General features: G+C 53.2%; 1 protein-coding gene and 2 long non-coding RNA genes across 6 annotated transcripts; 2 read left to right on the top strand and 1 right to left on the bottom strand.

The window, feature by feature from the left end:
• Positions 1-2,157: 2,157 nt before the first annotated feature.
• Positions 2,158-57,849, bottom strand: LOC140635892 (uncharacterized). 4 transcript variants are annotated; one of them, XR_012033226.1, is made up of 4 exons: positions 57,016-57,849; positions 22,460-23,846; positions 22,221-22,340; positions 2,158-4,696 (listed from the first exon to the last, which is right to left on the bottom strand). It is a non-coding gene; the product is annotated as an uncharacterized lncRNA (long non-coding RNA). The 4 variants fall into 4 exon arrangements; XR_012033233.1 differs by having other exon boundaries at positions 23,058-23,846; XR_012033225.1 differs by lacking the exon at positions 2,158-4,696 and having other exon boundaries at positions 22,133-22,340.
• DACT2 (dishevelled binding antagonist of beta catenin 2) lies at positions 56,143-66,668 on the top strand. Its single transcript, XM_072831159.1, has 4 exons — positions 56,143-56,430; positions 61,795-61,927; positions 63,116-63,358; positions 64,262-66,668. The coding sequence occupies exons 1-4, from the start codon at positions 56,167-56,169 to the stop codon at positions 65,875-65,877; spliced, it is 2,256 nt and encodes a 751-aa protein (XP_072687260.1). The 5' UTR covers positions 56,143-56,166; the 3' UTR covers positions 65,878-66,668.
• A 43,072-nt stretch (positions 66,669-109,740) lies between these two features.
• LOC140617497 (uncharacterized) lies at positions 109,741-112,767 on the top strand. Its single transcript, XR_012017737.1, has 3 exons — positions 109,741-110,007; positions 110,518-110,594; positions 111,284-112,767. It is a non-coding gene; the product is annotated as an uncharacterized lncRNA (long non-coding RNA).
• The last annotated feature ends 2,952 nt before the right edge of the window (positions 112,768-115,719 follow it).

The raw sequence follows: 115,719 nt of genomic DNA, 5'->3' as shown, positions 1-115,719 counted from the left end.
ATGTGCGTCTAAAATCCGCATCCTTGGGCCGCACCACACAGCCACCACATAATAAAGTTGTGAATGAGCCTGAGGAGCTGCCAGAGAATGCACAGTGGTTCACTAGGAGGACTTTCACAGAAACTCAGAGATTCACTAACAAGAGAAAATTTAGAAGCTGCCCTAACAATAGGGGATTGGCTAAATAGATCCCCGCACGAGCAGGGCAGAAAAACTTTCAAAATACAGTGATAAAAAATCTTAAACGTGTTCTCCATGTTGTTTAGTTAGGTGTGTTTACACAACATACACATCCACCCCACTGTAAGCACAGGCCCTGTGCAACCCTGTGTGTTCTCCTTACACTTCTGATCTCGAGACGCTTTGGGTTCTTATTATCAACTTCGCCCCATCTTCAGAGCAGCCGCGGAGCCATAAAGTGCACTTGAGTCCGAACCTTCAGTTCAGGCTATTTGACCTTGAGGTGTGTGTGTGGTGCCTCTCTAGCTGCACCTGCACATGTGTGTATGTGTGTGTGCATGTGTGCATGTGCACATGTGCATGCGGGTGTTTGTGCCCGTGTGCACGCATGTGTGTTAGTGCATGTGGGTGTGTGCATGTTTGCACCTGTGTGTGCATGTTAGTGCCCGTGGGTGTGCACGGTTGTGCGCATGTCTGTGTATTTGTGCCAGTGTGCATGCATGTGTATTAGTGCATGTGGGTGTGCACATCTGTGTGCGTGTTTGTGCATGTTCAGGCATATGTGTTTGTGTCCCTGTGCACGTGCATGTATAGGTTAACACCCGTGTGTGTATGGATGTGCACATATATGTGTGCATGTTTGTGCCCGTGTGCATTAGCACCCATGGGTGTGCATATGTGTGTATACACATGTTTATGCCCATGTGTGCATGTTTGCACTCGTGGGTGTGCATGGGTGTGTCTTAGCACCTGTTGGTATCCATGTGTGTTTGCGTCCGTGGGTGTGCATGCATGTGCATGCATGTTTACCCGCATGTGTGTATGTGTGTGCGTGCGTGTGGTAGCAAATGGAATGAACTGCGAGTCTCAGGTGTCAGAATCACAAAAGGGCCTCTCTGCCCCCCTCCTTTCTTTTTTCCTTCTCTCCTTCCTCCCTCCGTCCTGCCCTGTGTTAACTTCTCCTTTTCTTGCAGAAACACTCATTGCTTCTGTCGTCAGGCACGAGACCAGTTGTCGAAGGGAGGCTAGGATGGTCTTCCACAGTGAGGGAGCCTGGAGGGGCCAGGAGGGGAGTGGTCCCTGGTTGGCTTCTGCATCCAGGGGTGTCAGCTCAGACCTCATCCAGGAGGATTTTGTGGGCAGGACAGCACAGAGAGTTGGGTCCTCTAGCCAACCCTGTGAGCGCTCAGGAGTCTCCTCCAGACACAAGGGATGAAGGCTGCCAGGAGCATGAGCTCCTCTGGGTCAGGTGTGGGGGCTGCAGACACAAATCCCTGAGCTGTTGACTGCGGCCGGCAGTTTATTCCACTGAGAAGTGTCGGATCAAGAGCCCCAGGGGCCCACTGCCCTGCACCATTCAGCTGGACACGCCCTGTGACTCCACGCTGCTCTGAAACCTACTGGGAAGTGGGACACAGCATCTTCAGCCCCGTAAACAGGCCTGGTGACGATACACACAGTGAGGTGTGCAGCCGGGATGCACGGGCAGAGGCTGGGCTTTGTCCCCACATTTTGTTCGCCCGTGCATGCAACAGATGGCTCCTTGCCCACTCGGTTTTGTAAGCCTACATGTCTTTGCTTAGTTTGCCAGGAGCAGACCCAGAAATGAGGGTTTGGGGGGAAGCAGTGAACTTGGGAGTTGGTGCCGGGAAACCCTCTCAGGGGTGCGGGGTGCACAGAAGCGGAAGGCAGGAGGGATGTGGTTCTGGGGTCTCCAGGAGCAGGACAGAAGGTGCCCTGCGAGCTACCCCACACAGTGGGAGTGGATGGGGACTTACATACCACCACCCGGCCCCGGTCGTCCTGGGGCCTGTCTCCAGCTGGGCCGCAGACTCCGCTGCTGCAGGACAGCCCCCCGGAAGCATGCAGCAGGGAGGGGCCTCCCCAGGAGGAACACCACCGTGTAATAAGCGCTGGCAATAACTTACTTTTCAGATGCACCTAGGATAGGAGATTAAAATACTTGGAAGAACAGAATAATATTTTAATCTATTTTATTTCAAGGGCAAGGACCAAACCTGTTTTTGATTTGTGGTTCCAGCAGAGGTTGAACATGATGGGTGTTTTTTAAAAAGTAGGTTAATCTGATGTGCCAGGTTTTTACTGATCCCTGGACGTGGTTCCAGCATGTTCCATCTATAACATCTTAGATTGATATTGGCCTTCGAGGTTGAGTTGCTCAACTCAGAAGTCACTTCCTGGGCAGGATCCCTGAGGCCACCCTGAGCCGTCCCGCGGGCCCTGGGTGGTCAGGCCTGGTGGCCGCTGCGTGAACACCAGCTCCTCTGAGGCCAGCAGCTGTCAGGGTGCCCAGCGGTCACTTGATGTATGTGCCGCTGAGACACAATGGGGCACACGGAGCCTATTTTAGCACGGTAAGTATACAGCAGCCATCTGAAACTAAAGTAAGGGTTTCCAGACATTTTTTTAGCCTCAGATGCAGATTCCTTTCTTCAAAAGAAATCTCACCCAGAAATGTAAACACATGCAACAGAGCATGGAGGACTGTCCCTCACAGTGGTGCAGGAGGCCGGCCTCCCAGACGCTCTCCCCAGGGACCTCGGGGCTTTGAGGGGTCCTGGGGGTGCGAACATAGGTCCTGCAAGCCTCTGGGGGGGCAGCCGCCCGGCCACACTAACACCAGGAAGCCACCTCCTCCAGGAACCCTCGGTGCCCATCAGCCCTCTGGTGGCCCCAGCTGCCCACGGCCCAAGGCCACGGAGAATAGATGAGGGAAGGTGCTTGACCTTCGCCTGCACACCTCCTGCCCCTGCAGCTCTGGGAGGGCAGGGAGGTGTCCTTCCCCTTCTCCCATCAACAGCTGGCAGCAGGACCCCTGTCACGCCGTGGGCACTCGCCAGTGGCTTGTGAATTAATGAAGACAAGCTCGGGGACCGGGTCACTGTTACGTAACACACATGTAAACCCACATTTAAATTCACAATGTGGTATCCAGGAACCTCCCCAGGATGCGCTGGTGGTGGAGCCGGGAGGGCATGGGGGGACAGGGGTTATCGGGGGAGCGACACAGCCGAGGCCTCAGCACAGCTCACACCGGCCCTGACTCCAGATGTGAGCAGCGTTACAGTCAGCGGGAGGCCAGGATATGCCTGCAGGTGTGTCGTTTGCAAAGTATATAGGACAAGTCGCAACTAGACCAGGAAATGCACGAGGCTGAGCTGCTCTGCGAGGCCTGCAACACCAGGCAGAGGGGGCTCCGTTAGGAGCAACGATCCTCCGCAGGGCTGAGGCCTGCACAGGGTCTGTCTCTGCACCCCCTTTTCTCTTGGTTTGGCTTCATTACATGTTTGGATCCAAGGAACTGCTTTTGGATTCTGGGAATCAAAGAAATGCAGGAAGCTCACCTGGTTTTAAATCAAACCCGTCTTTTCTCCTGGCCTCACCCTCCCTAAACAGAGAGGGAGACCATGGCTCCCAATCGGGCCATAAATCAGCCCAGGTGCGCTCCCAGGCCCGCCAGCCTTCCCAGCAGTGCTGCCAAGCTGGGGCGGAGGCTCCCTAACGGGCTTGTGCATGGCGGGCCAGCCTCGGAGGATGCCGGAGCGAGGGGCAGGGATCTGCCAGCCAAGTGGGACCAAGTGTTGGCAGGCAGCCCCACGAGCCCCAGCCAGGTTTGGGGTCTTTGAGAACCTGAAACTAAGAATTGCCCTGGTTTCGAGAGGGCCGCCTCCGCGGGACACGTGTGCCTGGCCCCCACCCCTGCACACGTGTGCGAACCCGGCATCGCCCGCAGAACCATGGCCTTCTGCTCGTGAGTGTGTGAGTTCCCAGTTCCGGGCCTGGGGCCCTCTGCCCCAGGGTTTCCAGCGGGGTGGGAGAACTGGCACGAGGGCGGTGCCCGACGCGCCGCACACCTGGCCTGGCACACCTGGCCCGGCACACCCACCTCCTGCCTCGGCCGGGCCTCGGAGGGTGGGGGGGCCCTCCACCCACTTCTCGGGTCCAGGCTGCAGTCAGAGCTGTTTCCTGCTTGCTGGGAGGGAGGGTTGAAATGATTTTCCCATAAGAAGGATTCTTATCTCTCCGAACCTGAATCAAGAGACTTTGTCTGGCTTTCCCTGGGGCTGTGCCAGGGCTACAAACAATCGGGCCTCCGCAGTGACCGGAGGAGATGCAAACTGGGTCTGGTGGGTTTGCTGGCGAGAACCGCCGGGGTGCTGTCCCCTAGCCCTGCCCGCAGAGCGAGGGGTGGCCACGGGCCCCGGATTTCCCCACAGATCTGCTGTGCGTCCGAGGGCAAATTCGGTGTGAGCCCCAAAATGTTCCCCAAGCTGGCCATCCCTTGGAGGCCACCATTCTGAGGCCAGTCCACCTACGGCACTGGGTACAGGGGTCACCTACAGCACTGGGTACGGGGTCACCTATGGCACTGGGTACGGGGTCACTCCCAGGTCCACGTGGGGTCCTGGGCGGCCACGAGCTTGGTCCTCCTCCTCTCGTCGTTAGGTGCGCCTGCGATCTCCATGAGGTTGCAGAAGGATTGTTCGGGGCCTCTCTGAAGAGGGAAAATCGGAAAACAAAACAGCCACTTTTATTATGGGTATGTTTATTTCCGATTTAGAATTATAAACTTGTCTCGCCGCTTCAGGGCGGAGGCCGCAAGGAGGGGGCAGCCCAGGCCCGAGCCCGGCCGCCCCCGCGCACTGGGGCACCCGCGCCGATGCAGACCGTCCGTGGCTCCTCTGCGGCCTCTGCTCCTCGAGCATTTTGCATGTTTTTCACATAACTTCGGTTTGATTAAAACCCCAGATGTATTTGGCCAACCGCATTTCCCTCTAATTTTTTAGCATATATTTATTTTAAGGGAAATATAAGCCATGCATTTCTGATTCACTCATTGTTCATCCACGCTGGCTGGCGGCGGGTGGGGGTTCCTGCGGGTGCCCGGGGCTGGCCCCGCGTCCTTAAAGCGACGCAGCCACCCCACCGGAGCCCTGGGGGACCCTCGGGAGGCCGTCCTGCCCGGCGACGCTCTGACCACGCGGAGAGAATGTAGTACATGCCCGGCGAACATGTCTCCCAAATCTGAACGGGACAGAATTGTTGTTGTTGTAACTCAGAACCCGTGATTTTCAAGTGGTTTAGACTTGGAAAAGCATGTTTTCTCCACCCTGACAGACAGAAAGCTCAGGTCTGACAGAAGCATGTGGGGAGTGTGCCCCATGTCCCACACCCCGCGTCCCACGCCCCGTATCTCACGCCCTGCGCCCCCGCCACCTCCTCGTAGAGGCGTCTTCTCAGGTAACACCCACTCAGGAGGAAGAAGAAGGTGAACTTTTATTGAAAACGCTCAAGTTCGTGGAGCTGACACCCGCTGCAGGGTGAGGGTTGGGGTTTTGTGGTGTGGGAGTGAAGGCAACATCGCAGGCGAGAGAGAGATGTGTCCTCTCCCTCGAGCCCGGGACCGTGGCCACCACAGGGTGTGCTGCGAGGGTCCCCAGTGTTGGGTCCTCCATCACTGCTTGTCCTTTGAGGTTGCCTCTTCTTCAAGGTGAGGTTCAGGACCAGGAAATCCCCAGATGGTGAAGGGGCCGAGTCAGTGTCCAGGCCCTCCAAGGGGCCCTGGGCCGAGAGCTCCTGACAAGAGGACCACGGTGGTCCTGAGAGTGGCCATCCCATCCCCTAAGAGGGGTCGCCACTTGCACACTCACAGCAGTCTCATCCTGTGGCCTGGCCTTCCCACAGCCTTCTTCCTGGACCACTGGACTTGCTGACTGGACTTGAGGGGCATTGCCCACCAGTTCCCCAGGGGAACCACCCTTGCCATTATTAGAATGTGTGCATGTTGCCAGGAACGATTGCCATTGTTTCAGTTGGTCACAGGTTTGGTATTTGTACCATTCTGTGCTGTTATGTGAAAGTCACCTAGATGTCCCACTGATGCCAACATTTCAGCATCCAAACTCCACCTGCTGGGTTACTTCTTGTCCTTAGAGGCAAATATTTGGTTCACTCCCAGAGAAACTCACCAGGTGCCTTTCCTGGAGAGCTTGGCTCAGGTGCTAAGGGCTGAGAGACCCTCTATCCTCCAACACACTGACCTCCTCAAGGGATGGTCGCCCTACCTGACTGCCTGGTGACGGCTATCATCATAGGTTGATGGCAGGGGGGCAGGAGGGATGGATACTGAGCAATGCACTGTTTAAGGGTAGGCTACTCTGGTCTTTTCAGAGGGTCCAGGTCCACTCAGATGAATATTGGTCCCAGACAGCACACCACAAGCTGGGAAAGAGGGAGGTCCGGGCTGGGGCAGACCTGGCCTTGAACTTGGCCACAGGGCTCACTGGTTTGTGGTATCAAACAAGTGACTTATGCACTACAAAGAGTCTCTCTTCATTTGTAAAACAGGGTCAGTAACACCTACTCACAGCTCTAAATTATTAAATTCAGCAGGATAATGAATGTAGGGTACACAACACGGTTCCTGGTATCCAGTGGGTGCCCACTCTATGTGGATTGTGGCCTCTCTCCTAAGACCTCCCTCCCACCAGTGCTCAGTGCCCTGTTTCTGCATGCCTGGGCCTGAGAGAGTCCCCACAGGGCACATCCGAGGAAGGGTCAGGCTAGTCTGGAACTGCCGCACCTCCAGAGGGGCCTCCCATAGCTGCCAGCAAGCAGCACATGACATAGGGGCTGTGATGGTCTATGTGATAGAGGCATTCCCACACAGGTGAGTTCATGGACCTCAGGTGAACTTCCTTCTAGAAAGTTGTCCCCCATTTTACCATTGTACATCCACTTGACAGGGTGGCAGACTTTGACCTTTACACATGGCTTTGAGGGTAAAGTAATCCCGAGCCCAGTCTGCAGATTCATTCTTGGAGGCAGAGAAGTATGGGACCCAAACTACAGGTGGTGAGCCACGCAAGCCCATCTCCTACCCGCCATGTCCCCGTTAGCCAAGAACTTAGGACACAAAGCCACACCATTCTATCAGAATGCCAGATTTCTCTCCCTTCATATTCAGTGCGTTAACGAATTTTGTTCCAAGCGCTAGCAGCATCCATATGTGTGTATGCACATATGTGCCCATGTGCACACACACACGGAGAATGCCGGCTAAGCATCAAGTAAACTTTACTTAGCCTCAAATCAAAGCACCCACTCACTCACTCTTGCATTCATTCCTTCCCTGTCTGTTCTAGAACCAACCACCCAATGTTTACTGTGGCCAAGAACTCCTCTGGGTCCAGGGGTTATGAGACACCTAAGACATATTTCTCCTTCAAGGAGCTTACGGGGGGCCATGGTGCACAAGAATACATGCCCTGGAAAGTGCTGCCTGACCAGTAGAAGGTGAGGAACAAGTGAAGTGTTCTAAAATCTTACAAGAGGAAGTGGACACATCTGGGGGAGCAGTGCTGGACTAGGACAGGAGGAAAACCCCATGGAGGAGATTGCAGTGGGACTGTCTCCTCTCACTTACCCATTTATTCAATCTACCTTCACCACATGCTTCCTGGGAGCCAGACACCGGCCCTGGGGCTGCAAAGGAGAAAAGCCAGTGTACTCATCATGGAACACACTATCCATGGAGGGACGTGATGAGTGATACTGGCGGGGCTCACAATGCATGCAGAAGGAGGTGAGACTTTCCCCGAGACTGAAGCACAGTCAGATATCATTGCCATGAAGGGGAAGGCGTGGTGCTCAGGGCACCACCTGGGAACCACCCCGAGTACCAGAGTGCTGGTCGACCATTGACAGCCCCATGTTGTGCTGAAAAAAACCTTCCTACGGGTGGCAAGGGAACTATTGAGAGGCTTTAAGAGCAGGGGCTACCCTAAGGATGGACAGAACTGGTCACACTTCTGGGAGGAGAGAAGAACAGCATCAAAAATAATCGGGCAGCAAAGTTCCCATGGAGAGCTCAAAGGCCCGCTATGGCCAGGCCCTCACACAGGCCCCTGGCTTGGAGTCAGGTCTCCATACATCTACAGTAATACTTGGAGCTGTTACCTAACAAAGTGTTGGAAATTAGTAACATCACAGAGCAAGTGATGCAGCCCATAATGTTGGGACCCAAATGGGCAGAGAAGTTTGGGAGCCCCATGTACTCATCTATTTCACAGTGGGACCTCCACTCAGCCTTGCATCAGATGTCATTTTTGGTACAGCTCCAAATTTAAAATAACAACACAAAGTTAAAGACCCATCACCGTCCTGTGGAGGCATGACATATTTATGTGTGTGAAGGTCACATAAATACCCTTGGTAGTCATCAGGCTGCGTGCCAGGAGGAAACAGTTGGGGGCACTTACTAGCAATATTATTCATGAGCTCACTTCCTGCTCAGTAGCCTGCCTGTTTCTAGAAGGATGTCTGGTGCCCATGTGACCACAGCAAGTGATTTGTGGCTGCTTTATTTGATTCTTTAATTTCCTTCCGATGAATATCACTCACTATCATGCTAAGTACCCCCAGTCTAAACCTTGAAGGTGAGTAATTTTCTAATAAGAATCCTCAATCTGGCTTAATCCACTTAGCATGATACCCTCTAGTTCGACCCATGTTGTCACAGATGGTAGGATCTCAATCTTTTTTATGGTTAAATAATATCCCTCTGTGTGTGTGTGTGTGTGTGTGTGTACGCACAAGCACGCGTGCACACTATAGCTCCCTTATTCATTTGTCTGTCAGTGGACACTTGGGCTGCTTCCATATCTTGGCTGTTGTGAATAATGCTGCAGTAAAATAAATGAATGGACTAAACAGAAAGCAGAAACAGACCCATAAATCCAAAGAACAAACAGATGGTTGCGGGCAGGGAAGGGGGGCAGTGGGACATACTGGCTTCCAGTTATGGTGTGGATAGGTCACAAGGATGAAAGGCACAGTCCAGGGAATATAGCATCCTGTGGTGACAGATGGGAGCTACACTTGTGGTGAGCACAGCATAACTAGCCCAGGCTTTTCACATCACCACTGTACACCTGCAACTAATGTAATACTGCATGTCAACTACACTCAAATAAAAATACAAATTAAAATTTTTTAAATTAAAATTAAATACAGATGCTCAAACTTGGCTGGAGGCACCAGCAGGAAGAAGGCCAGTCTTTGGCAAGCCTCAGCAGCCCACTTGGTGACAATGGCTGTGAAGGCTGTGCTGGAATCTCAGTGTATGTGGGTGTCAACAAGACGTTTTCAGCTGTGCATCCCCTCAACATGAACACTGAGGCAGTAACTCAAACCGGGGGGGCAGAGAGAATCCTGACCACCCAAGGTGTCCACACCCTGATCCCTGAAACCTGTGAATATGCTACCCTGTGTGGCAGAAGGGACTTTGTAGCCATGAGAGGGTTAAGGACCCTGAGCTGGGGACCTTATCCTGGGCTGCCCTGCAGGCCCTCACTGTGACATCGGGGTCCTTACAAGACGGAGGCAGAGGGAGAGTTGGTCACCCAGTGCAGGATGAAGGGATGCGCTTTGAAGAGGGAGAAAGGGCCAAGCACTTCCAAAGGCAGGAAGGGCACAGACAATCTCCTGTAGCCTCCAGAAGGACCCACCCACATGCCCTCCCTATAACCCAGGACCCGGGTCTCAGACCACTGACCTCCAGGACTGTAAGGAAACATTTGTGCTATTCAAGCCCTCAAGTTTGTGCTAATCTGTTCCAGCAGAGGCCAGAGAGTCATACGCCCTATGTAATAGGAAGTCCACAGGCAGGAGGGGCCCAGGTTGCTGAAGACTGTGCCTGCCTTGATTTACCTGGATTTGCCCCATTTCCGTGTCTGTCAGGTCAGCATGACACTGCACCAAATTAGACAAAATTCAAGGGACAGAGGGAAAATCTCCCCATATATGTTTTCTAAGAGCAAAAAATCTTTCTCAGACCCTCTCCAGCAAACTTTCTTCATATGTCATTGCCTGACACGGGTCACTGGCATGTTCAGAAAGGTCTCTGAAAGGAGACTTGGCTTGCCATGGTCGGCTTGGACAGGGCTCCCAGCCGGGGTCAGTTCTGCCCCCAGGGGCAGTGCAGGGGCTGGGCATCTGGGAGGGATGGTTCTGGCACTAGAGGGTGGACAGGTTAGGGGTGCTGCTGAACAAGCTACAGCCCACAGCCCACCCCCCACGAGGAGGACTTCCCGCACACATGCTCACATTGCCTGGGGCGAGTCTGGAGCTGGGGCAGCTTCCTCTGAGAGACCCACTTGTACTCCAGGGCTGTCTGAGCAAATCCCACATCCTGGAGGATGGAGACAATGGCCGGAAGACCTGTCACAGAACACGGGTCCTCCCCTGGGTGGTTGGCTCTGGTTCTGGTGCTGGTCTGCCAGGCAGAGGGAAAGCAACCGGGAAGCAAATTTATCTAAGAGGACACACATGACAAGTTCTCACGGCCCTGGTTGGGGGGGGGCACCAGCAGGTGCCCTCGTCTTTGCCCTTGGGTCCACAGATGGCTAAGGGTCACCAATGAAGCAAAACGACCCCGCAGAGGTGGCTCAACTCCCGAAGTCCTGATGGGATTTGGCAACCCTGGCCAGGTGAACATGAGTAGGTGTTACTTCCAGGACAAGAGAAAGTCTGAAAGATGTGCTCATCAGACTGGACAGCTGGGCAGAGAAGGCTCGCTCCTCCATCCACAGAATGCAAGCCCATAGCCTGGCCTGCAGGGCGTGGGCCCCACATGCTTCAGGGACCCTGTCCTCCAATGTGACATTTTGGAGCTGCCAGGCTGGGAGAGGCACTCTTGGGGGTGAAAGTCATGCAGACACAGGTTCTGCTGCATAAGCAGAGCATGTGGACGAGGCTTTGCTGAGCTCGGCCCAACGTGACGTGGAAATGAGAAATGTCAGAAAGAGCGTCTCGCCACAAGCAGCCCGGGGCGGGCACCAAAGTGTCTCAATAGTGGGATTCCAGGGCATACGAAGGCCTTGCAAAGGGGACAAATGTCATATTTAAGGACTTCCTGATTTTTAACTCTTAAATTTGCAGCTGAAGTTTGGCAGGATGAACAGCAAATACTGAGGACAAGCAGTAGAGTGATCCCCCGTGTTCCGAGGGACCTTGACTTGTCTGCCTCCATCCGTGGTGGAACATGGGGCTTCCCGGCCACCCAGGAGCCAGGAGCCATGGAGGAAAAGCTCCCCGCATGACAGTAGCAGGGTGTTGCTGTGTCTTCTGGAAACGGCGCCAGGGACTGTCCACTGTCCTCACTCCCAAGGGAAAGATGGGGTGGGGGGAGCGCTCTTCATTCCTAATTCAATCACATGTGCATGCTGTTTTACGACAGCCCTTTGAGAGTTTTCTTGGGGGATTAAATGGGTACTTGACTAAATTCAACAGATTACTTAGCATCTTGTGGTATGAAAACATAAAACCAACAACAACAAAAAACCCTAAGAGATGCCTTGATTTTACAAAAATGCATTTAACGATGTGCACATGTGCCAGGGCCACCTTGGTGGCACCAGCCTTTCATTTTTAAATTGTAACTACAGAGAGATTATAAACATCAGATTTTATGAGGCCCTAGAAAAAAAAATACATTAGCTTAGATATCCTAAATCATCAGTGTACGGACACCGTTACCTGATAAATGTAAGATGCTTACAAATAGACATATGGAGAAGAGGATTTTTAAAAGACGGGAAACCCACTTGTTTCAGCCTCTTTGATCACACTGACCTGCTTAGGGAGCCAAATGGGCCAAGAGTCGGGACGTGATGTCAAACCTTCCATTCCACGTGGCTCCCAAATTCAGGGCCACAGGTGTTCACACTGGATCACTGTGCTGAGTGAGGCCACATGGCAGAGAGAACCAGTCACACTTGAGGGCTGGGTGAGGCAGGTGAGTGCACCCCCGGGCCCCGTCTGGGTCACGCCACCCAGAGACAGCTCCTCCTTGACAATTTTAAAAGTCAGCACACGATGACACGTGGTTAGCCTGGCTTTTAAGACACAAAACTGGATTCACCTTCGAATCTTATCACTAACTACCCAGAGGACATTTCCCAGTAAGAATCCTCATTCTTACCCTGAGGATGGAGGCAAACCGTCCGTCTGGAGGATCCACCCTGGCTCCTCTATCACCTCTCCACATTCAAGCTCTTGCATGGACGTGAAGTAACAGCCATGGTGGCCATGCTACCATCAACCTTCCCACCCTGATGGATGCTCCCCGGACATGGCTCAGTGTGGAATGTAGAGGCTGTAGACTCCTGTCACCCAGACCCCTGTGCCTCTGGCCTCACACTGCAGGATCCATGACCCAGGAGAGGGAGCAGGAGCCGGGGGTAGGCACAGGGGGCTCCTGGGGGTTCTTTGCTTTAGGAGATGGAGAAGGTTCCTGAGAGGGGCCTCAGGGGCTGTGACAGCTGGCAGGCATAACCCTTATCACCCCCAGCACCTGCGAGGTGTTTAGGGAAGCTCTCTCTCTAATCCACAGAATTCTGTGAAGGACCCGCTATTATGCTCAGTTTGCAGATAAGGAAATAGAACCTTCCAGAGATCAGGTGACTGTCCAAGTTCTGAAACTACAAAGCAACAGCACCAAAATTCCAATCTACCTGGTTTGACCCCACACCTGAGCCCCCTCACCTAGCCCAGCGACCTGTGTGGGACGGTGGCTCGGACCCATAGCCTGGGCCAGGGGAGGGTCTGAGGCCCTGTCCATTCTCCCAAGGAAGCTGGTGGTTTTGCTTGGCTGGCGAAGGGCCAGTCCGGGGTTCCTGCCAGCCCCGTGCTTCTGTGAATGAGCAACAGGCTTTCCGAGGATGCAAGAGCCCTTCACCCAATGGCTCACAGGGTCCTGGCACCAGAGTGTCTTGTGCAAGCATTATTCTTTGAAACCCCAATAACAAACCAGACAGGAGCAGAGAGATCTTGTTGGGGCGAGCTGGCCTGGTGGGGGCATGGCCAGACCTCTCCCAAGGGCCCTACCCTGAGACACTTAGGGAAATGCAGGAGTTCAGAGGGACACAGCTTGAAAATCTCCACCCTGGCACCCTGGAGCTCCGAGCAGCAGTTCCAGCCTCTCAGCAGCCGCCTGCAGGGTGTGCATTTGGTGGGCCGTACAGAGGACAGAGGAGGGGGCACACCCAGATTTCTGTTCTCACACCTGACCTGAGGAGAGATGTGCCCTAAGTCCCCTGAGCAAGAGTGAGGGAGGAGGTTCTCCATCATGGAGGAGCCGGGGACATGGGTTAGCTCCAGCAGACGGCAGACTCCAGAGGGATCCCCTTTCACAAAATCCCTCTGCACTGCAGCCTCTGAAAGGAGAAGGAGAAGTGCACGCCCTGTGGGCATTGCGGGGTCTGGAGCCCCCCTTGGTGGCTCTGTCCCCTGGCTCTGCCTGCCACACCCTGGTCATCACATGTCTGCCCAGCTGTGCTGGACCTGAGCCCCATCCCAGAGGCCACAGGAAGTGGGATGCAGGGCAGCTCAAGCAGCTGGAAGGACCAGGCAGTCGGTGGGAAGGAGTCGGGTTTCTCTCGAATTCCACTGATCTGGAGCGCACCCTGCTCTCAAGGCTCTCAAGGCCTGTGTTTGGTTCCGGTCCCGCTTCGGGCATGGGTTCAAGCCACGGGTTGCTTTATCCCTTCCGCTCAGGCTGAGCAGCTTCTGGGGAAGAGGCCATGGAGGTTCATCTGGAAACAGAGTGCGGTGTGTCCTGGGGCTGGAGCCCCTGGAGGGAGCCGTCCACAGGATGAGCCAAGACCCATCACCCTCCGTGTCATGCTCCCACACAGCCATATCTGGCGCCCCCCAATCCACAATGGGGGAATACAGGCCCAGAGCAGGTGGACCTTCCCGGCTCTACCCCTGGGCTTCCACCATGGCCAGTGTTGGTGTCCCATGACTCAGGCATGAGTGGCTCAGTCCTTCCCCACTGGGGACCCCCACCCCCCACATTACCACCTGGAAAAGCCACAGAAGGAGTTCTGGACTTGAACAAATATGTGAGAAAGAACCACTGAAACCACTTCTCACCTAAAAACATTCTCCCAATTCACTGTCAAAGATGGTTGAGAAGCATCAAATTTCTGTTACCTTCATGCTTAGCATGTGTTACATTCACTCAGAGTATATTACCAAAGGAAGGAGAGGTGCTTGGTTGGCCAACCAGTCCCCTGTCCTCCTCGCCAACAGGAAGAGCCCAGAGTGGGGACAGACTCTGAGTCTCGAGGGCAAAGGAAGAGCCAACAAGTGGGGACAGACTTTGAGTCTCGAGGGCAGAGGAAGAGCCAACGAGAGCCGCCAAGGACAGAGGGACCTCAGAGCGTCCCCCGCACATGGCGCAGGCGCAGGTCTCCGTGGAGAAGCGGGCAGGATCACACGAGCTGCGTCCACCCCCTTCTCCAGAGCTCTCGGGCTGAGCCACGATGGCTGAATGAAGCCACAACCCCAGTCATTTCCCTTGAAGGGCACCTTCATCCACGTTCCTAAATTAAAAAGGGAAAAAAAAGTTCTCTTCTTTTGATGCTGTCAGTTTTCCGATGAAAGGGGGAGCTCCGGATACTGGTCTTTCTGGGTGAATAGAACGTCGCGTTGCTGGAAAGATGAGTGCTCCACGTGGAACAAGTCAGCACAGGTGCCGGGTAACCGGGAGCAGGTGGGGCCGGGCTCTCCCTCCAGCTCCGCGCCCACCTGGGCCACAGCCCCGCCTGCTCCTGCTGGGGAGGAAGCGCCTGGCGCTCGACAGGTATTAAATCTTATCAATAACCGCCTGCGCGCCGGCTTACCCCGCTGCGGGCACCTGTAAAGCAATAAAAGGCTGTGGGAAGCGCCGCCTCCGCTGCACAGCCCCAGACCGTTGCTCAAGATCAACGGCGTCTGCTCGGGAGGAGCAAACATTCACATCAAAGTAGCTGCATCCTCCAGGAAACCGCACACTGGCCATAAAAGTGAGCGCGAGGGGTGAATGGGGCTTTGTTACCTGTCAGGTGCCGTGTGTCTGCCGCCCGTGGACTTTCAGCCGCTCTGAGAGAGGGGCTCGAGCTGTCACCCGCCTGGGGGGAGGGTTCCAGAACTGCCTGCCACTGAGGGACGGACGCAAGCCCCCAGACCCACACATCGGGCCCCAGGACAGCCGGGCCCCGCCTCCAGCCACCTCCGTGTCCCACAGGCCACAGCCCGGGGGCCTGTCCACACTGTGGTGTGCCACAGCCAGGATAGTCCACACTGTAGTGAGTGTGCCACGGGCCAGGACAATCCACACTGTAGTGAGTGTGCCACGGGCCAGGATAGTCCACACTGTACTGAGTGTGCGACAGGCCAGGACAATCCACACTATAGTGAGTGTGCCATGGGCCAGGATAATCCAGTGTAGTGAGTGTGCCACAGGTCAGGACAGGCCACAGTGTAGTGAGTGTGCCACGAGTCAAGACAGGCCACACTACAGTGAGTGTGTCATGGACCAGGATAGTCCATACTATAGTGAGTGTGCCACGGATCAGGACAGGCCACAGTGTAGTGAGTGTGCCACGGGCCAGGATAGTCCACAGTGTAGTGAGTGTGCCACGGGCCAAGATAGGCCACACTGTAGGGTGCCAAGGGCAAAGATGGTCCATACTGTAGTGTGCCCCCAGCTGGGGTCTTCTCCCGATGCACACATGCATGTGTGTGTGTGCACTGTGAATGGGTGCACACACGTGCATACACATGTGTGAGAGCAGTTGTGCACTCCCTGGCACCTGAGTGTCCCTGACTCCTTGGCTGCTGTGCCTCAGAGCAGTCATCGTCGACAGCCTGTCCCTGCAGCTGAGCGGGGCGGCTCCTGGCCCGGACGCATCCCTGCACCCTGCTGGCCCCCCTGCTCCATGGGCGGATGGAGGGAAGGTGCCTGCGGCTCCCAGCTGAGCCCCGAGGGAGGCCCCCAGCCGAGAGCAGGGCAGGAACTGGCGCCCCCGCCACACAACCCTGGACAATAGTGCCATCTGGTGGCCACTCCCCCTGCAGGGCCTCCCCAGGTTCTGACCCTAAACCCAAGTCGGCACAGAGCCCCGCTGCCCCTGGGAGGGAGCACACGCCACCCTCACCTCTTGTGCCCAGGGCCCAACACAGCGCCCCTTACTTGCAGATAAAGGTGACTTTATGTGTGCAGGTGCTACCAAGGCAAGACGGGGCCATCGTAGAGGAGGGTGGACCCTAATCCAGTGACCGGCGTCCCTCCAGGAAAGGCCACGTGAGAGACGAGGGATGCGGCCACAGGCCGAGAGGTCCGGGGGCCACGCAGGGCTGCAGACAGCATGAGGGCCCCTCCTGGAGACCCGAAGGAGCACGGCTCGCCCCCCTCCAGAGCCGGGGGGCTGCGTTTCCGTGACTCAGGAGCTCTGTGCTCACGCGGGAGGCGTCCCCGTGGAAGAGGAGGCACACCAGCAGGGGCAGTGGGTGCACAGACGGGAGGACGGGGCCCCAGGGTGCGCGAGGGGCCTGGCCCCAGGATGCAGCAGGTGGGTGGGGGACGGCAGGTGGAGCACCGCAGCTCGGCGGCCCGGGAGCACGGTGCGGGCGTGAGCCATCCCCATCTGCAGCCAAGGAGCAGCCCGTCTCCACAGCAAGGTTCCGAAGTCTCCGGAACACCCGATCCTGCAGCTTGCTGTGGCTGTTTCCTCGTCCGGAAGGTGGGTGCCGGGGACGGCGCCAGCTCGCCTCCCATTCGTCCTTCCGAGGACCGAAAGGGCCCCACGCAGAGGCGGGCCCAGGCCGAGGACAGCGGGGCACGGGCAGCAGTCTCAGGACCGCGCACCCCTAAACCGGGGCCTGGAGCGTCAGAACTAAGGGGAAAATCCATGCAGAGCAAGACGCCCAACGTGGCAGGCTGCACGGGAGGGGACAGGATTCTCGTCCGCCCGGGCTGCCCCACGGCGCTGCCTGGCACGGGCCCCACGAGCTTGGAGGACACACGGTGCCTCCCCTTCGCCAGGAGCACGTGGCAGCTGAGTGAGTCGCGCTCGGTGGCGGGCCTGGCTCCCCACGTCCATCCTCCCTACAGAGGCGGGTCCCCGGCCAGGCCGGCAGGTGGGTGCTCCCGGGGGCTGCGGTGGCAGGGAGCTGCCCATGACTCCTCGGCCGCCGCGGAGCCTGTGGGGCCCAGCGGGAGACGTCGCGGTCGGCCACCCCACGGGTCCCCCCCGGCTCCCGCGTCCAGACCCCTGGCGCACGGAGCTCCGGCACAGTGTGCAGTGCCTTGGGCCGTGCGGGTGACACCGTGGCCCGTCACCCCTGAATCCGCTCCAGATCGAAGGAGATTACAGCGACGCCGGGACAGACGGACACGGACATTACACTGAAATTCTTAACGGGGCCGATTTTGCCACCAAGCCCCGTAAACCACGAACACTCCGAGGATCCGTCACCTTGACGGCAAGGGCACCTGGCTGTTCCCAGGTGACCAAGGTCGGCCTGGGACGGGTCACATGACGCTCCTCTGAAAATCAGGTCCACCAGCAGTTTGCAGGGTGGCCTGCGGTCCTCAGGCTGGACCCTGCAGCAGCGGGCCAACCCGGTGACACCTGTGACCCGACCTCTTAGGGGGGATCATCCCCCTTCCCCTCCCTCCACCTCCCCCAGCCCTGGGCAGGCGCAGGCAGGGAGGCTGTCGGTGAGCTCGGCAGCAGATTCACTGTCTCCCCGGGGCGGCTCTCCTGCTGAGGCCTGTGCTGCTGTCCTCTGTCCTCATGTCCTCTGTCCTCCTGTCCCTGTCTTCCTGTCCTCTGTCCTCCTATCCCCCTGTCCTCCTGTCCTGTCCTCTGTCCTCCTGTCCCCCGTCCTCTGTCCTCCATCCTCCTGTCCTCCTGTCCTTTGTCCTCCTGTCCCCCTGTCCTTCTATCCCCCTGTCCTCCTGTCCCCCATCCTCTGTCCTTTGTCCTCCTGTCCTCCATCCTCCTGTCCCCCTGTCCTCCTGTCCTCTGTCCTGTCCCCCTGTCCCCATCCTCCATCCTCCTGTCCTCTGTCCCCCTGTCTTCCTGTCCCCTGTTCTGTCCTCCTGTCCTCCATCCTCCTGTCCACTGTCCTCCTATCCTCCTGTCCTCTGTCTTCCTGTCCCCCTGTCCTCCTGTCCTCTGTCCTGTCCTCCTGTCCCCATCCTCCTGTCCTGTCCTCCATCCTCCTGTCCTCTGTCCCCATGTCTTCCTGTCCCCTATCCTCTGTCCTCCCATCCTCCATCCTCCTGTCCACTTTCCTCCTGTCCCCCGTCCTCTGTCCTCCTGTCCACTGTCCTCCTGTCCTCTGTCCTTTCATCCTTCCATCCTCCCATCCTCCCGTCCTCCTCGTTCATGACAGGAATGGGGTCTAGGCCACCTGGAGCTTTCTCACCCAAGGACTCCCAGCAAGCCAGCTTTGCAAAACAGCTTCATCCGCAGGGTGTTTCTGAACCACCACGCCCTGCAGGTCCTGTGAGAAGCCCCAGCTCCTCCACCCCTGGGGACCTTGGGAAGCCCCCGCCTGCCCTGGGGCAGCTAGATCCCAGTGCCCCTTCCCTGGGCACCTGCTATTGGCAGGCCCAGGAGCATCCGGATCTCCCACCGCCTGAGGAGGGGCTTTGGCCGTCGTTTGCTGTGGGGACCTTTCCAACCGGAGACTGGAGAGTTTGCAGGAAGAGTGAGGAGGGTTGGAAAGGTCACCCCTCTTTCTACACGCGGTCCCAGCCCTGGGTCTGAAGCTGCTCCCTGGAGGCTGGTGGCGGCTCTGCATGACCCCACGCATGAATCACGTGGGTCTTAAAGAACTTGAGCACAGTTGACACACAGTGTGACATTGTTTTCAGGTGTAGAACACGGGGATTCGACAAGCTTCTGCATTATTCTGTGAACCCCATACGTGTGGCTGCCCCCCGTCCCTGTGCACACTGCTGCGGCGTCCTCAGCTCTCTCCTCCCCGTGACTCGTTCACCCCACACCTGGAAGCCTGTGTCCCCCACTCCGCTCCACGCACTTCCCCCACCCTTCGCCCCCTTCCCACTGACAACCATCCATTTGTTCTGTGTCTTTATAGGTCTGATTCTGCATTTGTCTATTCATTTGTTTTAACGATTTCACACACAAGGGAAATCACATGGTATCTGCCTTTCTTGGACTACTTATGTCCTTTAGCCTCGTGCCCCCCAGCTCCTTCCACGTTACCATAAGTGGCACAGCCTCGCCGCTCTTGGTGCCTACGTAATATTCTGTGTATGCACAGCACCCCTTCCATATCCGTTCATCTGCTGAGGGACACTTAGGCTGTTCCCATCTCTTGGCTGTGTGAACAACGCTGCAATAAGCATAGGAGTGCATTTATCTTTTCAAAAACAGCTCCACACCAAAGCAAACAAACAATCCAATTAAAAAATAGGCAGAGGACCTGAGTAGACGTTTTCCCAAATGACCAAGAGACACATGAAAAGATGCTCAGCATCAATCGTCATCAGGGAAATGCAAATCAAAACCACAGTGAGAGGGATGCCTGGGTGGCTCAGCGGTTGAGCATCTGCCTTTGGCTCAGAGTGTGATCCTGGGGTCCTGGGATCGAGTCCCACATCGGGCTCCCCGCATGGAGCCTGCTTCTCCCTCTCCCTGTGTCTCTGCCTCTCTCTCTGTGTCTTTCATGAATAAATAAAATCTTAAAAAAAAATGCAATGAGCTATCACCTCACACCTGTCAGAATGGCTAAAATCAACAACACAGGCAACAGCAGGTGCTGGCGACGCTGAGGAGAAATGGGAGCCCTCGTGCACCGCCGGTGGGAATGCAAACTGGTGCAGCCACTCTGGACAACGGTGTGGAGGGTCCTCAGAACATTAGGACTAAAATACCATATGAACATGCATCTGATGGAGACTTCTGGATCCTACCACCTCCAGGCAAATATTTTGATGAATTATTAATGAAGCGATCACAGCCCCTCCGGAGCTGTAGGTCAGTTTGTGAGCACTGCAACACAAGATTTTTGAGTCCACGTTATTGAAACAATAAAAAAGTAGTATTTCTATTATCAATAAGTTAAAATAATGCCAAATATTGAACAGAAGGTTTATAGACAGAACAGATACCCGCTCATGTTTATGTTCATTTTCTCACTGCACGGGAAATGCTATCATGTAAATACATGAACTGCATGTAACCAGGTATAACATTGTATTAAAGGTTCAGTCATATAAATAATACAGAATATATGCTGCTTTTAACTTTATAGTGTAGGAATGCAAATCAACTGCAACACAACATGTGAACACCTCTGTTCGGGGTCTGACGCGCATGATCTGATGAGGAGAAGTGTGGTGTTGTGTGTGCTCCGAGTACACTAGAGGAACAGGGGACCAACCCGTCCACCCCCAGCATCCCAGCAGACGTGCGCTCATCCATCCTAGGAGCCCCTTCCTGCTCTCAGCGGGAGAAGCAAGAGAACGAATAACTGTAGAGAGAAGCACATTCCCCGGGGCCTCCGAAAGTGCCAACAGGAAGCCGTGCTAAGCACTTGTCCTAATGGAAATCCCCAAGGAGGCCTGGGAAGAGCTTCTCCATCACGGAACGGAGCTAAAGGGCAGATTCGTGTCAGGAAGAATCTGGGCACCTCACAGCCCAGGCTGTTCCAGGCACAGGGGGACAGTAAGGGACAGACCTCCTGCATAGTGTGGGGGGGGGGGGGCGGTGAGTGGAGCCAGGGCAGCCTGCAGGGCCGGGGGCAGGGGTCTGGGCAGAGGGGGCCAGTGGCCACGCTGCTGGTGGACGGGAGAAGGCACCTCCACTGTGGTGGGAAGACTGGAGGGTCTGGAGAGCCAGCATCACGAGCGGGGAGACAGTGCCCAGCCCGTGGCAGCTGGGAGGTGGGCTTCACCTCGTGGCCAGAGGACGCGGCCCACGGAAGCCAGCTCCAGCTGAGAGGGGAACCACCGTCCCTGGATCCCTCCCCCCACGGCCATTGTAGGGGAGCAGCGGGGATGGCACAAAATGGGGGGACACTGGGAGCCTCTCCAGGCAGGCTGCACAGTACGATTTTGTTGGCTTCATGCCACGTGGCACTCTAGGGATTAAAAATCTATCCAGCCTGGTCCTGGTGGCAAAATTTTATCTAGGTTCTGATCCAGAAATCCAAGTGGATCCATAAAAGAGGAGCAGATCCTTTCCCACAAAAAAAGGGAAACGCTTCTAGTCTGTGTCTCCAAGCACCCCCCCAGGGAGACCATCTGCTCCGTCCACTGCCCCCAACAAGAGCCCCCAAACGGACCCTGGGAAAGGTGATCAGCACTGCCAGCCTGTGTCCACAGCTCCGTCTGAACAGGGGAACGCAGAGCCTTTGGGGTCCTCAGACCAGACAGCCTCCGTGGCCCCTGGTGCCCAGACACCTCCTCCTGAAGCCCCCGCTGGAGAGACACCTGTGGCCCGGCCACACGTGGAGAGACATCTACAGCCTGGCCCCATGGAGAGACACCTATGGCCCGGCCATGCGTGGAGAGATACCTACGGCCCAGCCACGCGTGGAGAGACACCCTGCAGTGCGGCCACATGTCTCCAAAGAGCTTGTGTCCTCGCCCACCTGCTGGAACGCTCCATGGCTCTGGGAGGAGGAGGCACTTCGTGCCCTGGGAATAAAAACTCTTGCATGATTCACATTTCTCCACCTCTCTCTTGAAATTCGAAAGGAGGTAGAAGAGACAGATGGGTGACAAACTCTTCTTCTGACACGGACGGAACAGGACCAGGGATGGTCACCGCTAACCCACAGACAACCGCACAGCCATCTACATCCGGGGCTCAGAGCCTCTCTTGCAAAACACCGGCCACTCCGACCCCACACTCACCCCTCGGTTTTCGTGGCAGTGGCCAGAAACTTGCCCCAAAAATAACTTAATAAAGCAGAATTGCAAAATACTTGGAGATTCACCATGAGCCAACCAGTCTGCAAATAATTTTCAAGATGAAAACTGAAAACAGTATTACTGTGAGTGGGGATGGGATTTGACTTAAGTGCAATTATAGTAAAAGGCCTGGTTTGCACCTAGAGGTTCAGACGGAGAACAGAATTTTAATTTGCACGGTGTTGGGTACATCTCGAGCCCCCACAGCATAAACTTGGTAAAGGGTATTGATAACCTGACGGAGCTCTTCCCGTGTTGGAGCCCATGGGCACGGCCATCACCTTGGCGGAGGCTCCCCACGCTCCTGGGTAGAAGGCGTCATGTTCAAAGGCGTGCAGATCTGTCGAAGAAGCAGCTAAATGCGAGGAGAGACCCTGTGTCACACGGCGAGACAGGGGTCGGGCCAAACCTGGGCACGAACCCCGCTTCCCTTCTCCAGCCTCCCGCTGCATGGACCGCCCGAGCACGGCTCACCTGGGGCGGAGGCCGGGGCCCGCGTGAGCACGAGCAGCCAGGCTAGGGGGTGACCAGGCTCGACGGCTCCCGCCCGGCAGCCCACCAGCTCACGAGCATGCAGAGAGGCTCCGTTCCTCCAGTGGCCTCGGTCCCCGAGTCCCTCAGACCCTTCTCGGCCCGTGTGCTCTCCCGGTGTGAGGGGTCAGCCCCAGGGGTGCTTCTGCATGGGGCGCCTTCGGGGGCCGCTTTCTGGGACGGGTAAGTGTGTGCCCCGCAAACAGAGCTCATGCAGGAGCCTTCCTCCTCGTGCCCACTCCCTGCAGCTCTGCAGCAGCGCACTTTTCTTAGAATAGCATTCACGGAGCAGGGCTCTAAATAGCTTACGTGTTAGAGGAACCTTGATTTTTTTCCGCACACAAGGTAAGTATGCATGTTTTGCAATAAAAATAGTCAACAGAGAAAGTGTAAAGGAAAGAGGGAAACAGCCCAAAGCCCCACGATGCGGCCGCCACCGAATAATCATCATCCTGACATATCTCCCCACATCTGTTGTTATAGACTTTTCCACCCAAATCAGATGGGAATATACACGCTTTTCGTGGCCGGCCTGACCCACCTCAGTGGAGTATGCAGACGAGTACGTGGCCATTGGGTGGCCGCTTGCAGGGTGTGTAGGGAGGTCTGCAACCAGCTCCTTGTGTCCTGGGCGAGTGTCTCCATCCTCAGGACACACACCGAATGGAGGAGGAAGGTCACCAGGTGTGGCCAACAGGTGACACCGCTCTCCGTCCCTCCTAATCTCATCCGTGGCACCAGGTGTCTCAAGCTGTTTGGTGCAGCACACTCAGGTGGGGCGAGGCGGGGCCTGTGCTGGCGGTGGCGGCCACGTGGAGTGTCGGGACGCACACATGGCCCCCCCCCACACACAGGCCTTCACACCCTTTCCACGTCCCTGTCTACCTTCCTGAGACCAATGAGGCCATGGGAGGAAGGAAGGAAGCCCTGGGGAGGGGCCTAGGCTCTGTGCACTCGGCCCCGGGTGTGTGCCAACAGGTCCACACTGTGCTCAGTGGAGAGGGGGCGTCAGGCGCTCCAGGGGGCACAGACTGACTCCTCCCGCTCACAATCCTGCCTCCCAGGCCCCCAGCTTCTGTCCAGGGAGGTAGAAGGTCATGTTGTCAAATGTGGAACTTCTGGATTTTCTTCTCTTCTCAGAGGGGCCAACAGTCAAGTGGAGCATCCAATGTTTGTCCGGAGGGTGTCTGTGCTGGCGGGTTTGTGCACAGTCCTGGGCCACAGGTGCATGCTGTTGAGCAGAGGTGAGGGCAGGCCTGTGGCTGAAGGGGGGCAGCAGAGGCCCTGGTGGGGGTGCACTGTGCTCAACTCTCAGGAAAGGTCAGAAGCCCTGTGGACCAAGGGGTGGTATGAGTTCTGTAAGCAGCCATGGAGTCAGGGCTCATGGAACACATACCTCGTCCCACCATCCACCCAATCACTTGTCTGTCCTGTGGAGAGACTGGGAGCATCCCGCCTCCTTGCTCCCCATCTCCTACCCAAGGCCACCCCATCTCCACCTAAGCCCACCCCCCTCTCCTGCCCAAGCCCACCCCTGCCCCCTGCCAGCCTCCCTCTGTTTGCCCAATGGTCGGCCCCAGGGGGTGGCTCCTGCCCTTTCAGATACCCTCTGGGATGGAACCCCCTGACCAGAGTCTGTCCTGGCCACCCCTCAGCCCTGCAGCCACACAGTCCCCCGGGTCCCTTCTCTTGGCTCCCACACACTCCCCCTGCCTCCCCCCATAGACCCCCCCCACATCACCCAAGGGAGTGGCATGTGGTCCCTTTGGGGGTCTTCCTGGGAAACCTTCCTTTCAGGAAGGCCAACCTGAAAGTACCCCGGGGGCCACGTGTCTCAGCAGGAGCCCCAGCTGGGACTCAAGAGACAGAAACCATATAACCCAGCATCCCCCATGGAGCTGGCACCATGGCTGTGATGCAACCTGGGCGCCCAGGCCCCATCCTCCCAAGTGCTCACTGAGAACCCCAGCCCGGCCGGAGGGTCAATGTGTCACCCCAGATGCCTGCTCCTGGCCACCCTCCATCCACACAGGACAAGGCTCCTTGTCAGATGCAGAAAACCCACTTACAGAGGTAAACAGATAGAAGCCTTGGGGACATAGGGGATAATTCTCCAGGAGAAACCAAGGGCAGGCCTGTAGGTGACTGCACCCTCATAGGGACCACCACTGCCAGCCCCTCTCCCAGCCAGGCCTGCCACACGTCCAGGAGCCTCCCTGCCTTCCCTAGGGAAGAAATTCCTCCCCATAAATCCTGGCCTCATCTCCCTATCTCTGACCCAAACCCAAAGAAACAAGCCAGCATCCACACAATCATCTCCAGGTCAGCCTGAAGCATCTGTGCTGACACCTCATGGGCTCCAGGCCTTCCGAGGAAGAAGGAGTTTGTTTACACCAGGATAGTTAAGGGTGCACATGGGAAGGTCCCTCCATAAAAAGGAGTGCCTTCCCGCTGAGATGCACCCTGTACTCCTCCCCAAATGCCTTCCCTGGGGTCACCATGAGGTCCAGTGAGGGCCAGAACCCGCCCTATTCATCCTTTCAACATATAAACCATCACAGATTTAGAGACAACACTCACCCTCTGAGTGCAGGACAGTCTCCCAGGACCACCCTCAGGATCACCTCCCAGTACCAGTCCTAGGACCACCCCTAGGACCACCTCCAGACCATCTCTCAGGACCAACCCCAGGACCACCCCCATCACCACCTCCCAGGACCATCCCCCAGGACCACCCCCAGGACCACCTCCCAGGACCACTCCCCATGACCACCTCCCAGGACCATCCCCCAGGACCACTCCCCAGGACCACCCCTAGGACCACTCTCCAGTACTAACCCCCAGGGTCACCTCCTGGACCACTTCCCAGGACCATCCTACAGGACCACCTCCAGGACCACCTCCCAGGACCACCCCCCAGGACCACCTCCCAGGACCATCCCCTGGACCACTCCCAGGACTAACTCTCCAGTACTAACCCCCAGGGTCACCTCCTGGACCACTTCCCAGGACCATCCTACAGGACCACCTCCAGGACCACCTCCCAGGACCACCTCCCAGGACCACCTTCCAGGACCACCCCCAGGACTAACTCTCCAGTACTAACCCCCAGGGTCACCTCCTGGACCACTTCTGATGGTCATTTCACAGGTGGGACCACATTTCAAGGGGTCCTTTCAATCAGTTGTTTCTAATGAAGGATGCCCACTCCCCTTCTGGAGATGGTGTGCTGTCTCTGCAGCTGCTTATACATAGTACCACTGTGGACCCTCATAGCAGCCACTGCCTGCCCTCCCTCCCCAGTGGAGGCCGCACTTGTGTCTTCTGATTCACCCCAACTCGATCGTGTTGTGAAGACAACGGTGGTGGAGGGTGCTGGGGAGCCCTCTTCTTCACCCCGTGCCCCTGGAGACTGTTTCGTCCCACCAGCTCCCCCGCCAGCCTGTGCGAACCACCCCTTCCCACCCCTCCCTCCAGGCCGGGGTTGCTCTGCCCGCTTAGACTGCTTTTCAACACCACCAACCACGTTACACAAAGCTCGATTTCACGTGCCAGAAGAGCTCTGGCAAACAAAACATATTTGTATTATATAAATAAAGAGCATGTTCAAGAAAGTGTCAGGCCTGCCATCACCAGCGCCTGGATCCCATTTCCAATATTGGCTAAAATTTGAAACCATCAACTTTGTAAAAAAAAAAAAAAAAAAAAAAAAAAAAAAAAAAAAAAAAGTTTATTTTTTTTCACTCTGGGGAATGGAGTGGTTCTTGATTGTCCTCAAAGAATGTCTTTTAATATTATGCACATTTAGAAACGTGCTTCTGAATCATGGGTCCTAGGCGTGAAGCACTCTCTGAAAGCATGAAGATGCAGTGAACTCCGTCTCAGGTACATGACGTGGACGTGAAGTCATGCGGGCACTGCTCTGTCCCTACTGTGTCCACGTGAAGAACATGACCTGAAAGCTCTGAAACGCCCTGGCTTTTCTCACCGGCAGCGTCCGTCATTGTCTTGAAGGAGTCTCGGGACACGTGTGTCGCTCTGAGCGAACAGCAGCTCTCTTCAAGCTCCGGGATGGGAATGTGCTGATGTCTGCAGCCCCCACCCCCCGGCGTTCAGACGGATGTCTTCCTTTACAGAAGGAAATTCATTCTCCTCATCTCACATCCTCCCGGGCACCAAAGTAGACACAGAATGGCCGGCGTCGGGCCACCAGCACAGACGAGAGAGCTGCAAAGCCCCGCGGTGGACGTGAAGGCACGCAGGTGCACACGGGGTCCCCGTGAAGGAGACAGCACCGCAGGACCAGTCACTGGGGCCAACAGCCCTCCAGGACAGGCCACACGGGGCACAAATGATCTCCAGGTGGGAGCCACCAAGATAGGCACAGGGTCTTGGCGTCGGTGGAGGCCACACCAGGTTTCCAGTGGGGTCTTCACACCCCTACGGGCCTGGAGCTACACCTGGCTGCGTGACGGGTTCAGCCAGGTGCAGAGCATCAGTGTCTGTGCTCCTGAACTGTGTAGACAGCTGAGCCTGCTGTCCAGAGGAGACTACGAGTGGACAGCATCTTATAAATCACTAGCCGGCTCCTCCCACCATGTTCTGGACGCCACATGAGGACCAGACGTACAGGACGGCCCTGCTCCAGAGGGGAAGAGGGGGCGTACCGTAAGTGTGCATATGTGCACGTGGACACACACTCCCTGTTAGTTCCGTAGAGAGTTGATGGGAAAATAAATGGAAACTCCCTTTAAGAGAAGAAAAGTTTCCCTTTAGGTGCAGGAAAGGAGCCGGGCAGGAGGGAAGGAGTAGAAATGGGACTTTCCTGAGTGTTCCCTGTTTATGGCTTCAGCCGGAGAAGTATATACATTTTTACAGATAAAATGTAATAAAAGAAACTAGCAGTCGTCACCACTGAAAAAAAAATGGAACAGACCGTAGTCCATGTTGGACACATAACTATGGGAAATGACCACAGGGAGCTTGTTTTTTTTTGGTGACTTTATTGGGGTACAGTTGACATACCACACATTGCACACTTAAAGTGTGCAATTTGGCGAGTTTGGCTGCATGGACCCATGCGTGAAGCCATCGACACGGTCAAGATAGTGAACTTCCTCCTGTCTCTCGGGGGTCCCCAGACAAGGATGGACCCACTGTCTCCCAAGAGGAGCTTGTGTTTTTCTGGAGGTTCATCTACAAGGTCACGCAATCGGTACTCTGTTTGGGTCTGGATGCTTTCGCTCTGCAGTTATTCGGAGGCCCCTCCGTGTCAGTTCAAGGGTTGATGGTCTCACAGATTGCTGATAGCATCCCACTTTGTCAGCATTGCACAATTTATTTTTTATACATTTACCTCCTAATAAGGATTTGGGGTGTTTACAGTCATTCGCTGTTACAAATAAAGTGGGTACACTTTCTGTGTCCCGTCGTGGTCTAGATAGCTCCTCCTCCTCTCTCAGGTGGGTACGAAGGAAGGGAATTGCTAAATCACAGGGAATTGCTAAATCACTTTAATATTTTGAGAAAACACCAACCATGCTCTGTGGCTGTGCCGTCCTGCATCCCCGCCAGCGTGTGAGTCTCGGCCCTCCACACCCTCGGCCCCAGGCGAGCTCATCCTTTGCGGATCTCAGCCTCTCTAGTACGTGTGTCGTGGCGTCTCGTCGTGGTCTTCCTTTGCCTTGCCCTGACGACTAACGACTCCGACCATCTCTTCACGTGCTTACTTGCCATCCTTCCATCTTCTCTGGAGGAGCTCACAATTTTTGACTGTTTTTCATCAGGTTATTTGTGTTCTCGCTGAGCGTTGCGAGTCCCTTAAACACTCTCAAGATTCAAGTCCGTTACGAGATACAAGATTTGCAAATATCTCCTTCTTCCAGCAGCATCTTCCAAAGAGCAGAAGTTGAACAAGTTCAAGTTATCAATCGGAGTGTGTGTCTGTGGGTATTTTACTCTGAGATCACGCTCTGAGACCCTAAGGAACCTGTGCTTTACCCAGAGGTCTTAGAGATTTCTTCTGTTTTCCTCTGGAGTCCGTCTTCTCTGATTATACATTTATGTTTCTGATCTTTTTGGAGTTAATTTTTGTATGTGGTGCAAGGCTTGGACCAAAGATTTCTTGTTTGTTTGTTTTTGGCATCTGGATATACGATTTTTCCAGATTCTTCTTATTCCAGTGAATGGCCTTTAAAAGCTTTTCAAAAATCAGATGTCCATGTATGTGCAGATCCACTTCCACGTTCCTGAGTCTGTCCTACGGGTCTGCCTGCCGCCTCTCTGGCTGAACCTAGTGCTCTGCTCTGTTCACAGTAGCTCCGTAACAAGTCTTGAAATCAGGTAGCATTTGTTTCTCAGTTTTGTTCTTCTTTATTAAATTTGTTTTGTTGCTCAAGATCCTTTGCATTTCCAAACGAATTTTCGGATCAGAGGCAGCCTGGGTGGATTAGCGGTTTAGCACCACCTTTGGCCCAGGGCCTGATCCTGGGGACCCGGGATCGAGTCCCACGTCGGGCTCCCTGCATGGAGCCTGCTTCTCCCTCTGCCTGTGTCTCTGCCTCTCTCTCTCTCTCTCTCTCTGTGTGTGTGTGTGTCTCTCATGAATAAATGAATAAAATCTTTAAAAAAAAAAAGAAAGGAAATATACTAATATAAATAACAATGGAAAGAAGTAGAAATCCTAGACTTTTTTGTTGTTGTTGTTGTTGTTTTTACTTCATGAACATCTAATTTACTAGCTAGTTACAAACAGGAAAGAAGAAAGTTTACAAAAGGAAGAAGCCCGGCTGACAGCACGGCCGTCCAGTGATAAGAATAAACAGCACCCGCAGTGAGACGGGGAGACCGTGTGCCCCCGACAGGTGCGGCAGGAGCGCAGCGTCACGGCTCTGCCCGGAGGCCTGAGCCCAGCCTGGACTGAGGAGCATCGATGGCAGGATCCTCACAAGGGCCAGACTCAGAAAGCAGAGACAGACTACAGACCCGTTCCAGACTGAAGGACGGACTCTAGAAAGCGACAACAATCCCGAGGTTGCTGGGGCCTGGATGGCTTTGCTAGAAAAGACACCACGGAGGCAGCAGGTAGATCTCGTCCCAGGGCTGTGTCTCGGGAGGCGGCGATGCCCGGGGGGCCCCGGCCCCCCGCCTGGTGGTTATGGGAATCACGGCTGCACGGAGCGCGGCCCGGGGGGCGGGAAGTACACACGCACACATCCGTGGGAGCAGTGCCAGGCTGGCAACGTGCCCCTTGTGGCTTTCAAGGACGAACAGTGCTCTGTACGGTGCTTCCAACTTTCCTGTAAGTTTGTCATTATTTGAAAAACAAATGGGGTTTAATTTTTTTTAAGATTTTATTTATTTATTTGAGACAGAGAGAGAGAGAACACGAGCAGAGGGAGCAGCAAAGGGAGAAGCAGACGCCCTGCTGAGTAGAGAGCCTGATGTGGGGCTCGATCCCAGGACCCTGAGATCATGACCTGAGCTGAAGGCAGACGCTCCAACGGAGCCCCCCAGGTGCCCCTCAAATGTGGTTTTAAAGAAGCCAGTTCATTCTATTCTCCCAAAACGCTGGGATTTCTGAGAGCAGCTCCTTCTGTTCTAGGAGAGAGCCCCTCAAGGACCTGCCAATGCTCTCATTCCAGAAGCAGAAGAAAGAAGGGCATGTCTTTGTGGGTTCTGGCGAAGGCCACCACACGTCTCCAGCCTAAGCCTCATGTGCCCTCTTCGTGTGGTCAGCCCCAGTGTACACCTGGTTAGACTGTCACGTCATGCCTTCCCTTACTTGTCTAAAGTCCTGCTGTATCAGGAGCAGGTTATGAGTAATTCCTCTGCCCCATCACGGGCTGGCTCCTTCCAAGTCCCCTGGGCACAACGGGTGCGCTGATTGCTCCCCTGACACGGAGGAGGGCACCTCGGGACGGCAGGGGGCAGGTGCCAGTGCCCGCACCGGACAGAAGTCCTTCCTCCGGGCAGCTGGGATGCCCCGTGCAGGTCACCGGAAGGCCCCTTGTGAGCACTGAAAGAAGAGCTATTTTAAAATGTAGGTACCTGCCCTGAGGCACCATCGGCCACCCCCAGAGCCAGAGTGGTTTAACGGAGAACCCGTGCCCCCCCGTCACCGCACAGAGAAGGCTCCGTTCCCCAGCCGCTCAGGTTGGAGACGCCCGCTCACGGGATCTCTGCTCCATGAACCCGGCGCTCTCCGACCTGCTGCTTCCCCCAGCTCCGCAGTCAGAGGTGCCTCTTTAAATTCCGCACGAGAGATAATTTTGTAAAGTAGACAACTAATATCATAAAGAATAATCTGTTTTCATTAACAGTGTGGTATTTGTTGCCTAGACTACAAAAACAACTGAATAGCAATAATCACCATTTAAAAACTAGATTTTTTTTTTTAAAAAGAACATTTCGCTGCAATCACCAAATTGTATATACAGGCAAATGAAAGAGGCTAATTCAGGTAATCACTGAATAAAATCACAAAACTCTCCCTTTGCATAAAATGTTGGCGTCTGGTTGGTGCACGTTGGCTACTTCTATCGACTGAGTTACCAGGCAGTTGCTGAGCTTTTATATTGGAACGACACCAGCCACCTAGAGGACACCACACCCCGAGAGGGTCAACCGCGGCGCCTGTGATCTGCTCGGAGCTTTGCTGGCCTCAAGGGTGTTCTCACGCGCGCCCGCTTAGGCCAGAGCACACATGAATTTCTGACAGCCGCGCTCCGACGGCCTTGCTGGGACCCGCAGTCAGAGGGGGGCCCCCCGAGGAGCGCCTGGAAAAGACAAATGCTTCCAGGAGGGCCTGAGCCGCGAAGGCAGATGGTGCCGGGCACGTCTAGGTTCCTAGACGTGCTTTGTCTTAAGCCACCACCGTGGGCGAAGACTCTAGATCACAGGAGGATGTGGGCCAAAGGAAAGACAGAGATTTTCGAAATATAGTTTTGTTTTCGGAAAGGAACAACAAGCCGGCCAGAGCGCCCTGGCCCCAGCTCCCGGCCCCCAGGCTGCCTGTGCCCCCACCCTCGGCTCAGGTGCAGATCCCTCACTCTTCCCCAAGGCAGAACCTGCACCTGCCACGGGTCTCATTTGCTGCCGCCCGCCCCCCCCCCAGCCACTCCTCGGCGGAGCCGCTCCTGCGCGGCGTGTGCCCGGCCCACCAGCGTGTGGCAGCCCTGCCTGCGAGCAGAGGGAGCTGTCCCCGGGCCACACGCCTTCTCCAGCAGGGACCCGTCGGCACCACTGTGTTCCACGTCTGCATGTTTTACGGTTTCATCCTCCACCCCACAGAGAGTGCTCCCTCTAAAGCGGTCAGGGACCTCTGATGCTGAGGGTGGTGACCTCGGCTCACTGGCCTCTTTCTTTGCCTCCTCCGACGGCACTGACCACGAGCTGGCCCCCCTTCTCTCCCCTCCTTCCCGTGGGGCAGACTCTCCTCTCCTTCACTGCACCCCCTCCCAGCCACCCCCTGCACACTGGCCTGTTCTTGCAGTGACCAAGGCTGAGCCGTCGCCTGCTCTGGGCTAATGGGCTCCAGATCACGTTCCGCACCCCAGTTCTCGAGCCTCGCCACACAGCCAAGCCCTGGCCAAGCGTCTGCATCTGCCTCACCCCCCGCCCCCCACCAAGGCATCCCCGGGCACAGTCACTACCTTCTTCCTGCACCTTCTCTGACTCCGAGATCCATGACTCATTTCAGAAGCTGGAGACCCACGTCCTGCCAGTCACATGGGCCTGCCACCTGCCCCACATGGGCTGGGGCTTCTCCTGCTCCCTCACCCCTCCCTGTGCTTCAGGCTCACCTCACCCTCCCGCTGTTGTCCGAGCAATCACCATGAGCCCCCCACGGCCTCTGGTTGTGCCCTGCCTCCCACTGAGAGCCACGCCCCGCAGGGCCCCCCATCACGCAGTCCCACCAGTTTCCCGTCACCCACAAGTCCAACTCCTATGCATGGCATCCTCTCTACTATGATATGCAAGGTGCAACTGGCTCGTGGTCTGCAAGGGTCCCTCACATCCTGCCCATGCTTGGGGTCAGCTCAGCCCCCATCTCCAGAGCCTGAGAGGTGAGCAGGTGAAGAAAGTGCATGGGTCCCCCCACCTGTGGACAGTGGTTGCTGAGGGACACAATAACCCAGGTGGGAGAGTCAGGAGTGACCACCCAGCTCATAACCATTCCCACGAGCTGGACTGTCCCTGCAGATACAACAGGACTGTGCTGAATCATCAGCAATCCCCTCTCGTGCTTGTTCCTCCACCTGAACTAACCTGTTCACACCTTAATTATCGTAAAGCAAAGGCAGTCGGCTGTAGGGACAGCAAGGAGCCACAGGGGCTGTGTCACGCTGCGTCCTGAGAATGCCTGCAATTGTAGTTTGTGCTCTAGGCCACCAGCATCTTCACAGGAATGACCGCCCTCCCGCCCCCGTGACTCCGATGGGGTATCCCCAGCCCCACCCCCCGCCCACATGCTGCAGGCCAGTGGACCCACCACAGCTGTGGTGTGTGGAGGGGTCTTGGTGACTGTCACCTGCAGGCCACCCCAGCTGGCACCCCCCCTCCCACGGGGGTCCCCAAAGAGGCAGACAGTCTGGAGGCCACAGGGAGAAGGACGCATGATGCACACTGACCTCTCCAGGCCCCAGGCCAGGCTGACTGTGGCGTTAACACACTGCAGTGGAGGAGACACTTCCAACACCTGCCTCACAGGTGAGGAGCAGGAAGCTAGAGGAGCTGAAGTAACTTGTCCAAAGTCAGGGGGAGTTCTTGCTGGGCCTGAGCAGGAGTCCCAGTTCTGCGTTCCAACCTATAGGGCGGAGGAGGGCGTGGGGGCAAAGACGGGGAAGGGAGGCACCAGCCGCCACGGCAGCAGGAGGGACAGCCTGCAGGTGCAATCAGCAGGTGGCTTCTCCAGAGGCGCCACCAGGAGCCCACGGGGACCCGCGGCATCCCAACACTGGGAGGTGGTGCTCCTGTAGCCAGGGTCAGAGTCAGAGAGCTTTCCCCCAATCTCCTCCCAGGGGCAGGTGCCCTGCAGCCTCCTGCGTGCTCACCAGGGGGCGCCATGCCCACGCTGACGGAGCTGACCGCAGGGCCACAGCCCACCCAGAGGTGAGCATCGGCCTGATTTCAAAGCAGGAGCTGCTTCCACGTGCTCTGCTTGTCAGAACGAGCCCATCTGGGGGGCTTGTCCCAAATGTGAGGTGCTCCCAGCTCCGTGAGATCAGAGCCAGCAGCAGCTGCGGAACTGCGGGGTGAGCTGTCCCGGGAGGAGAAGGAGGCCCTTCCAGAGGAGATGGGACGGCCCTCGGCTCACGGGGCAGGGTGGAGGGCGCCCCAAGTGTCACGCCGGGTGAGATTCCTGGTCCATCTCTTTGCTCTGACTCAGGCCATTTATTATAACTCAACATGGCCTGACACCTGGGTGGCTCAGTGGTTGAGCATCTGCCTTTGGCTCAGGTCGTGATCTCGAGGTCCGGGGATTGAGTCCCACATCGGGCTCCCCGCAAAGAGGCTGCCTCTCCCTCTGTCTGTGTCTCTACATGAATAAGTAAATAAAATCTTGAAAAAAAACCAACAACATTGCAAATCAAGCAAGTGAGACAGAGTTTGCATCCAGGACACCAACTTTCACTCCTGGATCAGGAAAACACCACAGAATGCTCTCTGGGCCAGGACGCAGCCGACCTCACGTTCCTGAGGCCAGTGCTTTCACAGCTGGTTTTGGGAAGCAGCCTGAAGTGGGCGCCTGGAGATCCAGTCTGAGGACCCCAACCCGGAGGAAGGTCCTGACCAAGGAATAATCACAATATGTGAAGATGGTCGTCCAGGGCCTTCGCCTTGGTTCCTCACTTGTAACACGAGGGCGAGGACGCCCCCGGCTTCTCAGGGCTCACCAAGCTTTAAATGAAGTGATGTGGGGATTCCTGGGTGGCGCAGAGGTTTGGCACCTGCCTTTGGCCCAGGGCATGATCCTGGAGACTCAGGATCGAATCCCACGTGGAGCTCCCAGTGCATGGAGCCTGCTTCTCCCTCTGCCTGTGTCTCTGCCTCTCTCTCTCTCTCTCTGTGACTATCATAAATAAATAAAAATTTAAAAAAAAATTTAAATGAAGTGATGTGTGTTAACGCTCTCCTGAAAATGACCCTGACACCCAGAGAATATCACAAGCAGGAGATGTGAGCACATTTTCCTGTCTGGGTGACAAATACTAACTCATTTATTCAGCAGGAAATGGGTCGGACGACAGGAAATAAATCAGAACGACACAGCGGGCGTCCTCGTCTTGGAGATGCGTTCTCCGCTGACCCTGGACAGAAGCCGGCGATGATGTGGTGCTGCTCTGGGGTCACATTCTTTCGAGTGAGATATTGCGATAAAATCTAATAATGACACTATGTTTGTTCTGTTTTGCTGTTTCCCGTTGTCAAGACAAAGAACAGTTGTCTCAATCTGAAGTTTTCTCCTGCTGCTTTTTCCACAGATCCCTGGCACATGGGAGCAGTGTCCCCCCTGGGGGGCCGTCCTTGTAAGGTGGGGGCCTCAGCAGGGTCCCGCAGGAAGCCCACCCCTCACAGGGGACTGAGGATCGGCATGGCCCAGACAGAGCAGGACAAATTCATGCAGAATTCAAGCTCCTGAAGCTAAAATGCAGATCAAAGGGGCCCTGGGGGGCACCAGGTCCCCAGCACCAGACAGACGTAAAAGCAAACCATCCCAGACACGACACAGCCCAGGAGCAGCAGAGCAGAGCCCAGAACCCAGCGACGGGAAGCCTCTCAGCAGCCATGTCACACTCGAGAAAAACCACAGCTTCAAAAATGCACAGAACCCAAGAACATAAGTGGGGAAATCTTTAAAAGAAAGTTTGGACAAAGGATGGACCCTCACTGCACAGTGGCACCCCAGGGGAGGAGAATCCTGGGCTTGGGGTGCAGGGAGAGCCCACCACAGCTGGCTGGGCAGGGAGCACGCAGAAGCCCCCACTGCTGTCCACACTGCACCCAGGGCACCCTTCCCTCACCAGCAGCCCACGCGCGGGCTGAAGGCCTCCCTGTCTGCACTGGGGCCCCAGGACAGGCCTGCCGGGGGGGAGCGGCTTCACTGCATTTCAGGCAGGCCTCCTGCCCTAGCACCTGAGGGGCTCCAGGATCAGAATTTGAGAACCAGCTGCTTGGAAAAGTGGCCAGGGTCTTCCCTTCTGAGCCCTGTCATGTTCATGTGCCCCTTCAGGGACCCACAGCTATCACTGTGCACCTGCTGCTGACCCGGTCCTCCCCTGGCGGACGGGGGGCGTGAGTAGAGTACAGAGCCCCTTGCCCCTGGGTAAGACTGTGCTTGTGGTACAGGGAGGCAGGGGGTAGGAGAGCCCCCCGCAGATCCTCAGCCCCAGGAAGGCTCAGCCACTGGAGGGAAAGAGAGGGGCCCCTCCACCTCCACTCACGGGGCCCCTGCCCGGAGCCACACACACACACACACACACATACACACACACACACACACAGGCTCCGCAGGCGGGCACAGACCTGGTGCGGAGGGCAGGGAGGCCTGTCTGCCCCGGGCCCCCTCTGAGCTGGAGGTGCCCCGCACTCTGGGACCTCCTCCTTCTCTGCAGGCCCGGCCCGAGGGGTTGGCGCCCTGAGACACCCCAGCCCAGTGGTTGAGCATAGGCCTTTCTGTCACTCACCTCCTCTCTTCGAGGCGTCCTCACCCGGCAGCTGATTAACAATCCCAGTAAAAGGTGAGCTGTCAGCCTGGACCCCACACCCTCCGCCCAGGGCCTCCTCTGTCTGGAGATGTCACTCAACACCAGGGCCCCAAAGACGAGCCACACCCGAGCTCCGTCCTGTCTCTGAGTGAGCCCCACCTCCCACACCTGCCCGCGTTCACACTTGCAAAGCGGGTCCTCCTTCCAGACGGCGCGCACCTGCTGGAAGAGTCTGGACCAGCTCCGGCTCTCTGAGCTTCCACGCCATGTGCAGGTCCCACACCCGGTCCTTGCCCCACATCACACCTACGGCAAGTGCCACGCTGCTGACTGGCCTGGAGTAAACACTCAAATGGCAGTTATTTTTCTCACTACCTAGATTTCAAGCCTCTCACAGACAAGGCCGTTCTCTACCCTTCCAACGCTGCTAACATCGGCGATTAACATCTACTGGGTGCTTGCCCCATGCGACGCCCTTTTCTCAGGACTTCTGTATTTCAGGTCACTTACTCTTCACACCCGCTCCTTGAGGTGGGCTCCCTCGGGGGGCCGCGTGCAGATGTAGAAACCGCAGCATTGAGGCCCGATGTCCCATCCCCGGATCATGGGCCGAGACCATAATCCAATGGATGCTATGGCAGGTTCGTTACAAATGCTGTGGACTCAGGCCTTTGTGGGTCTTAAAATAATTTCTTCATATTCTTGGAGATGATGGAAGCAGATTCTCACCATTTATAAGAACCCTAAGAAACCCCAAGGTGCCACCCCTTGGTGCAGCTCTACATGGTGGCCTAGAATTCAAATCATCCCACGACTGGCAAGTCTGGTGCTAAGGTGGCAGAGCCAAGAACTGTCAAAAACCAGAAGGTTCATGTCTCTCTGTCTTCTGTTATTCAAAGGGAAGGCCTGACATCCAGTCCACAACCTCACTGTGAAATTGAGCCATAAGCCACGATTGCAGGAAACACCCTCTGAAGAGCATCTGCCCAGATCTGAGTATGTCATTTGATGAATAAGGGAACACTCCCTTTGCTAGGAAGCCTGTGGGGCCTGAGCAACACTTTCAGACCAAAACGGATAAGCGCTTTGGCAGTTGAATAACCCACTAAGCCTGCCACCTGAAGGAGCTAAACATGTCTCTGAGCACAAGTCCTCAAAACCTGTCAATGACATCAGCGTCTCCAAGAGCAAATAAAGGTCACGAGATCACCTTCGTCATCCCACGCCAGAGTCTGTGTGGCTCACCAAGCAGGAGCCGGCCCACAGGGTGGGACACCCGCGCAGGTGCTGGCCACGGGCACCAACCACGGGCGCCGGCCACAGGCTCCAGCCACGACACCCACCCCCATGCATTGGCATCCCCCGGATGGTTTCACGCGAGGACAACTTTTCCTGCATCTCCAGTCTGAGCACACGGTGCTCCCAGAGCACCCTCCAGCACGTGGCCCAGGAGAACCTTGGGGAGGCTGAGAACTCGAGGCTCTGCAGGCTGGGGATGGAGACCACCCACAGCATCCCCAGCGATACTCAGGCTTCCCACACAACGGTCACACGCAGCTGTCTCAGCCCCGGGGCGGCGCCCTTGGCCCTTCTGTGTGCTCCATGATGCTTGCTCTGGGCACATGGTTCAATTCATGAGACTGTCGTGGGTGTTGAGAAACAAGAAGGTCAGCACATGACTGATCCAGCTAGAGTTTGCCTCCTTCCATCCTGTCTGTCCAGCGCCCCTTGAGGTGGTGGGAAGTCTGGGACACGAGGCTCTGAGGGCCGCCCACATGCCACCGGGCTCTGCTCCCAAGGACAGCGCATTGGGGCTCCACCTGCAGCCAGTGGCCCACCACGCGGCAGGACCCCGGCTTTCTCACCTGTGTCAGCCACGGAGCTGAGCTTCCTTAGAAGGTGCTCCCCTGGCACACCTGCCCCTCGCAGGGTGGTTGAAAGCACATCTTGCTCCTACCTCTTCCACCCACGGGACTATCTCTTCTGCAGAAGGAGCAGGATTTTGTGAGGCGGAGAGGCCTGTGAGCCAAGCCCACTGCTCCATCAGAAGGCGGCTGCGTTTCCCCCACTCGCAGAAAATGGAAGCAGAGGGAACAGTCCCCAGAGAAACAGAACAAGTGGCCGGAGGGCCTGCGTGAGAAGGGCTCTGACCACAGCCGTGTGCATGCTCCCTGCCCACACCCCAGCAGCACCGGGGCTGCGGGTGTCCACGGGGTGGGTGGCAGGGCCCAGGATGGGGCCACCAGGCCTTGGAGGCCTCGGGGAGGCTTTGGGCTTCTCCCAGAGATGTCAGCTGCTGCAGCCCGGTGGACACCCATGTCCCAATACCGCCAGACACCCGGGGCAGCCCACACACCACCTGCCACTGCAACCTCAGGGAAAGCTTTCCTTGCAGAGAATCTAGGAGGATCAGCAGAGGAGCTCCATGGAATTCCTACTCGCAGAAAATGAATTACCAGGTTGGTCAACAGGGATTCTCCGCTGGGAAGTACGACCTCAAAGTCTATTATCTCCTTCCTTGCATGGGCCGATGTCAGACACACGTGGGTTCTGAGTCTGGCCTAACACAGGCTGAGCCAGTTCCCACCTGCAGGCCCTCTTGCTTTTCAGGACTATCGAGTTCATTATTTAATATTCACATGTAGTTGACTTTGTTAAGTCACAATTTTTTTAATTAATGAGCATTTTGAAAGTAAGAGTATTCGGTTTAGCAGGATTGTGTGACGGTGGCCACTTCCTTGTGCAGCTGGAGAAAGTCACAATGAGCAGACTTCCTGCGAGGCGGCTTTTGGTGTGTTTATTGAAAGACATACGTGCGCAGGTGAGCCATCACGGAACAGCGGACATACGTACCAGCAGGTGTCTGGAAGAAAGCACACCTATGATTTGACAGAAGAGTTAATGTAAATAATCGTTAGCTACGTATGAAAAGGAAAAGCTGTCCCAAGACACTGGGACATGACCCGGGCAGCAGCTACAGGAAGGAACTGGCCCCAGAAGCCGAGGAAGACGAGCTCACAGTGGGGCACGGGGGCCTGGTGAGGCCAGGAGCTGCCCTTGGAGCCCAGAGCTGGGGCTTGGCTGGGAGGAGGGTGCTCTGGGGTGGGCACAGGTATGGGATCCCTGCTCCTCTGAACCCAGGGTGAAGAATGGCTGCTGGGGATGGATCCCTCGGTGGCTGAGTGCTTGAGCACCTGCCTTTGGCTCAGAACATGATCTCAGAGTCCAGGAATCGAGTCCCACATCAGGCTTCCTGCATGGAGCCTGCTTCTCCCTCTGCCTGTGTCTCTGCCTCTCTCTCTGGGTCTCTCATGAATAAATAAATAAAATCTTAAAAAAAAAAAAAAAAGAATGGCTGCCAGGGAGACGCTGCAGGTGGCACTCTATGAGGAGAACATCCCTTGTCTGCCCCGACATCAGCCTGGGCCTCACTGGAGAACTGGAGAAGGGACAAGGTGAACAGGTGGGCGAGGCCTGGCCGTCCCCAGAGCCATCCGGGGTGGTCGAGGCCCAGACACAATCGCTAGTGACCAGCACGGAAAGTGTTGGGACATAACCCAAGTCCAAGTTGGGATCCATAAATAAACTGTTTTGTCTACACGAAAAAAACACCGAACATGCATAAAACCGATGCCCTAAATGGTGGTGAGAGGCACCGGAGAGCTTGCCCGAAACACCCAGTGGATGGACAGCGTGGGACAACGATCCCACTTGTAACCTGAAGTATAAGCCCCCAGAGAAGATTGTAAAAAGCAGACCCAACGTGGTCGTGGCAATTACGCTCTGGGAGTTGAGATTTGGGGATTTTTTTCTCTTTTCTCCTTCTTTTGCTTGTCAGTATTTCCCAAATGTCCCATGATAAACATGTCTGACTTTTATAATAACAAGAAAACAATAAAACATTTCTAAAAATAAAGTAAGTGACACATGTATGCAAAACAAGCCGGCCTGGCTGCAGGTGCCGCCGGGCCTGCCGAGGCTCCGGGTCCCAGGAAGCGGGCGGCCCCACTGCCACAGCTGGCTCAGCGGCCCCCAGGCCCCCACATCCCTGAGTGGCGGCGGTGCACGTGTACGCACCTTGCCCACGATGGCAAATCAGTGCTCGTGTTTAGAAGATGCTCACCATGGACACTCCTGACTGGTTTATCACCTTCTCGAACGTGTTTGAATTGCCTCCTTCCTTCTGTTTCTTCAGAAAGGTCAGAAGTTTTCCCCCCACGTACTACGTATTTGTTAATTCGTTTGCTTAAGGCCCACCTTGCTGGACAAGAAATGTCACAGCTGACGTCGGCGTGTGCGTGCACAGATACACGACAGAGGAGCCCCAAGACACGGTCAGTATTCAGCCTTCCTCAGCAACTCCATGGGTTCCACCCAATAGAAAGCGCCACTCGATCCTGAAACCAAGCTCTGCAGGTGTACGTGGATTTTAGAGTCACTCTGCTTGCTCCTAGCTGGAGCCTTATGTACACGGCGCAGGTGCTAAGGGAACCCTGACTTGACTTAGATGAAACACGCTCCGGCCTCGGCTGCCCCCGGCAGCTGTACGTTCCTCCCAAATTATTGCTTCCTGCGCCCCCGAAGCCTGTAGATGAGCCTGACGTGACTTCTTCCCATTGGAAACATCCTACACTCACGTACTCCTTCATTCTCTATTTATACGCTCCGGTTAGGGTCAGTTAGTAAAGGTATTAAAAGATTTTCGTAATCTTGTAAATATTTAGTGTACAAATATAACCGTATATGTTCGCAATATGATAAAGAAAGGAAAAGATTCCTATTTCTCCAACAAATACTGAGATTCCCAGTAAAACCTTATTTATTAAAAAGCAAAACTATTTTTAAAAAATATTCTTATGTGATTTGTAATACCTTTTCCTTAAATAAAATGTGTCCCGAGCATTCTCACTATCATCTCGTTGTGTACTGAACATCTTTGGATACCCTCCTGGGTCTCACCGTTTTAACTACTCGGTTCGTAATTGCAAACCTTCTCATGTCCCTCGGTTCTACATCCCTTCCAGAATGTGCTTGAATTTCGTCTCCCATTCACCCTCCCGATGTGCAGTCAGGACACCGAAGGACGTGTCTGCAGCAACGCTCCCCGGGAAGCATGAGAAGAGTTCCACCACTAGGTAACATCACCGGCACACCTGCTGCGTGTCCAGCACCGTTTCAACTTCTCCATTGCTAGCTCTTTTCTTCCTTATGATTTTTGTTTGCAGCAACTACTGTCACGACCTTTATTGCACAAATAATGAGGCTGATGCTTGGAGAGACCAAGCTGATGGTCATGCAGAGTCTCTGAGTTTGTTCCATGACATGGAGAAAAGGCAACACTGATGTCAAAAATGTCCATGAGGATATGAGCCTACAGATGAGGGGCTCCGGTGCAGGGAATCGTGGGGGCCACGGGGACCCCGAGTTCCACACACGTCCCCTTAAATTAGAAGGTTAACATGGAGTTTGCAGTCGTTGATTCCTGGTGGTTACAGACCAGCCAAACCCACGTGCTTATTCACGCACTCCAGGATTTAGAGGCCTCAGCTACCGAAGTTGTTGCTCTTGATGCATCGAAATAATCCCAGTACTGTGCCCCTTCTCAAACAGCTAACCTGGAGACCCACCTCACCACACACGGGCCAGGATGTGCAGCAGCCGGAGCTCCCTCTCGTGCAGGCCGCGTGTAAAACATACAGCCTCTTTGGAAACTGGCAGCTTCTTACCGGGTGACCGTGAGTCCACCCAGTGACGTGGCCACTCCTAGGATCCCTCACCTCCGAGACGTGGAAACTACAGCCACAAGAAGTCCTGCACATGAGCAGCCACTCAGTCCGTTCACAACGGCAAGGACTACAAACAACCCAAGCGCCCACCAACCCATGAGCGTGACAATGGGCCAACACGCACAGATGTCAGAGACGTCTCGCTGAGTGGAAGAAGCCACCACAGACAGCACACCCTGCAGGATTCTGTAAAGCAGAAGCGATGAAACTCATTTCTGAAAAAGAATTGTCACTTGGCGGCTTCTGGGGTCCAAATCAGCCCACACTTGGAATCAGTCTATGTCACTGCAGTGCGTGCTGGGCTTCAGGATAGCTTCATACAGTCAGGACGTCACCTGTGCGCAGGGACAGCAGGGCCCGGGGTGCAGACAACAGGGGCCAGGGCAGGGAGAGGCAGGGTGCAGGGATGCAGCCCGGGGAGCCCTGGCCCTGCTTCTGGGAAGGCCACCACCAGAGAGTCCAAACAGCTCTCAGAAAAGGACTCTGAGGGACCCAACCCACGCCTCACAGCTCCACGGATTTCCAAACAGAACCATGGAAACAAACAAAAAAAAATCTCTCCTGTTTTTCAAAAATAACTTCAGCTTTTCACGCAGTCACTCACCGCCTGTTCTTTCCTACGGACCAAACAAAAATGTCAGTGTTTTCCCAAGTAAGTCGATTCTCGGAGCACGGAATCTTAGAAGCTGCTTCTGTGTGGACACGCACTTCCAGAATGTTCTATATAAAATAGCGTTAAATACATCAAAGATCTTGGCTGTTTATGCGTTTTTATAGCAAAGGATCGTGGCCCCTAAGTAAGTACAACCGGGTGGACAGCTCAAAGGGAGCCTAATTCATGGGCAAAAGCAACGACAATATATTGTCTGCATTTTTTTTAACACAGACTGAGCAGAAAGTCTGGGTGTTGCTCGAAAGGCTGCCTGCCCAGGGCAACTAGCTGACATGTGAGGTGTCGGGGTCAGGGACACGGTCCCCCTCAGGGGCCTCCCTTCAGTTGTGACTTTCCCTGCCTCCACAGGCTAAGGGGTGCTGGCTGGTGAGGGCAGTGGTGTGGGGGATGGTCAGGAGAGCAGTGTCCTGCAGACCCCTCTGCCGCTCCAGGGCCAGGGGTGTGAGGTTCTAGGGTGCACACCCACCTGAACCCTGCCCGACTATGAATCGGTCCCCACCTTGCCACTTCCAGATGATTCTGTTGCCTCATCCAAAGAGGGGCTTGGCCAAGACCTCCCCTCACCTGTGGTCACACCAGTCAGGAGGGTCTTGGCACACAGCACACCTTCGGGGAAGCCTGGAGGAACACCTACCAGGACGTGTGTGCTGGGTTTGTGCCAAGATGTATCATTCTGCTCAGGATGCTGGCCACTGCTTGGTGGCAGGTGTGGGAAAACCCATAACCCTTGCCTCCCTGGAACGGGGGTTGCAACTGGTATCTGCCCAAAACTGCCTCATGACTGTAAACAACCCACTTGGTCATGTTGCTTTATGACCCCAGGCTAGGATTTTGTGAGCTCTAAGTAACACCCGTGATGAGCCACCTCGGGAGAAACGAGGAGGTGAGCCCCGCGGGGAGCACTCCTTTGCCATCTGGGGAAGATCTGGGTGTGCTGGGCATGACAGGACACTGAGGTCCCTGCCCAGGGCCCTTGAACAGCCATCCCCTTCCACTGGGAAGAAGGCAAGAATAAGAATAGGAGGACCCACAGGTGATTTCTTTCCACAGATTTCCCTCCGGGTGATGCACACGGCCGTCACACCGTCCACCACAGCCAGACTCTCTGATCTGGGGTCAGCTCTGAGGAACCCCACACAGATGCGCAGCGCACACCAGGGCTCCATCTGCTCCAGGGAATCCCACACAGGTGCTCAGCGCACCCCAGGGATTCATCTGCTCCAGGGAACTCCACATAGGTCCTCAGCGCACCCCAGGGCTCCATCTGCTCCAGGGAACCCCACACAGGTGTTCAGCACACCCCAGGTCTCCTTCCACTCCCAGGAACCCCATACAGGTGTTCAGTGCACCCCAGGGCTCCGTCCCCTCCCAGGAACCCCACACAGGTGCTCAGCACACCCCAGGGCTCCATCTGCCCCAGGGAACCCCACACAGCTGGTCAGTGCACCCCAGGGCTCCATCTGCTCCAGGGAACCCCACACAGGTGCACGGTGCTCCCAGGGTTTCATATCTTAGGGAAGGCAGCAGTTGTCCTGACGCTCACCCTAACCCCAAGTGCTGCCCTGAGCAGCACCACGGAGACTGTCTCTAACTTCAAGGCGCACCTGCAGGGCTGAAGGCAGAAGCTGGGCGTGGCCTCAGGGCGGCCAGGGAGCCCCTCGGGGGCAGCAGGAGCTGTGCGGACTGGCCTGCTCCCGGATGGGGCTGGAGTACCTGAGAATACAGTCTCTGGAGCTCAGATGCCAGGAGCCCCACCTCTAAGCCCCACCTCTTCCTATGTCACCTCACTTAACAGGTAGAGAGAATTGGCCCTAACTGCTTCCTGTAACTGTGTGAGCTAAAGTACATGAGAATAATCAGCAAACCATGTCTCTGCCAAGAATTAAACAATCATCTAATTTAATCCAATACAAAATTGGTTCACAGACGTGTCTGATACAGAAACTTGCCCCAAAGTTTTCGATTTCCCAAAGATTAAAGAGTGTCCATGCCTTTCAGTTATCACTGAGTGCTTGTGAATGATGGTGTCGTTTCTGTAAAATAGTTAACTGTAGACACGTGTGCGGTAATTTTCCGGACTTCCCGCCTGGGGGGGTGTGTCCAGAAAGGACTGTTGGATTCAAACACACGGTCAGGAAGGCAGGAGTCAGCAGCCATCATCCTGGCCAGGGCACTAACACCCCACTGCATTTTCAATAATTTCAGTATACTTCTTTCTAAAATATGTAATTCCCACTTAAAGAAAAGATAGCTACTACAATTAATTGACTCAGGATCCTATGCTGAACAATTTTTGTTTTTATTGTGTTGCTAATAGCTCCATGCATTACCGAGCTGTCATTTACGATAAGTGGTCCCAGATTCCTCCTATTTTACAGTATTTTTGACAACCCTCCTCACATCTCTAATAAAGAGCTCTTACACACTCATAATAAATACCCCAATTAAATTTTTGACAAAAGCTTTGAACAAGGAAGACATACAAATATTTTACAGACATCAAAAAAGATGTTCAATCTTTATATTAAACCTAAGAATCATATAAAACTGGAAGGAGTGGTAATGGTAACACCTTTTTTCTGGGGGTGGGTGGGAGCTAAGCACTTTTATTCAGGATGATTTAGAACAGTGAGAAACAATTCATTATGTAAACGTCCAACAATAGGGGATTAGTGAAATATAGTATTATATAATCACAAAATGGAATTTGTATGTATTAACAAAATAGACAAAAAGTGAAATTAAAAAGATTCAATTTGCATTAAAATTATATTTACACAGAAATCTCTGGAAGGATATAATATATTCAAAACTGTGCACAACAGGGTGAGCTTTACAGACAGTTTTCTCCTGCAACACATTTACTTACCTATCATTACATATCTCTTTAATAATCGGCATAAGCAATAAGGTTGTTTCCACACGTTTCTGGAGGTGACCACCCAAAAGTAGGGAGAACATGGCCACCGCCTCATGAACTCAGATTAAGACCATATAACTCATCTTCTTCCAAGGCCCACCTCTGGTGGAGAGGACACACACCATAACCTGCACGCCAGGGCGTAACAAGTGGCCTAAGGTGCTAATGCTCACCTCGCTGAGACTTGCAGAGATTTACGACATTGTAAACTTACTAGGACAGCCCGATGCGGACATCTTATAATAAGCACATGGACCCTCGAGATTTATCTGCAGCACATTATACAACGGAAAGTATGTGAAAGATGATTACGAACCACCCCGACCCAAGTGATGGATGGCGCTGGATCCGAGAACCATCTTCTGCACTACCGCTCACGGGTAATGATCTGTAAGGTAGAGTCTCCTTTATTGTGGGATGATAAAATATACCACAATGAAGTTGTAGGATGGCTTTATCTTTAGTTCAATTTCTTCCTTAAAAAAGGTTATTATAGATTTACTATTTTAGTCCTGGAACAAAAATGACCATGCGTTACTAATCGGCTATGAACACAGTGTATCCTTTGGTTTTTAGCAGGGGACACACACACACACACACACACACACACACACGCACGCAAATAAATTATGCTTTGCCGTCCATGTCTACACTACCGTGTCCCAATAGAAGGAGAAAGATAGACATCTAGAGCCTTCATCACAGATTGTCCACCATCTCAAAATTCCCAGGGCAGTAAGCTAAGCTACCCAGAAAGTCATCAGGAAAGGAATTAAGACTAAAGTATTACTGAAATAATACTATAGGGACAGAAAACAATGAATAAATAAAGGGAATTAAGATAGGACTTCATTTTTAATAACTAGGGAGACTATGGAAGGAAGCCCAGGTACCTGGCTACACGATATGTGCTTTCCATTGCAGAAATTCAGTGACATTGCAAATCGGGCCACACCAGATCAAGTCAAAACACCTGAGTCTGAAAGAGTGCTCTCGTTTTATGAGGTTTATAGTGGCTCTAGGCAAAATACAACATGGAAATTTCAGTCCTGACAGCCCTTCCTCACCGATTCCAACTTATTCCAACACGCACAATGGTGCCTTCTCTGTGGTTTGCACAGGGGGGAGCCCTTTCTTGGGGAAAAGCTTCTCTGAAGTTCAGTGGCACATCGTGCGCACAAGACCTGCCTTCCTGCTGCCCATCAAAATGCAAGGACGGCAAGTATTGCTTCCAAATCACAGAACCCACCGTTTTCGTGGGAAAGCCAATATACAGAGATTGCTTAAGGCACATCATGAACATCAAGAAAATTAAAAACTCATATGAATGTGAATTCAGACTTAGTAAATCATCCTTTTAGTTTTTTTTAAAGCCACCGAAGCATCATCACGTAACAAACCCTCGTTATCACAAATGTGAGCCTTGTCAGACAATGGCCACCATCGGCTGCAGGCTGAGGGAGGAGCACAGTGCTGAGCGAGTCCCTCCTGGATCCGGAGCCACCAGGCTGTCCTTGCGTCACTTGTGCAGCATACCCTGCTAAAGTGTCACTATCTCCACGGGGGACCGCCACCTTCCTCAACAGATAGGATCCTTCGGAGGTGCGTGTTACACAGCACTGCTGGCAATCTCCCCTAATCCTTCAGGTGCACGGTGCTCCCAGGGTCACTGCACACAACAGGACTCCAACACAGGAACCACATGGCCGTGGAGCCAAACAAAAGGAACCTCCAGCCTCTGAGCCGTAGACACACGCAAGTCCAACCAACGAGTCTCCTTGGTGGTGAAATAATGAGGCTCCAATCATTTTTTATGAGATTATTTTATAGGTAAAGAAAAATCTATCTGCTGATTGAGGCACTTAAGCATTACCTAATTGCATAATCCCCACTTGCCTTTGGCAAGAATATAATTATTAATTTAATACGGTTGGTTTGCATGCATAGAAGCCAGTGTGTATTTGCTACAGCTTCATTAATGTGTCATTCCCTTCAATCAAAATAAATAAGCTGTTACAGTCTTTATTGAGTCCTAGGTGAGGAGCATCTGTAACTGTCTTCACGTTGAAAATTTCCTTTGACCACTGTACAAAGGTGGTAGTATCATGGCTAGAGAGGCTTGAAGATAAAATTAAGCTGGTAGCTTTTATGTTATAAGTCAAGGAGAATCACTAAATTTTTTACTTGTTTATTTGGTTACATGAGTAATGCTTCTAGAAAAATAAAAATGGGTGGCGTCCTCCTTTTGATTTCAGCTCAAGTCATGATCTCAGGGTTATGAGATGGAGCCCCGCATCTGGTTTCATAACCTCCCCGCCAATAAAAAATATATAAAATAAACTTAAAAAAACATATAAATAAAGAAAAGAGATGAAGTCACCCGTAATCCCTTTACTCAGATAGAACTACTTTTTGTAGTTCACATGGATAGCCTTTCACAGTCCCCTGTGTATGAAATACACACACATACACATTCCTGATGGAGCCACAGTTGTTTTATCATCTGCTGTTTTGTCTTAATAATATATCAAGAACACTTTTCCATGTTAATAATTTACTCACATTTATTGCACTGAACTTTACCCTCAGATTTGATAGTAAGTGATGAGCATCAGAACAGACATACAGGTCAGATGAAGGACTAGTTGCAGGTGTACAGGTGGCATTTAAAAGAGACAGCATTTCCATTCAGTGGAAAAGGGAAATTTGTTTAAGAAAAGCTGATGTGAGGGGTGCCTGCGTGGTGTAGTCGGTTGAGTATCTGACTCTTGGTTTCAGCTCAGGTCATGGTCTCAAGGTTCTGGGATCGAGCTGTTCTGAGCACAGAGTCAGCTTGAGACTGTCTCCCTCTCCCTCTACTCTCCCCACCCCCTCTCTCTAAGCTAAATAAATAAATCTTTGAAAAAAGAAAGAAAGAAAAGGTAATGGGGTGGGAATAATTAACTAATTATATGGAGGAAATGTTAGAACCCTACATCACATCAGATGTAAGAATAAATTCCGGTGGATGAACAATATATATGTGATATCAGAATAATTTGCCAAGGGGCATCTGGGTGGCTCAGTTGGTTGAGCATCCAACTCTTGATTTTGGCTCAGGTCATGATCTCAGGGTCATGGGATCAAACTCTATGTTGAGTTTCACACTCAGAGACGAGCTTCTTGAGATCCTCCCCCGCCACCCCTCCCCTGCTTTCTCTAAAATAAATTAATAAATATTCTTTAAAAAAAAGAATAAAGTTTGCCAAAATAATGACTTCATGTTGAAATAGGAAAGAACTGAAGTAAGAGAATAATCACAAAAAACATTAAGAAAAAAAAAGAAGAACATATTCGGTCTGATATGCCAAGAATACCACAAAGTTGGAGGAAAACAATAGATTGAGGGGGAGAACATGTCCAACACATACGATAAATAACAGTCAAAACACACAAGAAGTTCCAGAAAACAGACAGGCGAAGATGCGAGCAAGCAGGCCCACTGGAAAACGTAAAAGCTCTTAACAAACACACAAAGAGAGGCACCTGGGTGGCTCAGTGGTTGAGCATCTGCTTTTGGCTCGGGTCTTGATCCTAGGGTCCTGGGATCAAGTCCCACATCTGGCTCCCCATAGAGGAGCTATGTCTATGTCTCTGCCTCTCTCTGTGTCTCTCATGAATAAATAAAATCTTAAGCACACACACACAGAAAGAGATGCTCACACTCACAAGGAATCACAATGTTGTTCACAGAATAAACACTGAAATACTTTATTTTTACCCTCAAAAGTAATTTTAAAATGAAGACATTCAGTATCAGCAATGATATAGGTTTGGAGATTGCACTAACACATTGCTGGTTATTGCTACGATCTTTCTGAAAAGAAAATCTTGCAGTGTTAAGATAAAAACATAGATGCTCTCAGATATCAGAAATTCCACTTCTAAGAACACAACCTATAGAAATAAAAGCGACAATAGCAAGGCCACATGTATGAGAATGCTTTCTGCAGTATTGCTATGGTAGGAAGAAATGAAACAACCAAATGTTCATCAACTGAAATATGATTGTGTCCATAGAGTGAAACATGGCTCATCTGTTAAGAGTTGGATACTGATGGAGCTATAGCGTAATGAGTGTAATGTAAGAACTGAAGGGATGAGATAGATGATGGGTAGATGGAGAGAGGAGAGAGAGAGAGAAAGCGATGGAGAGGTGGATAGACAGAGAAAGGTCACAGACAGATGATAAATGATAGATAAATGGATGGATGGATGGATGGATGGATGGATGGATGGATAGATGGATAGATGAGTGGGTGTGTGGATGGATTGATGGATGGATGGATGGATGGATGGATGGATGGATGGATGGATGGATTGGCAGACAGATGACAGATAGAGATGAAGTGATCAAGGTGGGAAGTGTCAGAAGTGGTCATGTTGGAAATTAATGCCCCTCAGTAGGATGCATGACAAGAGAACAGTATCACTTCTGTGATATTCTCATCTTGGATGCATAACCTGAACCAGGAGGAAACCTAAACAAAATGAAACCAAGGAGCATCCTACAAAATAACTGGTCCATAATCTTCAAAAGTGAAGTCATAAGTCAAGAACAGTTGAGCTCTTCTCCAGGCTGATAGAGACCAGCAGGATGGGACAAGTAAATGCATTAGTCTGGACAGGATTGTTCTGACCTGAAGGATGTTGATGGATAAATGGTGAAACCTGAACTGAATTTTAGATGGTGATTATGAAGCAACATCAATTTCCTGATTTTAATTATTAAACTTTGCATACTTAGGATAATCCCTTTTGTGTGTAGAAAACACACACTAAGGTATTAGGGGTGATAGGGCAACAGGTAATCAGTGCATTCTCAATGGTTCTGGGAAAACAGGAGAAAGTTCTTTATACTGTACATACAATTTTTTCATAAGCTTGAGACTGCAAAAATGTCATTTAAAGGCAAAAATTTCTGGTGGATTCTAACATAAAATAGTATGGAGCACATGTCTTCCTAATAAAACCAGATGAAAATGATAGTAAATCAATAATAATCTACAACTACAGCCATATGTAAATGAATGAAAATACCCATCTAGGGGTGCATGGTGGTGGTGCCACAAATACAGCCCTTTACATCTGACGTTGGGGTGTGCACAGCACCCCAGCCAGCTCTGCATTCTTTGACTCTACCATGAAACCAAACTCAACTACCATGTACACCTGCCTATTGTCTCACAGGTGAACAGTATCCATGAATCCTCAGCCACATGAGAGAAATCTACAATAGGAAAGAGAGAGCCAAAGGTAAACAAAAAAGCTGACACCATACAAGACAGAGGTAATTTAAAACAAAACAGAAAATTGATCTCCATAGATTCAAGAAGTTACAGTATTCACAAAATTAAAAAATGGTATGACATAAAAATGATCCTGAGAATAAGATCCATCTATTTTTAAAATTTAATGGGTATATATCTTTACAGTGCACTACATAAGCACTAATAGTTTAGACAATGTGATTAAGAAGAGATGATAAAAGGATAAAACTCAAAAGCTCTCCTTCTTCTCATTCTGTGTCCTTATGTAACAAAATCCGGAGGCTGGTAATTATGTAGTGAACAATAACAGGTAGCAGCAGATTTGCTGGTTGGGAATCGAGGCTTTGGCTCGGGAGACTGGATTCCTGACATGCACACCCAGGTTCTGACTGGTTCTCCAAGGCCCAGGAAATGGCATTCACTGTAGGTGTCAACAAAGAAAGATAAAGTTCAAAAATGGACAAGGATTCCAAGTTCATGGAATACAAAGGACAGGATCATGAAACAGGAATGAGGTAAAGGATGGGAAAGCCGGAAAAATTACTGACAGTTTGCGAGGGAGTCTGGGGCCTTGGTACAAATCCAATTCCCTGCTGGGGACCCCAAAAATGTTCCTTGGGCTCAAACTCCTTCTCAGGGGCACTTGTGATAGAGGATACCACTTTGATTCTGTGTGTGAGAGAGAGAGAGAGAGAAAGAGCAGAGCCTACCACTGTCACAATTTAACAATGAGTAACGAGGAGAGTGAAAACTAGACCCCTTTCCATCTACGGCAATAAGGACAGGACACGATAGCAAAAGAAATAAGTACAGGATCACTAAAATGCCTTCTATTTCTCTCATTCAAGGACAACCTGAGATTCCATGCACGAGTCTTCCTCTCTAAAGCCATTCCACACAAGAGCTGTCCTCATACTCCTCTGCACAAAGTTCCAAGTACAGATGTAGCCCAAGCAGGCAAGGTGAACCCACAAGCCATTCAAAATGATGCACACTATCTAAGGAGGGGCAGGCCCCAATGTTTTCCTAATAACAAGTTCTTGCCCACCACAGACAAGGTCTGAGCAAGGCCAGATGGGTGAAGGAGAGGTCATGAGTGAAGAATCCATTTCAAGAAATTAGAAAAAGTAACCTAGTAAATTATACCCAGGGTAAATAGACTGAAGCAAATAATGAGGAAGATAGACTGATGGATGAGAAAGCAAACAAAAAAACAGAGAGGATCACCGAAGTCAGAAGATGGTATTTTTTTTTCTTTATTTTTTTGTATATATTTTTTTTATTGAAGTTCAATTTGCCAACATATAGCATAACACCCAGTGAAAAGATGGTATTTTGAAAAAACTGATAAAATTGCTAAAGCATCACTAAAGTTGATCGGGCGGGCGGGGGGGGGGAGCGGAGAAGAGAAAGCACAAATAACTAAATGACAGAAAAAAAGCTGGACAGGGAGCACACATCACTAAAGATTCAATAAATATTTGTAGACAATATTATTGGACACTTATGTCAACATAGTTGAAAACATGGACACAATGAGAAGAAAATTATAACAATCATCTGCAACAAACTGACACAAGAAGAAACAGAAAGTCTGAGTAATTACATGGACTGAGTAATTCAAGGACTTTGGTTCATAATTTAAAACTTTTACACCAAAAAAAACCCAAAAAAACAAAAACCCCAGGCATAATGGCCTCATTAATGTTCTACCAAACATTTAAGAATGAAATTATCTTAATCTTACAAAAACCCTTACACTGAATATCAAAAAGGAATATTTTCACTCGGTCTGTGAGACCAGCATAGCATTGATTCTGAAAACCTGCGAAAAAAATTTACAGGAAAGAAGGATGGGCTGACCTCACTCATGAAAACAGATGCAGAACTCTAAAGCAAAATACTATCAGACTAAATCCAGCAACATATAAATGAGGAAAATACCTCATGACCAAGTTGATTCATCCCGAAATCCAAAGTTAGCTTTACGTTTGTAAATCAATTAACCCGACTCATATTAATAGGAAAAAAATGAAATAATATAATCACTAAAATAGTAGAAAACACAGTTGGTAAAATTCAATATCCATTCTAGGAATGGAAGACAATTTCCTTAAACCTGATAAACACTACTACAAAACATAGAACAAACATCGTTTTCAGTGGTGAAATGTAGAAAACCTTCCCACAACCCTTGGAAATGATACATGGATGCTTGACATAATCACTATTTTGACATTATACTGAGGTCCTAGCCACTGCAATAAAGCCAAATAAATAGATAATAGATAGATAGATAGATAGATAGATAGATAGATAGATAGATAGATAGAGATAGATAGATGGTATAGTGGTATAGGATGGAAAAGAAAAAAATGCAAAACCTCCATTAGTCAGAGATGATATAGAAAAAATCTTTTAAAATCTACAGATAAGGGATCCCTGGGTGGCGCAGCGGTTTGGCGCCTGCCTTTGGCCCAGGGCGCGATCCTGGAGACCCGGGATCGAATCCCACATCAGGCTCCTGGTGCATGGAGCCTGCTTCTCCCTCTGCCTATGTCTCTGCCTCTCTCTCTCTCTCTCTCTGTGACTATCATAAATAAATAAAAATTAAAAAAAAATCTACAGATAAATTATTCAATTGATAAATGAGTTTAACAAAGTTATTAAATACCTTCCCAGTATTTCCGTATGTCATCAACAAAAATAAAGAAAAATTTTAAAGGTAACATTGACAATACTATCAGAAAAAAAGAAAAACACTAAGAAAGGAGGGATAAACCTAGTGAAAAATGTACAAGACCTCTACACACAAAAATTATAAAATAATATTTAGAGACACGGAAGAAAATCTTTATAGATGATGGGGTATTCCATGTCCATGGATTAGGATAAATATTATAAAGATATCATTTCTCTACAGATTCAGCTATAGAGTTAATGTGATCCCCATCAAAATACCAATAGCCTTTTTGTAGAAATCTACCGGCTGATTCTAAAATTTATATAATGGGGATCCCTGGGTGGCGCAGCAGTTTAGCGCCTGCCTTTGACCCAGGGTGCGATCCTGGAGACCCGGGATCAAGTCCCACGTTGGGCTCCCAGTGCATGGAGCCTGCTTCTCCCTCTGCCTGTGTCTCTGCCTCTCTCTCTGTGTGTGACTATCATAAATAAATTTTTAAAAAAATTTTAAAAAAATTAAAAATAAAAATAAAAAAATAAAAAAAATTTATATAATGCTGTCAAGTGCCAAGAATACTCAAGGCACCCTTGAACAACAGGGTGGGGGAATCATACTTTACTGGGTATCACCACATTATAAAAAGCCACAATAATTAGGACAAGTGCCAGGATAGGCAAACTAATGAAATAGAAAAGGGAGCCCAGAACAGACCTACATATATTTACAAAAACTATGGTACTGCATAGCAGTTCAAAAAGGACTATTTTTTTTCCAATAAATACTGCACTAGGATATGTATTCAAGAAAAAATAGTGATCCCCCTACATCATACAATACATAAAACTATTGTCGGTGGACTGTATATCTAAATGAAAAAAAAAAGTGAGATAATACAGTTTAGAGAAGCAGCATTAAATAATATCTTGAAGAGTTTAGGTGAGCAAAAATTTCTTTAAAATGACACAGAATCAATTATAAATAAGAATACAGAAAAATGAGGAGTTTCTGTTCTCCAAAAGACACCAGTGAGTCCACAGATGAGAAGAAGACAGATAACCGAACAAGTCTCATATCCAGTCTAACCCTCTCTCTACCTCTCTCTTCAGAAGAAAATGAAAGGGAAGAATCATAAATTGGTTCCAGCCTAATGCTGTTTCTCCAGCAGGAGGGGAGGGAGCAGGGTTTGGGGTAACTGGGTAATGGGCATGAAAGAGGGCATGTGATGGGATGAGCACTGTGTGTTTTTTTTTAATTTTTATTTATTTATTCATGAGAGACAGAGAGAGAGAGAGAGAGAAAGAGAGGCAGAGACACAGACAGAGGGAGAAGCAGGCTCCATGCAGGGAGCCCAACGTGGGACTTGATCCCCGGTCTCCAGGATCAAGCCCTGGGCTGAAGGTGGTGCTAAACCGCTGAGCCACCGGGGCTGCCCAGCACTGGGTGTTATATGCAACTGATGAGTCCCTAAATTCTACTTCTGAAACTAACATAAATGAATAAATAAATAAATAAATAAATAAATAGAAAGTCTAGCAGTCCTTCCAAAGATCTAACACGGTAGTTACCTACTCTGAGGTCTACACGCAAGGGACGTGAAAATATCCTGCCAGCTAAAAGCACACAAATCTGTCCCTAGCAGATTATTCACAGCAGCCAAAAAGTGGAGACACCCCAAATCTCCACCAATTAATGAATGGATGAATATAAGTGGTCTGTGCACACAGTGGAATATTATCTACCAACAGAAAGGAATGAAGGACCCAGGGGCTCTACAACATGGGGCAACCTTGGGAACACAGAGCTAGAGAATAGGGCGGGTCACAGAGGACCCCGTAGGGTGTGATGCTAGTTATAGGGAATGTCCATAACAGGGGCCCTAGTGGTTCCTAAGGACAAGGGTGCAGGGGTGGTGATGTGGGGGGGAATGGAGGGTGAGGCTAATGGGTAGATGGTTTCTTTCTGGAGTGGTGAAAATGTTCTAAAAGTGATCGCATTGACAGTTGTGAATAGAAGCAGAACCACTGAACTGTCCGCTTCAAATAGGCGCATCGTCGTGATCCTTGCATCTCAGTGAAGCTATTATTACGTAAATACATACACACGTATGCATTCATATCTGAGGATTCCTACTGCAGATATACATTAGGAAAGGGGATAATATGTTTTTCAAATCCATAAGGAGCTTAAAATGGTAACAAGGTCCTTACAATGTGGCACCGTCCCAAGAATTCATCTTAAGTTTTGTTTTTTTTAAGCCTTCAACCACCTCTGAGCGCCTTGGTTCCCCTCGCGGCCCCTCCCGGCTCCCCGCTGGGGTCCTCCTGGGCCCTCCCCTGCAGACTCGCCCCGGGCTGGGGTCCCCGGCCCCCAGGGGCGCGCCGACGGGGCGGGCCGGGGCGGCCGCTGTGACCTCGGGGCGTGTGCAAACGCCGCCCTCGGCGGCCACCGATAGGTCCCACCCCACCTTGGCGACCTGCGGGGCGGGGGCGGGGACAGGCGGCGCAGGAGGCCGCGCGCGCGGCCGGGAGGCTGGGAGGAGGCTCCGGGAGGCCGGGGAGGCCCGGCGCGGGATGTGGGCGCAGGGCGGCCCTCCGGGGCCCGCGGGCTGGGACCGCCGCAGGGTGGGCGCCCGGCTGCGCGCGGCGCTCGCGGGGCTGCACGAGCTGCAGGGGCTGCGCGCCACTCAGCAGGCGCGCGTGCGGGGCGCCCTGGCCCTGCAGCCCCCGCCCGGCCCCGCCGCCCCCCGCGGCCCCGCGCGCCCCGAGCACCCACGCGGGCCCCGCGCGCACGAGTTGCGGCTGGAGGCGGCGCTGGCGGCGCTGCAGGAGCAGCTGGTAAGGAGCGCGGGGCGCGGGGGGCGCGCGGGGCGGCGGGGCGGCGGGGGCGCACGGGGCGTCCTGGCGCGCTGGGGCCCTGCCCCCCGGCAGACTGTCCCACCGATTCTGGGGCACCCTCTGGGATTTCGGGGGCTGCAGCTCGGTTCCCGGGAGCCGGCCAGGAGGCCGGAGCATAGGGAAAGGCGCCCTGGGGCTGCACCCCTCCGCCGCCTCCTTCCCCCCTCCCCCCGCGCAGACGGATTTGGGGAGCATTCCTGTTGGACTTCCGGTGCCTTTGGTATAAGAACGCACTAGTGGGCTTCTCCTGGTGGGGGGCTCCTTGGGATCCTGCGGTCACACCCCGGGTAGCAGGTGTCCCCGCTGCCAGGTTCAGACACAGCACAGGCCGCGTGTGGGGCGCACCCGCATCCTCCCCACACTGTGCTGGGGTTCAGTGTTGCCCTGGCCTCGGAACAAAACCTTGCGTTCAGCGGGTATCCCGTGAAAGCTTCTTTGACTTTAAATTGTAACCTGACCTGGAAAGTGAGGCGTGTCCTGAATCCCAGACACAGTAGAACCGGGACCCTCTCAGGGCTGCTTTACCTTTGTGTCTTCTTCTGGCTCCCCGGCCTCCTCCAAATGCCAGCTCCTAGTTAGAGGGCCGAGGGCGCTCCATGGTGGCTCCTCCGCCTCTTCATCTGCTGTAGGCTTGTACCTCGCCTGTTGGAAATAGCTCAGAAAGAGTTTTTCCAGGACTGCAGTATTTTTTAAAGGAAAAAAAAATAGGCTGTACAGAAAGATTCCTATGTGCTGGAGTTAATTCTAGCACTCTAAGCAGAATTTTTTTAAATTTAGAAATTCAAATCTGTTCTGTTTAAAAGCTGCTGTCTTAACAAAGCAGCCAGGATGGATCTGCAGCCTCAAGCTCAGCTCAGCTTAGTCAGGTTACAGATTTGTTAAGTGTTTCTAGATTACAGAATCTAGAAGTCCAGCGTCTTGAGATGCCTCCCAGGACTCCAGTCATCTTCCCCAAAGTGCAAAAAACAGGGGCAGATGGAAAAGAACCTGGGCCTTGACTGTGCAGCCTCCCCTCTGTGATTGAGCTGCTGCCACACAGAGGGCAGGAACGTGCTTTCGAGGGGAATCATCACTCGTGTTTTACCCGGCCTGAGGGGTCTGTCCTGGTTACTTGCACAGTACACCACCGCCTGCAAAGATGTGTGGCTCCCGTGAAAGAGCAGGGAGCTGGGCAGCCAGGTGACCCAGCGGTTAACACGGTCTTCAGCCCAGGGCCTGATCCTGGAGACCCGGGATCTAGTCCCATGTCGGGCTCCCTGCATGGAGCCTGCTTCTCCCTCTGCCTGTGTCTCTGTCTCTCTCTCTGTGTCTCTGTGTGTCTCATGAATAAATAAATAAAAATCTAAAAAAAAAAAAAAAAAAAAAGAGAGCAGGGAGCTGCTGAGATGCTGCCCTGAAGTGCTCGTCAGAGGGGAAGGAGCACAGCTGATGATTAACTTGACTTAAGTAATACACAAATCAGACTTGCGAGTTGTCAGCCTCTAATTACAAGTAGCCTTTGGAAGAGATCAAACAGGTTTTTTTGTTTAATTTTTTTTTTAATGTGGGGACCAGAAAGAACACGCACACTTTGTCTTCAAACTTTGTTCTTGGCATGGATTATGTGATCAAAAGAGAAGAATAATTGAATTTGTGTGACATCAGCTAGGGCTTAACACTTCCACATTTTTCTTGCAGGGAAAAAAATAGGAGTAATACTAGTTCCATGATGAGGAGTATAATCAAAGGCCTTTCACCCGCAGCACAGCCGCGGACCTCACAGCGGCCCGCTAACTCGGGGCCCCTCCCGCGCCCACGCTGGCGTGGACGGAGCGGCACCGTTCAGGTGCGAGGACAGGAAGGACTTCTATCTGCCCCTCGGAGGCTTTGCCCTGCAGGGGTTCCCCAGTGGGAATGAGCTTGAGCCTTTCTGGGGATTTGAGCTGCGATTAGGACCTTAGCAGATGAGCAGGTGAACACTTATCAAAACGGGCCACACCCAGAGTCACAAAGGAGCATGCAGTAGGTGCTCAGTAAGTATTTGGTGAGCAAATAAAGGAGCGACTTGTGTTGCTCCAACAGAAGAGAACATTTACTGTCTCCCTGTTCTAGACTTCTGAGCTAATGATGCCCCCGGGACCTCTGAGCAGAGCAGCTGCTCCCCTCTGGCCAGTCCTGAGCTTCCGGGGGTTGTATCTTCAGGAAGGTTTGGCATTTCCTGAGCAGCTGCCGTCCCATTTCCTAGGAGTCCAGTGCCGGGTGGACCCTGACGTGGTCGCCTGGGGTGCTCCACCTCCCAGCAGGAGGCGCTGCGGGGTCAGTGGGAGAGGTGCCTTTAGGTGCAAGTGAAGAAAGGTTCTGGGGACCCCGCAGGGAAAGCTCATCCTGAAGAATTTCCCAGGAGTTGACTCTGCTGGTTGTGACTTGTCCTCAGGCCGGCAGCGTGCAAGAAGTCCTTTTCACTGGCAGATTCTGGCACTAACTCCTGCAAGGACAGGCTGCCTCTGCAGCTGCAAACGCGATGTCTGGTGTGTTCCCTGAGTGGCTACACTTGCTTCGGGGACTCAGGGCAAGGGAACCTGCTCAAGATCCCCATGAAGGCAGGGCATCGGCGGGAACTGAGTTGCGTCTCCGTCTGTCGCCAGGCTGAGTGGTGCCCCCACGACCCCCTTTCCAGCCAGGCAGTAACGTGTCCCCGCCTGCCCGCAGGGGGAGCGCCCCGGGATTCACCTGGGTGATGTTTCCTCTGCATGCTCTCAGCCTTTGAGGAAGGAGAAAAAGTAAATAGACGCCACGTGTGTATCATGAACTTGAGGGCATTTTTCATCTTTGTCCTTTGAATCTGCCGTAAAGGCTTGAGGAGCCCAGACTCCTGGGTCGCAGTTGGAAGCCAAAGACAAACAAGCAGAGTACAGGTGTACACGCAGTACACCTTCCAGGGGAAGGGATAAGCTCAGTATTTGTTTTTAGTGGCATTCAGGCTTCTTGCCTTCAGAAAACACCTTTGCGTACTGTGGGAGGCTTGTCAAGATGCAGGTTCCCAGGTGTGGCTGGGATCCCGGGACTCTGCACTTACACTCAGGGAGGAACCTGAGGAACCGCAGGTGTGCTCTCCCTGCCCCCAGGGCCCCTTACACGGGTTCGCTGCCCTGATGGTGAGCCTGGATGCCGGAGACTGAGGTGGGGAGGAGGGGGCCGCTCTGATGGGGATCCATGTGGCTACCACAGTCCTGCTCACCCAGCGCAAGGGGATTTTTCACATTTCCTCTGCAGAAATACATGCAGAGAGACACTCTGTGGCTGGGTTGCAGTGGATTCTACTCTGTCCTGGCCACAGAAGGCGCTTACGACTGTTGGCACACAGTTAGATGCCAAGAAGGAGTTCATGAAAAGCAGAGTCGTAAAAACCCCAAGTAAGGGACCAAGGAAGGGTAAACTCTGGATGGGGAAGCCCTGTGGACGGGCAGGTGGGTCCTGAGGATGCAGCAAATCATCTGTGAACACTCGAGAGCCTGTGTGCCTGTGGCCTCTGGACATGAATCAGAAACCACCCACTGAAGGCCTGGCTGGCCAGACATTAACACAAAGCAATTAATCTCAGCACAAAGGCACAGAGATGACTTTGGGGGCGGGGAGGGGTTCAGAGGGAGGAAGGAAGCCAACTGGATGGCATCCTAGGTGCCGTCCTCCTCCAGGAGGTCGAGAGCATACTGATTTGGAAGAGAAGAGGTCAGACTGATGTTCGAAAGCATCGAAGAGGGACTGACTTGCCGGGGAAACGTGGCCTGACTTTATGGCAGGAGAAGAGTCATGTGCAGCAAAAATACACCCTGGCCCCTTTGCCTGAATCTAGTGTTCCTCACCTGGGTGGGGGGTCACTGGCCGGAAGCCTGTCTTTGCAAACCCCCTGACTCCCTCTGCTACTGCTGTTTACCTGGGCAACATTTTCCTTTGTAAAAATAGTCAAAGCTAGAAGCCAGGATGCTTAGGCTGGACTGGATGGTTCTGGGATTATAAGGTTTTTATTAAATTCAGGACTGGTTGCTGCCATGATATGTTTATGGACAGTCTTAGGGCTGCAAGACGCTGTTGCTGCAAAACTTGGAGCTTGCTCTGAGAGCCCTGGACTGGGCCCTGGAGCAAAGGGCTGCGGGCATGGTGGCCTGGCATGTGCCCTGGGCTCCTCACCCACCGACCCTCGCCTGGGCTGGTGTCCCAACACTGTGCCCACATGATTCCCTCGTAAGAATCGGAAATGACTGCCACCTGCTTCCCTCTTGGGCTGCGTTCTCCTAGTAGCAAAGAGGAATCCCCCCAGAGCCCCAAATTATGGAGCTCTGGAGAATTCTTCACTTTCTGTGTAAAAATTCGAAACACAATCATTTTCTTAAACAGGGGAAACTACATAATTGCATTTATTCATTGTTTGCCTTAAACTTAACTGTTGATAAAAATAAGAAGTTTATGCAACAGACCTTGAAAAGAGGGTGTTGCTTTATGATCGAAAAAAGGAATTCAGCATTTATTAAGCTCGTCAGTGCTCGTCATTCTACATATTTATTATTTATGTGTGGGAACGTGTGTGGATATGTACTATGAGCATTAACCACATACACACATTGTATGTGTGTAATTACTCACACGCATGTGTTTGGCCAGTGCTCAGAAGAACCCATTTATGGCTGAACCCAGAGAGGATAGAGCCTCTGAGGGGGAGCTAAGGTGAGAACCTCTAACCAAGAAGATTCCCAGGCAGATTCTGAGCCTCACTGAGTGCCCCATCCCCAAGGGCTCCACAGAACCTGTGAGAGGCACCTGTAATATGGGGGGGAGGGGGTGTATGCAGAAAGGGCCCGTTTTCTCTCCTGGCACTTTCGTGTCCCCTTGATAAGTTTGGAGCTCACCCATGGTCTGCTGAGTGAAAGAATAGGGCACAAGAGCGTGGGAAAGTCGGTTCTCACATAAAACTCAGAACAACAGCTGAACCCGTCATCTGTGCCATGTGCCAGGGTAGGTGCTGCCTTGGGTCCCGATGTCATGCTCATGGTCTGCATCAGTCTTCTTATGAAGAAATACCTAGCTGAGGATTGCTGAGTTTTTAAGAGTCGGTGACTGGAGACGGAAACCCTGTTGGGGGTAGGGATTGGTGGCTCTTTGCTCTGGTGACGAGAGAGCCGGGGAGTTGGTTCCGGGGAGCGGTCAGGATGAGGCGCAGGAGCCCAGGATTTGGGGAGTCTAAATCATATGCCCAGGGCAAAGGTCCCATGGGGCACCGAGCTTGCCTTCCACAAACTCAGTTTTATTTCTCATGCTCTCCCTTCCTAGAACCGTTTGCGGCGCCAGGACGTCGGCCTAAAAACCCACTTGGAGCAGCTGGACCGACAGATCAGTGAGCTCCAGCTGGACGTGCGCCGACCATGCAGCGAGCTTGCCGACAGCGACAGCAGGCCCAGCTCAGGTAGCCCGAGCTCCGAGGTGGAAGCCGCCCCTTCCTGGCAGCCCTCCCGGGGTCCCCGCACCTCCAGGGCCCGCGCTCTGAGGCCCGCTGCCCGCCTGGAGCACCTGACCCCCAAAGGGCTGAGAATGCACCAGTTCATCCCTCTACCCAAATGTGCTTCGGAGAAAAAGGGGAGAGTGCACGTGCGTGTGCTCATGGAGAGATGTTTTAATGGGACAGGTCCTGCTGTTGATAACAGAAGCCTCCTGAGGGTCTCACCTGTGCCGGGCCTGAGACAGACCCTGGGCTCTGTTGAGGTCAGATCAACAGGGAGGTTGTGAAGAACTGTTTCATGAGGCAGCAGAGGTGTTTTTCTGAGCCTGCAGGTTTATCCCATCTCAAATCTGTATGATTTGTCAGACAAGGCGATAAGGACACCGTCCCCTTGCCTGCTGCCCTGTGTCTCTCACTTTAAAGCTGCAAGGAGGGATCCCTGGGTGGCTCAGCAGTTTAGCACCACCTTCAGCCCAGGGCATGATCCTGGAGTCCCGGGATCGAGTCCCATGTCAGGCTCCCTGCATGGAGCCTGCTTCTCCCTCTGCCTGTGTCTCTGCCTCTCTCTATCTCTCTGTGTCTCTCATGAATAAATAAATAGAATCTTAAAAAAAAAAAAAAAAAAAAGCTATAAAGAGATGGTCACGGAGCCTTTCTGACATGCCTGGTTCAGGCCACATGGTCCCTTCTGGCCCCACGCTGGATCGCATGGCCAACCCCAGAGACCGCATACAGCATTGCTGCTGTTTCTTCTAACGTTTTTTTAATTTGAAAAACCACGACCTGGTCTGGATGTGCACTGTGTGTGGCAGGTCCCAGCTAGAGGGCCCCCAGTGTGCTGTCTTCTTCCGATTGCCACTTGGGACGAGGAGTGGGTGGTGAAGGATGCCAGAGGCCTGCCCTGGGGCTAGAAGCCAGGTCACGTAGGGGAAGGAAAGCTGCTTGCCAAAGACAGGGGTCAGTGGGTGATGGGGCCCAGGTGAAGGGGGCTCCCATTGACCCTGTTGATGGGGCAGCAGTGGACAGTAATGCGGAGCCCCTGGCCACCTTCTCCAGTGCCACCCTTGATGAGATCCTGAGCCGCACCCCCAGCACAGGGCAGGAGAGGGGCCACTGCCCAGAGGTGCACTGACTGCTGCTCTTCGCCCTGTCCAGGCTTCTACGAGCTGAGTGATGGTGGCTCCTGCTCCCTCTCTGCCTCCTGCACGTCTGTGTGTAGTGACCGCATGTACTCCTCCTTGGGCACTCTGCTGCCAGCCGACCCCATGGCCAGCCCCGATGCGGGGGACTGCCGACCCCGCTCAGCCGACGAGACCACCGTGCACACAGTCCCCCTGCCCACATGGGGACCCCAGGCCACCGAGGAAGGCCTGTCCCGGCCCAGGCCGGTGTCTACAGGTAAAGGAGAGCCAGGGAGGGGAGGGCAGGTCCCATTCAAGGTGGTGGGGGCAGCTGGGGATGGCTGTTGCACCACTGAGCACAAAGCAAGGAAGCCCCCGTGTACATTTGGGGCTGGTGCTAATCCCACAGGTACTACAAATTACCTATAGGCTTTTTTTTTTTTTTTTTTTTGGATTTTTGGATAGAGACAGGAATCAAATGCCCACTTCTGTCCATTATAGCAAGACTGCTGTGATAAAAAGTATTTTTTTCTTACTTTTTAAGTGAACATCTGAAAGTTATTTTAAAAATCCTTCTAGAACCCTTACACGACCTGACTGGCATCTGTCTGTGACTGGAATGGGCTCAGTAGCCAGAGCGCCCCGGAGAGAGTTCATTTCACACGTGGGTCCTTCTCAGGGGCTCAGAAAAGAACCTCTGTTTTTCTTTAGTCTGTCGCAAAAGGAAACGACCTCATCTTTGGACAGATTAGCTTTCTAGTACAAGACCTGGCTTAGTGCTGTCTGTCCTGGTGAATATTCCCATGATTTCCCGTCTGCGATGCCTTCAGGGGTCTGTCCAGAACCCACCGTGGGGTCACAGATACCTGCCTCTCTGGGCATCTCCAAACCTGGGGTGAATGAAGGCCTGGGAATGGTAGATTCTGAGTCCAACATCGCCTCATAGGCTGTGGCAGAGAGGGCACAGCCCGGACCGGGTGATGGCGTTAGGTGTGAGCCAGCCCTATCTGTGCTGCTCGTGACCTGGCATCAGAGTGCACGGCATGCTGCCCTCCCCTTGCCAGGCCTTTTGCCCAGGCCTGCACAGGGCACTTCAGGGTTATGGTGCTGCATGGGATGTGACCCTAGGATCATACTAGGGTCCCCGATTTACCTGTTTGCTCATTTCTCTCATTCCCAGGTGATCTTGAAAGAGTCCTACCACCTGAGGTGGTGTTCCAGAAAGCCAGCGCAGACCCCAAGTCCACATCTTTTCTCTACCAGGGGATGGACCTCCCAGTGCATGTGCTGGATCCCAAGTACCAGCGTGACCTGGTGTCCAAGGGTGGCAGGGAGGTATACCCATATCCCAGCCCCCTGCATGCTGTGGCTCTTCAGAGCCCTCTCTTTTCTCTACACAAGGAGGCCCTGCAGAGTAATGGCCACTCTCCCCGGAGGGAGCCTCTGCCCAGCCCTGCGGCCGCAGGCCCCAGCCAGACTGGACCTGTCCTTGAGGCTGGCCCAGCTGCAGCATATATAGACAAGCTGCTAAGGCTGCGGGGCCGAGGGACCCCCCCAAAGGGCGGTGTGGGTGAGCATGGACCCCCAAGATGTGAGGTGCCCCCATCCCTGCAGGTGCTTGGTGGCCAGAGAGCAGACAGTGAAGGTGGCCCAGAGAAGCTGGTGTGCACCCCAGGGAGAGCAGGGCCGGGTGGGATGGCCCAGAGGGTGGACACCAGCTGGGACACCCTCAGGCTTCGGGGACCTGCCATGCTCCTTGCAGCTGCCCCGCACCCCAGCAGCCTTCCAGAGGAGGGACCCTCAAGAGGCTGCATCCGTGGGGAGACCACGCTGGGTGCCCCTCAGCAGGGCCGTGGGCCAGCCCACTCTCCCCGCCCCCAGACTCAGCAGCAGGCTCTCAGCTGCCAAGAGAGCACAGTCCTGTCACCTGCCGGGAAGGGGGGCAGGGCAAGCCCCACTCTGCCCCCAGGGCACTGTGCCCGCCCCCCATTTGCTGCCAGTGGACCTTCCCTCCTGGGGCTGAAAACAGGACACCCCAAGATGAAGGCTACGAAGACCAAGAGAGGGGCCAGTGACAAGGTGCTGCGGTTTGGGGGGCAGCCTTCCCCCGAGGGGGCCCTCAGAGACCCCCTTTTGCCCCCAGAGTGGGGGGAGGGTCTCAGGAGGAGGCCCCCCCTGGCGGGGGCGACCCCCAGCCGGTCCTGCTCCGAGCCCAGACTCTACCCCGTGCCCCTCCTGGTGCCCCTGCTGGTGGCCCGACGGGAGAGTCGCCAGGCCCCCACCCAGGCCTTGTTCCCCGTGGAAGCCAGTGCTCTGGGCGCGGCGGGCGGGGAGGCGCGGAAGAAGCAGCGCAGGTGGCTGTCCTCCGTGGAGATCTCCGGCAGCCCGGGGCCCCACAGGCCGGCAGCGGGCAGGGCGGGCGGTCCCCGGCCCGTGTGCGCCCGCGCCCGGCCCAAGCTGCCCCGCCAGGACGCCCGGGTCAGGAGCGAGTCGGACGGCTCCGAGCCGTCGGCCGAGGGTGCCTCCCTGCCCCGCTCCACGGTGGCCGAGACCAGCGAGGACGGGGCCAGCGACCACACCGCCAGCCGCTTCGGGGACCGGGAGTCCAGCAGCAGTGACTCGGAGGGCGGCGCCTGGCCTGGGGCGTGTCCCCCGCAGCCCTGGAGGGCCCCGGGCGCCCGCAGGCCACCCCTGCCTCCGGTACCCAAACTGTGCCGCATCAAAGCCTCCAAAGCGCTGAGGAGAAAGATCCGAAGGTTCCAGCCGGCAGCGCTCAGGGTCATGACCATGGTGTGAGGCCCCCAGGAGGCTGCGCAAGGGACAGGGACCTCCTGAGGACCCACAGTGAGCGCGCATGACCAGCACACACAGGCCCTCCCAGGACTAAGGACCGGGACCTACCTCGTTGGCCGTTTAGGACGTGGACGTGTGTCGTCTGGCCAACGTGGCTGATCTCTGAAGTCACAAAAGGGGACAGGCCCCAGAGAAGAGGCGACGGAGTGGGTCCCCGGGCTCACCCTGCGGCCTGCAGAGGCTCTGGGAGCATGTCCCCACCCCCGTGGATGCAGGGGAGACTGCAGAGCCAGCCCACCCGCTGCCTCTGTGGCAGCGTCTTCCCAGGGAGAGTCCCAGCCCGGTCCGCCTTGTGGTCCTCGTGGTCCCCTCCGGGCCCCATCTGCTCAGCTGGCACCGTGGTCACCCGCAGCCCTCCTAAACATTACTCCCAAAAGCATTCTCTTAGAGGGTGTTCTAGAAACCAGGGTGTGAGCCCTCCCCGTGAATCAACATGGATCATGCCATCATCTTCGTAAACCACCTCTCGGTGGTAGGTCCGCCAGGCCTGTGTCCCCACCCCGTGGGTGCCCTCATGTGTGGCAGGAACATGCATCTCTCACATGCGTGGCCCAAACTCTGGTTCCAACACAAGGAAACAGTGTAAAAGTGTTCGTGGAGGGGCGCCCGGTGGGCTCAGTCGGAGGAGCTCGTGACTCTTAGTGTCGGGGTCGTGAGTTCCAGCTCCAGCCCCGTGTTGGGTGTAGAGATGATTTCAAATAAAATCCTTTTTTTTTTTAAGTGTTTTCGAAAAACTAGGCTTTTTTTGGTATTTATTTTTCAAAGAAACTGCCCCTTAACTTTTCAAAGATTTCTCAGGGAAGCTTCCTGCTGAGCATTGCAACATTTTTAATTCCTGAAGCAGCTTTATCTTGAATCCCTCCCAGCTGCCCCCCAAGTGCTTCCCTGGGCCCGGGCCCAAAAGAACGAGGTGGGGACATCTTCACTGTGGAGCCTGGGGGTGGCTGGAGACCTCGGCCCCACCCGGGGGCAAATGCACAGTCGGCCAGAACTTTGGAAGGAAAAACAGTAAGAAAACCAGCCAAAATATTTGCAGATCTATGGACATTCGTGTAACAAGCAACTGGTTTCAGGATACGGTTTAAAGAGCTGAACATTTAAAAAGAAAAAAAAACTGAACATTTTAAAAAGCGATCGACATTTTAGAACAAAGAGGGTCGGCCGGTCGGGGTGGTGGCTGAGGCGGTGATGGGGAGCAGGTCGCAGGGGCTGCGCCGTGTCCACCCCGAGGACGCAGGCATTTCAGAGGGGGGCATGAGGCATTCCCCGGGTCCCGGTGGAATTCCCACTTGTGCTTCACGGAATCTGCTTATGGACAGGAGGGTGGGGCTTCCTCAGCTTTTTAAAAACCGCATCTGTGGTTAAAGCATTCAAACCCACCCTTAACGGTGGAAAGCTGTTGCACAGGAGGTTTCTGAGAACGGTCTAATTCTCAGCCCTGCGGTGCCCGTGATGGAAACTCGGGTTTTTCCAGGGCCCCGGGGCAGGCAGAGATCTGGAGACGTGGTTGGCCCCCTCCCTCCCTCCCTGAGAGTGGGGGGGGGGGTGCAGTGGTGCCTGTGCAAGGGCACCCCCAGCACCCTGCTGGAGCAAGGCGGCAGTGGGCTTCCATCCATGAGGCACACTCCTGGCGTGGGTTGGAGCTTTGCACACATGAAGGGCATCAGATGCAGATTTCTCTCCCACCCTGTGTGGTCCCAGCGTCCTCATATTGTGGGACAGGACCTCCAGGCCGTGTCTCCCACCAGGACGCCTGGACTCAGCAGGGAAGGGACCCAGGGGCTATCAACCCAACACAGGAGGCAAAACTGAAGAACAGAGGCCTTTATTTGAGGCATCAGGGTGGCGACTTGGGGGGCTAGGGTCCACAAGCAACCCCCTCATAGGAGGAGAGCGAGGGGTCTTTATGAGAAAGCAGGCAGGGCTAATTCTGTGATTTCAATGACAAAGAGAGGAGAAAACGGATTTGTCACTGACCCTGGTCAGCGTGGTCTCTCCACCCCTGGCACCATCTCATCCACTGTCTCGTTGCGGTGGTTACTGGGCTCTGGGGCCCTAAGCAGGAGCCTCTGGTGCCAAAACCCCACGCTCTGCGGGGACCAGCCTCCCCTCCCTGACCCCTCGACCCAGTGCCCCCTGATGGGAACGCACCCCACTGGGTGGTCCTGGCTCACCCGTGCTCTACACGCCCCCCCGCACACCCCCCACATACACACCAGCTGTGCCAGGTGACCCAGCAAACCAACCACAGAAATGATGCAGGCCCCAAACCACAAGCAGCGGCAGCCTCGGTGGCACAGGGGGTTCTCGTGATCAGTCACAGGTCCATGTGTCTCTGTCTCTCTGACTCTCCCTCTACGCGTCTCTCTCTCCCTCTGTCTCTCTGTCTCTCCCTCTGTCTCCATCTCTCCCTCTGTCTCCATCTCTCCCTCTGTCTCTCCCTCTCTCTGTCTCTGTCTCCCCATATGTCTCTCCCTCTCCCTCTGTCTCTCCCTCTGTCTCTGTCCCTCTGTCTCTGTCTCTCCCTCTGTCTCTCTCCCGGTCTCTCCTCCCGTCTCTCCCTCTCTCACCTGTAGAGACACAGACACACACCTCAGTTGCCCACGGCCCCAAGCTACCCGCTTGCTAGTGTGCCCGCATTCACTCTCAGGCGGGTTTGGAGTAAAGAGACGCAATCCTAGGTGCCTCGTCCTCCCATCTGCCTGAGGCCCAGCTGCCTCGACTTCCCCACACGTAGCCAACGGACACCACACACTGCACCGGTTAGCGGTGCCCAGGCCCCAGCTGCCCTCCTGTCCTCTCCGGATCGGCCTCCTCCTTAATCCCTTGGGGTTTGGCTCCAGGAGAACACGGACAGTGTTGACACCGGGCCTGGCCAGGGGGCCCACGACACCGGGGTCCCGTCCGCGGAGCGCGAAGAAGGCCTGGGGGGCGAGCGGCCCAGCAGCCGTGGGTCGGGGAGGAGGCTTCGGGCAGGGAGAGGGCAGAGCAGGTGCCTCCCTCTGGGGCGAGGAGCCTGCGTGGTCTCTGGGCCCTGCCCCGGGCTGGGCAGTGTGCGGGAACCAGGGGACGCGGCTCTCGGGGAGACACAGTCACAATTCAGAAAGTCGGCGGTAAGGAGCCCACGTGAGGCGCCCGCCGTTGGGCCTGCCTTCCGAAGCAGAGTCTCTGCAAACTCAGAGAAGGGCGCTCGGCGGGGCAGACGGCCCAGGGCACAGCGCGCAGGCGGGAGGGCCCCTGAGCTCGCTGCCACAACCCACCTGTGTGCCGGGTGTTGTATGTTCCGGGCATGTTTCTCCTCTGAGCACATGTGGCCCGAAGAGCTCAGGGAGGGGAGGTGGAGCAGAGACCCCCCTGCGCAGAGCGTGGCGGCCCAAGGGGCATCACGGGGCGGGGGGTGTCGCGTGCATCTGCAGACAGACGAGCCGCTCCCCATCCCTAAAGCAGCTCTTACGCGGGACAATTTACAATCTGACATTTTGGATCATTGGAAACCACTTGTACCTTCCAGCATGACCAAAATGCAAGTGCTTTAGCAAAAACCAAAAGAGAAGAAACTTAAGTTCTGAAGATCGAAGTTAAGAGAAGGTAGAAACTGAATATACAGGAGTCGTTCATTCATAAAAATCAGAAAAAAACTTTAATCACGTCAGAGAAAATACCCCGCTGTATTCTAGCATACTGTGTCATTATTGTCATGTGAGGAAACAGAATGTCTGCCTTTTATTGTGGACTGAACACCTGCGTCTCCCTGCCCCGCGGCGTACCCAGGCTTGAGGGGGCCTGGTGGGGAAGGGGGCGCTGGGAGGGAGGAGGTCAGGTGAGCACGCCCCAAGCTGGCTGCCCCTGGACCTGGACCTCTGGCCTCCACCCCTCGAGAGCAGTAGAGTCCGTGTCCTTGCAGCCACCTCCTCACTAGCTCAGGCAGCAAGGGCCAGGAGCTCTGCAGGAAAAAGAAACACACGTGTCCTAAATATTTCCCTTGTGATTAGGAGGGGAGCTGGGACCAACCAGAGTCTGAATCTTCAATCGGCCAGCCAAGTGTATTTACAGAGCACCTACTGTATACAGGAACTGCGCTGGCTGCTGTGTGTGGGACGGGGAAAGACAGCTGTGGAAGCTGTGTCTGGCTGGGGGAAATGTGCTGCAAGCTCGACCTAGCAGCCCCAAGGAGGACTCAGGGGGACGAGGAGACAGTGCACTCGGAGGCTTCCTTGGGATGGAATGGGCTGGGGCTGCACAGGGTAGAGGGGACAGGGGCCAGAGCTTGTCTGCAGAGAGAGGGAGCTGGGTGGTGAGAGGCTGACAGGTCCCAGGCAGGGGGCCCCTTGGAGGTGGTTCTACATACAGGGAGGACTTAGACTTAGAGGTGGGGAAACGAAGAACAGGCAAAGGCCACTCCCTTGGTGGTGCAGCAGAAGGTGGTCCTGGGGCAGAGACCCAGGGCAGGCAGGGCAGCAGGGGGGGGCGCCCAAGGCAGAAGGGGCTCAGCAGAGAGGCCATGGGCCTGGGGAAGCCAGGCCAGGAGAGGAGGCTCCCCTGTGATTGGGGTGGGGAGCACATGCAGGGTTTTCTCTGGTTAGCTCTGATGTAGAAGCAGGAACAGAAGTCAGGGCAGCTGTCATTTGGGTGGATTGTTACAGAGACTACCGTCCAGACTCTCGACCTGTCAGTACAGGCAGCGGCCCGACTTCCTGCGGGTCTGAGGACGTGGCAGGCCTCTGGGGCTGGCTGTCATGGGGAGGGGGTGGGGGCCAGTTTCCTGTCTAGCGGCTGCAGGCTACAGGCAGAGCTCCATCTGGACCCCTGGCCTTGTCACCATCCATGTGTACAGCCAGCCTGTCAGAAGCAGCGGAGAACCTAACTAGGCCTGTGTTCGGAAAGGCCCACTATCTGGCTGTGCTGACCGGGGGCCAGGAAGGGGCCTGTGAGGAGCCGGAGGGCCCTGGCCAGGTCATGCAGCAGGGCCAGCGCCAAGGGAGGACGGGTCGCGGCGGAGTGTGTGCACCTGTGCATGACAAGACACACAACACAACGAGCAGAGGGCCTGTGGTTGGGAGCCCTCAGCCTCCCGCCGAAGGTGCCACACAACAACGATGCAAGATCGAGCACAAGGACACGTCCAAGGTCACTCACTGGTCACCAGAAAACTCAGGATTCTTGCTGAAGTAGGAGCGTGTCCGTCCTTCTTATTAGAAATAAGAGCTTTCTAATCGGTATTTCTATTTCCATTTTAAGATTTTTCATACTTTTCATTTTTTATTCCATCTTCTTTCCGTTTTTATATTTCCTGCAGCCACGACCTCCTCACTGAGGGTAAAATTCACCACGGACAAAACGACAAACCATTCACTTTACTGAGCTTCAACCTCACCTTCCTTAATTATTTCCCTCATCTCCACCTCTTGTCCCACTTGGGGACACACAGTAAAATCTCAGATTTCCGTCCCTGTGCCATGCTTCCTCTCCTGGGTGACAGGGCTGGTGGCTGCGTCTCCTACTCGGGACCACAGGAACGCCAGTCCCGGCTACAATCTCGGTCGTCCCCAGAATCCCGGGCTCATCGTGCCGCACGTCCCAGAGCCGGCCTGCGCCGACGGACATGCATGGTGATGACAAGAGCGACAGTGTCCGTCCTGAGACCTGGACGAGCTGCCGTGTGGACGTGTCCGGGCGGTTGGCGGGGAGCCCACGGGTGTCTGCAGGCTGGTGCACAGCGGAAGGATCTCCTTTCTGCTGATCCTGCGGCATCGGGGAGTCCTGCAGGCCGTCTGTGAGAAATAGTCACTTGTAATCCCTTCGTGACGCTTGGCTCTGCACAGCTAATCTGGCTTGTTAAGGACGAGGCACTCAGGCTGATCCTCCGCGGCCGTGAGGATTTCCGCCCTCGCTTGAATACGTCTGGCCCCGACTGGTCCAGTGTCAGCAGTTCTCTGAAAGCCTGGCACTCCCAGCGCGTCCCCTGTGGGAAACACGCCTTGCAGCGGGTCTGGGAGCTCCGGTGAGAGCGCAGCCTGCAGCCCGCCGGGGGTGCAGCTGGAAGCTATCGTGCTCACCGTGAATTACCTGTGCGTGGTCCCGATGGTCCCGGGAGCTGGCCCGTCCATGCCTCCTCCACGACAGTATTACCTGTGCGTGGTCCTGACGGTCCCGGGAGCTGGCCCGTCCACACCTCCTCACGACAGTATTACCTGTGCATGGTCCCAACGGTCCCGGGAGCTGGCCCGTCCGCGCCTCCTCCACGACGCCCAACAGCGCCAGGGCTCTCCAACTCCTGCATCAGTCTCCACTGGCGGCCTCTGAAGCAGATTGGGATGCCCTGCAGACTTGCATTGTGACGTAGAAACAAGCTATTGTAAAACCATTAAAATACAGGCTTCAGGATGCGTCTGACATCAGAGCTCACGGACAGGGCCTCAGGGGCTGTCCTGATGCGTCTGCGTTGACCATGTGTGGAGTCAATTCACCAAGGGGCCCTCCAGAAACATCCCTGTCTGGGATCACGGGGCGTCGCGATTTGCTGAAGTCCGTAAGCCAGAGAGGTCCAACTTGGCGGTGAACCTCGCTTGACCTGAGCTGCAAACACCACGTAATGAGAATGGCAGTTCCTGTAGTTGAATTTCACTTATTTGCTTATATCCTGTCGAATATCTTTTCAGTTTGCCAAAGCTCAAGCTGTTTGAGACGGGGGACGTTTTAGGATCTGGGGTCGGGCAGATCCACAGCATTTGTTTGTCTACACCAGAGCGTAAGGAACGGTGGTGAGTTCACCTCAGAAAGGCCGTAGATATGACTGCGAGGCCAGATGGGAACCCTCAAAAGGAACATCACTTCCTAGCACACACGTCTTCAGGACCAATCAGGCTGGGGCCGCGGAAATCCATACCCGCCACCTGATTGGCTGAGTGACCAGAGATGATGGGAGGAACCCATTAAATATGAAGATTGTACTTACACATAATTTAGGGGAAAAGATAGTTTATCAAGGGATTATCAGAGGCCCACGGTGGAGAGGATGTCAACTCTGGGTTAAGACAGGTATTCATTAACTCTGAGATTTACGGCACAGTTGACCACGGCTGACATTTATTATCTACTATTTATTTTTAACAAGTGCCTATGATTAATGGTTAATGTTCACTTAGCACATTTTTACAAAGTGCTTCCACAGAAACCTTCTGGTGCTCAGGACAATTCTGTATTTGAAAGCTAACGGCACTACGGGAAAATTAAGAGGTGGATCGCTGGTGTGCGGAGTTGCCTGAGGTTGAGGTGGGGCCTCGTGAGTGCAAACCAGCCCTGTCATCCACGGTCACGCTCAGAGCCACCGTGTGAACCTCCACAGGCGTGCTCAGGCCTCACTCACAGCGGCGGCCTCTGTGGTGGCCCTGGAGCTCGGTGGGTGAGCGCAAGGCTCCGGATTCAGGAGGAAGCTTGGGTCCCGCAGCAACATCAACCTGCCCCTGGCTCTGTGCTCCAACGGGATTGTGGTTCTAGCACAGCCCTTAGAGCCTTCTGTGGTTGTTACAATGAACCCAGGGTGTGTCAGGACCTTCTGCTACCGCCGAGCTCTGAATTGGACTGCCGCGCGGGTACTCTGTCTCTTAGATTCTGTTGGTTTGCTGCCTTTTTCTTATTTAAAAACATTTTAAACGTAGAAGTGTTTCAAACCGGCAAGAAATGCAAAAGTCACATACCTGTCCTTCGAGCGCTCACCAACTAGATCTAACACAGGTGAACAGGTGTTGCAATACTTCCTTCCTACTCACTTGCTGACCCTGAGACAATCACCATGGAGGGTACTGAGCAAACCACAGTGACTTCCAGACGTGTGAGGAGCACACCCGCCCCCAGCAACTGCCACACGGAGCCCAGTCCTGCTCCCGCTGACCAGGCCACACCGCGTTGACCCCTCCCATGACAGGGGCCGTCAGATTGTGTCAATGGGCCATCCAATGGCCAAGAGCTGTCTAAGCATCTTTCCATCTTCTTGTCCAGGTGGGGCAAGTGCTTCCCCCAGGACATCACCACGTCCCTCCCAAGTGGGGCATGAGCTTCTCCTAGTGGCTGCAGCCAGTCTCCACAAATTTATCATCTTATCGTTTAGAAGGCTGGAGTCCAGAATGGGTCTTGCTGGGTTCAACACAGGTGTCGGCAGTGCTGGCTCCTTCTGGAGGCTCCCAGGGAGGGCTGTCCCTTGCCTTTCCAGCTTCTCCAGGCTGCGGACGGTCCCTGCTTCAGACTTGGCCTCCGTGCACAGAGCCAGCACCATCAGACTGAGTCTCTCCCTGCATTTCTCTAATTTTCTCTCTTGGACTCCTTCTTCCACTCATGTGTAAGATCCCTGTGATGACCTTGGCCCACCTGCTAATCCAGGATAATCTCCCCATCTCAGGTCAACTGACTATTGACCTTAACTTCCTCTGCAAATACTAATTCTCCCTTTGCCAAGTAAAGCCAAAGCTGACTCCCCATTTCTGGCACAGAGCTCCTAAAACCCTAGGAATTTCCTAAATGCTGAGAGTGACAGACATGTCTTTTGTGGTGTTAAGGAGGTGATTTTTGGAAAGCCACGTTCTAGTTGAGATGAAAGGCTTGGAATGTTCCATCCCACCCCTGACCTGGGGGAGGGGAAGGGGCTTAAGGTGGGGTCCAGTCACTAATGGCCAATGATTTCATCAGTCAGGCCTGGGTGATGAAACCTTCATAAAAACCCACAGGGATGGGTGTGGAGAGCTTCTGGTCTGTGAAGAGGTGGGATCTGGGGAGAGTGTCCCATGGAGAGGGAGCAGAAGCTTTGCACCCCTTCCCCATACCTGCCTATGTGTGTCCTCTCATTGAGGTGTTCCTCTGTCCTGTTCTTTCACAGTGAACCTGCAGCTCCTCTGAGTTCTCTGAGCCGCTCTAGTGATTAAACCCAAGAGGTTGGGGGAACTTCTGATCTACAGCTGATGGGGTCAGAAGCACAGATGACAATGGGGCTTCAGACTGGCCTCTCAAGGGGGGCAGGCCAGTGGGACCAAGCCCCCAGCCTGTGGGGTCTGATGCTCTCTCAGGATGCTCATGTCAGAAAGGAGTGTTAGTTTAGTCCATCTTTAAAAGTTATTTTATTAGCAAAGTGAGTTTATTCAGGAATGGCAGAGGAATTGCAATTCAGGACAAGCATGCTAGGGCAGACCAGCGACAAGTCCAGAGACAAGGGGAAGTTCAGCTTTTTTTTAGGCTTTAGGAGGAAACAGGGGAAGCCTGTTTGAAACAAAATGTCACTGGAGAAGGACAAGGGTCCGAGGTTGTGGACGTTTCACATTGGCTGCTGGTGGTAGTAAGTGCGTTGTTGCTTAGGGAGGGACCTTCTTCTGTTCTCTCAAAAGTGGAGATAAGTCCCTAAGTAACAAGTGTCCTCTCTTGCCAAGGGAAGAACCGCCTTCCTTTTGCCTGCTGGCCACAGGGTGCTGCACCACACCTGGCCTAGGGTGAGACTCCTACTCCGGAGCCTCAGGTGAGATGCTCTTCATCATTTTCACACATTGAATTGTAGGACCCCCAGCTGGGCCTGAGAATGGCTTGTCAGTGGTGTGGGGACCCCACACATTCACAGCTTCTGAGGATCAGGAGGTGAACATCTTTGGGAACTATCATTCTGTTGATCACTGTGGTTAGACCAGGTTTAGCTTCAGCGCCTAAGACTTTCTATTTTCTCACTTCTTGCCAAGATTTGGTATTCCCAAAGTACAGCATTCCTGTGAAAACTTTCATTAGCCAGAAAGGTGTAAAGCAGAGCAGTGATCACCTTCTTTTTATATGGAATTTTTTTGAGTGTTCCCAGGCTCAACAAATCTCCTCTCTGAGGCCTTCCTAAAACCTTAGGACACACCTTAATAATGGACACACAAAATATGTGAGATAAAGCCTGGAGGCACCCAGACACAGCCCCGTGCTCTGGGGGCTGGAGGCAGAGAGGCTGTGGTGACCCCCCGGACGGGAGCTCCGTCTGGGTGCACTGCCTTCCTGCATTGCAGAGCAATGCTGAATGATCTTTTCCTTCTTTGGCCTTCTTTTATAGAAGCAAAAATCTTCAGATTTCTTTCAGCAAGTGAAAACGAGTGGTACTGTAGGTCTTTCATAAAAGTGAAGTGGTGCATGGAGAACTTTCAAAAAGTGGAAATACCTGTATCGGACTTGATAATGTCTGTCTATCTGATGGATACGAAATGGTGTTTGATTGTGGTTTCAATTTTCATTTCTCTGTTTACAAATGAGATCGAATATCGTTTCATATTTTTATGAGCCTTCCAAGTTTCTTTTGTGAATTCACCGTACACATCCTTTCGTCCCGTTTTTCTAAGTTTTTTGTTGATGTAGATGAGTCTTTTTAACCTGGAGACCAACTCTTGGTCAATGGTAAATTGCAGGTGTTGCAAAAATCACTTCCTAGCTGAGGCTCGTCTGTAACTTGATTTATAATGCTTTTGTTGCATGCCAGGTTTTCTGTCAAAACAGTCACATTTATGGGTCTTTTCATTTACAGTTTGTGGATATTTAAAAATCTTCTAGAATTCTTCAGTGTGATATTTTAAAGATATTCATTCTATCTATTAAAAGTTGAGTTTGGATTTCCAGCATAGGTCTTCAGTTCACTGGTGTTTATATCTCTGAGTGTGAGGAAGAGCTTCTCCCGTATCTTTGCCCATCTTTCTTCCGTGGTTGTCTTCACCCTTCATGGGAGAACCCATCTTCTCATGCACCTGTCCATAGCTCCTGCTCCCTGAGCACCCACACGCATTGGACCATCTCTCCAGGAATATCTGTTCTTTCACTGTTCATTCTCCATCCTGCCAGGACTGACTCTTCAAAGCTGTCTTGTCACTTGGGCTCCTCAGACTTGCATGTGAACCACGGGATCTCCTTGTCAAGTTCTGCGCAAGATTTCTTATGGATTTTAGTGCTATTGCACTTAAATTTATAGGTTAATTGGGAGGAAACTGCCATCTTTATGATAGGCTTCCTATCTGTTAATATTTAGGTCTATTTTATGTATCTCAGTAATTTTTTTTAAATTTGTCATGTTTTGAGCAATTTTGGTTACTTTTCTCCCTACATACTCAGTTTGTATTATAAATGAGATTGGAATTTTAACTGATATTTTCTAATTATTTGATGCTGGTGTGTGTGTGCATTTGTGTGTATGGGTGTGTACATATGTGTTTATCTTATATCCAACAACCTTACTGAACTCTCATACTAGTTTTAAGAGTCTGCCTGTGGCTACTCTGGGATTTCCAGTGAACACAATCAAACCAGTCCGAGAGTTTACTTGAGCCCCAAATATCGCTACTCTTTCTTACCCAGGTTCTGAAGCAACTGAAAAATGAGTTAAAAATGCAAGCAGCCAGAAGTCCTAATATCAGCTCTGTTTGAGAAAATGCTAATAATAGAGAACATATTACATCTACAGACAAGTGGGCTTCCCCATTATGACTCACAAATCAGCACATTTGCCCACCTAGTGATCAGCCGGAGATGGAGAGCACACGTGCCCTGGAAGAGCCCAGTGACACACACAAGGAAGGAAGGGATAATCAGGGCTGCAGCATTGTCCTGGGGTCCAGTGCAAACAACAAGGCGGAGCCCTTGTGCCGTCCCACCATCTCCCTCCAACTGGTCATGTTATTTACTTGCTATAATGTCATTCTAAGTCCAGAAAAATTTAAATTGCAAATTCCTATCGTGAATTTTACCATTCACTACACAACTCAGTTTTTTTTTTAGTTTTATTTTTTAAAGATTTTATTTACTTATTCATGAGACACGTAGAGAGAGAGGCAGAGACATAGGCAGAGGGAGAAGCAGGCTCCATGCAGGGAACCTGATGTGGGACTTGATCTCAGGACCCCAGGATCATGACCTGAGCCAAAGGCAGATGCTCAACCACTGAGCCATCTCGGTGACTCACACTCCAGTTTTAAAGGTAAATAGAAAAATATTTAACTTGTACAGGGAATCACTGATTATACAATGTGTATTTTGTAGCTTAGGCATACATGGAGATTTTGTTCTTACCGGAACAGTGAACTTCTATGAGAACGACTCCCCTGCTCTGCTTCTGTCCCTCCCAGCACCTCCACCTAGCACGCTGGTGATCCACAAGGGTGGAAGGTAGGGGAGCTGTGGGCATCCCTTCGTTCCCTCCTCTGTGTCCTCGTTCTCAGGGTAAACAGATCAACTGATTCAGGGAAGTAACAAGAGCACACCAGCATGAGGAGAGGAAGGGTGGCTTCTTGGGGAGGGGCTGCCAGCACCCCATTTACTGTACCAGAGAAGCTCATTACCCTGACTCCCACCCCCACCGGCACCCAGATCCCTGGCTCTCGGGGCATCGTGATCCCTCCGTATGAAGGGCAAGGCCAGGAGCAGAGCAGACACACGGTGAGCTTCCTCTGTCCACACATGCTCCACGGCCGTGTGGACTGAGTGCAAGGTGACGGCCGAGACTGTTAAGCACCCCAACACAGCAGCGGAGCGCTGAGCCAACTGGACAGGCCACAGGCCCTGAGGGAGGTCCTGGCTCCAGCCTCACCTGTCGCAGCTGTGACAGCCATCCCTGAACGGGGCCCAGGCTGGGGCCATGAACAGGTATGAAGAAAGGAGTTTTAGGTAGCAGAGTTTCTGCTACGTGGAGGAAAGGATTTCAGAGGGAATTGGAGAAGAAATTGGTATAAAAGAAAGAAGACGTCTTCCTAACCAATACTGAGTATGAGTTCTAACCTTGCACTTGGGGTTTGCTTTCCCAGCATCACCACCCTTGCCGGGAGCCCCAGCACCACAAAACAACAACCAGAACCCAAGAGCAAAAGAGGCCAGGGAACACACATGTTCCTTTTTTTTGGATTTTGTTTATTTGAGAGAGAGAGAGACAGAGAGAATGAACAAGAGGGAGGAGCAGCCTCCCCACCAAGCAGGGAGCCCAACATGGGGCTCAACCACAGGACCCCAGGATCATGACCCAAGCCGAAGGCAAACGCCCAACTGCTTGAGCCCCTCAGGCACTCTCACATTCCATTTTAAAGAAAGTCCTAACATCTCACAACTTCGGTGTGACTTTTGGCAGATATGCTATTTTTAGGTTAAGAAAATGTTCTATTCTCGCATATATATATATATATATACTATTGCAAGATAGTGTGAAATTTTAATACTTTTGAGATCATTGTTTTTCTCAAATTTAACCTGTTAACACAATGAATCACAGTGATAAAATGTCCATTGTTAAACCAGTCACACACTCATGGAATGAACAATACTGGTGATGAAGTTTTTTTTAACATTCACACTTTAAATCATTTTATTGGGGAAACTTTTAGGCATAACACTTCTGAAGTGCCCGTCACCCAGTTTTAACACGTGACCCTCCTATTCTCTGCTCCCACCCTCATTCCCACCGCCACCCAGATCAGGGGTTTTTGCCAAGTTCAGAAATGAGGAATCGTTTTGCTAATACTCCATTTAGGATTGTATCTTATGTTCATAAATGAGATTCTCTTCCTGATCGAGGCATATTTGGCTTTCTTACCAGAGCTCTGCCAGGGGATAGCAGGTGCCCCGAAGGTTTCCCTCTTGTTAGATTCTAGTCACAAAGTGTAAGATCAGGAATCATCTGTTTGTAAAAGGTTCAGCAGACCACATCGTATAACCACCTGGGCCTGAGGTGGCGGTGGGGGGATTGTGGATTGTGAACATTTATTCTTTCTCCTTAATGCTGCTAAGTCTCATCATATTTCCATAACTTTTTAAGTCATCTTGCAAATCTGTGCTCTGCTAAGGCACTTTCCTTTTCCTCCAGAGTTTTAGAGCTTGGTTACATAAATCCGCTGGTGATTTCCCCTTAAGCTTTGAAATGTAATTGCCGTGCCCGCGGTTGCATTGTTTCCTTTGTGTTATGGTGTAATCCTGCTGGCCCTGCTCAGCCTTGCGAGAAGTATAGCAAAGTTACTCATTTTACCAAATGCATTTTTTTCTGTTTAGCTTTTCTGTCTGGCCAGTGTCCCCAGAGGTATATCAATATAGTTCAGCTTTCCAAGCACTACACTCTCCATGCTCCTTCATATCCCACTTGGCCCACTTCTAGCCTCAGGTCCTTATTCCCTCCGGGGTCACCCCGTGGTTGTGACCAGTTGTGACCGAGCCCTCGCCCTAGGCTCATAGGCTTCCAGTCTCCCAACCACGCCAGCAAAGTCCTAGGACCCCGGTCGGCAATGCTTCTGCGGGTGCTAAGTGGTAAATGTTTGCAGTCTCCAGTATTCTCTCCTCTGTGACTTAGGAGTGATTCAGGTCTGTAAAAACTCCCAAACAGAAGTGGGTCATCTTTTAGCGACTCATTCCCAATTTGCTGTGAGGCCGAAGATCCTAGACCACACGTCGTGTCTCCTGCTTATCTAGACGCATCATGACCTCCTTGGGTCAGTTTTGGGTGCTTGTCGTCCGCAGGTTGCACCTGTATCCACACAGAAGTGAGTCCTTCAAGGAACAAGGGGTGGTGGAGAGGGAGTGAGCAGGGGGTGGGGGTGACTGGGTGACGGGTACAGAGGGGGGCCCTTGATGGGATGAGCACTGGGTGTTATGCTATATGTTGGCAAATTGAACTCCAATAAAAAAATAAAATAAAATAAATAAAATAAAATAAAATACATTCTATATTAAAAAAAAAAAAAAGAAGTGAGTCCTTCGAATCCTCGAATCCTCGGTGCCACGTCAACAGCCTCAGGCTCTGGAGGAGCCACAATGGAAGGGCTTAGGACACTGGGTTTGCAGACCTCCCGTCACATGGTTCTTGTCTTGTGAAGGTGAGGTGCGTCCTGTTGGGTCTACATTCCAAGAGCACTTTACTTTCCTGGAGGATGGTTCCCTTTACCATCTTGCGTCCCCAGTGACACCTCTTTCTATAAAATCTATTGGGCCCATCGTGTGGTCATGAGCTTGTTGTGTTTGCATTTCCTGACAGACCTACTTACATCCTTCACTTCCACCGTTTCTGGTAGTTGATTGTTGGTGTTCTAGCCCTCAGATCGTAATGGATACGTAGATTCCTCTACAATTATTAAGCTTTATTTGAAGGTGTTTCCAATATCTTATTTTATGTTTGTTAATTACCATACTCTTTCTTTATTTTACTCCTATATAGTGTGATCTCACTTTTCAAAAGCCCCTTCCATTCTGTGTACCAGTTGGAAGGTACAGATTTTAATATACAATTTCTCTTATTTTGGTGGCCGTCCTTCACACTCTGACAGAGAGAAGGAAGTTTGACGTTTCCTCCCCTGTCATGCAGGTACCATGGGCTGCTTTCGCTCTGGGCACTTTGTCCAAGTGGCAATGTGCTTCCTCCCTATATTAGCCATACCTATTGGAACCTCCTCCATCAAGCTGTCATGATTGCCACTGTGTGTCCTTGCTGGTCTCCAGAACTGCATTTACAACTTCTGTGACCAGCGTTGCTTCTGGGACTCTCTCTTTTCTTATGGTTTCATTTTTCCTCCTCCTAAAGAATAACTTTAGAAATTCTTCCGGTGAGGGCTCATGGTCTCATTCTGTGCCTGAAATTATCCATATTTTGCAGTCACCCTGAAATGGTGCCTTGCCTGGGAAGAGTGTTGGATGGACTGAGTGTCTGTGAGACACTGGCCACCATCTCCCAGCCTCCTGGTCTCTCTGTAGCCACAGCTCCTTGTCTACGTTACAGATGAACACATCTTCCAATCAAAAGTATCTTATAATTGTGTAAGATAGGAAAATAATAACACTCATTAGCCTTAATGAAATATGGCCTTCCTGACGAACAGTCTATGACTAGCCTATCTTTCCGTTGAAGGAAATCTCTCCCTCCTTCTCTCATCTTTGTAAAATTTCTTTCTCCTTCCTTCCTTCCTTCCTTCATTCCTTCCTCCCTTTCTTCCTTTCCTCCCTTCCTTCTTTCCATTCCTCCCACGCATTCATATTTTCCTAAGATGTCTGCTGTATATTTAAATTTATAAAATGTTTTCCCCCAGAAATCCTACGTGTTTGCAGCAGAAAGGCCTTCCACTCACTCTGCCTTTTGCAAGGATGTTACTATATTCAGTTGGCATGCTTCTCAACTTTGGCGTGGCTGAAATTTGGGGTTGGATGACTCTCTGCTATGGAGAGAGGGCCATCTTATGCATTTTGGGATGCTCAGCAGCAACCTGGCCTTCACTCCTCAATGCCACTACCCTCTGTCAGCTATGTCACTAAATATGCCTGCAGTTCCACCCAGGGATGCAGACTCACCCTGGAGAACCACGGTACTGAGACCACGGCAGGAGCAACCACGTGCTGCATGAATGAAGCAGGCCGCCTGTGCTGGAATGGAGTCCACTTCCTGCACGGTGACTCCCAGGATTAAATATCTGCCCTGTCACAGGTGCTTACCTAGTACATGTCAGTACATGTCCTCCAGTGACTGGCATATGTCATACTTGGGTGCAAGAATCCATGTGCAGGAAGGACGTTTCCAGAGAATGTTTCCCTTAGTTTTTGACATGTCTGCCTTCTGCTTATGAGCAGGGGTTTCTAGTTTCCAGGAATAGGGACTGAGAAATGAAAGTAAAATGCATTTTCAAATGTCTCCTTCCACCCTAAGTCCTATGAGAAAATTCTCCCACTTGTAAAGAGAACTTTGTGGAGTGACTATCTTGGTTGTGCTATTAGGTTTCTTCCCGCTTCGTCCACGTTGCAGCCTTGTCCACACCATGCAGTGGGGTCATGCTCTGGGACCTCAGAGAGCATCTATCCAGCTGTCCACCTGCACAGAAGAGGCACAGAGCACAAGGTGGAGCAGAGCCTTCAGCCAGGGCTCCAGCTCCCGGGTGGGGGCCCCTCCTCACCTCAGGCCGATGAGAGCCAGAGCTCACTGTCGGTAGACGGGCTTCCCTCCTTTGTAGGCTGGCATTTTATATCTACAAACAGGGAAAGGCATCTGCTGATGCACCAGATGCATCAAAACCGAGGACAGGATAAGCAGGAAATGGTGCAGGATGAATAAATATGTTCAAACCAAAATCAAGGAAACAAAGGTGAGTAACAGAAAACAGCTCCGAAGCCAATTATTATCTCTACTGTGTGTCTGTGGACGTGTCTCTGTCTCTCACCGCTCTGATCAGGAAGGGGAAAGTGGAGACCCTCCCTGAGGTCAATCAGCCCAAGCCCCTCAGGTCAAAGGTCAGAGTCAGGGAGCTGCCCGACTTCCTAACCCCTCGCATTTCCAGGAAGGCTGTGTTTATGGCAAATAGATGATGGGAGCCAGGAGCTGGGGTGACAGTCATGGTGGGCGAGGGAACGATGGGTGTGTTCACCCTGTGGGTGGAGGTCGCAGCTGCGAGGAGATTTCATACGCTCCCCCCATCATGGTGACCCTGCCCAGTCCCCATCCTCCCTTCCCACCCACACCGAGTCATGTCCTGGCACCGTCTGTCCTGGGAATGCTTGCGGGCAAGCCCGTGGGGAGTCAGGCCTCGGCATAGAAGACACAAGGGTGTCCTCCTCCTGTCAGTTGCTGACCTGGGGCCAGGGAGAAAGCAGCTCTGAGTGTCTGTCTTCAAGAACAAACATCCCTGCGGCAGGGGAAGCTGGACGGGACACAGTGAAGGACTGGACCCCTGGGTCGGGTGGCCACTGGGCCTCATGGCCTGGCGGTGACCACACGGGTGTCCCGGGTCATCCTACGGGCTATGCCTCCAGTAGCCAGGAGCGGCTCCAGTGGCCGACAGCTGTGTGCAAGGCCACGCCAGGAACTGACCCACGGCAGTTACAAAAACCAGTTCTGTGAAGCCAGATGTGTGATGTTTTCAGAAAAACATGTGCGAGTGGTGATCATTGCACTCCTGGTGAGCTCAGGCATGAACGGGTCCTGGTGTCCCATATGCTTGTCTCTCCTGCTTTCTTCGGCACCCAGGGCCTCGTTGGAACTTCCAAAGCAGGGTTTTGAAACTCATGGTGCAAGAAGGTCTCAGAGGTGGGCTGTTTTGGAGACAGAGCCTGGGAAAGTAGGGGCTGGGGCCCAGCTTGCTCAGGACAGGACAGGACGGGACAGGGTGGAAGGGCATGGGGACCGCCAGGACGGGTGCTGCCCCAGAGCTGGGGAGTGGGCAACATCGCATCACTCAGTTTCCCGGTTCACAGGATGAGGGGGAGGCCAGTTCTGATGGAATGGGTACAGGACGCGGGGCCTGCGTTCCAGGAGCACAGAGAGGCCATCCCCCAGCCTGGTCTTCAGGATCCACCCCCGCTAGGTTCCAGGTCCACGAATGCAAATGTTTTGCTGGATATTTTCATTTTTACACCAAAATAACAAAATGGTAGCAAAATGGTTTACCCTCCAAAATAAGGTTCCCATGTTGAGTCAAAGACAGTGATGAGGTTAGAAACTCCTGCGTGGCCTTCCACGTCCATCAACAAGGAGGAGCCCGCGTGCAAGCAGAAGGCCCCCCTGGGTGTGCTTCACACCCAGTGCCCCACAGGCTCTGTCCTGCCTTAGGGTCGGCGCGGGAGCTTCTGAAGACCCAGCGGGTTCTCAAAGGCCCACTGTGCTCTGGCCGGGAAACAGATCCGTGTGGACACGGTGCCGGGAAGGCAGGCACGCCTGGTTTCACTTTCAAACCACTTCAAAGTGGAGGCGAGAACTGGTTTCCTCTGGGGGAGGCAGCACAGGACATCAAGTGGTCATGCCACCCGCATCCCTGAAGCAAATGCACCCTGGCCCTAAGCGCGTCCTTCCAGTCCTGGCCTCCTCGTGGAGGCGGGAGTGGGTGTGAGCAGACCAGCAGCTGCCGGGGCTGAGGATGGAAACAGGAGGAGACAGATGCACCCTGGCCCCCCAGGCCTCCTGACCTCCCGAACCCAGGGACCCACGCCCCCCACCCCAGAGAACCCAGCTGCTCGGCCCAGAGCTCTCAACCTTCTTTCTCCCCAGAGGACACAAAGGTGCCAGTACTGCCTGAAGGGGGAGTGGACAGTGACCCTGAGCCCAGGGCACTGAAATTCCACCCCGTGAAAGCCCTCTGTGTGAGGGCGCGCAGCCTCTCTGCAGCTGGAGGACCAGAGCGTCATGGAAACATGGCCCTGTCCACCTGTCGCTGCTCAGCTGGGGTGGGATGGCCTGGCAGGGGCCGTGGGGCCCATTTTCAGGCGGGGGGAACACTCCAAGTGCTCTGACTGGCCTCGGGGGAACATCACAGGGAACAGAAGTTGATCCTTTTCCACCTCTGGGGCTGCCTGAACCGTGCTTGGGACGCAATCCCATTGCTGATGCAGCTTGCTTTTATTCTCTGTGGCACCTGCCCCTTGCAGCATGGACACCATCTGCCTCTACAAAAATACAACATGTGTCACGTGCGATGGATCCAACTCTCAGGATGTTCTTTCATTCCATGGAAAATCCAGCAGACTGATTCACAGGCTTAGTTAGCATTTCTACATATGGCAGGAGAGGCGTTGGATCTCCGGGACTTTGTCCATAGATCCTGTACTCTCCCTTCCAGTCGGCTGAGACCTCGGGTCCCCGTGAGGAAGGCTCCCTCCTGTTTGGTCTCAGGGCCCCGGAGGGCAGGCTCTGTGATGAACATCCATCCCTTTTCTGGTCATCTCACATCGTACCCCCCACACTCTGGGGACTCTGCTGCAGGGGGTGGTCTTTATGGACAGTGCCATCCTCTGCGATGAGGACAGAGAGGCTGGCCACATCACTGGGCACATGGCTGCTCACATGGGCCTTTCTGGGATGCAGGCCTCGCCAGGACATGGCCTCCAGCAAGCGACCAAACACCAGATGCGGTCGGGACAAGAGGCTTTCTGCTCCATCACCTCTGATTAGGGGGTCTTACAAAGAGAAAGAAACGGAACAAGATGACAATCAGCACACACTTCACCCAAAGTCATGACGTATCAGGAATCTAAATGAATAGTGTAGAGACTAGTGAAAGGTCCCACAGACGCCCCGTGTAACGACACGTTAACAGGTTTGGCCTTTGTGTGACGTGGGATGCTCAGGCGGACAGTTCGGTTATTACAGAGTTGACTCAGCTAGGATGGCAAAGGCGACCCAAGCAAATGCAAGAAGTAACAGTAAAACAGAGATTCACCTGTGAAAATTCAGCAGTAAGTAGATAGAAGCTTCATTTCTTTCCATGGCTCCTACTCGGGGTTTTAAAAGCAAAGTCAGGGATCCCTGGGTGGCTCAGCGGTTTAGCGCCTGCCTTTGGCCCAGGGCATGATCCTGGAGACCCAGGATCGAGTCCCACATCAGGCTCCCTGTATGGGGCCTGCTTCTTCCTCTGCCTGTGTCTCTGCCTCTCTCTCTCTTTCTTTTTCCATGTGTGTGTGTCTCTGTGTGTGTCTCATGAATAAATAAATAAAATATTTTTAAAAAAATAAAAGCAAAGTCATAGTTATTTTGAAAGCTTCTGGAGGACATAACATGACACAGATCTTTGGAAATTGTTGTTGTTGAGGTTTGAAGGTGGAGAAAAGCTGAACTGAATGGTCTCCAACGCACTCGCTTCACTGCTGCATTTACTCTATGATAACCAGTCAAGTGTGCATTAACCCCAACTGCATGGCCTTACAAAATCAGGGGCTCACATATTGTGACAAAAAGGCTTTAAAAAAATCTCACTGAGCCAAGATGAATGGATAAAGAAGATGTGGTCTATGTATACAATGGAATATTCCTCAGCCATTAGAAACGACAAATACCCACCATTTGCTTCGACGTGGATGGAACTGGAGGGTATTTTTTTTTTTTTTGGAACTGGAGGGTATTATGCTGAGTGAAGTAAGTCAATCGGAGAAGGACAAACATTATATGTTCTCATTCATTTGGGGAATATAAATAATAGTGAAAGGGAATAGAGGGGAAGGGAGAAGAAATGGGTAGGAAATATCAGAAAGGGAGACAGAACATAAAGACTCCTAACTCTGGGAATCGAACTGGGGGTGGTGGAAGGGGAGGAGGGTGGGGGGGGTTGGGGGTGAATGGGTGATGGGCACTGAGAGGGGCACTTGACAGGATGAGCACTGGGTGTTATTCTGTATGTTGGCAAATTGAACACCAATAAAAAATAAATTTATTATAAAAAAATCTCACTGAGGCTCTCAGCTGCAAGCACCGTCAGCAAAGGAGAGTCTGCTGTTTGTTGTGTAAGCACCGTGTGGGAAGGGGCTCCAGCTCAGGGCCCCCAGACCTAGGGCACAGCCCCTGTTTGCAGACCCTGCCCAGTTTAGACTCTTGCGGGGATTAAGCTCTCTAAAGTTAAACAGTCGATTAAGCAGGGTCGGGTTTAGTCCATCATATACGTTAAAGATTAAACCAGACCTTTCAGGTCAAACATTGTGCAGTGGAGTTGTCAGCCACGCAGTGGGGAGCTCGTCCCAGGCTTCCAGCAGGGCCCACACATGCTGCTGGCCACCTTGTCCGCTCCGAGAAGAGGGACGGGAGGAGGCCCGCTCCTTCAGCCTGAATGTCAGGGAGTCCCTGACACCATGCAGTGGCACCTACAGGGGATCCGGGTTAGGGGGCTTTGGACGTGGGAATGTCCTTATACTCTGCGGGGCACTCGGCCATCAGAGCGGGGGTGCTTGGGTGAGGCGGGCTGACCTGCTGTGGGCCTGGACAGGACTCCCTCACCCACCTGGGGGGCTGGGGGCCGCCAAGAGCTGAGAAGGCTCCTGGAGAGCCATGCTGCTCTCTGCTGCAGCGGGGAGTCTCCACCCAAAGTGCCGGCTGAGCCGAGGAGCCTCCCTGCTGCCCAGCACCAGGGAGCAGAGCCAAGACCATCCACAGGGGAGAGTGACCCGATGGTCCTGCTTTCTTCTTTCTTGGGACTCGCAGAGCCAGTTGGATGAAAATAAAATCCCAGAGAGTGAGTTCTGTGCTGAAGGACGGCCAGAAGGGGGGAAGGCCAGCATTGGGGCCCCCCAGGCCAGGCTCTGAGTGTAGCAGCCCACCCTTCCCAGGGCTGCGGCCCCCACTGCATCATGATGCCCCACCTAACCAGGGCTGAGGCCTGGGACAGGGCCAGGGCACAGCAGTAGCTGAGGGTCTGCCCCGCCCCCCGGCCCCGCTGCGCGCCTGCCCTGCCACCCCTCCTCTGGTGCATCAAAGAAGAAAATTTTCACTCTTACTTTTCTGGGTGGGAGAAGAGGAAGCAACCTAGATTATAAAGTGTACAGGGACCAATCCATTGGAAGAGCAGAAGTGGGACTTCCTTATTCCAGAACCAAGGTGGGGGCTTCCCCAGCCCAGGCCCAGGCCCCGGGGCGTCAGCCCAGAGCAGCTCAGCAGGGCACAGCACCTCGAATGCAGCTCCAGCCTCACCTTTGATGGCTGCAAAACCCAGACCCGGTGAGCATTCAGCATTCGTTCAGACAAAAGAGGGTGGACATGGTTAAATAGTTTGGGAGGAAGGTGAGAACACTTAGAGCAAACGCCGTGTGAATCACACACGGCGTTCAGTGGTTGCATGCAGGCCCCCGGAGAAAGGAGTTGTAATTGCAAAAATGTCTGAATTGTTATTATATAAATAAGGGATTTCCAGGAACTGTCTTCTTCCTCTTCAGAAGCTGCACGGGCTTGCTAATTTGACAGAAAAGCCTTGTCAGGAGGCTTATTGCACACTTCTTCATGGGTCGCGGCTTTTCCAGAAATTCAACATGAAATTTCTCATCGCCGCATTCCATCTGGAGTGTAATAAATACCACTTCTCACCTAACACACTAAGGGCAGGTAAGTTAGGCTTTGTGCATAGAGAGGGTTTCATAATAAATGTGACATTTTCGCGGTGGAAAGGGCTGACGGCCCGGGGCCGCACGCGCCCCACACGGATCTCCAGGCTCCGCCCCCGCCACTGAGCAGATGGTGTCCCCGCCACAAAGAGCCTGTGTCTCAGCAAGAAGGGCGAGGGGATCCTTTGTAGTGGGGGGCCCCTTATCAGCCCAGCGGGGGACCAGGGAACTGAGGGGAATGGGGATGAATGAGCTGGTGTCTGCGCTTTCACCCCGAAGCTAGGAAGAACCTTCCCCTGAATGGCAAGCGAGACAACCGGCTCGCTGCAGCAAGAGGTCCAGCGGCCTCCCTGGGACAGCTGAGGGGTGCCCTCGCTGAGAATGGGGCCCCAGAGGGCGACTCCCACCCACCGCCCCAGTGCGGACTCTCTTTACTTCTGACTCCCTAAGACAGAGGTGGTGACTGCGGCCAATGGGAGGGGTAGAGGACGGGCAGGGCTTGGGTCACTCAAGCTCACAGGGAAGCCCCAGCGGGCCCTCCTGGTGTCACCCCTGCCCCCTCCCGTCCCCCACTGACCCCATGCCCAGCCTCCCATCCATCCTCTTGCCTGCCGTTCCACCCGGCCTTGGGTCAGGGTGTCCCTAAGCCGAGTATCCTCATGGACAGAGGGCAGCTCGGGCATCAGGCCCCCTCGCCCCAGCCCCAGCCTCGGTCACATCCCCTCCTGCCAGAGCTCCGGGCTCCAGGCCCTCCCGTCAGCTGAAATCCCCTTGGCCGGTGGCCCCACACCTAGGCCGCCACTGTGACCGGCTTTTAACTGCTAGACCCTCTGGTGGGTGTTAAATGCTCTCAGTTTGGTTTCAATGTGCATTTCTCTAATGATTAATCGAGGTGCCTTTTCATATCTTTATTGGCCATCTGACTACTTTATGATGGGAGAGCCCAGAGGATTTCCCGAGGGCGGGCTATGTTCCGCTTTTTCTCAGGTCTGCACCGTGGTCCACGGGGGAGCTAGCAGGTGCACGTGTGCCACTCCCACAGACAGGGACCAGTGGCTCTCAGGCTGGGCCACGGCCACCAACCTGCTGCCCTCCTCTCATGGCTCTTGAAGCCTGTGGGGTCTAGCATGTCAGGGAGGGAGGATCCTTCCAGAGTCTCAACTAATGGGAGCTCTCTGCCTCTGAAATAAAGGGACTTGGAGAAGCAACAGAGCACAGAACACATTTTTCTTAAAGTGCAGGGAGGCTGTGAGTGTTTAGCAGAGGTGATGTTTGGGAAAGAACATGAGCCCTCGACTTACCCTCCTCCACTGTTGTCACTTGAGGACAGTTGCAGGGCTCGGGGCCCTTGCCTGGCTCGGATAAGCCCTGGAGGGAGGTGCCCCGGGAAGAAGAGCTCTGGCCTTCCTGCCCAGTCACCTTCCAGATGCTTCCTGTCCCACAGGGTAAACGTAGCAATCCCTGCCCCTATCAGACCTACCAGGGCCCAGGGCAGCTGGGAGGGCACATGGTAACCGGGAGAACCCAGACAAAACCCCAGCCTGTTTCACCACGTGGGTGCTTTCTCATTCACCAGAGTGGGAGCTTCTAGATGTTGTCCACAGACAAGTCCTCAGGTCAGTCCCGTCTACGAAGTGCAAATGAGAGGATTCGAGGATTAAGATTCTTAGGGCAATAGTCTGATCCCACCACCCCGTATGTCCCCAAACCATGGACAGATCCCAATAATATGCAGAAAAGCAAAACAGGCCACCCCAAAGTTGTCAGACTCCCCTGGGCAAGTCTGGGATGTGCGTCTGGACACCTGTCCCTCCTGGGTCCCTCCCCACCACCCCAGCGACTTCAAACCCTCACCTTCCTTCCCCAGCATCCTGGGCGGGCGAGGGTGCATGTTTGCATTCCCTGTGCACTGAGAACCAAGAAGATGCTTCCAGTCATTTGCGGCAGGAGATCCTTCCCCCAAACCCCGGAGAGTTCAGGGTGCCGGGGTCCCCATGCCTGCGGGGGCTTCGGGGGCTTCAGGAGACCCACGCCACCACCCCAAGAATCCAGACGACTCAGTTAAACCAAAAGGAATGTTGGGAAAGATGTTTTAATCGTAAATTGTCTTGTTTTCTCACGTTAGCAGTTTCGAGAGCCCTATGTCTCTTCCTAACAAAGATGATTTGGCTTCTCTGTGATGATACTTACCCACCAGGATCGGATAAAGAGTCAAGGAAAGTGTATTTCATCACTCAGTGGATAGTCTGCAAGTTCATAATCGCCGACCTCAGGAGTCACACAAACACACAGCATCTGGACAATAAAAACGTGTTCCTGTCCTTGGAGCTGGTCTCAGAGGACCCGTCATCCTGTCCAGACGATGGAGGATTCTGGATCCCTCAGAGTCCATCCACAGAAGAAAGAAGCATGTTTCTAGAGCTGAGAAGGGGGATTAGGAAGCCACTGGGAAGTTCTAGCTTTCTGAGACTAAACAAATATGAGTTTTGGAGCAAGAGATTCAAATAAATGAGAGTTTATATATCAGGTTTTGTTTTCAATGACGGCAGACGCCTCCGAATGACACAGTGGCTCAGAGAGAGGAGACTTTGCTCTGTGGGGACCATGTTCCCCTAAAACATAAGCACTGGCACCCGTCAAGCAGCTTCATCCCAGGGGCGATCTCACCCTCGCGTGGGGCATTCCCTGTGGTCGGGGGTCCTGGAGGCCCCAGGGCTCTTCACACGGGGCTGAGAGACCCAGAGCTGCCGCCTGCAGCCTCACCCGCCTCCCCGTCGTGTGCAACGAGAGATGGACCTTCACGGGGCCCGAAGCCTGGGATGGTGAGCACCAAAGACAGGAGCGCAGGGTGCAGACGACACGGGCACGACTCAGCATTAGCGACAGGCACCTGCGTTGCATGGGAAGCTGCGAGCGCTCGGCCTCAGGGCTATTTCTTTCTCCTGCGTCTGCCGTCCAGCCTTGTGTGTACCTGAAACACCTTCCAGTGTGAGGAAACGGATGAGCCACACCATGCACGATCATTTGCTCAAGACATTTCTTAAGAGGCCTTTATTTTTACCTTACACCTCATGGGACACACTTGGGGGTTGCACGGAAATGCGGGTTACATGCACGTGCTGGGCATTACACGTGCTTCGTGTTTGAAATACCTTGTGTTGTGTGTGCTTTGCTCGCCCCTGAGGACTCTTGGGAGGAGCTTATAAGCCCGCACCTACAAACACAGGGAAGTGTGAGGGTCGGTTTTTGGGGCTACAAGGTGTTAGTGTCAGCGGTGGGAGAGGAATTGCCCCCCACCTGTGACCATCGGTGCACGGGCCCACGTGGCCTGCAGAACAGTGGTGCTCACAGGGCGGGCACGGATGCTCTGGGCCCGGGGTTGATTTTTAAGACATGTGTGAACTCCAACAGACTCCCGAGGAATAAGTAAAATCTTCTTGAGTGTAATCATCCCTTGGGGAGGAAGTAATGTGCCCTGGGAGGGAGGTCACTGAAGGTCGAGAGGAATCAGGGAATAGCCCTTCACGGGCCTGCAAATGTTTGCTCTAAACAAATATTTTAAAAGTCAAAGATCCTGAAAGCACCATATGTCTCCCTCCGGGGATCAATTAGCCTTTTTCTCCTACAGTTTGTTCAGCAGGACGCTGGCCAGTCCAGGCTGCATCAGGGCGGGAAACGGGAGCTGCTGAGCTGGGCCCCGCGACCCAGCACGTGTGGTCGCACGTATTGCTTCCCCAGCGCAGGGTTCCTTGACCAAGACAGAAAAGGAGAGTTTTAAAAAGGATGCTTGATTTTCTGAAGGTGAGATTTTTTTGAGTTGAGATCAGACTCACGATTGTAGGGTGATGTGAGTAAATTCACCCTTAACTTTTTATGTTAGAAGACATTAACTCTGTGTTTGAAATACCTTGTGCCATGAGGGTGCAGCCGCTCCGAAGTGCCCCCAAGCCCCCAGCCACCACGCCTCCCCCTGCACCTCCCGGGGGCTGTGGGGTGACTCCCCTCCTCCCCAGCCTCCCCTGCACTCATCCCGGGTGTGGCACTGGGTGGCAGCAACTTCACCGTGGCCCCAAGGCCCATCCCGGCCATGGTCCAGATGCTCAGGGCGAGCAGGGAGAGAGCACACCCCTCGCCCATCACCTGCGCTGTTCCAGACAAGAGAACCTGCTCCCCCAGTGATGTGACACTACCACGTGCCGACCCGCAAAGGTCGGTGCCACGTTCACACTTCCCGGCAGAGCTCCTCAGACCCCGGAAGGAAAAGTAGTTACTTTATTCAAAAGCTTTCCCTCTTTTTGGAGTTTTACTATCTGTAAACTAGAGCCATATGCCCTTCCTAGTAGAGACCTAAATGTGTTTTTATAAACGTCCCTAAGAACATGGACTGACTTAGTATTTTTTATTATAAGTAGAAACAATGAAATGAGATTTCTTGTGAAGGACAGTTTTGCATCACATGTAAGAAGATGAAATGGGCCATATCTACGTGGGTGGAAAACAGATGATCGTTACGGATGGGGGCATGGGTGCATGGGCAGGGAAGCCACCCTGAGCTTGAGGCCACTTGTAGCAATTTTCAGCCGTGCTGTGTGGGTGGAGATGAGGCACAGAGTCCTGGGTAACTGGCTGCACTGGCACCAGCTCCTGCTGACACCCCGTTTCCTCGGGCTCCAGCTCGCCCCAGCACATGCTCAGAGGACAGGTGACACGCCTGGGCCCCCTTGCTGATGGGTCTTCCAGGCTGGGGGTGTTTGGGGGTGCTGGAGCTGCAGAGTCGTCCAGCTGGAGTGGGGGAGACGCTGGCAAGGGCTGGGTTGGCTCTGCACTGGTCCCAAGAGCCAGGTCCTGCCATCTGTGTAGCCTGTTGGAGTGAAGGCCCATCCAAAGTGGAGGGGAAGGAGAGAGGCTGTCAGTCCGGGTGATGGACACTTACCTCGGTGGTGGTGAAAAACTAGGACAGAAGCACCAGCCCCACAGGCATGGGGCAGGGAACGGAGGCCACTCCCCTGCTGGGTGGCATGCTCCCCACTTTCTGCTCCCGTCTCCCCTCGCCTGTAACTGCATTGGCAGCCCCCTCTGCACAAGACCTAACACCTGCTCCACCCGCTGACATCTGTCCTGTGCTTCTCAGGGCAGAAGCTCTGGAGAGAACCTGCTTGGTCCAGTGAGCATTGGGCCAAGGTGAGTGATGAGCAGTTTGGTCCAAGGGACATCACTCGACCTAAACAGAATTAGTGGGCAAACAGCATCAATGCTATTTGATGTGGCTGTTCAGGGCAAGAAATTCTGGAGAAAGTATTAGAGAGAAATCGAAATATCAGACAAAATAAGGGCATCAGCAAGAGGTTATTAACTGTTAATCTTGTTTAGAACAGAGGAGTAATTTTAAATGTGTCAAATTATTGTAAGATAGAGTCCCAACCTGATGAGACTGGGTGAGAATTCAACGGTCTGAGCCAACCCCCCATGACCCCCTGAGACAGGGGCCACAGCAGACATGTATCAGCCCCAGGGATAGGGGGACGGGGAGCCTCACCCTCTTGGCCAGCCCAGCGGGCTGCACTCCACTACCTGCAGCCTGGCTGCAGGAACGGAAAGGCTTTCAACATTCCTGCTGGTTGTACATTTCAGACTTTTTAGATGAAATCACATTTTTTTTTTAATCACCAATATTGAAAGTCAATAAAGTACCAGGATGGAATTGTGATGGGTAATTCTGCATCGACCTGAATGAGCCAAAGGATGCCCGGATGGCCAGTTAAAGATCAGGTGTCTTTGTGAGGATGTTTCTGGAAGAGATTAGCCCTGGCACGAGTCGACTGAGTAAGGAAGAGGGTCGGCATCCGTGTCCATGGACCTCATCCAACCCTGGGCGGGCCTGAATAGAGCAAAAGGCAGAGGAGGGGCAAATTCTCTGCTGGAGCTGAGGCGTCCACTTCTCCCGTCCGCAGACACCAGTGCTCTGATTCTCTGGCCTCCTGACTCAGACCAGGACTTACGCTGTGTACCCCTCCTACGCTCTGTCCTCAGGCCCCCGGGTCTCAGACTCAACCTCACCAGTGGCAGAGGGCAGATGATGGCACTTCTCCGTCTGAACAACCGTGAGCCAAGTTCTACAGTAAATCTCTTACGTATCCATACATATATGTCCTTGGAAAATATAAGAAGAGCTCCACATTGCCCATAAACCTGTGACATGTGAGCATACAGATAACCATGTGTTAGCCCAAAAAACACTTTGGGAGGAGATATAATTCAATGACTTTACATATGACTTTAAAAATGTCATTGTCTCCTATTGCTTCTGCTCTGGGTTTTCCCTGGGTCTGTAACAAAATCCACTCTTCTTCCAGCAGAAAAGCGGTTCCAGAGTGCAGAAAGGAGGTTTGCAGCCTCAGCCCTGCGGGAGGCTGGTCACTGTCCGGGGACGGCGTGCAGCTGACAGCTTGTGTAGCTAGGACGCCGTTGCTGGAGCATGTGAGCTTGCAAAGGAGACCCTGCATGGTGAAGCTTTTCACTTAATACGTATATCAACAACTTCTTCCCATAAAACGTTGACTTTTGATCCGACCATTTAAAAATTGGGCTCCTGGTATGTTAGAAATAAAGCTATAACGATTCTTAAGGTGATGAGAGGAGACAAATAAAATCAGAAAAGGTCTTTTCTGCAGCACTGCCAATTTGGGCATCTGCGTTCAAGAATATTTATTGGCAGCAGTTTCAGTCCTTTATGATGGTTCAGAGCAATCAGGTATCCCAGGAGCTAAAGGAGGCGGACATTTCTTTCAGCAAAAGGTCTTTTGCCAGAAGCAGGCCCGGCCTCCGCAGCTTTCCCAGGGGTGACTCCACGGCTGCTCGGGTCAGGAACTCCTGAGCGAAGCCTGTGTCCCAGGTAAGCTGTTGGGCTGTCAGAGGCCCAGGAGGAGGTGGGCTGTGCAGCCAGATCCGGGCGGGTGAAGACCTGCCTCGCCCGGTGCCCAAGAGTCCTGAGTGCCCAGTCACCCAGGTCTGGGCCCTGGGACCAGGAGGACAGAAAGGGCAGATCCTCCGGTTCCTGCTGCGTTTGGAACTCTTGAGCAAATCAGAGACTCGCTCCGTGGATGCTCGCCAGCGCCCTGCATCGGGCAAACAGATCTACCATTTTATTACCCTTCTGCGCTGAACTTGGAAACCCCCAAAATACGTGTTGCCGAGAGGTACTTGTTTCTCGACTCACACATGTTTTGCCTCTAAAAGAGTCTGTTTTCATCCTGCCCAAGGGCCAAAGGGACGAGCTTCTCTGGGATCAGGGTGCAACTGCGGCAGGCAGGGCCCCTCTCTGTCCACCAGCTGCTGACCTGCTGGCCTCCCTCCCCGCTGGGGTGCCGGAAGATACTCAGGAGTGTTTATTGAATGAAACTATGACCCGTTAGAGGCTTTAAAGCGGCCAAGCACTGCCAAGTACTGGTTGAGGTTCTTTCCCTCAACGGCCAGGACTGGGATCCAGCCCAGGGGGCTTCCTAACCTCTGTTCCTAAGTGTTCCTCACTCATAAGTCCAGTGCTCATCCTGAGAAAGCCCCTGAGCCATACAGAGCATGTGGCTGTGTTATTAGGTGGGTGGGGCAGGTCCTGGGAGGGAAAAAGCCCAACTCCCTCAGTGTTGGGGGACAGCAGGCACCCGACTTACCCTGCCCGGGCAGGTGCCCCTCTTGGGCACATGTCCTCCAGGAGCCAGGATGCACAGCTTTGCTCTCCTCTCGCCCCACTTGGTGAGCTTTACAAACAAGGGCACTGCAGAAGCGCTGGTCCTGTCATCACGATTTCTTACCGACACCCGAAGATGTTTGCAGGAGTCCGCTTCCTCACCTCTACAACGGGTGACATAAGACTCATCATTTGGGCTTCTCCTTTCACTCAGAAACAAAAACGCAAAAGCAGGTACATCTTTACAGCTGGATGTCATTTAACCCATTTGTTTATCCGTTTAAGTCATTTACCCTGCAAAGCACAATGTGCTATGCTAGCTGAATCCACCAGACGTGGCCAAACCTCCTGTCCTGGGAGGCTTCTGGGTGGGGAATAGGACACAGGCACCTGCGAATAGGGAAGTGGAGTGGCCAGGCTCCAGCATGGCAGGAGGGCCCCATCCATACCTGCAGAGCTGCGCACCTGGGACCTCCACTGTCCTGCAGCATCAGTATCACTGTGAGAATGCAAACTCTTTGTGGGTGGAGGCATATCCTCAGCAACACACCTGCCCCCTAGCACACACCTGTCCCATCCAGCAGGCACCTATCCCACCTAGCACACACCTGCTCCCCACCACACACCTGCCCCACCCAGTATACACCTGCCCCACCCAGCACACACTTGCTCCACCCAGCACACACCTGCCCCACCCAGCACACACCTGCCCCACCCAGCACACACTTGCCCCACCCAGCACACACATCCTCCCCACCACATACCTGTCCCACTCAGAACACACCTGCCCCACCCAGCACACACCTGCCCCATCCAGCACACACCTGGCCTGTGGCAGATGCTCAGTCTGTGCTTATGGAACACGTGAATGATAAGATAATGAAACTATGTACAAACACTTGTAGTAACTCAATAAATAATTAGGCAGGTTTAGAACCCGAGTGGTAACGAGACAGCTCCATTCTGCAAGGCGGTATCTGGGCATTCTTTTCTTTACAGAACTTAGTCTAAGGAGAAAACCATTTTAAACTCCTTCCCCAGCAAGTCAATAACCACCCCTCCCAAGGTCACCACACAGGGCAGAGCAGCCTCTTATCAAAGAAGCTCTGAAGGGCAGGGCAGGGCCAGGCACAGGGCCTCTCCGCTGTCCCTGTCCCCGAGACAAAGTCAGTGGGGCTGGAGAACAACAGAGACCGTGGGGGCATCGGCCGCAGACAGCCCCAGGCGGGCGGCTGACAGTCAGCAAACACCAGCAGCCGCTGCCGTCTCAAGTACTCCCTCGCCTCTGAGCCGGCCAGACTTCCAAGTGGGTTTGTTTGAGCTCTTTCAGAGATAAAGCTAATGATTATTTCTACCCCAAGCCCCAGACCGTGTGAGGCTTGCCTGTAACTGCACTGAGGTTCCAACCCATCAGTCGTTTAGAGATTCATGACCTTTGCCCCGCACACAAATTTCTGTTTCTATTTGCTGCTTCCTCGATCTATTTCCCAAACAGAAAAATGTTGCTCAAGCTTTATATTTTTAACACAAAATATACTCAATGAACTGTATTTGTGATATTTGCTGGCGTGACTGTGGACGAGCAGGTGTGCCAGCCTCTGAGGGGACAGGGAGTCCACCCACTGACGGCAGGCAGGGCTGCGGGCCCTACGTCCCTGGGGCCCTCTGTCGCATGCCGGGAGCCCCGGAGCCTCTGGGGTCTGATCCATGCGTTCAGCTGTCGGGGTCCCGGCGAGAGCCCGTGGGGCCGGCGGCTAACGGTGATCTCGCCTTTCCGTGAGGACGGCTCCAGCCAGTCCTGGGGCATCTTTGAATGCACCGACTCCCGCAGGGGTGCGGGGCGCTGAATAAAGCTGGCCCCAGAGGTTACTTCCTGACCTTGCCCAGGAGCGCGCCAGGTGAGAGCCGCTTCACCTCCTGCCCCCCTCCCTCCACCTGCCCTGGGCGGCCAGGACCTCCCCTTCCTCCGAGAGCCATTTAGGGGGATACAAATCAACGCGGAGCTCGTCATGAATCCAACATGTAACGTAAACAATGCAGGACACCCCCAAAGAGCCTTCACGGACCAGTGGGTAGGAAACAGACCAGTCTTTCGGGCACCGGGGTCTTGATCTCTGAACGTTACAGCTCTGACCTCTGTAATCGAGGCAGTTTTTGTTTGAATCTCGTCTACTGTCTTGATAGGTGAAGGAATCAAAAACTGACCCGAGTCAGTACGTGCCAGAGGATCCTTGCTTTTCAGATGGGCACCGATAGTCCAGGGATCGATCATTTTCCCCGGGGACACTTCCAAATTCAGTAGACCATTAGGCCCCTCAGGTGACATTTCTTTGCCACGAGTGAAGATAAAATCTTAGTTTCTACCAACAGACCTCATCGCGAGGAATGCCGTATTGTCCTTACTTTCACTCAGAAAGATGTCAGCGTACCCGCCTCGCTCTACACGCTCGGCTCCGGGCTCATGATACAACTGCGGGCACATTCGACACGGACCTGTTCCGCTCTCAGGCTGCCGTGTACACTCCCGCACGTTAGCATCCGTCGTACCCGCACACAGGACTGAGGGCGTCCGAGAGACTGTTCTGTTTGTGCGTGAGAATGATCAGCTCCGCAGCAGGGCTCCTGTTTCCCCGGGACATAACGCCGACTTCGTAGGTGCCCGGCTGTGGGTTCGGCCGCTGTCACAGGGGACAACCTGGATCTCAGGTTTCCTCCACTGGACGAGCTGGTCACCGGAGGCAGGAAGCGCCGGCTCCCCCACGAGGGCCGAGTCCTTCTTCTAAGCATTGCCTGCACCGCTGGTGTGTGCTTGCACTAGGAATGCACGCTGAGATCCCATTCGCCCTAGCAACGCACAAAGAACAAAGGGGTGCGTCCTGTGTCCAGGCGCCCGGGGCGCACGAACCGCAGCCTCAGGTCTGGAGTTCAAAGTCTCCCACCTCCCGGACTGGCTCCGCCTGGCGGCAGGGAGCCCTGCCCGAGGCCGCGGGGCTGCAGGTGGGATCCGGCTGCCCCACTGGGTGCTGGATGGCATCTCTCGGCAGCTGTGCCCGCCACCCCTCGACGTGTGGCCCGCTTGATGGAGAGCAGTGGGTGACACCTTGCATTCAACCCACGGAGGAGCGATACAAACCCCGTTCACTTCCAATTGTGTATTTTTTTTAAGTGTTCTTGCCAATCCAGGGGTTATTTCTAATGACTCACAACCCGGGGAGTCGCCTTGAACATCCCAGAGGAAGCTCTGGCAGGAGGTTTCTCACGCAGGGGAGTCTCACCACCAGCTGCCTCGTGGTTCGGGCTTTTTTGTGTGAACTGGGTTCGTGTGATCCTTTCATGAGTCATGCGTTTCAGCTCAAAGCCTTGCAGCTTTGAAGGGCCTGGAGTCTACTCAGCCCCGGAGCCGGTATTGTTCGAGCTTGGCGCGCGGGCAACAGGCACGCTTTTGTTTTCAAGCTTGACTGGCTTTTTCTAGCAGCACAAACCACCCTGAGCCTGCGAGCTGCTGTTTCTACGTCGGGAACGGCCGCCCCTCAGGCCTGCCGAGCAGGACATCCCAGCCTGTGAGAGGGCCGGAGCCCCGAGAAACTCCTGGAATTGAGGGCCGGGGCTCAGATGAGGACCTGGCTCGAGGGTGGCAAGGATGGGCACAGGCTGGTCCTCCCAGCCGAGGCTGTGGGGACTGCACGGGGCGACCGCTCATTCGTCCAGAAGCCACCCCCTATGCTGGCCCTGCTGTTGACGCGTGCAGTTTGTCAGCATTCCCGAAGCTCTGTTAGTCCCCCGGCCAGACGAGAGGGACGTGGGGACCGAGCCAGGGGTCACCGTCTCAGCAAAGTTACAGAGAAGTAGGTTTATGCTGCGCCCGTACAGCATTCACATTCACTCGTGTGTCAACCACCCAGTGTCAGAAGTACAACCTATTCCTTTAGAACAAATGCTTTCCAGAAAATCAGAAATGTGGACACAGGTCTCTCGGTGCAGGGAGCTCCCCATGCTCCCTTCTGGATGGAAAATACCTCCAAACTGGGAATGAACTAGAACCTTCCCCCATCTCACTCAGCCAGGGGTGCAAGCTTCCACCCAAGGTGACCTCGGGCGACACACAAGCAGTCACAGTAACGGGGCTGCTTGTACTGACAGCAGGGATAGAAACCTGTGCCACACAGACAAGGAGACAGGGCCAGGGCCACATGAGGGGGGTGATGTGCAGACGTCCCCCTCCCCGGGCAGGACCAGGGCCCAGCAGAGGACTTCATCTGGGAGGTGAAGGGGCTCGACTCGGCTTCGTCTTCCAGGGGCTGGGGAGGCTCCGATAAGGGGACCACCTCCGCCGTCATGGGAAGACTCTGTTGCAGGTTCCATGGGCAGACTCTTTCAATGGGACAATTCGTCATTTGCAGCCTCTTGATGATGCATCTTCTCAGGCAGGGGATGTCAGAGGCCGTGGTTGGAGGGAGTCCTCAGGGAAGTGGGGCCTCGTCTTGTCTCCCTCTCATCCTCATCCCAGCTGCTCTCACTCGTTTCCTGTCTCCATGTCACACACTTGTGCCTGTGTCCCATCTTCTGGATGATGTCCTTGTGCTCCCATAGCGGCTCCATAGCTGTGGTCTGCGTGGGGCGGCGATGCTAGGGACCCTCCTCTGGGACAGGACCCGGCCTCAGGCTCCCAGGGAAGCAGGGACAGGACCCCTTCCGCCGACCACCGGGGTCAGGAAGCAGTGGGTGAAGCACCTTCGCCCTGCCAGCCTGCCTGCCCTGCGGCACACCCTCAACGGGATCCTCCTCCTGCACCCAAGGCTGGTGAGTCACTAAGGAAAGGGTGACCCCCTCGGTGTCTCTTCCTGTTGTGCCTCCAATGAGAGTCTAATCAAACGAGTTCTGTCTGCTATTCTAGGTCAGTCGTGCCCAAACCCCTTGAGAGGCAGCCTCCTGCCTGAGGAAGAGCCATGCACCTGCCCCAGTTCCCTCCCGTCCGCTCCAACTGAGGAAGGGGGTTCTCCTACCACAGGCCCAGGATCCTGGAGAGTCAGGTAGTTCACCATCCTTGTAGGGGTGGATGACCAGCTTTCCAAAAGCACTGCACGGAATGACCTGTGGGCGGCAGGGCAGGGGGGGCCCTGGACACCGCTGAGTGCGCGGCTTAGTCAGTGTTGTGCCACCTGCCATGGCACATAGATGTCGCCCGTTTACCTAGTGTCTGTTAATTTGGAAATGAGGGATCTGTATCTAAATTTCAAGAGCATTCTCTGGTTCCTTTTTCCCCCATTCTCTTGTGTTTTACATACCTAAGAAATTACAGGTCCAACGAATATTACATACATAGGGTCCATGCTGAATTGTAAACATTAATGGCTAAGATTAAAAACCCAGGCTGCAGATTTAATGGCTCCCAGGACCAGTGAAGGAGGCAATTGCGTAGAGATTGGTCTCACGTGTTAAATAAAAAACAGTGTCAATAAAAAGGCCAGTTTGTAGACTTGAAATTCATTATTAGCTTTGGAAGGAAAAAAAAACCCTCAATTGCCTTTAAATGCCATTCACGTCCTGCCAGGACTTCTATTACAAGCCTATCTTCATTGTTAGGATTTGAAGTCCGATTCAATCTACAGGCTGTACGTAATATTGCTACTGTGACCCGGTCCCTGGAATAGTAGGTGACATACCCTGCATTGGTGAGGACGCCCCACTAGGCCCACACAAAATTCACACCCGTCAGTGAGCCGGGTTCTTGGACACTGATGGCAAGTCCTGGATATGTCAGGATATTGTGAACCACGGGACGTAAAGCTATGATTTGTTCTGGGAAATATCCAGCATTTTGGACATTGTGCTTTTCTGAGTGTGAGTGAAATTGACACACTTGTGAAATTCGGTGGTTGTTTCGAGGACGACTCGGTAGCCTGGTCATCAGGTCAATGGGAGAAAAGCAGACTTAGCTCTCTCTCGATAGATGGCAATTTCTAGAATATTCAGTCATATAAAACCATTTATTTACTAGACTCTCTGGATACTTGAAACCAATGTAGATAGTGAGGGAAGGGTAATGAATTTGGAAAAATGAAATTATTCTTGATACTACGTGTGGACTCTTCCATTTCTGGGTTTGCCGGCTGCTTCCTTAGTCATCACGTTAAAGATGCTAGAATCGGAGCCCCGGGCAGCAGAGCTCCAGAGGGGGTGGGAGGGGACCTTGCTGGTGGTCATCAGAGAGGCCCCCGGGCCCAGGTCCCACTATCCAGGGAAGCAGCCCCTGGAGCACTGTGGGGACACATCAGCTACTGAGGGAGGAGCCTGGAATGGCCATTGAGGGCAGAGCACGGGGGACCTTCCCCACGTCTGTCTGCGGGAACAGGTGCTCCCATGTGAGGCCCAGAAGCCCTGGGCGGGTGAACCCGAGGTGGGACCCGCAATCATCAAAACATCACTGTCAGTGAATTCGCCTCCTGGAAAGCAGTTGTCTACCAGCTTACAACAGTCTCGCCTTATAAAGAGCCTTACGGATGTGGCTTTCCGCATCGATCCACAAGGAAATTCCCAGGGATCCTTGCGATGGCATTTGTGTCTGGGTTACAGGGACACCCTCCAGCCACACACAACCTCCACCGCAGGTGCGCATGGCCCGTGTGGCCCGCAGAAACACAAAATCAGTTCCACTTAAGAATGTCCTTCCTGAAGCCACACATCAGGGTGACCACAGACTTCAGGGCCAGCTTCCCACCCACCCTTGGAGACCAGAGCTGAACTGCCCACCTTGGTTTGTTTGTTTGTTTCTTTTAATGGACAGAGTTTTTACCTGACAAGCACCTGAGAGGCAGGTTACATTGTTCAACTTGAGAGCTGGCCGTCACTCCAAGGAAAAGAACTCATAGTATTGGTTGCTGATGATTAGATTGGAGATTTCAGGTAAAAATTAAGATTTTGAAACACTTTGATCCAACATTGTGAACTTGGGAGTGTCACAATATTTAAAGACTTCCTGGTGACATGGGTAGCAATAAACAAATGTGTTTTTTCTGGAAAGCATAACCTGAAAGTGGAAATAATTGCAGACCACCCAGCTGAGAGGGACAAGCGTATTTATTCTGAGCTTGCTATTGCCAGGGGGTCAGCCATCAGCACGTGGATTTGGAGGGGACTCAGGGCAGGTGGAGGAGGGGAGCTTTGCATGGAGAGCAGGAAGGCCCAGGTGTGCCCTGGGGAGGCCTGGGCTGGGGATCCTGTGAGGTTACCAGGAATGGGAGTCCCATGTGGTCCATCGGGACACGTCTGGCTTTTTTTGGTCGCTCCTAAGTTGGAAAGACGGGGGCAGAAATGAGAGCTGCTGTCCTTCATGGAGCCCAGTTGTGTGGGGGCGATCATTCTTGGGGCTGCCATTTGACCCCCAGGATTGGCCCTGGAGGTGGGGATCTGGCTTCCTGCAGCAGGTGGCTCCCAGGGCTGCTCGCTGTCGACTGGCTGCTGCAGGCTCAGCCCTACGTCTCCATGTGGTCTGGCCATGGCCATTTCAATCTGGTCCCTCCAAAGTGCCAACATGTAGAAAAGCCAGTAAACCATCTTGGTAAACCAATATCTTCCAATGACTAATGCATGACATTGGGAAATTGGAGGTGGATAGAAGATCCAGTCAGAGTATGAGACCCACCAGTGATTTCCAGTGTGAGGGAGCGTGAAAAGTTCACTGATGAGGTTTCAGATTCAACATTTCCATTCGTCTTGAAGAAACCACAACTTGTCAAGTTTTTGTGTGGATTAAAAGAAGAACACTTGTAATAATCTGAAAAGGTCCCTCCTGCCTCCCCCTACACACGTGTGTGTATGTGAGCATGTTCACGGGCCTGTGCACGGGCCAGACCTCTCCCCATGTGCCGCAGAGGGCGAGCCAGGACAGACGGGGCGCAGAAGTGACATGAGAGCCGGGCTGCCCCTCTGTGAAGCCAGAGATTTACACAAATGTGCACTAATGCCCCTCTTCTCACTAATTCCTTTCTCTTTTGGAAAACATAGCTAGCTTTAATAAAAACTATTTACTATTTATGCTACCGTAAATAGTAACACATATGCATTTATTATTTTTAATTGAATTGAAATACATATGAATAAATTTGTTTTAACTTCTTTTTTAAATATTTTATTTATTTATTCATGAGACACAGAGAGAGAGAGAGGCAGAGACAGAAGCAGGCTCCATGCAGGGAGCCCGACATGGGACTCGATCCCGGGTCTCCAGGATCAGGCCCTGGGCTGAAGGCGGCGCTAAACTGCTGAGCCACCCGGGCTGCCCTGTTTTAACTTCTAATACAGTAGATGCTGACACATAAATCCGTCACACACCCAGGCTCCCCAGGGCTCTCAGCCACGGGGAAGCTCCCTGGGTGGTTTTCAGTGGACACGAGGGTGGAGAACGTGGCCCCAGCACCTGTTAGTCCAGGTGGCTGGGGCCGGGGCCCAGGTGGTAGGACCCAGAACCACACCAGGCCCGCAGGGTCGGGACCTTGGGACCATGCAGAGGTGCCCACCTGCCCAGGCATTCTTGGGTGCAGGCAGTTTGGGAAGCTCTTGGGCCGGCCTGTCGAACCAGCTCACGTCGCGTGCCCACCCCTGCTGCCGCCTTGTGCACCGCGGGGGAGAATCCAGCAGGGCCCGGAGGAGCAGGCCTCGGTGGGAACACGGCCCCGGGGGAGATGAGAGCAGCGCCGGAGGGAGGGCTCCCGACCCGGTCCCAGGTGACAGATGCTCACGCGGTTCGGGGATCTGCGCCCCCGCCAGCACATGGAGCCCAGATGCTGGCTCGGGGCCCCAGAGCAACAGTGGGGTCGCTTCACACCGTTCCTCGGACTCTCCCCGTTCTCACGTGGGTCGGCACCTGCGCCCCCTGAGGCTTTAGACACAGTTCCGAGTCTGTATCCTGTAAATTCTTCCAATGGGTAGTTCGTGAAAACACGGATGCGGTGATTCGTTTAAATGTTTGGAAACAGCCCTGTCAATAGTTATTTCCCAGTACAGAACCGGGAGCCCCACCCCTGTGGCTACTTGAATTCAACTTTAAATCAAGTAAAAATAAATACAACAAAAATCCCACTCCTCAGTCTCCCAAGCTTCATCTCCAGCATCCACGGTGCCCGTGGATTCCTCGCGGGACATTCCCACAGCACGTAGGCTTCTACGGGGCACCAGTGGTCCTCGCAGATGGGAGTCTAACAAATGGCCAAAATTAGGTAAAACTGGGACAGCAAACATCTATGAAAGTGGAGTGCTGGGTTCATTGATGCTTTCGGAAGTGGAAAAATTATAATAAAAGATGATCTGCAGGTCCCCAGCTGCTGGTCACGGAGATCCATGGGTGTGCATCTCCTTTGTCTCCCTTTGTATGTGCACTTCCTTTTTATGAGGGCAAGAGCACATGAGTGCACGCACACGCATGCACGTGTGCACACATACACACATGCACACACTACTGCCTTGTCCCAACATCACAGCACTGGACGAAATCTTGAATTTCCATCCAGTACCAGCTCTGCGACGCTTACCAAAGCCCCACAGGGCAGAGTGGAGTGTGGCAAGCACACACTTGGGGTCACACAAACCTACATCCAATCCCTGCCACCTCGTTAGCGGCTGGACCACGACCACATCACCTTGTGTGTGCGGATCTCAGCGCGTGCTTACGGGATGGAGGCAGCAGAGCTTTAAATGGGATCATGGAGCCAAAGCAGCAGGTGAAATTCAACAGTGAACGGGGTTGGGCCAAGTTCCTGAGGAAGAGGAGACTCTGCCCTGGCGCCGAGGCCTGAGTGCTCGGGAACGCCTCTGCCAGGCAGCACAGGCTTGGCTGGATTTCCAAGGTTCTTTCTCATGCTTTCCTCGTAGCTGTGCACACGGGCCCCAAGTTCCTCCTCGGGCTCCCGCCTGAGCTGACAGCTGCTCGGGCAGCTGGCCTGTGAAGTCCATGAACCTGCTTGTCTGAACCCCGAAGAAGGATCGTGAGCAGCGCACCAGGGCCTTGCTGCGCAGACGGGTGGACGTAAGCGGTGAGGAAGAAGCAGATGGGCTTGGTGGCCAAACACATTCAGGCCTCTGCAACCTCGCCAGGTGGCCAGGACCCTCCCGAACCGTCAGAGCAACTCGGAATGATTTGGACGGGAAACTCTCAGGTGGACGCCTACTGGTCTTCTTCACTCAGCTTCACTACTGGAGAACAGGACATCTTGGGTCCCCCGTGCCGGTTCACGGGGGGCAGAGGCCCCGCAGGCCTCCACTCTGGGCAGCATCACCGGGACCAGCAGCACCCAGGGACACAGGACAATGCTCTGGCACCTCCTGTCTCCTCCCGGAGCCCCCCAGGCTGCAGGGGCAAAGCGCGGGGCTTAGCGCATCACCCCCACCTGTCCCAAGGCCCAGCACCTTCTCACGTGCCTACACCGGCCAGTGTTTGCTGGAATGGGGTGTGGGGAGGACAGGAACGGAGGCCTTGCAAGATGTGCATCTGGAAGACTCGTCTCCCCAAAGCAAGAGCCAACAGGCTGAAATCACTTGACAGGCTTGTGGCTGTCCTCGCCCAGGCTGGAGCGAGCTCGGGGTGTGTGTGTGTGTGCGTGTACAGAGAGCTCACTATTTTATTTGTTTTACATGTAAGGACTTGGAAACTTTAGAATCTGGAATTCAAACAGATGCCAAAACACGATGGAAAGAAATCCACTCTGCCGAAACCTGCAGAAGCAGCAGCAGCAGGAGCAGATCGTGCCAGGGCCGCAGGAGAGGGTGGGGTCGGGGCGAGGGGGCGAGGGGGCAAGAGGGGGCGAGCAGTGTGACAGTGCTGGTGGCGGCCTGTGGGCCAGAGTCACCTGCTAGCCGGGGGCACCGTCGCAGGGCACCTGCAGCGAGGGACACCCCGGCGTCGTCAGCCACGGAAGCAGGCTCAGGGCTGGCGCAGCGCGAGGGCGCTGCCGTCTTTGCGCCTTTGCTCCAAGTTGCTATAGTAACAACAAACACTTCTCTGTTTTGTTTTGTTTTTTTTTAAAAACAAGGGTTACAAAAATATTTGCCAAGATGTCCTTCTTGCACGTTGTAAAGCGTAGTAGTTGGCAGGTATGACCAACACCCTCTGCTGGGTCACCACAGTCCTCCTGATGCTCAAACATATATATATTTTCCCACTTTATGAGCAAATGTTACACAAATCTATAAACTTCACTTTATACAGATAAGGGCTATTCACCAAAAACTTTTAAATGATGATTAAAGATTAATAAAATTGGTATAAGGAATAGTTTTATAAAAACAACCATGTCCATGTGTTCAGGTGCTTACCTCATAAAGTCCATAAGGAGGAGATTTATATCTAGTGTGTGTACTAGTCTCCATTTTTTTGTTACCCTAGAGTTTCAAGCACACACACATTCATAGGCATGCACACATGTATGCATGCCACACATGTGCACACACGTACACATGCACACAAGCCATATACACGTACTCTCCAGAGGCAAAAGCAGTCTGTCCCTTCTGTGGTGACACACAAGCCAGATGAGTACTGGGCCCTCAGACTGGGGAGCCTACAGCAGAGTGCACTGGCCTGAGGCTCCGGCTCCCAGCTCCCAGTCTTCAACCCTTTCCTTTACAATCTGGCTTCATCGCACACCATGGAGGGGCCTCTCCAAGCTGCACATCACCCTTGTCCGCTGCCCAGCTGGCTGTGACCTCTTGGCCCAGGGGGTCACCCTGGTAGCACACAGAAGTGGGCTAAGCTCGTTGCCCCTAAGAATCCCATCAAGCCCGTAAACAGCCTTTTCTTCCCCACTTTCTCCTGGCCCTGGGTTCGCTACCTCTGAGAAGATGTAGACCATGAACAGCGTAGATAAAGCTGCTGCCAGTTGACGCCTGTACCCAATTAAACCCCAGACATCCGTAACAAGTGTGTGTGCCTGAAGTGTAGATAGATGTGTCTGCGTGTGCAGTTCCTACACCTGTACATGCAGCACACAGAAACACTTGTTACTCTTTCTATGACTTGGGCGCCTGCGTGTGTTTGCTGTCACGAGTATGAATTACCCATCCCTCCTGATCCTAGCAGAACCTAGCTGCCTGGCTACTCTTCTTTGTAGTTCATTGCTGCAAAGCCAGCTAAGCAACTGGTTTTTTAAAAAAATAATCACTCTAGCACTGTGTAGGCTGCATTATTACTTTCATCAGGAAAACAGCAAAAGCATCACTCAAGCAATGACTCCTTAGCAAGAACAAAGGTGTCAGAGACAGAGCTCCTAAGAAATCTAGCAGCTCCCCACCCCCCACTCCCAGGCAGAGGCCAGCGTGACTCTGCCTTCTGACCATGACAACAGGCTCAGACTGGGACCCCGGATCCCTGAGGACCTTCTTTGTGTCCTCAGGACCGTGCCTCCTTTGCAAGTAAGGTCCACTCTGGGAGGATGCCTCTCACCCCCCGTGGGTCCTCGGGCCCCCTACCTGCCTGCTGTCCTTGCCCAGGCTGCGTCTGTGCCCCCAGGGCAAAGGGGAACCCAGAGAAGATGAGCAGGTGACCAGGGTTGTTGTGTTGGAGCCCACAGGGAACAGGGAACGGGGCTAGAATCCCAGAGGAGATGCTGGGGACAGGATGGTGTGGGGACAGCTGGCAGCCTGCTGCATGAGCTCCCCCTCTTCCCACACGTGGTGACAGGTAGCTTGTCCATCAGCCATCGGCCACACGGCTTGCACACCCAGAAGACTCTTTTCCACTCCTTTTCATGGGGGTCACTCCTGGGCTTACACAGTTGCAGGGACCTTAGCCAGAACACAGAGCAGCCGCCAGGGGCGAATGTTCATGAGGGAAGCCTTTGGGATGCCCTGTGACCCCACTCTACATAGCAGAGATCCTCAGAGCTCAGCTCTCAAGTGCAGTCTGGGCAGTCTTGAAACACCTTGATGTTCACCTGTGCGCACACACATGCACACACACACACACCTGACACCCTCGTCTCCCTCCAAGCCCAACCTCTGACACTCCAGCACGACGGCATTTTATTCATTAAAAGGAAAAAAGATCGGATTTCTTCCTGTTTTAAAGACTTGTTGAGAATCCAAGGACAGTTTACTGAGAGATGACCTGGGTGCTGCCCAGTGATCTCTGGGCTGCTTCTCTGGCCGTGAGGACCTAGTGATCACTAAGGAAGGCAATGGACACCGGAAGGCCCCGCTCTTGTCACCTGCGGCCGTCTCATCTAGGACAGACACTCTTCTACGAGGTCAAGATGGGGGGGGGGGGTCAAGATCCTTATCTGTCATGGATGGAATCAGAACACAACACAAAAGCTAGCTAGATGAATGTGAAAGTGCTCACGCGGTAACGAATGAGAGCCTTCTGTGCTCTGAGCACCAACCCTTACCTAGGACGTGAATGTGTAACTCTCGATGCGAAAGCAAACCATTCACTCCCCACAATTGACCTGGGAGACCATAATTACCAGTATTGTCTCTGTTTTACAAATGAGAAAACTGACTCACTCGTTGGTTGTGGCGAATTGAGGTCAATGTATTCAGCAAAGCAGTGCACATTTCCAGGTATAGCCTCAAAATGTCAGACTTGTTTGCAGGTTGGAAGAGCAGAGGTGAGCGGGAGCCCTCGGTCGGCAGCTTTAGCCACACACCGTTCCCAGGCGAGTTATGAAGCATCACAGGGACACATTGGGGACAGAGCAGTATGTTCCTAACATCCCTGTCGGTCCCGATGGCTGGACCGCCCTGACCCGGGCTGGTTGGGTCTGGACACCAGCAGGGCCAGGCTCTTCTCCGTGAGGCCCCGGCACACATCTCCATCACCTGCACCGTGTCTGCTCAGGGCAGGCCAGGAATACCACCATCCCACTAGCCCCATCCTCTGAACTTAGAAATCTAACATTATCTTTGGAAATACGCAATGGACACCAGAAAATTGTGTTTGCCAACTTGGAGCATGGATTTCACTCCCCCTATGTTTCAGAGATCATAGACTGATCTCCATTTTAAGGAAAGGAATTGAACAATTGGCCAAGAATTTCTGTTATTTGATTATTGAACTTCCAGAAGATTTAGGACAGGACTTGGAGAATATAAATACGATGTCCACATTTTTATTTCAGGAATGTGCCTATTTTAGGAAGTAGAAGACACCTCTCTACAAGTTAGGGGAGAAGTATAATGGTCTCAAGTCGACTTGGTAGGTCCACATCTCAGTTAATCCTGCAGACAGCTTGGGCGACGATGAGTCAGGATGGTGGACAGACGTCTGTCCTGGGGGCACCATCGAATGACAGGGGCAGTAGCCTCGTTCTAGCAGAGACACAGGGCTTGAGGAGGCCTTGGGGCTGACCAGGTGCTTATCCAAGCCAGAACAGGGATTCTGAGCAGAGGGCAGGCTGGACACGCCGGGGTCAGCAGCCTGGGGAAGAGGAGCGCAGGGGAGCAACAGCAAGCATCCGTGAGGGTGGGGGACCGACCCTTACCCCCTGAGTGCATCCCCAGGTCTGCTGCACCGTGCAAGAGGCTTTTTCCTTGTGCTCACACAACATGAGAACTGAGTTTGTTCTGAAACCCCTCTCACCTCCAGGGTTCCAGGGGTGGGTCTCCATTCCTTGCCACAGAAAGAGCCCTAGAGAAATGGGGGTGTGTGGGAGGTTTCCCGTAACCATGGCTTTCCCAGTGAATGCTTGCTCTTCACGCAGGCGTGGAAGGCAGGTAAGTATGAGGTGCAGGCATGGGCATGCTCAGGACCAGGAAAGCAGGCTGATGGGGGTCTCTCTGCTGCTGCCTCCATGGCAGGGATCTTGAACTGGTGCAAGCATTTGTAACTCACTTTTTCCCTATTTGCAAATAAAACTGGCACTTCCTACTCCATTTATTCTGCAGGGACCTTAATGGAACATGATCACAATCCGAGATCTGAGGCCTAGAAGCAGCTGCCACCAAAGAGCTCCTGTTGGAACCACTGATGTGGGAACAGGTAGGCCACACTGTCATGGAGGGGACGCAGGGCAGCCAGCTACAGGGGGACCTCCGTGCCGGGGTCACCGGGAGGCCAAGATCGACAGCACAGAACCTCTCGCGATGGAAGCCAGGAGTGTCATCCAGCACGGTCTTCTCCATCTGGGACCACAGAGAGGTTTTCCCACCAGGCACCTTTCTTGTCCTGACGCCCTTGCCTTATGACAACGCTCTTCCTCCTCTCGTTGCCTGGTTGGTGTTTCAAGTGTGGGAGCCCAGAACTGAGAGCATAATGGTTGCCTTTGCAAGGATTAGGACAGTCCCGTGAATGGCAGTCATAGAGATCCATTTGGAAGGAGGAAAAGAATGTAAGAGCATTTTGTCCGGTCTCCTAGAAAGCTCGGGGCTATGTTGCTGACAAGCCGTGGGAAGTGAGAGGTAAGCGAGGTCTCCACGCCCCAACTCCAGGGCAGCTTGTACCCACGATGACACGCAGGGGGCCTGCACCGTTGACTCCCAACAATAAATGCTTCACCTCGGGAAATGGCATCGTTGCCATTTGAGCAGCTTTGCTGCATCATCAGGAGCATCTTTCCAGTGCTAACTGTGGGTTATGATGTGTTTCTGTGGCGGGTCCAGAAACAGTCACTTAAGCAGGTCACAGTCTGAGCACAGAAGGTGTCACATCTAACCCAAGACCGGTCTTCACTTTCCTGCTCACTGATGGACACGGGTCACTTTTTAAGCTATTAGGTTAAGATCTTCACACTCAATCATTCTATCAGTCACACGGGTCATATATATCTGGATATGTGTATTTTTATAATCTTTAGGGGTGTCTTCTTTTACCTAGTCTTTGGAGATGCTACCCTGGGTCAGGTGCCCAGGTGTCTTATTTCTGGCCCTATTATTGGAGTCATGGAGTTACATTTTGATAATCTTTCTTTTTTAAGGAAGAGACTTTTTAGTCTACACTTACATTTGGGACAGTATCTCACACAGACGACGTGAGTGAGAAAACACATTTTATGCTTATCTGGAATGTTGACCAAAGTCCCCACTGCAAACTCAGAAAAATGGCCATGTGTCTACAAACAGCTGCTCCGGAGTGTGTGCTACCCCGAGTGCACCTTCGTGCCTGCGAGCCCCTCCAGTGGGCTTCCGCACCTGCAAGCACCCCAAGTGCGCCTCTGCATCTGCAAGTCCTGGAACCGGAGCCCCCGAGTGCGCCTCCACGTCCACGAGTCCCCGATCCCAACGCTCCGGCTCCCCCTGCGCGGGTGATATGCAGGCCCTGGAATCACGGATGCGGGAACTATTGCCTGCAACATGGAGCACTCCAGATGGAGAGCAGTCTGTCCCAAATATTTCTTGTGTGGGAGGGGGAAGCTCCAATTGTGCAAGTGTAAACAAAGGATAGGAAAAAGAAAAGGAAGGGAAGGAGGAAAGAAGGAGGGAGGGAGGGAGGAAGGAAGGAAGGAAGGAAGGAAGGAAGGAAGGAAGGAAGGAAGGAAGGAAGGAAGGAAGGAAGACGAAGGAGGGAGACAGGAGGGAAGGAGGGAGGAGGGAGTTGTGCTTTCATATTTTTATAGACCTATGTGGTCCCTGGGAAGGGTTTAAATCCTGAATTAAGAAAAAAAAATACCTGCCAGTGAAGAAATGACTAGGGCTACTTTTGGCCTGAAACCTAATACCTGGGGTTTTTGTTAAATCCGTTAAATGGATTCTGGACCACATTCCAGCATGGGGGTGGGCTTCCTCCCACAGCAAGCAGGGGGGAGGGGGGGCCTACAATTTAGTTGTGACAGCGTCTGCCTGGAGACAGGGTGGACCCCACAGCCCCACAGGATGGCCAAGACCAAGTCCAGGCTGTCACCTGTGCTCTCGACCCGCTGGCTGCAAATCAGAGGTTCCCACGACCCCCTCCTTGGGCTCAATTAATTTGCAAGAGTGGCTCATGGATCTCAGGAAACCAGTTTAGTCACTAAATTACCGGTTTATTACAAAGAATATTAAAGGATAGGAATTGACTGCCAGATGAAGAGATACACGGGGCGAGGTCCTGAACAAAGGAGCTTCTGTCCCCGTGGAGTTCGGGGGCCAGCTTGGTGCACATAAACTCTCGCTGTCTCCCCTCAGGGAAGTTCTCTGCACCCTGTCCTGTTGGCTCCCGTGGAGACTTCGTCACACGCACAGGAGCAGCCAAACCATTGGCCACTGGCTGAGTCAACCTCCCCCCAGCTGGCTCCCCCCTGGGTCCCCTGGCAACCAGCCCCCCACCCCATCGACCCAAACCCTGCCATGGAGGAGAGGGCTGGTTACAAACAACAAGACACCCACTCCAGCTTTGTGGCTCCACGGCCGTTTTAGGAACCGAGGACAGGAGACCAAATGACAGGACTCAAGATGCTCCCCTGTCCTGTTGCCCAGACAAGCCCAGGGTTTCAGGAGCTGATGGACTTGGACCAAACAGACCAAACAGCTCTGAGGAATGGACTTAGGCCACCTGGATGACAAATGCACATTTCTTACCAGTTACAACATCCTACCTCAAGGTGCAGGGTCACAGGCACGTCGCCCTGCGGGACACTCAGGCTGTCATACGGTTTTGCCCACCAGAAGCACATACTTGTGGGAAGAAAACCATGTGCAGTTAGAATTTAAATCTATGGGGACAAACATTCTTGATGAGCCATGTGGGGAAGTGTGAGGGCTGCCATCGACACCCCCGCCCTCAGCCAGGTGGGAGGGCCTCCTGTGACACGGGCCACAGCCACCCGACAGGTGCACGTCCCGGTGAGCACTGCCTCCCTCCGGCTCACTTCCTGCTGGGATTGGTCCCCACGGCCGCTGGGATGTTTCTATGTCAGCAGGGCTGCGTGTGTTTAATGAGTCACTTATGAGGGCTCTTGAGCTGGTCCTGAGGACCCAGTGTGACTGCAGGCGGCAGTGGGGACGGGCGGTCCTGCCCAAGTACCTTGATCAGGTCACAGAAAGCAGCTCTAGAGTCATTGGTGAAACCCCCAAAGGTGCTTGACTAATCGTCCTAGAAATTAAATTGCTTCCTTGCTTCCCCTGCCCCCACAAGGAAGGCAAGTTTCCTGGCTCCTGCTAATTTCCCCTTTGACCTCAGAGCAGAAACAGCACATTAACCACCTTGAGGCCTGGACCCCCACCAAGGCACCAGGGAGGCTTGACTGTGGGTCTGTTCTGTCAGAGCTCTCCAAGACGCCTCCCAAGGGGTGAGAAGCCACAGGCCTCCTTGCAGGCGCGAGGAGATGCACCCCGGAAGCAGGTGATGGTGGGGAGCCCACCCGACGCTTGGCTTTCACCCATGAGCCTGAGCAAGGCCTCTGGCTGCCACGCTCCATGCGTGGACGGCTCCGTCCCCCGGCCACCCTCTGCCATCACTCAGGTGGGACTCAGGGCTTGGGCTTGGACCCACACAAGGCCATTGCTCGCAGACTTGCCAACACCAGCACCGGCGTCCATGGTGCATCTGGCGCTGATGTGTTAGCCTGTGTCCTCCTTCCTCTGTCACTCTGCCACAGAGTGGGGGGGACCATACTCCTCTGCCTCTCCCAAGGCTTGCTCTCTCTGACCTCCAGCGCCTATTTTATCGCTAATGTGTTTTAAGTCTGTGCACCAGCAACACGCTCCAAAGAGCTTCAGATGCCAGGACACAGCTGGACAGGCAGATGGACAACAAAACATGGGTAACTTCCCACCACATTGGTTCAACCAGGGCCACCACACGCCCAGCCCAGCCCCGGGGGCCGTGGGCAGTTCTCATCCATGGTCAGGCATGTTAGTCCACAAACATTCATGACAACTCCACCAGAAATGGTTGGTTCTGCCCCATTTTACACAGCAGGAACCAGACACAAAAAGGTTATGCAACCACCCAAGGTCCCACAGCAGGCGAGGGGCTGAGACGAGCTTCAAACACAGCCCACCTGCCTCTTAGACCCTTGTTCTGGAGCATACCCAGCCTGGTGTGGTGACTGTGAGCACGTGTGTGCTCGTGTGTGTGCATGCGTGTACATGTGTGTATGTGCGTGTCGTGTGAAATTATATTCCAGGATGAAAGGAAATTCCCGATCCTGGCTTAATATTTTTAAGAGGAAAGGAGGTATATTTGAGGCCCTAATAAACCATGTATTTAAACAATAAACGTATTTTACCTTAAGGGTCTTCAGTTTCGCAAAAATAAAGGAAAACAGAGTTAGAGATAGCTTCCCCTAGTTCAGAATTCAGTAGTTTGTATCATTGTGATTAAGAAAGGTGATGCATAGATACCTTGTTTCTAAATCATTTGACTTCTTGGTTCTTTGTTTTAAATGTCTTTCTATCAGAATATC

This window comes from Canis lupus, chromosome 1, assembly GCF_048164855.1.
Source record: "Canis lupus baileyi chromosome 1, mCanLup2.hap1, whole genome shotgun sequence".
NCBI lineage: Eukaryota > Metazoa > Chordata > Mammalia > Carnivora > Canidae > Canis > Canis lupus.
The sequence above is the reverse complement of the archived record's forward strand: the minus strand, read 5'-3'. Positions and strand labels throughout refer to the sequence as shown.

Excerpts from the sequence above, each read along its gene's own strand:
- DACT2 (XM_072831159.1), top strand. The coding sequence starts at position 56,167 with ATGTGGGCGCAGGGCGGCCCTCCGGGGCCCGCGGGCTGGGACCGCCGC. Across the intron at positions 56,431-61,794 it reads CGGCGCTGCAGGAGCAGCTG|AACCGTTTGCGGCGCCAGGA; the intron begins GTAAGGAGCGCG and ends CTCCCTTCCTAG. Across the intron at positions 63,359-64,261 it reads GCCCAGGCCGGTGTCTACAG|GTGATCTTGAAAGAGTCCTA; the intron begins GTAAAGGAGAGC and ends TCTCATTCCCAG.